This window comes from Blennius ocellaris (assembly GCF_963422515.1).
Source record: "Blennius ocellaris genome assembly, chromosome: 9".
In the NCBI taxonomy this organism is placed as follows: Eukaryota; Metazoa; Chordata; class Actinopteri; order Blenniiformes; family Blenniidae; genus Blennius; species Blennius ocellaris.
In genome coordinates this window covers 6258636-6369568 of record NC_137658.1, presented here as the reverse complement: position 1 = coordinate 6369568, position 110933 = coordinate 6258636, and the positions used below count along the sequence as shown (strand labels likewise).

The 110933-nt window shown below is 44.0% G+C and overlaps 7 protein-coding genes across 9 annotated transcripts; 4 read left to right on the top strand and 3 right to left on the bottom strand.

Annotated features, from left to right (window-relative positions):
* Positions 1–1433: 1433 nt before the first annotated feature.
* On the top strand, positions 1434–21910 carry atg2a (autophagy related 2A). 2 transcript variants are annotated; one of them, XR_013936782.1, is made up of 43 exons: positions 1434–1980; positions 2867–3029; positions 3286–3435; positions 3702–3804; positions 4559–4703; positions 5228–5476; positions 5609–5708; positions 6354–6518; positions 6777–6919; positions 7466–7544; positions 7757–8006; positions 8202–8343; positions 8774–8872; positions 8992–9147; positions 9896–10175; positions 10484–10556; positions 10960–11134; positions 11215–11357; positions 11875–11996; positions 12172–12329; positions 12614–12746; positions 12873–13057; positions 13237–13317; positions 14189–14295; positions 14465–14557; positions 14727–14797; positions 15201–15277; positions 15668–15838; positions 16016–16142; positions 16333–16550; positions 16639–16868; positions 16984–17119; positions 17390–17614; positions 18026–18127; positions 18312–18396; positions 18536–18686; positions 18918–18987; positions 19089–19171; positions 19285–19406; positions 19495–19649; positions 19765–19923; positions 20060–21677; positions 21808–21910. XR_013936782.1 is itself a non-coding variant. In XM_080502792.1 (42 exons), exons 1-42 carry the CDS (start codon positions 1810–1812, stop codon positions 20294–20296), a joined length of 6084 nt encoding a protein of 2027 aa, XP_080358918.1. In that variant the 5' UTR covers positions 1434–1809; the 3' UTR covers positions 20297–21901. The 2 variants fall into 2 exon arrangements, 1 of the variants encoding a protein (XP_080358918.1); XM_080502792.1 differs by having other exon boundaries at positions 20060–21901.
* Positions 21911–23170: 1260 nt separating this feature from the next.
* Positions 23171–25848, top strand: trmt112 (tRNA methyltransferase activator subunit 11-2). Its single transcript, XM_080502585.1, has 4 exons — positions 23171–23353; positions 24094–24195; positions 24296–24388; positions 25455–25848. Exons 1-4 carry the CDS (start codon positions 23279–23281, stop codon positions 25554–25556), a joined length of 372 nt encoding a protein of 123 aa, XP_080358711.1. The 5' UTR covers positions 23171–23278; the 3' UTR covers positions 25557–25848.
* Positions 25849–28156: 2308 nt separating this feature from the next.
* On the top strand, positions 28157–35364 carry tgfb5 (transforming growth factor, beta 5). The gene is made up of 7 exons (XM_080502624.1): positions 28157–29572; positions 30311–30474; positions 31061–31193; positions 31277–31387; positions 32816–32996; positions 33337–33490; positions 34879–35364. Exons 1-7 carry the CDS (start codon positions 29215–29217, stop codon positions 35035–35037), a joined length of 1260 nt encoding a protein of 419 aa, XP_080358750.1. The 5' UTR covers positions 28157–29214; the 3' UTR covers positions 35038–35364.
* Positions 35365–54514: 19150 nt separating this feature from the next.
* On the bottom strand, positions 54515–75734 carry LOC308134235 (uncharacterized protein). Its single transcript, XM_080501890.1, has 18 exons — positions 75564–75734; positions 73336–73513; positions 72994–73190; positions 72558–72661; positions 72208–72260; positions 70684–70939; positions 68252–68445; positions 67440–67565; positions 67212–67340; positions 64955–65077; positions 63708–63843; positions 61857–63211; positions 60284–61093; positions 59767–60077; positions 59538–59637; positions 57684–58236; positions 56687–56818; positions 54515–56246 (listed from the first exon to the last, which is right to left on the bottom strand). Exons 2-17 carry the CDS (start codon positions 73495–73497, stop codon positions 56700–56702), a joined length of 4728 nt encoding a protein of 1575 aa, XP_080358016.1. The 5' UTR covers positions 73498–73513; positions 75564–75734; the 3' UTR covers positions 54515–56246; positions 56687–56699.
* A 3552-nt stretch (positions 75735–79286) lies between these two features.
* On the top strand, positions 79287–80617 carry LOC308134283 (protein RD3; the record flags this gene model as incomplete). Its single annotated transcript, XM_080501952.1, has 2 exons — positions 79287–79594; positions 80242–80617. The coding sequence occupies 2 exons, from the start codon at positions 79287–79289 to the stop codon at positions 80615–80617; spliced, it is 684 nt and encodes a 227-aa protein (XP_080358078.1).
* Positions 80618–82629: 2012 nt separating this feature from the next.
* Positions 82630–88915, bottom strand: stx5a (syntaxin 5A). 2 transcript variants are annotated; one of them, XM_080501975.1, is made up of 12 exons: positions 88808–88915; positions 88109–88355; positions 87173–87243; positions 86810–86865; positions 86651–86721; positions 86432–86548; positions 86158–86214; positions 85924–86005; positions 84683–84769; positions 84434–84537; positions 84196–84317; positions 82630–83889 (listed from the first exon to the last, which is right to left on the bottom strand). In XM_080501975.1, exons 2-12 carry the CDS (start codon positions 88169–88171, stop codon positions 83730–83732), a joined length of 990 nt encoding a protein of 329 aa, XP_080358101.1. In that variant the 5' UTR covers positions 88172–88355; positions 88808–88915; the 3' UTR covers positions 82630–83729. The 2 variants fall into 2 exon arrangements, with proteins under 2 accessions (XP_080358101.1, XP_080358102.1); XM_080501976.1 differs by lacking the exon at positions 84683–84769.
* Positions 88916–97784: 8869 nt separating this feature from the next.
* vegfba (vascular endothelial growth factor Ba) lies at positions 97785–108535 on the bottom strand (the record flags this gene model as incomplete). Its single annotated transcript, XM_080502422.1, has 9 exons — positions 97785–97874; positions 99083–99226; positions 101274–101298; positions 101386–101469; positions 103542–103577; positions 103701–103774; positions 103873–104069; positions 104167–104218; positions 108458–108535. 9 exons carry the CDS (start codon positions 108533–108535, stop codon positions 97785–97787), a joined length of 780 nt encoding a protein of 259 aa, XP_080358548.1.
* Positions 108536–110933: the final 2398 nt, after the last annotated feature.

The window sequence follows — 110933 nt, the reverse complement described above, 5'->3', positions numbered from 1 at the left end:
CTGGGAACTGGGCCGAACCCTGATCACACAACAAAACAAGTTTCCAAGTGGCAAAATAATAAATTGTTCTAGAGAATTCTTCTGAATCCAAACAAAACGTTTCCTGAGGTGGAATTCTAATAATGCACTTAAATGTTGTAGTAGAGAGTCGTGTTTCCAGCTTAAGAAATAAACAAATGCATGGAACATAAATTAATACCAACTTTGAGTTATACATCATATTTTTGTGATATGACATGCTAAATTGTGTTTTGTGTATTTCTTTCCTTTTTTTTAAACAGCCGTCACATTTCTGCACTTTCATTTGATTTTAAAGAAAAAATAATCATTCCAAACTAGTTCTGTGTGCTACAGACGTCTATCCCACAAATAAGCATTAACTATGACTTAAACAGTTAAGTCACTAAACTGCCAGGTAAGAAAGCAGAACGAGAGAATACCCTCAGTGAATGAACATCAGATTAATTTTGGACACCTGAGAATCACTAAAAATGCTAAAAACACAAAATCGATTACAGATTGAAGATGCAACAAAATCAGTGAGGGTTATTGAGCTGACCAATAAGCTGAGACAAGCCTCATTGTAATTCTTTTACTTTTGTATTTAATGAGATCTCTGGTTAGGCTGAGTTGTCCTACAATGGCTTTAAGGTTGAATGGAGAGATTAGCTCATTTGCCTTGTGGAGGTTCCGCCTCAACTCCATGCATCTTCTGTATGCAGAAATGTGTCACCGTGGGAGGTGAAGGATGGGGAGGGGTGAGCTTCTGAGGGAGGCAGATGAGGTGAGGCTCCTGCTGTGATGGGGGAAGTGCAGGAGGTGAGTTGGAGCTGCTCAGAGGTGTGGTGGGGGATGGAGTCAGGCTTGTCCCATTGTCTTTCAAATCAACAGTAGAACTCAGGCTGTTGGACAGACACACTAAGCCCTCTGTTGGCTTTCTGTAACTTGTGACAATGATTGTGGCCTATTGGAACAAAATGAAAGCAGAGTGTATAAGGAGATAAATAAAACAATTTAAACAGACGAATTTGTAGGGTGATTATATTTAAAACAAATCATATTAATTTGTTCTTTAAAACAAATCAGAAAAGTCCCCTTTTCATTTTGAAATTTCTAGATAAAGTTTTGTATTTATTGCAATTACTGCATTTTTGATTAAAAGCGATTGCGTTCCGCCTCAGAGTTCTTTTTTAATTATTCATTTATTTCAGATATCGAAACAAAGAGACACAGATACAAAATACAAGAAAAAATCTCTTCGTAAAACCCAAATAAGTAATCCAAAACATGACTATTTCACAAAAAACATATGACCTTACCAACATGGCGCCCGGATTGGTCCTGACGTCCTCTTCCGGGTTTTGCTGACGTCACCGTGACGTAAGACGCAGGGCTCGTTGACCATACCATCAGTCGGCGTATGATAACAATAAACAACCCTGAAACAAGAGATACGCACCAACAGGATCTGTCGCTCCCAAATCGACACGAACGGACCGAAAACATGAGCCGAGAAAGTCACAGACGGTCGGAGTAACTTCTCGCCAAGACGCGCTAAAGTCTCGCCGGTCCTGACACAAAGGATTTTGTAGTTTTTTTGTGTCGAACCGAAGGGGGGGAGAAGCATAGTTCCAGTCTGCCCCTTCCTTAGCCCCCTGTAAGCTAGCTGCTGCGGCTCGGTCCTTGTTTTACACACTTTGGGTTTTTTTTTTTTGTTTGTTGGTCTGTTATGCAGTTTCCCGAGGACTGTACTACCACTGGTTCTCCTCCGCCGCCTCTTCACTCCCTCTCCCCGCTCTCTCGGGCCCCATGTCTCGCTGGCTCTTCCCTTGGTCGGGCTCAATCAAGAAGCGGGCCTGTCGGTACCTCCTGCAGCACTACCTCGGCCACTTTCTGCAGGAGCGCCTGAGCCTGGAGCAGCTGGGCTTGGACCTGTACAACGGCAGCGGTGTCATCAAGGATATCAACCTCGACGTGTGGGTGAGTTTGGAGTAGGGGGAGAGAGATAGTACTTGGGGGCAGCCATAGTGCGTGTGGTGATTTTTTTTTTTTTTTTACTCGTCGGACTCGTGCACCGTCGACTGTTTCGCAACTGCTCTCGAGTTCCAACAACAATCTCCAGCAGCGTCGTGCTTCGAGCCTGGCTCGCGTTTCTTCGAGGAAATATCCTTCGGGGAAAAAAACACACACACACCAGCAGATCCACTTCATCACTGCTGAGTGTGAAACATTTACGAGGCTGTAAGGAGTGGAGAGGAAAAGACTGTGCTCATCGGTTGTTCTGGCCTTTATGTGCCCTAAATAATCCCCCCCCCCTCCCCCCACCACCCCTGTATCTCCAGTACCAGTCTTACCAGAAGCTCTGATTCAGACAAGATAGCTGTAACTATATAGATTTTTTCTTTTCTAGCAACAGTGCTCCAGATGCACACATTTCATCTGTTTTGATTAGTCTTGTCACATGTGAGAGCAATCAAGTCTTTTGTTGTACAATAAATGTGATAGTTTTACGATCTAAGAGCTCTCTATTCTCCCTGGGATCATTTTCTCTGGGAGGTGATCTGAAAAATGTATGATTGGATATTGAAATTGAACTTTTTTCACATGCTTATGAATACACAATTTGTTTAATAAACGTTTTAGTCAGTAATAGCTGTACTTGAATGGTCTGTACCCTTGAAAATGAACCAAAAAAAAGGTATAGTTCCTCTTAATAACAGCTCAAATGTTCAGGATCGATATATTTGCCCCTGCGCCAACAAACAAAGGGCAAAATGGTGACCACTGAGAAACGAGTTATTTGTGTTTCTTTTCCTTTGTGTTCCTTCCCTGCTGCTTCTCACTGACGGCTTCCTCTTTTCTCCAGGCGGTCAACGAGCTTCTGGAGTCTCTTGGGGCTCCTCTGGAGATCGTGGATGGCTTTGTGAGCACCATCATTGTGACCATCCCCTGGCAAAACCTTCTGACTGACCACTGCACCTTAGAAGTTTCTGGTCTCCAGATAACATGTCGCCCCAAGTACCGGACCAGTGAGTGCTTGAACAAATAGATTGTTGTGCAACTTTTAAATGTTGCTCCATTGAGAAACGCAGCTTGACCACTTTGTTTCGAAATTTTAATCATGTAAAATAAAGGTGAGGAAAGTTTTCTCACCATGATACTCCTTTTTTTTTTTTTTTTTTTTTTGTTTTAAGCCCGTGGCAAGTTAGACTTCAATACAGTTGAATGTGATGCGAAGTTCCGCAGCAGGACAACCTCATCCTACGTGTTTGTGTTTACCTCCAGGTGGGGGTTGGGACTCACAGGGCTGGTCGTCCAGCATGACCTCCAGCATGCAGCTGGCTCAGGAGTGCCTGAAAGACCCCCCGGAAGCGTCCGAGGAGCCCCCCGCTCCACTGGAGGGGCTCGAGATGTTTGCACAGACCATTGAGACGGGTGAGTCGAAGCCGCGTGGGCTCAGTCTTCGTTTACACTCGTCAGCGAGTGTCAACATAGAAACAATGCCGTGTTGATCCGTACTTTGAAATGAGTCATCCTAACCAGCCGCTAACAAACTGAGCTTTCATTTCATGGTTGGAGTCTGTGATTATTAAAAAAAAGTCTTTATTTAATACCGTGTTCAGAACGTGAAGGTATTTGTGTGACTGGCCGGTGTTTAAAAGAGCTTTTTTTTGTGCCTCTCTTCTCATCTGCGTTTGCAGTCCTTCGTCGCATTAAAGTCACCTTTATAGACACTATTGTTCGCATTGAGCACCAGCCCCTGGACCTGGAAACGGGCATCGCCTTAGAAGTGCACATCAAAAGGTATGTCGGAGCTTCTTTTACAAGCTTCCCTCAATGGAAGGGGGGGAGAAAAAAAATGTACAGCAAAGGACAATCCAGACTGTTTTTGTCCTGTGACGGGCTGTATAAGTTATGTGGCATGTGCATTAGATGGTGTGTGTGACGCGGGTGAAACGTTTTTTTTTCTTCTTTAAACTATATTGATGAAGGTAATAACCTTGCAGCAGTTTCAGTAGAGCTCCCTGTGAACTCCCTGCAGGTTGCAGGGTGCTGGAAAACAATCCCAGCCAAATATGGGTGGAGTCAAAGTACACCTTGGACACACCAGTCGTCCCTCACGCACACGGATACTGTCACACGCTTGTATACACGAACCAAGCTTGTCTTTTGATTTCAATAAGACCAATATGAGAAACTATTTGGAAGAGTTTTGTGTTTAAAAACAGTGTTTGTCAGCGCCACGCTTTAAAACTCAACCTGCGCCTTGGTGTCTGCAAGTTTGCTGCGACACCGTTGAACCGTCTGTTGTCCAGGTCTATTGACAGAGCTGCTCAGGTTGGCCGTGTTCATCTGTGGTCAGTGACCAGAAGGCTTTTCCATCGTTCTTTTTATTTTTTTTTCGCAGCACCAAGTCAACTCTTTCAGACTGAATGCGAAGCACAATACAGGAGAAAAATTGCTCTTAACATTTCCCCCTGAGGAGATTGCTGCACAGATAGTCTTCAAATCTGCATATTCTCACTGAGTGAAGGCACTAATCCCCGTGTTGGTCCAGGTTGGAGTACTTTGATGAGGCTGTGCGAGATCCAGCCGGCCAGACGGCCGTCCCTGTCGACATCCACCAGCCGCCGGCATTCCTGCAAAAGATCCTCCAGCTGAGTGCAGTTCAGCTTTTCTATGACAACACTGGCATCGTACAGGTGGGCAGCGACACACTCCGACTCTATCGGACTTATTTGCTTGACATTTTGACCATTTGGAAATGGATTTCCTGTCTTTTTCGCAGCAAGCGTACATTCTGCACTCATTATATCTGATCTCAGCTTCTACCCGTAAATAATTTAGTTTATATTATGCAATTTATCCACGCATAAAGAAAGACCTATTTTCACCAGGTTCTTGTCTCGCCTCTAAATTTAAAGTTATCATGTATGTTGTTTTTTTCCCCGACCGTTATAGTTGCCACAGGTGTCCTTCACTTTACGTGGAAACAATGTCTCTTTACTCATTTATTTACTGTAGCTCTTTCTCGAAGTCTAACTGATACACGACTCAACCCTTCAGAGTTGCACAAGCAAAAATCAAAATGATTCTTAGCAGAGCACAAGTGAAAACGAGTGTATAGAAACAGTTTGGTCTTGATCCGCTTTCTCTTCAGTGGTGATTCATACATGTTAAAAGAAAACTGTTAAACACTGTTTGATTATTTGTCATCATTTTCCAGGATCCCCCTGAGGAGGAACATGCAGATTCAGCCACAGCCAGTGAAGGAGAAGTTGAGGATGAAGATGAAGATCTGGAGGAGGAGGAGGAGGAGGAGGAGGAAGAGGAAGAGGAAGAGGTGGATGAAGAGGCGAAGCCCCTGGCCTCCCCTCCATGTTCTCCATCTCAGCCGCTGCTCATTGGAAGCTGCTCCGGTTTCATCGAGACCACTGTCAAGATCAAACAGAACGACATGCTTCCTGGACCAAAGGTCTTCTGTTTCCTCCGAAGTGAATCGGCTGATCATGTCTTGTCGTCGTTCCCCGGTTCTGACTGGTCTCTCTCTCTCTCTCTCTCTCCCTCCCTCCCTCCCTCCCTCCCTCCCCCTCTCCCCCCTCATCAGTTTGAGTTGGACGGGAAGCTGGGCTGCATCCACATGCTGCTGTCTCCAGATCAAATCACCCATCTGACGGACCTGCTGGCAGCCCTTTGCATCGACACTGGTACAGAAAAACAGGACAGGATTCATATCGGCAAATGTTGGACTGCTTCTCCGTATAACTGACGTTTTAAAAGACCAACTCTTATCAAAGACTTTCGTGATTGAGACGTCAACTTCTTTTTTTGATCTTCGGCGTGCCTGTTATGCAGCCCCTCGGTCAAACCTCTTAGGCACTTTAGAAAAACAGTATTTGCAAGTTTTAGCTTCTTTTTTTTCAGGCTTTGTTTCTTGTTGCTGTAACAACAACATTTCCCATGAGGAAGTAGTCAAGTACCATCAGTCACCACTTTCATATGAAAGATGGTAATAAACTACAGCGGTTCAAGTCTGTCCTGCTGATTATGACTGCTGTTATACTTATTGTAATCATTTTTTATGTAATCAGAATTCTGTCCCATCGCTGCTGTTAGAACCACGACTAATCCGTCTTTCTGTTTCATTTCTCTTATTATGCTTATCGCGAACGACAAAAAAAAGCCCTAATTCCTTAAATATTACCACAAAACGACTACGTCAACTGCTAATAAATGTGATACAATCCCTCTGAGGCGCCATGCTGCTGACTTGACAGACATTAAGTCTTTGCTGTTCATCTGCAGTGAACACGAGACTGCACAACATAACTGTAATGTCCTCTGTCCCTCAGAGCCAGAGACCAAGTGTGGGGGAGTTTACAGTCGCCCGTTAGACTCGGACGACCTGCGTATGATTGAGGAGGACCTCAGCAAGCAGCTGGGTTCCAGTCCCAGAGAGCACGAGTGGGACACTGATGCTGATCTGGAGCCTTACGTCACCAGCCTGGAGAACGGAGGTATGCAGGTCAGCTCTTAAGGGTTCCTTTTGTTTGAGTTGCATCAGGACCCTGACGGACCTGTTCCCGGGGAGGTACACTGTGGAAAAACCTGTCTGTCAGATATAAAGAGTATAGAATGTTATGTACTCCTGAAGAAGCTTCGACCAAAATTAGTTCACAGAGAGATTAAAAAAACAAAAAAACAAACGCACCAAGTCTTTCCTTGCAGTTTACTATTGATTGTGTCCTTCTCTTCGTGTGTGTGTGTTCGTGCAGAAATGTTTTACTCCATGGGTCCTGCTGGGATGAACAGCAGTGTGACGTCGACTCGCTCTGGCAGCGAGTTCTCAGACAGCGACATGGAGTCGTCCACACACAGTCTCGCCAGCATCACTCAGCCGGCAGCGCTGTCTGCACAGGTACGGTACAGCGTCGTGGTGTGTAGGTGAACGTATACAGAGCATTTCCCGTCTGGCTTAAATTTTCATGATCGGCATTGTCAATGTGAGTATAAAGTCATCTCTAACAATCCCATGATGTGTGTTATTGTGGTGTCCTAAAACTCGTGGTCAGCAGTTAGAATGGAAATAAGACCTTTGAAGATGCTCCTAGGTTAGTATGTTAAATACTCAATATGCCGATCGCATAGAAGAACTCAATAGAAACAGCAAATCCAATTCCTGTCCACATTGTCGTCATTCCACAATCGCACTAAAATGTGGGCGGTGTTCATGAAAAGAAGAGTTGTGCTGATTGGCTGGTTCTCAGGTGAATCTCCCAGCTTGTCCTGGTACAAGCCTGAACATCTCCCTATTCCTTTTTTTTTGTTGTTATTTTATCCTTTTAATTGAAAATTCGAAAGTTCCATTTTTTGTCATCACTTAAATACAATGTAACAACGAATACAGTGCTTGTAAGTGTTATTAGTAAATCAGAAATGACTTAATTTGTCATTTCCCTGTCAGGGCATGATGAACTGTCCCAGGAGGTATCCTGTTGCCGGCTGCTTGTCGAGTCTCCCCCAGGCCAACAGCAGGACCAGAGGTAAGACTGCAGATCGGTCCTGTAAAAGATGCTTGAAGTCTGATGCATAAAGTGCAGAGTTAATCTCAAAGTCACTCTTTGCATTCTACATTAAAAAAAAAAGCCCACTACTCTTGTCCTCGGGTTTTTCCAACAGTGCTGTAGCCGCAGACGTAACATCAACAAAGGCTCCAAACTCTGGTTTTTTTTTTCTTTCTTCTTTTTCTGTGCAGGACGTTCGCACAGTGGCCACCAGGAGCAGCTGAAGCCCGACGCCTTGTTGAAACTGACCATCGGCGGGCTCACTCTGACCCTGCTGCAGGAGGACCCGTCCACCGGTGCTGAGCGAGCCTCCTCATTGGCTCAGGTGTCTCAGGTGTTTTTCAAGGAGCTGGCCTTCTTTAAAGACAGCATGTTCAGCGAGAGAGACTTCCACCATCTGAGAGCTGGCTTCACTAAAGCCTGCCCTCACTCCAATCTGAGGTAAAAAAAAAAAAAAAAAAAGGTTGTATCCATGTGAACGGATCTCGTTATTAATTGATATCAAAAAGGCCCATTTGAAAAAACATTATCTACACCACTTTGCGTGATGCCCGCGAAACAGGAAATCTGTTTCTTTCTCCAAGTGTCTAGCTGCTCTGGCTGACTTACTGATTCAGTCACTGGCTTCTCTCACAGACTGACAGGAGCAGCGGTGCAGGTTGCCTGTGAAATGCGGAGTGGCAGACGCCACAGTCGAGCTGTGACCTCCGACCTCTCGTTCAGCAGACTGGAACTGTTGGAGTGCCTCTGGGAGGACGAGAAGCCACAGTACTGTGAAGTACGATAACCTTTTTTTTTTTTTTTTTTAACTGTCTGCGTTGTACACAGTCACACACCAGTGGACACAGAGCTGCCATGGAGAGATATCCCTCCACTGGGATATAGTGCCATCCATATAAAGACACTAAAACAAAAGATCAACTCCAACCAGGACTCTTAGTCCCGCACGAATAATACTCTTATTTTGTATTGTTTTTATTCATGCATGCTTTAGAAAAAGAATGTTGATGATCTCGTTCCACAAAAACCTTTCAGACTGAAGTAACGACACAATCAAGGCGATTTTGATTAATTTTGACACCACTAGTTTAAACTAAACTAAATGTTCGAGTTTGAATTTAACGACAACTTTTAGTGGTTGACTGAAAGTAGTTTAGTCTGTTGACGGCTTAACAAAGTGGTGAGTTATTAATTCTGCCTCTTTCCAGATGCTTCAGTTCCAGAAAGCAGGTTTGTTCACAGTGGGAGCGGCGGCCAGACCCTGCGCTCAGCTTCACTACAGCCTGACTGAAAGACGCCTACGGAAGGTCAATATACACACACACACACACACACACACACTAATCTTACCTCAAACAAAAGGTGTCCGGACTCAGGTCTCTCATCTTGTTGTGGTGCGCTGATGGTTTTTTTGTGCGTGTTGCAGGGGAAACAGCGCGTGTTGCGGCGGGACAGCGTCGTCCGGGTGGAGCTTGCAGAATTGAGCACTGAACTGGACCTGGAAATCCTCAGTCGCCTGGGGAGCCTCAGCAAAGCTTTCAGTCACTGTCCTTCACAAACGGGTGGATCTGGACTCGTTCAGGTGAACCCAGAAAGAACGATTGAATCCCGGCTGGTTACACTATTAAAATATTTGATCTGAATGAAAAACACTTTGATAAAATCCTGTCAGTTTACTGCAAAAAATGTTTTTTTTCATGTTCTAGTCTAATTATGACAAAATGAAGGCAGCATGTAAAGAAGATAGAAATGTATTTACAGAATAACACATCACAGCATCCTGGTCTTTTTGTGAGTTGCCAAATTGTCTGTATATTCACCCTCTTTGGTTTTGATAACTTTTTCCTGAACGATACACCAGAGATAAAATCACGACAGTGTTTTCGGAAGTGTTTATAGCACTGTGCTAATATATATGTATATTTTTTTTTTATGCCAAACAATGTATTTAATGAACTCGACCTTTCATAACTGGGCAAAGAACCAGCCAGTGTCATGATCTTTGCTCAGTCATGAATTCTTGCATCAATGCTAAAAGGGGAATCCCTAACCAGCCGAAGATTTATGGGAATCGAGGATAATCCTCCCCCAGTCTTCCTGATGCTATTTGTGCTGGCGCAAACACGAAGAAAATTACCAGCCACACCTGTAAATAAGCACTTTTTTTGTTTGGGTGTCGTCACTTCGGCTTGAAGAAGGCCAAACTCCCCGATGATGCTGCGCAGTGGTCAACACGGGCAATTTTCTTGTCGCCGTGTACGTCTGAATCAGCTGCTTTTCATTTGAACGTACACTAAAAAAAAAAGGTCTCTGTCTTTGTTTCCTCTCAGGCGCAGAGCAGCGAGCTCTATTCCTCCTTCACCCTCCTCTCCCCGCACGCCGTCCTCAGGCTTCGTTTTCCCATCCCGGACCTGCGGCCCCCCCCAACGCGTCGGCCGCCCACCCAGAGGGCGGTGCGGCGGGAGACCCTCGTGCTGGAGCTGACGGAGCTGGAGCTGAAGCACCAGGAGGCCCCGGACCTCCAGGGTCAGAGCGAGCACGCCGCCCCGGGACAGCCGCCCTCTCCCTGCCTCACCCAGCTGCTGGAGGCGTCCTTCACCGACCTGCACGGTGCGAGAACTCACTGCCCGCCTCGCCGTCTCCGTACTGACTGAACTGTTCATGGGTACAAAAAAACCCAAGGCAGATGAACAGGCAGCAATCATTGAAGATGAAAATATCAAACGTTTTTTTTTTTGTGTGACATGTTTTTGCCTGGATAGTTCACGTCGTCTCTTTCGTCTTTCCAGGGAGTTGGTGCCATTAAAATTTTTTTTATCGAAATTCTCCATTTCTTAGAATAAGTGGCTTTGTTAGATGTTGTAGTGGATGTGTTCCCACCAAGATCATGGATTAATTCAAATGCCGTTTCTCTTCAGGGTCGTATGAGGGCTGGGAGGGAGGATCTTTCCCTTGTATCAAAGTGAAGAAGAACCGAGACTGTCTCCCCAGGTTGGTATTTGTAATCAGAATAGTAATTGTTGAATTATTTTGGATGGAGGTTGATGGTAACTGTGCGATAACACCGGGTTTCCAACACTTTTTTAAGTCCTCCTATTAAATAAAATATCTGACATCCTCTGCATGACAGATTCATTAAAAGAATTGTGATTCCAAAGACGTTTCAGGTTTAATAAGTATCTAAATCTAAAAATCGTTTGGCATTCAGCTGTAAACACCCTGATGAAGTCTCTGTTACTCACTGGGTTCTTTTATTTGTAAATGTTATCAACGTGGAGCAATCTATATGAGTTTAGAAGTTCTGCACACATTTCTCACTTTCTTTTATAAATATAAACACCTGATCGGCAAAAAGTGAAATTCAATGTTGGTCTGTTCTGGTGCGTGTGAGCAGGATATCGGTGCGAGTGCGTGGAGGTGAGGCTCAGGGCCCGGCAGCAGGTCTGAGCGGGATGAACATGGGCCTCATCAGGGACCTCGGCGCCGCCTTCTTCGAAAGCCACTGTGAATTCAACGACAAAAGCAGCTCTCCGTTTTCTTCCAACCGCACCATGTTTGAGACGGAGGAGGTGCGGTGACACACGGGAAGCACATCTCGCCTTATCCGGTGCCGAGATTAACGGCTCTCTCTCTCGTCTCTTGTTTCCAGATGGTCATTCCTGCCGACCCAGAGGAGATGCGTCAGTTTCAGGAGCAGTGCGTCGCTCAGTGCCAGTGCGCCGTCGACATCAGCCTGCCGCTGGCCTACATCCTCCTGCCCAGTAAACAAGCTTTCCAGAGCATCTACAACAGGTACGGAAACAATGTGGATTTTTTTTTTTTTTTTTTTTAACCCGTTGGGACCGGTATCGACATTATCGCATTAAACTCTGGCATAAAAATGTTATTCCTCAGCATGTTTTAGTAGGAGATTCACTCCACCTGGTTGTAATTAGCAGATTGTTGTCAGGCTTTGTGCAAAGTTTGATAAAATCACCTTGATCAGATTACATAAAGAATGAAGGACAGGATTGGACTATAGTACCAATGTTGCTTTCAGGGGAACACATAGATGCTGCTACAGCTTTTAATGGGTTAACTCCAAAATTATGTCTTGACAGTTTAATTTACTTGCCTTTAGATAGTATATTTGTTCATGATTTTTTTAAACATGTGTTCTTATGATCTGCTTAAGCAGAACCGACAGTAGTGCTGTTTAGAAATAGTTTCTTTTCCCCCGTTTAGTTCCTTTGTCTTGGCTCTGTATTGCTCTTAAATCTTGACTCGGCAGTAACAATAATTTTCCCTCACCCACCACATCGTCCAAAAGGATCAATAATGATCTGTTGATGTGGGAGCCGCCTCCCCCTCCTCCCCCCTCAGCCCACAGTCCCGACCGCAGCCGCCATCACCACGACGAGTTTCAGCTCTGCAAGTCGGCATTCAGACTGGGTACGTTTGATTACCCCCCCCCACCCTCCCCCTGATGGAAAAACTTAAACGTGATGGAGATTCAACACACGTAATAGTGACTTGCTGTATTGTGTTTGGATGAGGAATTTTGTTCCTCCAACTGACGACTGAAATTAAACGGATGAAGTGTTTTCCCGTCGTCTTTATGCCGCAGACTCGGATTCAGAAGAGGACGACCCGCACTTCTATCTGGCCAATGACTCAGATGGAAGGTCTCAGCAGGCCGCCTCTCGGCCGAACCACAGCCTCAGCCTGCTGTCACTCACTGTGATCATTGGGAAGGGTCGTCTCCAAGCCTGGACAGACCAGAAGGTGAGCCAGATGGCTGCCGACCACAAAATATGGAGGGTTTTTTTTAGTTTGATGAGTTTAACTGAGTCCAAGAGTGGATAGACACTCATGTTCTACTTCATTTACTTTGTGCTTCAAAATTCAATTTGTATTCAGCACTGAAAGTAGATGTGAGTGTTTGTGTATTCAGCAAAAAAAAAAAAAAAAAAAGTTTCCAAAGACTTTATAAACAGTTAAAGTGCTCTTGTTTCTGGTTGTTTATGTGAGCCATTAATTCTTGCTTCACTTGCTCATCATGTATTTAGGAGGACCAGAGTCACGGGGAGATTGTGCTTGACCTGGAAGGGGGGAAGATTTTCAGTGTGGCGCAGCATCAGAATGACCCGAACCTCAATTTCCTTTGTCTGGAGAGCAAGCGAGTGGAGCTCTACCATCGAGGTGCATTTTGTTATTTTTCAACCTTTACAGTCACGACGTAACTCTGCAATCAAGTCAACAAATTACCTGTGATATTTGTTGTCTGTGTAACATTTTTAACAATGCTCCCCCTCCCCCCCCCGACAGCTGTGGTGAAAGACACCCCCATCCCACAGCGACTGGAGTTGCCCAGCTTCGCCCCCCCAAAGCATTTGGACCCAACCATCTACCCCACTGAGGCGGGAGTGAGCAGTGTGAGTGGACGAGAGGGCGTCCCCCATATGTTGTCTACAGCCATCAAAATCACGCTGGACCTCCAGAGGAATGTAAAGGTGCGTCTGCCTCATTTCCTGCATTTGGCAGCGGCTGCAAGTTTGATTTTTTAAAGCACATGAGAAGTGAAGCATAAAGTTTTCAACATTAAAAAAAACATTAGGGAAAATTATTTCCCCCCAGCTGACTAATAGGCTAATATTTGCCTATGTAAAGTTGATTTTGTGTTCCATTACAGGAGTTTTTAGTCGCTCTTCAACTCCAAGGTGCCACCATGCGACATTACATGACGCAGTCCGACCAGAGCTGGCACGAGCAGGTGAGAAACAAACGAGTCACTCTTGTCGCCGTGGAAAGTTCTCAGCATCTCTGTGCTTCTGATCCATAAACAAATCACCTCCAAAGCAAAATATACTCTGGCACTGACGATAGTAGTGTTTCATTTCATTTCCTCCCCAATCCCAACTTCAACCCTCAGCAGGGTTGATTCATAATTTTATATTTGCTGTTTTGCTGTCTAAGAAGAAAAGCTATATAAAATTTTTTGGCATCAGCCTTTTTAAGTAAAATAATGCACATTATTCAGAAATGAATATTTAAAATTTTTTTATGAAATGTTGATTTATTTGGGGGGGGGGCTCTTTTTCTATACTCAAACACCTATATCATATCATACTAGTGTATTGAATACGTAAGAATTTGAAGATGAATGATAATGTGTTGTCGCTTAGGGCCAGTGAGTTCATTCAAAAATAAAACCTTTAAATTCAGACATCGCGGGTAGATTTTACAGACAAATTGTGTCTGAGAATTGTTTTCAAACAGAAAAGATTTCAATGGAATTGGAAATCCAGACGGCTTCGAACTCGGTTTTATCCAGAATCAACAGTCTCTTTCCCCTCACGAGGTCACTCTGGACTTAATAATCCGCGTTGCCAAAACCAACTCCGTGGCTTCACAGAAATAATCAACGTATGATATTACACTGGAACTAGTAAACTGTGACTCAGTGTGACAAGCGATATAATCAGATACTTGGGTCAGCCTGTGTAAATATTGCTGCAGCTGCACTTTTCATTTATGTCTTTTCCTGCTGAATTGTTCGGGTTGTGCAGAAACCGCACAGTCAAAATCAAATCGAGAGATCGGATTCTCCGCCTGCGAGCCGAGGCTGATTGTGTCTGTTACAGCTGGTCGACTTCCTGGATGTCGTCGACGACCCCATCCTGGGCTACACGGCACCGGCCGTCATCACCGTCCTCCACACGCACCTCGCCAGCTGTGCCGTCGACTACAGGTAAAATTAATGCCTCTGGTATCGAGGAGTTGAAGAAAACGAAGCGAAAGCCTCCCAGGCTATGAAAACCCTGCTATACACTGAGCTTTTGTGTGCTACCACGATTGTTTACATGATATTTGTCCTCTTTCTCTCTCTCTTATTATCTTTATTTTTTTCTGTTTTCCAGGCCTCTGTATCTGCCCCTGCGAATGTTGTTCACAGCCGAGTCCTTCTCTCTGTCCAGTAACATCATAGTCGACACTGCCACCTTCCACCTCAGGTACAGTCCACTACTGACACTTAAAGCAAATGATAAGTCCAATAAACCCACTCACAAACACAATATTTTAAGTGTCTGGACTGATAATTATAGCAGAGAATATGTTGGAGGCTGCTGCCAGTTTGTATCGTTATTTAACGGTGCAAGTTTCCTTTGTTCTCTTGGTCAGATTCATCCTCGACGACTCTGCGCTCTACCTCTCCGACAAATGTGAGACCGACACCGTGGACTTGAGAAGAGGTAAAACACGCTGCGCGTCTCTGCTGAATAAAGATTGATCGAAAATGATTAATAATAACAATTTGTACAATTGGGAAATGTTTTTCTCGCCTCCGTCCGTTGCTCCTCTTAGTTCTTGTTTAGATTCTTCAACCATCAAACGAGTCAATTGTGAGAGAATTTGCGAAGGATTTGAGGGATAATATTGATACGACCAGCTAGAAAGTCTTGCTTACGTTTCCCTTTTAAAGCCTGCGTCATCTCTGACTCCAGCGCCGTCAACAGCTACATCCACCTTTTATTTCTCTTTAAGCTAGAGTAAAATTAGAAAGACTTTTCTTTTTTCCATTCCAAATGTTCCTGTCAAACTCATGACGGAGACTTTAACCCTCTGACCGCCTCCACATGGGTTTGTGTTGCACAGATTATGTTTGTGTCCTGGACATCGACCTGCTGGAGCTCGCCATCACCACATGGAAAGGCAGTAATACGGGAAAACTTGTGAGTCCCGACACCTGGTCTGAGTTCATTCAGCAGCTGTGAACCGGCGCCGCCACTTAAAATAACTAAAACATCTTTAAAAGAATAATTCTGTTTCCTTCAAAGACCTCCAATAAGTAGACTATCGGCCAATAACAGCAATTGAAGGCTTTTTTTGGTAAAGTGCCTGACGAGCTACGTGGAGAAGATTTTGCTTCTTGACAGCAATGAGACCATAAATAAAACATCAGTTGGATATGAAATAAGAAGTCAATTCTCATTTAAATTAATATATTATCAAAAAGTGTCAAACACGATTCCCAGCATTTTAAAACTCCTCCTTCATTGACTCTTTCATTCAGGAGTTCCAACTGACCGTTGAGTTTCTTTGCCGTCTTGTTTGTTCTGCAGACTCAGCCGCTCTTCGAGCTGCGCTGCTCCAACAACGTTGTCCACCTTCACACCTGTGCGGATTCCTGCGCCGCCCTCGTCAACCTGCTGCAGTACCTGGTGGCTCAGGGTGACCTGCACCCGCCGCCGCGACACACCTCGCCCACTGAGATCGCCGGCCAGAAGTTACCAGTGAGTCCAGTCTGTTCACAGTCAAGTGAAGCGCTTGAAACATGTATTCAAAATATGAACTTTATTTTTTTTTTCCAGCTGTCTACAGCTTTGTAATAGATAAGAATGGTGTTGCTACTTCATCAATGTTTGGAAATTTGTGCAAAGTTGATTTTCTGAGGTGTTTTGTCTTGTCAGCTGTCTGAGAGTCCCGCCTCGATGCAGCCCTGCCCTCCAGCTGAAACCGCTGAGATCAACCAGTACGACCTGGCTGATGCCTTAATTGATACAGAGAGGAGCCTCAAAGATGATGGCTTCGATCCAGGTACTAGTTTCATTTGTTTTATTTGATTTTAGTCTAGTCTAACCCCAGAACGTCTTGACTTGTGAAGATTGAACCGGATTCTGCTGAAGAGAGCTTTTGTCACTCTCACAGTTCTTCCCCTCAATTGTCTCTGTATGTATGTTTCTGTTTAGTGTTTTTTTCTTTTGTTTTTTCCTCTGGATTGGTTCAGGTTCGCCGTCGGTGCCAAGAGGGTCACCCGTCTCCGTCTACCTGTTTCCCGGCGAAGCCTCGAAGCGCAGTCAGCCTGTCCTCCAGGGGGACGACTCCGAGCTGGACGGACTGGTTGCCACGGCAACCGAGGTCCAGGTGGACCTGATATCCGAGGAGGGCTCCGACGGCTCCAATGACGACTTCTGCATCCTGGAGGCTCCCGGCATGGGCATTCCAGTGGGTCTCTCGTCGTTTTTCCCCACTCGCATTTTGAAGCCCCGTGCGTTTGAGCCGCAAAATAATCACACAGAGGTCTCGATTGCAGCCCAGGGACGGGGAGCCCGTGGTGACGGTCCTGTCCAATGAGCCCATCAGGATTAAGGAGGGTCACTTCTCGCGGCCCAGAGGCAGCTCCGACCTCCTCCGTGCCCCGAGCCGTTTCCCGGTGCCGCAGAGCCGGGTGGTGCTGCGGGAAATCTCAGTGGTGTGGCATCTTTATGGGGGCAGGGACTTTGGTGGCAAGCCCATGTCTGTACATGCACAGAATGCAAACAGGTAACACAGAGTTGTTTTGTTTTTGTTTTTTTAATGTATGATCTTAAAGAGTACTTGAGTTTTCCCACATTGGAGCAGTTTCTCTCACAGTTTTAACCTTTTTTCTGTCCTGCAGGGGGCGCTCAGTCCCCGCGGGTGTCCGCGCATCTCCGTCCCGCAACATCTCGTCTTCCCGTCCCCAAAACTCGTGGCGGTGCGCTGGAGGCAGCGGGCGTCAGCACACACTTCTGATGGAGATCCAGCTCACCAAGGTACAATAATGAACTCTAACATTGAATGTGACAAAAAATTTCACAGTAGCTGTTTCTCAAGCATACATGTCCCCGTTTGGTTGGTTGTTCTGTATTTTAGGGACAATATATCAGTGTTTGTCTTGTAAAATAGAGACTGCAGGACTTCTTTTGTTAACCGTTAGACGTATCCTTACATTGAGCTCGATATTCAGTGGATATTTCATTAAACTGATTTCACCACCATCGTCCTCCTTCTTCCTTGCCATGTCCTTCCTGTCCCGCCCTCAGGTGTCCTTCCAGCACGAGACCTACCCGGTGGCCGTCCCTGGGCAGGACGGCGAGGGGTCGTCGGGGCTGACTGGGGTCGGCCCCGGCGGCGAGCAGCCCCTCTCCAGACAGGTCTTTATAGTCCAGGAGCTGGAGGTTCGAGATCGACTGGCATCCTCACAAATCAACAAATTCCTCTACCTCTACACTAGTGAGAGCATGCCCCGCCGGGCCCACTCCAGCATGGTGAGACTGTGGGAGGGAAGGAGGGACAGAGGGGGGGTTCACTTCACACAAAAATACTAATGGTGAAACTGAAAAAAAAAGTTCAAAAACACTTTAGACAGACGCAACTTTCTTAATTTTACACTGTTTACATATTTCAAGCAAAGTTCATATCATGTCCGTGTCGGTGTTGTAGCTTTTATCAGCTAGATATTACATGAAATGCATGAATGAATGACTCACTGAAATGAAGGGTCAAGGAGAAGATTTCAATGAACCTTCTTCACTTTATATTTGATTTTGCATAACTGTACTGAGGTCAGTACGTCTCTTGAATCACTTGATAAATTTAACTTTTAACCAGCGGTATCAAGTGGTGTTTTTTTCTTTTTCCTCTGGTATTGATTGTGTGTGTGTGTATCTTTGCTGCAGTTGACGGTGAAAGCCCTCCAGATATGTCCGGAGTCTGGCCTCGGTGGTCCGGAGTGCTGTCTACGGATCAGCCTGCTGCCGCTACGACTGAACATCGACCAGGTGACTCTGTCAAATGATCACAATCAAAAATCGTTGTGCAGCATTAAGCAATGAGACAAAAATGTTTTAAACTGTTTCAAACAAAACCACTTTTCACTTTACTTTTTTTGCTTTTCATTTGAAATGTGGTTTGTCCTGCTCCTTCACTCAGCCTCTAACCCACTGCTGTTTGTCTCCCGTCCAGGATGCACTGTTTTTCCTGAAGGACTTTTTTAGTAATCTAGCTTCCTCTGTTAACCCGTACCTGCCTGTGGACCCTGCAGCTGAAGGTAAACGAAGCCACATCATCAATTTTCACTGTCGACCAAAACATGGGTTAAATTACACCAAAGCCAGTTTTTGAAGTTTAACATCCGACCTGAGCTGACCACAAACTTTGCTTCAATTCTATTTCCGGTGTTTCTATAGTGAGGGTGGATTCTTCTCAGAAGACGTGTGAGGAGACGGAGGCAGCTGGTCTGGGTCCCGACCTCACGGCTTCTGTGGAAACGACGTACAGCGAGCAGAGCTCGTCGTCTGCTGGCTCCACCTCCTCCTCTGAACAGCCAATCTACTTCCGGTACGTCCAAACAAACCCAGCGAGAGGCTTCAAAACCGACACCGTGGTTCTAACGTCTCAGTGACAGGAGATTGTTTGAAGACACAACTGAACTTCCAGCTTATCTGTCGACCGACATTATGACACACACGTCTCCTTGTCAAAACGAGTCATTTTATAGTTCTGTCCACAAGATGTATACACAATGTTGACATTTTTTTTTTTTTTTTTTACCCCTCTGGTCTTGTGCAGGGAGTTTCGTTTCACCTCTGAAGTGCCTATCTGGCTGGACTACCAGGGCAAACATGTCGTCATTGAGCAGGTGAGAAGCAGCTCCCCCGTCTGCTGGCTTCATCGGAATGTTGCCGTGACGATTCGAGGCACGATTTAGCGTTCTCATGCTCAATTCTCCGTTTCTCCCAGGGAACCTTTGCCGGGATTCTCATCGGCTTGGCTCAGTTAAACTGCTCCGAGCTGAAGCTGAAGAGACTCTGCTGCAGACACGGGTAAACACACCACATCCCAAACACTGCACGCCGTCTGCTTTTGAACAAACCTTCTTGTGAAGGGTTTTGGAGCGTGGACGTATCGAAGATAACTTGCCGTTCACACTTTGCAGGCTGCTCGGCGTGGACAAGGTGATTCAGTACGCCGTCACCGAGTGGCTGACGGACATCAGGAAGAACCAGCTGCCGGGCATCCTGGGGGGCGTCGGCCCCATGCACTCCGTTGTGCAGCTGTGTAAGACGGCTGCTTCCGGCTCGTCACCTGACCGTCGGTATCCTCAGCGCGTTTTTCATTCCTCTTCCCTCTTTGCGTGTTCCTCCAGTCCACGGGGTGAGGGATCTGTTCTGGTTGCCCATCGAGCAGTACAGGAAGGATGGACGCATTATCCGAGGTCTCCAGCGAGGGGCGGCGTCCTTCGGCACCTCCACGGCATCGGCAGCTCTGGAGTTGAGCAACAGACTCGTTCAGGCCATCCAGGTACGACATGTGGCGGGATTAGCATTAGCTTTTGACTGAGTTGGGGGGGGGGGGGGGGGGGGGGGTTCTTTTGTATGGTTTGTGACGAATGAGTATCGCTCCACCGTCTCAACAGGCCACGGCCGAGACCGTTTATGACATCTTGTCTCCGACGCCTCCCCTGAATCGCTTCGCCATCACTGAGGGCCGCGCCCCCGTCAGCCGACCCCGCAGGGCCGCGCAGCCTGCGGACCTCAGAGAGGGCGTGGCCAAAGCGTATGACACTGTCAGAGAGGTGCGTCTCCAAACTCTGAACGCAGTGAAAATGCTCAACCGTCGGCTCACACCACTGTGTGAGACGGTTGAATTGGTGTCAGTGGAGTTAAATTATTAAAATGTAATATATTTTTTTTAAATCTTTGGCTCTGCAGGGCGTGATCGACACGGCTCAGACGTTGTGCGATGTAGCATCACGTGGCCACGAGCAGAAGGGGCTCCCGGGCGCTGTGGGCGGCGTCTTGCGGCAGATCCCGCCCACCGTCGTCCGACCCCTGATCGTCGCCTCGGAAGCCACCTCCAACCTGCTGGGCGGCATGCGCAACCAGATAAAGCCGGACGCCCGCAAAGAGGATTTCCTCAAGTGGCGCACGGAGGAGGCCCAGGAATGAGGACGACTTGTGTGTGTATGTGTGTGAGAGAGGATGTGTGTGTGTAAATGCGTCACGACGCGGAAACGTCTCGGCTGTGAGAGTCGGGCAGTTCGAATGTGAGTTTGCAGACTAATGACAGTCGGCGTGTTTCTCTGATGCAAAAACAAAGCGATGACTAACTACTGCTGCAGTGACGGGCACGCAGGGATACATGAATATGCCAGAATTTTATTTTTCGCTTCAGTTTTTACATTCAAAAAATAATAGCTCCCCTCCTATTTGTCCCCTCTCAGTGAGACACTCGGCTGCAGGGTCTCCGTCCTCTCTGTCCACACATATCTCTGTCACTCGTACGATTTCCAGTCCAAACGGGAGCAGGTTCAGTAATCACTCTCTCAAGACGTACTTTACGCTTCGTGGTCTGTGAGCTTTTGCCGTTTGTCCTCCAGTCGTACGCAGCGGTTCTCGGCATCACTTTAGTCGTGTTCAAACGCGCACAGAGAGAAAAGTAGCAAGTAACTTAACTGTGATACCAGCACGTCGTCGTGCCTGTAAGACTGTCCTGACTCTTGGGAACCGGGTGATATTATGCTGGGAATTCCTGTTTATACTCCCGATTAGTCATTGCAAACTGGGAACATCTTTACCAAAGAGTCTGTCGCAGGTGGATGGAAGTACGAGTTGTGTGATGGCTTTGCCTGCTGTGTGCTCGAAATGTAAACGAGAGAGGATTTATTTTTTATTTTTTTTCGTTCTCATGAAGTGTCCTTTGCTCATGTCTCATGTCCTCCAGACAATGGCAGATGCTCATCATCCTGATTTGTCCATGTGACGCTGTGGTATTGGTTCAGCTCCGGCCCCGCTATACACCCGCTCCACCTCACTGCTGGTATCTTGTGCCATAAACCTTGCAGAGTGCCCTTCTTGACTAGCTTTGTTGTTGCCTTCCTCAAACCTGCACCCTCCCTCCCCCGAGAGCAAACGCGTACAAGACTGAAGAGAAATATCGCACCACGTGAAGATTCAATAAAATCTGTAGCATCGTGGGTTTATGTTAACGCTTCACGTCGTTTCATATGTTTTTCCGTTGTTTTCCTGCATCACAGCTAATCTTTTGTTTTTGAGCAGTCGGATCCTGGGATCAGAGCCGACGTCTCCTGTCAGAGTTGCTTCCCTACATGTTTAGTTGCCTTCCTGTTTTTTTGTTTTTTATGTTTCTTTCATTTCTATTTGTTAAAGCATAAGTATTGTCATACTTGTTTTCAGATTAAGAGTTGGGAGGATGTGATTCTTGTGAAAACAGGATGAAAAAATTAAGGGTTAAAGTTTTACATTTTTTTTTCTTTTTGTTCAGTGTGTGTGTGTGTGTGTGTGTGTGTGTGTGTGTGTGTGTGTGTGTGTGTGTGTGTGTGTGTGTGTGTGTGTGTGTGTGTGTGTGTGTGTGTGTGTGTGTGTGTGTGTGTGTGTGTGTGTGTGTGTGTGTGTGTGTGTGTGTGTGTGTGTGTGTGTGTACATACACATGAATGAAGTGTTTGTGTGCGCGCATGATGCATGCCTGTGAAGGTAACAGGTTAATGCTTGTTACACCAATTGTGTGTAATTACTATTTACTATATCATAAACTGTATGAATGACCTGTACAATACAAAGATGAGTATACAAAATTAATACAAAAAAATAAAAAAAAAATTTGAATACAAAAACTGAGTTGTCTGACCTTTGCTTTCAGTCCAGATATAAATGTATTTTCGTCATTCTTAAATGTAGTCGTCCCCATTTGCTTGTTTCTTGAGCTGGAAACACGACTATCTATTTCAACAATTAAGTGCATCATTAGAATTCCACCTAAGGAGGTGTTTTGTTGGGATTCAGAGATCAACTCCCTTTATGTGTTTCTGCTGCTGTACGCTTTGTAACTTCAAGCCACCAGGTGTCAATGTTTCACTCTAAATGTAATGTTTCTTTAAATAAACAGTTTAATTTTCGAGGTCCTATTACTTGATAACAGAAGGTCGAGATAGTTTGGACACGTGTTGAAGAGAGGTGATGTAATGGATATATCGGACGAGGGATGTGAGAGATGGTGCTCGATGGAAGGAGAGGAAGACCTCAGGGAAGATGTACAGATGTAGTGAAAGAGAATGTGGAGATGGTTGTTTAAAAGGTAGGGGCAAATAATCCACTGTGGCGCCGCCTGAACAAACAGGCAAAAGACAAAGACAGCATTGTTTCCTCAAGGAAAAAACTGAGGCAATCCAGTCCTTATGGTTTGATACAGACTTAAAATGATTCAACGGAGAAGTTCGATGCTGTGATGTCTATTGTTGCCCGGTGCGGGTTCTGTTTGCCTGATCGGGATCTCTCAATGACTGATGAGAATTTAATGCAATGATATTTGGCCCACAGTGTGTGGAATTGTTCTGAAGGTCACAGAACAAAAGATGACCTCACAAGACATTGCTGAGGCACTGTAAGGCCCCGTGAGCCCACCAACCCAAATTCACACCCTGAGCACCATAGATATAAACATATATGTTTTATATCTATGCTGAACAGACAGGAGACGGAACGAGACCAACACAAGTGATCATTTCACTACAAAACAGGAAATTAAACTCTTAACTCAAGTCACGAGTTAATATTTTAATTAGTTGATGGCAAATGTATATTTTAATTCCAATTTTAATTAATTAATGACACATTGAATCAATTACTTAATGGTGTATTTAATTCTTCAATTTTTGCACAGTCAGCCCTCCATAGTCTACGAAAGAACTCCGTCTTTTATTTATTTATTGAGCTGAAGTTGTTGCAGTTCAGCCTCCACACCGTTTGGCGGCGGGAGAGCTCTTCTTCTCCCTACGTCACTTCCGCTCCTGCTGTCACCGCTGCAGCGTGTTGTAACTGTGAGCTGACAAGCTTTCACCGTTTTTACGACTTGAATTGTTTTTTTTGTTGTTTTTCCCCCACAACTGTCTCGTTCGGTGTTCGTTTGCAGACATGAAGCTGCTCACGCACAACATGTTGACGTCTCACGTGAAGGGAGTCACTAAAGGATACCCGCTGCTCATCAAGGTAAGCGGCGAACACCTGGTTAGCATGGTGGCTAATGCTAACAGGGTCTGAGCGACTCGTCTGAATGTTTTTTTTTGTTGTTGTGGTTGGTGATGGAAAACAGCAAAATGTGAGCAGCTTCGTATGTTTATCGAGGCGGGGGACGTCTTTGCTGCTCCCACCTCGGTGACTTTTAACCAGAGGCGCAGCTTAGTCCAGGTTCAGGATGATTGAGCAAACTTAATTTGCTTGCGGGCAATTATTAACTACATTCAGGTGAACCGTTTACATCCAACGTGTTGAAACTCAGTAACGATCTCAGTCATTATTGGATCCCAAAAAGCCTAGGCTTATAGGGTAATACTATATAATGTAATAAAGTGAGGCGTGCAGGGATTCCTGCAAACATAAATCCACTCCAGACATTAAGCAGAATTCAGTGAGACGGAAGAAAATCACTCAAACAACTTCATCCAATGAAATCCAGTCTAAATACCAATATTTAACAACACCCAGCAGGAGAGCCAGTCTCAAACCTGATTTTAAAAAAAACATTCAAAGCAGAGTTCCCTCAGGATCAGGATGTGAAATTGATTTTAACACCAGTAACAACCATATATCCAACTGTCCATATAACCAACAATGCTACTCTGCTGATCTCAGAATCGATTGTGGATGGATAGTGTTCGATACATGAGCTAAAGGAATGAAGAAGCACCCTGAATGTTCTCACTGTCATGTTGTTTTTAATCTCTCCGCAGGCAACTGAGGTCAAAGTGAACGAGGTGGACTTCAATCCGCAGTTTGTCAGCCGCATGATCCCCAAACTGGAGTGGAACGCTCTGATCCAGGCTGCAGACGAGGTGTGTGATCCTCATAGTAAGAACTTTTTCCGTGGCTGAAACCCAAAAAAGACCAAATAAAGAAAGGAGTTTGTTATAATTCCTCTTCCGCCCTCAACAGCTCGGGCAGAGGCAGGACCTGCCGGGGGAGCTGGTGCCTGAGTACGAGAATAACGAAGACTTTCTGAAGAAAGTGCACCGAGTCCTGTTGGAGGTAAAACCTTCATGGGGAGTAATGTTGAGAGATTACACCAGTGCTTGTTTCAGCATATTTTAAGGAATCTATCATCTAAAATATTAAAGCACAAAACCCATAAAACCTGAGAATGACTCCTTCAACTCCTCTTGAGGAGAGTGTACTACAGTTTTTGTTGCTCATTAAATGTGACCTGCATGTGATCTTAGAAGTCCTGATTTCAAGCTGGTGGGTGTTGATGTATTTCTCTAAGGTCTTGCACTTCTCAACTGAGACTCTCATTTTTTGTCTTGAAGTCTGCCTCCGTTATTTCCCCACCAAACGGTTGTAAACAAAGACAAAACACTTGTCTGTCCAAAAGAAGTCCAAACTGTTTTTTTATTGATGGCCTTTGTGGACTCGTCTGGGTACCAGAAGGAAAATGACAGAGAACGAAAAATAGCACCACCAACTGAAATGAGACTCGACGAACACTAAAGTCTTTCTCCAGTTTATTGTATTTTGTGTTGACCTTGTGTTTTAACATGTTTTAAAGTGTTTCATAAAACCTTGCGAAGCCCTTTATTTTAGAATGAGGTAGAAGAGCACTCCTATGGTTTCCTTACATAACCAATATTTTCCTAAAGAAAAACAAAACAAAAAAAATGTGAGTCCAGAACGCCAAAAGAATGTAGAACATCCAATAATGTGTTTGTTTTTAGCGTGTGCTCTTATTTGAAAGGCCAAAGTGCTGTAATTCAGGACCCGGTTCTTATTCTCACATTCCAAGTTTTTCAGTTCACATCCCACTTTGATTTGCTCTCGCTCTGTATTACACTACTTGGTCTCTTACATTTAGTTTTTTTTACTATTCTACTCTAATAAGATAACTACAAAGTTGAGTATAATGTAACTTTATTACAGGAATTGTTGCGTTGATTGTGTGACATGTTTCCATAGTAACCAAGTTTGTAGGAAAATGTCATTTTATGCATGCAAACCATCCTCACAGCAGACACACAGGACAGGTCTTTCTGCACACTTCTCGCCATGTGGTGCAGCGGGGACATCTAGTGGACGTCTCACTGCCGTTGTGTGTTTGCAGGTGGAGGTGGTCGAGGGCTGCCTGCAGTGTCCCGAGTCCGGACGCGAGTTCCCCATCTCCAAAGGGATCCCCAACATGCTGCTGAACGAGGACGAGGCGTAGAGAGCGTCGCATTCCGCCACCGGACCGGCGCCCCGGTGAAGCTGAACTGAGCGAGAGGCTGGACTCTGAATTGACTCGTCACGAGAAAAACGGGCCACGGCGTTTGGTTTGATTGCAGTTCTCGCATCCCCGCGACCGACGGCGCAGATTTGAACGAGCAGCCGATGAGAACGTCTCCCCCGAGTGTGACCCCCCCCCCCCCAGTGGTTTTATCTGTATTTATTTTTGTAACTGTGCGAGCTCTTTCTTTTTATTTTTCAATAAAACTGTCCGGCTTTCGGTAACGGCCAAACCTGTTGGGTTTTTGTGGGAAATATGGAGGCACTTATATTAAAGACAGGGTAGAATTCAAGCCCCTGACAGGCAGGCGCTCTGAACCCCATCGCACCCTCTCAGGGTTTAAGTGCCGAGGACCAGATGACGTGGCAGTGGCTCGTCTATATTTGGCTTTGAGGAAAAAGAGGCAGAAGAAAAGCCTGACTGGAAGTTGTTTTTGAGGAAGTCTTTTTTTTTTGTTTTTTTCTAAAAGCTACACATTGCAGCTTCTCTCTCTCACATAGCGCTCCACCTGGGCGGGCTCCTGAGTGTTTTTATCTTTTTAAGAGTTCAGTCCTTGTTGACCTCCTGGGTGTTTTTGAGCTGCAAGCAGCAGTCGGGTTGGAACACGGGGCCTTTTTTTTTTTTCTTATCACCCTGAGAGGGATTACCCTGACCAGAAGCCTGAGGCAGCCCCAGTCTACCTTTCCCTTCTACTTACTGCAATTACAGGCCTGCACCCGCAACTATAATAATGGTATAATGGGATGGCAGCAGAGCAGCAATAAAAGCCTCCCCTGACAGATTAACAGCCCTCTCCAAGTCCTGAGCTGTAATTAACAAAGAGAGCGAAGAATAACCAAGTGAAAAATAAAGTAAGGTGCTGGATGGGGAGTGAGAGATGAAGGTTTAATGAAATGAGGATAAGCTTGTGATTGTTGGCGTGGGCGTATCAAAGAAAAAAATAAATCACAACTGAGCTAAAACTAGTTTGAAATCCCAGCAGCGTAATGCCTGTAAAGATTCAGTTTGGTGATCATAACTTTGAATTAAAAGGGAGAGCTGCTGCAATCATCCATTGATTTAAATTCAGATCTTTTTTTACTTTTTATAATCTCATAAATTGAGTGTTTTCCCAATGTTTTATCTAAACGGCAGTAACCCAATCAAAAGATACGTCATGAAGAGAATAAATCAAAGTTATCTTTATGTGCCTGCAATCAGGGCTTTCATTTCGAGCATTACTTCAAATATGGGTTGATTTTAATTGTTCAAACTGGTTTCAAATGACGGGAAGCAGACTGTTCCTTTATCACAAGTCAAAAAAAATGACACGGTGGAGGAAGAATGACATTTTGTTGTGGGACTTCAAATGCAAAATTCCCACTTCCATGGTGAAATAATTTGCATGACATCAAGGAGTGTCCCACAAGTCAGCTAACTCTAATCCTAACCCACAAAATCCTGCAAATATTGAAAAACACATTGTGATTATCAAGCATACAAATCAACCCAATTTAAAGAGGATACTTGTGAAACTTTTATTACAAGCAAACTACACACAGACTGAGATTTGACAAATTTGACTACAACAATGATAAGATTTTTCTTCAGGGTTTTTGTTTTTTTACAGATGAATGAATGTTGAGGTGATCATTAAAAACATGGCGCCCCTGTGATTTCCATTTCCACTGGTCTCCAGTCCATCACAGGGTGAACCAAAAAATAAACCACTTATTGCCACATTCACACCTTCAGCTTATTCATCGCCACCTACTAATTTCAAATGCATGTTTTTGAACACTGGGAGGAAAATCTAGAGTGTCTGAAGTTAAGGCCATGAAAAGACAGAAAGAACACGCAAACCACACACGCAGGCTTGCAAGGCTGGACTTACCTTTGTAAATGCAAAGAAACCCCCCCACAAACTGTCTCAAAACCAATGCAATATTGAAATACAGCAGTAATTCCTTTTCCCTGTTTTAAAGAGTGACTCAACATGTTGGTTGCATCCATGTGGTCACATTCAAGCAACTATATGGTGCAGCCATTAAACCTTCCCTTTAAAGTTAAAGCAAAGTGTTGTTTGTGCTTGTTTATTTTGTACATGTCGAACAAACTAAATATAAAGTGTTAATGGCTTTCACAGGGCCGGTTCCTGGTGTTTATGTGGAGCTGAGCAAAACCCACCGCCACTGCTGCTTTCCACACGATAAGGCCCCCGGAGATGTTTACCTGCGGACTGACTGAGGGCGGAGGCGGCATTCTTGTGGAGGGAAAATAATTGCAAGACGTGTGTATGAGAGAGAGAGAGAGAGAGAGAGAGAGAGAGAGAGAGAGAGAGAGAGAGAGAGAGAGAGAGAGAGAGAGAGAGAGAGAGAGAGAGAGGGTTGATGGCTTTTGCCTGCATAATCACACAGCCTTGACTTTGGTGGCATCACTCCTCACCATCACCACATCCTCCTCCTCCTCCTCCTCCTCCTCCTCCTCCTCCTCCTCCTCCTCCTCCTCCTCCTGTCTGGAGAGCTTCTCTCAGAGAGGAGCAGCAGAATAATGGACTCTCATCATGCAGCAGGTTTGATTTCTGCAGCTCAGCTCACATCTCTCTGGACCTCACTATTTAAGCCAGGGGTCTTCAGTTGGCTGTGAACGTTTCACAGCACAAGGATTTCTTTCATACGTTTTTTTTTGTTTGTTTTTTCTTGCGTCGTGTCTTTTTAAGCCATCTGACTTTTTCCGTGTTTTGATATTTATATGAGGGGGAGATGAACAGGCCCACCATGGGTTTTCCAACATAAATCACTTTTTTTTTTTCTCTTCGTTTTTGAGTGCTGGCTGCTTTCTGTTTACCTATAACGGGGAGTGAGAGCAGCTCATTGGGTATTTTTCTTCTTTCTTTCTTTTTTTTCAAGCGGTAACTAGATTTTCTGGAAGCGGATATGGGCTCGTTTTTCGCTCCCCGGATGGCTGTTCCAGAGGTGAAAACACTGGAGCCGCGCAGCTCCAGATGAGGTGCGCCGCTCAGGTTTTTCTTCGGAGGGTCTTGCGACATGGGCTGAGCTCCCGGAGCGACTCCTGCTCTCCTGAATGCTGCTCGGTTCTCTGAGGATGGACGACGGGAAACGTGGACGGATGAAAGCTGTAGCTTTTCACGCGTAAACCTAACTTTTCTTCCACCTTTCCAGGGCTGCGAGCGCACAGAGCGCGCCAGGCTGAGGCCACTTTTAATTCTCCATGCGGGGCCTTGGAAGTAAGATGGAGTGACGTTTTCTAGTATTTCTATCTCCCTACTCCTTAAAAAAACCAAAACATAGCTTTCAGAATTTTGGTAAGTTAAATTTTAATAGTAAGTGTCAATGCGTCGTTACGCACGGATGGAAACGTCACCAACGCATTGGCAAAGCAGGCGTGAAATCAACAGATGTGTTTTATCCACGCGAGCTGATATCGAGCAGTAAAACATAAAATAACGGGATATTGAGTATTGTGTTTGTTTGTTTCTTGATTGGACTACGTTTCGGAGCTCTTTAATCACGCTGCGTCCAGTCCACCACGGCTGGATTCTCCTTGTCGGTCGTTCGGGAGTCTCTCCGTCCCCTCCAAAAGGTCTCCTCAACGGACAATGTGCCCCCCCCGCCTCGCGCTGCTGCTGCTGCTCCGGTTCTCCGGCGTGTGTCTCGTGCAGGGGCTCAACACGTGCCAGTCCATCAACCTGGACGCGCAGAAGTCGCGGCGCATCGAGGCGGTGCGCGGCCAGATCCTCAGCAAGCTGCGCATCCGCAGCCCGCCGGACGACGACGAGGACCCCCCGCAGAGCCACGTGCCCCCCGAGGTCATGCTGCTCTACAACAGCACGCGGGAGCTTCTCAAGGAGCGCGCGCGCCTGGCCGAGTCGACGTGCGAGCGCGAGAGCAGCGAGGAGGACTATTACGCCAAAGAGGTGCAGAGGATCGACATGTTGCCCCCCCGCACCGACACCAGTGAGTCCGGGGTCTCTCTCTCTCTCTCTCTCTCTCTCTCTCTCTCTCTCTGCTCTGTGTGCAACGAGGATATTTTAAGTGTTTATTAAATTACATAATCAAAAGCTTTATTATGAACAACACTTCATATAGGTTTCACTTAAAGCTGCAATACGGTTTAATGTTCATGGAATTGAGGAATTATGCCAGAAAGTTGTATATCATGCATATATAACATCCTCCCTAATGTGCAACAGCCAGGTACAGTAAAGTAAAAGGAAAAAAAAGTCATTCAAACTAAAATTTTGTAAACTGCACCTGGCAATAAACCTAATTCTGATTCTGATTGGTTGCCTTCTGGTTGCGGTTCAAACCAGACACTTTGCTGCCAACTACTAGATTTTGCCTCAAGCCTGGAACTGATTTCAGAGCAGCTGCGGTTGGCAGCCGGCAGTCCTGTTGATGGACCTTACTTAGTAGATTAATGGTGCTGGGTGCTCAGCGTTGTGTAATTACATGGGTGTCTCGGTGGTAGATGATGTTTCATACAGTAAAACCAACGAAGCCAACAATCATGCTCATATTAAACACAGAACTGACACTTTAAGTGACTATGGCCAAACATGCAATTAGCTTGAAGACACTCATCAGCGGCAATTATGTCCGAGACAATGCATCGAGTCCCACAGTGCCGCTTTTACCAGCTGCATGAATGCAACGCAGTCTGAAGGCGCATTTCTCACACCCTGTTTTGTCCAGATGCAGTGCAGCCGGCAGCACCGAACCCCCATCACAGACTGGTCCACTTCGACGTCAGCGGGGTCGACCTGACCAACAGCACGCTGGTCAAGGCCGAGTTCAGGATCTTCAGAGCTCCCAACCCGCAGGCCCGGGCCTCGGAGCAGAGGGTGGAGATCTACCAGGTAGCAGAGCTCACACAACCCAGACAGCCCGGCTCAATGAGAGGTGGAGCATGGTTTCTGTCTACTGAAGCGTTTCTGTCCAAATCAACAGATTTTCTGCTGATAGAATTCTATATCTTCAGTTCCCCCCCTAACAAAGAAACAGACTTTGGAGTCCCACCGATACCGATGACCAATAACATTTGTAATAGTTTAGATGCACACCTGAGGTAAAGAAATACAGAGGAAAGCTGTATGTGTGAAAATTGGTCACTTTTTATCCCTTTTTGGTACTTCGGCTCAACATTCATTGTGCACTGCAACCAATTTGTCTTTTTCTGAAACCGTGAAAAACGGCCACAAGTGTTGCATCAACATAAACAATGCGTGTGACAACAGCAGTCAGCAGCATCACACGGCAAACAAACAGGCTGATAATAAACCAAATCAGGGCAACGTTGGATATTTATAATTGGATCCAGTTAATACAGAAATCCATACAATTTTTCCTCAAAATATCAGTGGTAAAGCACCTTGATGGACTCGGCGGGTGACCTGACCTGTCTGTACCTCTCTGTCTGACTCCTCTCTACGTCTGTTGCAACAGTTGCTGAAGCCGGATGACGAAAGCACCTCCACCCAACGTTACATCGACTCCCGCACTCTTCAGCCACGGGCCAAGGGAGCCTGGATCTCTGTGGACGTGACGGAGACGGTGAAGGACTGGGTGTCAGATCGAGGTCAGGTCTAGCACCAGGAAGCCCGGGGGGGGGTTCTCCTGCCCTGTCTTCACGTCTGTCTATTTTTCTGCTTCCTGCTACAGAGAACAACCTCGGGGTGAAGCTGGGCGTCCACTGTCCCTGTTGCACCTTCGTCCCGTCCACCAACAATATTGTTCCCAACAAGAGTGAGGAGCTGGAGGCCCTGTTTGCAGGTCGGACGACACACTGGTCATGACCTTTGACACCGATGCCCCGTTTACACGACAGCGAATACGAGTGAATCTGCAAAACTTCCTTCATTTTTTGGGGGCAGCTATTCCATCCTGCAGAGATTGCCGGAGGCTATGAGCTGTTACAGCTCTCTCCCTCCCTTCCCCTTCCAAACAAACATGGCGGACCCACAGTGGTATTAGTTGTGGTCCATAATCTTGTTGTATCGTCCGTATCGGTAGTTTTATAGTTGAGACTCACCCCTGATAGCATCCGATGCGTCATCAGTCCATATGGATATCGGGTGCACTTCCATTTTCTTCACGTTCATAGCGTGTGGTTCTCTGCACGTCTGCGTAGTTTCAGTACCAAATCAAGCGACAGCGCACTCTCGTGGCCGGGCATACTAACTACACCATTGTCTCTTGTGTCCACTTCTGCAGTGTAAACACCATTTTGTCACGTGAAACGTTGTCGCGTAAACAGGGCCTGAATTTGGTGGTGGTCACTACATTAATCTCACAGAGGACAGAATTTCGCATTTAACATCTGCAGAGAGAGACTTGTTTTTGATATCGAGCATCGTTGTGATTCCGGAAGTCTGCGGCCTGTAAATGTTAACATTGCTTGTTCACCGTGTGGCATTAAATGCACAAGGGGGGGTCAGCAGCATGGCAAAATTAGCTGTTAAGCTAATTACACATAAATAAACAAACATACGGCAGTGCGACGCAGTACAGAACAGGCTTCAGAGAGAAGAACAAAGGTTCATTCGACAGGACGCGAGATTTATAGGTGCAGCAAACGATCCTGCAGGTTACGAAATGTGAACATAAAGCACAGAGTCTTCTGCACGGCGCCTCCGTAATGATTCATGGATCACACCATGACGCAGCAGCCGGAATGAAAAGGGAAGAAAAAAAACCAAACTGCTCCACACATGTAGGGATACGATCGAATACCAGACTGTCTGTGTTGCTTCGTTTTAGGGCACAAATTATGGCACTTTACTCTAAATTTTTTCCAGCCGAGCCAAGTTTTTTCTCAGAAAAAAACCCCTCTGACTTGATATTGATGTAAGACAAGCGGGGGCTTGTTTTACGTTTTCTGCAGGAGAAAAATACGTGAAATAAGACACGGTTATTCCTGGTTCAGGAAACATCTGCATCACATCTGATGTCTTTCCGTGGACTGGTGTATTTGTTCAGCAGTGTTTTTCATACCTGTAAACCATGAAGGGGTTTTATGGAATATACAAGTCAGAGAAGACGATTTGTGGTTGATTCTATATTAACTACCCTGGATTTCCAATGTTTTTGTTCAATATCAACATTTATTTGATGGGTGACCCTGTAAACGGCCAGTGGATGCTGCGGGTAGTAGTTCCAGATACTAAACTTGATGCTCCTTCACAAACACGTGTCCCTCAGGTGTGGACGACGAGCGGCTTCGTCAGCTGAGGAAACCCGGCCAGGTCAAAGGTCAGGCGGACTTCAGCACCAAGACGCCACACCTCATCCTCACCCTGCTGCCCAGCGACAGAGTCGACAACCCCGCCAAGAAGAACCGCAAGAAGAGGGCGGCCGCCACTGACGCCGCCACCTGCACCCGGTAACGCCGCCCACCAGCTGCTCGCGTGCGTCTTCGGTGTGACTCTCCCGACTGCGTCCACAACTTTGTAGTTTCCCCGGTTCTGATATCTCGATGTGCCCCGCTTTGTAGGCGATTGTGTGGCAGAACTACCGAGCCTTGTGTTTAGACTGCGGGGCCAACGGCGTTTTATTTGGACTACCTCACGCTGCAGGAGAAAACCTCACATACTCATTAGCTCGCCACGGTTGCTTCTTCGACGGTGACCTGTGGTCATTTTTCCCATGACCCAACGTTGGGTCTCTGCCCCGGAGCTGAAATGAAGAGTCTGTGTGTGTGTGTGTGTGTTTGTGTGTCACAGCGGGTCCGACCAGGGCTGCTGCCTGCGCTCGCTCTACATCGACTTCAGGCGTGACCTCAACTGGAAGTGGATCCACGAGCCAAAAGGCTACAAGGCCAACTTCTGCGCCGGCAACTGCCCGTACCTCTGGAGCGCCAACAACCACTACAACATGGTGAGTTCGAGGGGTCATTTATTTCTGCGAGATGACATATCCTCCGCCCTCTCACCAAGGAGTCAAAGCTGTTTGTGTAAAATTGACATTCCTTGTGTTTACCCACCGGAGTAAATTCTGCTTCAACCAAAGAAAGGCGATTTGTGCCCCGACGCGTTATGTGTGAGCAATCCCCGACATGGATTTTGAATTTGAATTTCAGCAGCTCGTTTTGTGACTTCCTACATCTCTTCAAAGTCCATCGAACCGCAGCTCAGACTAATAACTTCGACTACGCTCTCTCGGTGAGGCCTCGCCAAGATGAGCTCCTTTTTCCAAATTATATTTTTGCTCAAATCTGGAGATCCGTGACCTCGTGTGATATTTTCAATGGAAACAGTGACTGACTTGTTACAGAGACACAGCCAGATTATATAAACAGAAAACATCTGCGATTGTTAGAAAAAGTCTGCGTTAGTGCGCAGTCGCTCTGGTGAAACTCTCCGGCTTGGACCAAATTCCCATCAACACCCAGCTCCACTTTAATACACAGAAGGTTCGAAATACTGGGGACATTTTCTCCCAAACAAGCTTAAAGTGGATTGTTTGTGGCGGCTGAACACCGCAGTTTGCTCTGATCGGTTAACCCCAGGGTCATAAATGCGCTGTCACCTCGCAGAACTTAAAGGTTTCTACACATTTTATGCGTTCGTTTCCTTCAGCTTATGGACTGAGCCTCAAATCTCCTCTACATGCTTTGTCCTGGCCCAGAGGAGCAAGATTTTCCCATTTATTCCACACTGAATATATTATATATATTATGTTATTCCTCCAAGCTGGTCCAGATATGTGAAGCTGCTCCAACCATTTCTAGTCAGTCAATACTTAGCTAAAAAAAAACAAAAAAAAACACACACACATTTCAGTGTACATTTGTGAAAAAAAACCCTGTAAACCACTGTTTCAACAGTTGCCTGACAACACGAGAAAAACAATCCCACCACCAAAAACCCAAAGTTTGCTCCAAATGTGACATCAGTTGTGTTCATCCAGAACATCTACCATTTCTTACTTCTCTATAAATTAATCCAGCAGACGCTTGGAGCCAACGGAGAGGCCGTGCAAAGTCCCTCAGATTTTTTTTTTTTAGTTGTGATTTCCAGCCAGGCGGTCAGAGCGTCGGTTGATTTGGTGCCTCAAAGTGAGCAGATATGAGGAGCGGCATTGTGCCCGATCGTGTGCTTGAGAGTGCGAGCGGTCGGGTACGAGATACGGAGTTTGCCAAGGGAGTTGGCACCGATGGAGTTGACGACTGACTCTACCTCAGTGCCCTTGGGCAAAGACACTGCCGAAGAGGTAAAGTGCGACCCACGAGTAAAGTCTTTTTTCCGTTCCCTTCCCCCGCTCAGATCCTGCCCCTCTACAATAAACTGAACCCCGAAGCCTCCGCCTCGCCCTGCTGCGTGCCCCAGGACCTGGAACCCCTCACCATCATGTACTTCATCGGCCGCACGCCGCGCGTTGAGCAGCTCTCCAACATGGTGGTGAAATCCTGCAAGTGCCGCTGACGCACGGAGGTGAGCGAGGCAGACGTTTCCCCGGCTACAGGCTGCTTCTCTCGCTGTTTGATTGCCCTTTAGAAAATTTTCTCAGATGTTATTTTTTTACCCCCGCCTCCACTCGGACGTCAGGACTTTTTTTTTCTCCTCCATTTCTTTACCGACGCGAAAGCTTCTCCCACCGCTCGCCATCCGGAAACCTTCTGTGTGATTTAGGACTCTGTAAATAGCTCTACTCCATAGCTCTATTAAACCTGTACCTGGATATTAAGATTAAAAGAGGTTGTGTGACCTGGTCTCGCTTTGGTCTTCGGGCCGCAGAAAAAGTTTGATTCTCTGGTGCCTCGTTTTTCTACGGCGGCGGCGAGCCAGACGTACGTGTGTTTGCTTTCGGCTTGAAGGTGTTGATAGTAAGGAGGCGGCGTGGAAAGGTCTGGAGACGGAGATCTTCAGGCGAAGGTGGAAGGGAACCGATAGAGAGGGAGAGAGAGAGAGAGGAGCTATGTCCAGGCAGCAGAGGCCCTGCCAGCTCTCTGTGGTTCCCGGCCTGAAATCTGCCCGGCGTAAACAGGATGTGAAAGATTTCCAGACACCGACCCGACCACTCACGGAACGCCAGATTTAAATGCTCCCCTCATCTCCTCTCTCTCTCTCTCTCTCCCTCTCTCTCTCTCTCTCTCTCTCTCTCTCTCTCTCTTGCTCGAGGTTCTGGGATTTGTGGTGGGAGGAGAGAGGGAGAAGAAGAAAAAAGAGGCTTTGAAAATGAGACGTGGGATGATAGGGCTGCATTTGGAACAAGTTTGGAAGGTGGTATTTTGCAGCCTTAGCAAATTTGTAACTATTTGGGTCTGGCTCAAGCATTATATAATCACACTGTGCTGCACGTTTTCTCGGCGTGCATTCATTACCTTATTGTGAAAAGCTGTTGACTCACTGCGGTGATTATCGCCCGTCATACCTGCGTTTACCATCAACTTCAGTGACTCTACACCCAAATATCCACGCTGACCGTTTGATAGAATGTCTGAATGCTGAAAATAAAAAACATCCCTAGGGTTCATTTTAAATATAGGTTCTCTGGTATGCCAGTGGTTTGTATGTGAGCGCGAGAAAGAGAGCGACTGGGTGTGTGTTGTGTGCATATACGTGTGTGTGTGTGTGTATGTGTGATAGAGAGAGATGGGAGTGAGGTCATGCATGATAGCACAGAAAATATTCTTTTGAGTTTTACTGGGATTTTTATGATGATTGTAGGGAAAAAGAAAAAAAAAAACAATATCTGCAGCAGATGCCACCTCTGTGACCCTGCCCAATGCGTGTGTTTGGGTAACAATAAAGTTTTAGCTGAATAGGAAGCAGTCCAGTCCAGCAAATGAACGATTGCCACAACAACATCCAATTATAGATGTATTAAGCCATTGGTTGTTTTGAGCGTTGACTGGAGTTATTCTGTGGCCACAGGAAATATCGTCTTGAATTGGCGAGCTGTAAAAATTATGTAACTGGAGACCTCAAACATTACTCTGGTCAAAACTTTATGCAACTGCGGTTTGAAAGCAGAGCTCCGCATGCATTTAAATGATTTAGACACCCAAATCCCGCTGAAGTTTCAATACTTCATCTCTCAGTGTTTCAAAGGTATTTAAAGGTAAAAATGATTTACTGCGTATTTTGTTCAGTAGGTGGCAGCAGTGAGTCTCTGGAATTGAGTTTGTTTTCCAGCTCTTTTGAGATTGAATTTGTTGGTTCGTAAGGAGCTTCCAGCCCAGAATTTAACTTAGAATTTACAATGTAGGGGAATATTGGGTTGAGTCTTGATCTTTTGTATCTGGAGACCAGAGTTTGAAGCCCAGATCTTTTAATTACTATTCATTTGACATATTATTTGAAATTTAAGATTTTAAATGTAAAGTGCACTACAAATATAATGTACGGTTATCATCATTAGTTGCGGCAGTAAAGATGTTCGGCATGTTAACGAGCCTAATGTTTGGTGTAAATTGCATTGATCTATTGGTTAAATTTAGGAATATATTAGAAATAGTAAGAATAAAGCTGAAGAAGTATTTCTTACCTTTATGTAACAACACAAATTGGTTTCAAAGGTGTGAATCCATCATACAGTTTCTGAATGACTTTGTAATGATGATTGCAATTTACAACACATTTTACTTCATTATAGCAATATAATATAGTATATTAGTATGTGTGTGTGTGTATATATATATACACTATATAGTATATAATATTCAATCCGATCTATTTTAGTTGTGAATGTAAAATAAAAGTATGATATTTGTTGTAGACCACAGTTATTAATCAGAAATTTTGGTGAAATTTATTGATATTTACTTGGTAAAATGTTATAGTTAAACACAGTAACATTTGTAACATTGAATGAATGAAACCATGACTGTGATTTAAAAGGTAGCAAAACTTATGTATATTGGAGGCCTAATAGCTTATTGCTTATAATGTACATTTAATGTGATTTTTATAGGACAGCAACATTTTGAACAGCATCCCTTCTCAATACAGAAACCTCATTATAGGGAGTTTATATGGAACAGTGATGTTTGAGAGCAGCTTTAACAATTTGCAAGTTTTGCTATCGAATATTGGTAAGATTTACTCATTAATAACAGCAACAGCGATAGAAGTTGGGAAATATTAGCACATGTTAGTGCATCTTAGCAATTATTTCATGTAAGCATTGTTCCCTAGCAGATATTACATAAGACTACTATAACAATATGCAAGAGTCATTCATGTTTTTTTCTTATCATGTTTACATTTGCCAGTTAACTAAAATCTTGCTTTGAAATCAGTCTTTTTATATTCCATCCTCTCCCAGAATTAGGAGCCATTACATTGTTTTTTTCCGCCTGGCTACTATAACAGTAGTTTAAGGATTTAATTACAAAGGATTTAAGTTTCCTCTGTGAATAATGATGATTATTTTTACTTCCTGTTGCTACCTGAAGGGTCAATTGTTATTCACGGCCTCACCAAGCTGCTGGCATGACTCGACGCACTGATTTTCAACTATTTGGGATTTTCAAAGCTCCCAACAAACACCTTTCGCATCAGATGTGCGTGTCTGATGAGTCCGAGGAGCCTCTGGTGTTAAAATAACTTAAAGAGATACAAACTGTTCTACACCCGGAGCAGTAAAATTGTTTTTGAAAGCTGCAGTGAGAATGGTGTGTGTGTGTGTGTGTTGGGTGTGTGCGTGTGTGTTGGGGTGTCGGTGCTGGAGCTGTGGCGAGGCTCCCTCCCCCCCTGAGTAAACTAGCCCCAGCATCTGTTAGTCTTTTCCACTTAACTACCCCTTGCTATATCCAACCTGTACTTATCCCACGGTGCTGCGCCTCGCTCCAGCTCACACTGGGTCTCTCTGTCCTTGGGAGGGATGCCTGCTGTGGACATGGACCCCCGCTCACACACACACACACACACACACACACACAAGCTTCATTATAAAGCATGCCTGACCATGTGTTTGACCTTCAGAGGGAGTGTGCAGACCCTCGAGGGATGGACGACACACCTAAACATACACGTTTATCCGCCGTACATGCTGTGATTCATGGCTTCATGGCGGTGGACAGTCTGAGCCATGCTGTATGTGCTGAGGGAGTCTGTGATAACGCCCGGTCTTCCTCTCGGACACCTTCTTGGTTCTCGCTCACATTTTTTTATTTATTTTTTTTGTTCCAGACTTCAGACTGAACTCTGCTTTTTACTTCTGGTGGTTAAATTAAAACACAGCTCCCAGGCAAACACAAAAACACAAGATATAAAGTTATACAAGTACACACACACGCACACACACACACACACACACACACACACACACACACACACACACACACACACACGCACACACACACACACACACTAGAAGTCATGCTCTTCTGCAGTCAATCCCTTGAGAGCAGAGTTGTGTTTTTTGAGGCCCAGCTGTTCTCTCCCCCAACAGAGGAGGGCGCTATTTCTGTTTCCTTTCTCCTATAAGCATCATTTTACAACTGGTGGCTGTCGTCCCTTGAGAGGAGCCTCTGTAGAGAAGCTCGAGCTGCAGCCTTTGTAGAGTTGTAGAGATCCAAAGCAGAAATGGAAAAGGAAGAATAAATGTTTCTGTTTGAGAGAAATGTTTTTTTCTCTGGTAGCGGAGCAGTTTGGGTTGGGGGGGGGGGTTTGTTCAGATGGTCATCAGTGGGATTCAAACCTGGAAACTGCTGCTATCCTGGTTGGAAATCTTCTGTGTGGCCATAATGATTGTAATCTATATTTTAAATCTCTCTATCTTCCTTTCGTAAGAAGAGCTTTTCACCTCCTCTGCTGAGCTCTGGAACATCACTGCTCGAGACTGAGCCAGAAAATGGAAGTTCTAATAAATTCATTCCTAAATCGCAGAGCACCTTCTGGGGCCCTGGCAACCCCACAATCCACAATCCGATGAAAACGTTTGACTGAGATGAGTTTTACCGGAAACGTGTCACAGAAACAGAACAATGGATCGCAGGTCAACAACAACAACAACAAGACATCTAGGGTCATCTTCTCCACTTGCTTTTGGACTGTGGGAGTAAAAAGGAAGTACTGAAACACGCGCTCAGGTAGAACATGCAAAACCTTTTCTATCGTTAATTCTCCAACACTCCAGCTTCTCTCTCTGACAGTAAACACCTCGCTCACTGGCCGGGCCTCACGAGGAGCGTTGCTGATCTGCGTCTCCGTCCAGCCGCCTGTCAACAAGTGACAGAGTATGCGGGAACCCGAATGTGAGCGTGGATTCAGCCGGTTGGTTATCTTGGCGCCGGCCGAGGGGCAGGGAGCCGCAGCGGGCCTCGTGCAGTCGCTGCTGCGTCTTGAGTAAGCAGGAACCGAATGTTTACCCTTCAGCCGCCGGGAGTCGGGTTCATTCAGGACTCGGAGGGTTCAGGTCACCTCACCGCTGCCAGACAGCACCGACCGTGTGCGGCGCTGCAACCAACTAACCCGAAACCCTCAAAGTTACTTTGTCATTTTTATTTAAGGTCAAAAAAGGTGACGCCACAGAACTCATCTGACCCTCTGCCGGTCCAGCTGTGGTCGGCAGTCCACATGTTTGACGCCCCTGCTTTAGTCTTCTGTGATTGGAAACGAAATCTATTTTAGTTGTGGGCTGCTTGTCGGGGACAAAATACGACGTTTTGAGTGTGAGCAATCCTTCTCAATCAACTGGTGAAGAAGATAGTTGACACGTTGAATGCCAGAACAACTGCTGTATATTTCATCTTTACAAAAGCAACTTTTTTCCTAAGATGTTCATGTCTGTACCCCTCCTCACTGGAAATCCTGCCTCCGCCGACATACATTGTGAGGATTTCAAATGTCAATACATGTCGAATCGACAATAATATTCACATCCAACACTAAAATAGTTGGAACGCTGTATTGAAAGTCAATTAAAAAAAAACCAAAATGCAATAATTTGTTTACCTCTTCCACACAACTTTTATTTAAAATTAAACATTTCAGATGCGACATTTTAGCATTTCATGAAAAATATTCGCCCGTTTTGAATGTGATCGCAGCAACATATCTCAACGCTGTTGGAACAGGGGCAATAAAAGGCTCAAAAGGTCATGAGCACAAATCAAAAACAAATCAAGCTTTGCCCAACTTTTGGAATAACAGGGGTTTTACACAAAACAGTGCTTTGCTAAAGCCACAGTTACATGGATTGTCTAAAAGTTGCTTTGCAGAAATGCTTCAGTTTTTTTTGTCTTCTCTGTGAGTCTTTCAACCCTCGACCTCATTTATCCTTTTATTGGACAAATGACTCTGTTCTGTATTTCTTCTGCGTGACGTCCAAATTGAAAAATGATGACAACCGTGACAAACATGACGGGAAACTTCAGCTAAACACTGAGATCGACGTTGCTGGTGAGTCTGAGCCCTCTGCCATTGTTAAAGTACAATGTCACTGCAGTTAGTGATGCATTTAAACTTGATAATAAAAAAAATTAAAAAAAGATCACATAAAACAATTACAAATGTCCCTTTTCAAACATATGCAGAATACTTGTTGGAAGTCATATTTAGAGTTGGGGTTTGTGTGTGTCATTTTAGTTGAATGCTTTAAATGTAGGTTTTATTTGATATGAATTTCAAATAAGAGTGTTTATTTGTTCTTTAATACTCATTGAAATATCCTTGAATCACACACTGGGATTGATTTTTGCAAGTATTTTGATGAATCGCCTTCAAAATGTAACCCTTTATTGTTAAACAAAAAACAATGGAAAATCATTAGATTTAGATTTAGATAGATAAAATGTTCCTCAAATCGTCCGCACAGGACTTTGGTGCCTGTTCAATAACTCCGGGTGTTAAGAGCGATCTGACAATCATCACTTTAATGGGTCACGTTCAGATATCGTGACGCATCCAGGAAGGTTCATCTGAGGACAAGCCGGCACATAAACCACCTTCACACATGGTGAAAAAAACCTGCACGGTTATTTATGTAGCAAAATAAAGCGACACGCGGCGACGATCAGCTGAGACGAGATGTGGTCGCCAGGTGAACCTTGCCAACAGCGACTGAAGGAGAAGCGGTACAGTATCTTTGCTGCCCGCCACAAACCCACAAATAACCCAAGCTTTGCATTCGCTGCTCTTTTTAGAGAGAGAACAATTTTTTTTTGTTTATATGACTGATTTCTTTTGACCCCATTTAACCTTTGACAAGGTTCAAGAGCGGTTTCCTAATCCAGAAGAATAATATAAGGAGCTATAAGGAGATGTGTATACCTTTGTTTTTGCCTCTGCGTTGACCGCTGGCCTGACGGTGAATGATGGTGAAATCTTAAAATCTGATTGTCGTGGCTGCAGGTTCCCCCCCCCCCCCCCCCCCCAAGTGGTTTACCACCCAGATCCTGATGTGTAATGTGATCAATTTAACTACTCCGTGACGACCCCAGTGAACTTTAAATACACATCGCTAACTGCCCGCCGCTGATGTGAGGAGCTGAATTGAATTAAAGCTACAGAAGTCGGCCTCACAAAGCCAGCTCGGGTCTGAGTACGTCAGCTTGGAGCTGACGGAGCAAAGCAGCTGAAAACTGCCTCAACAAAGTAGATAAATATCTGTGATAATGTCTGTATGAAGCAGCTGCGTGGTGTGATGGTTTACAGAAGGTGTGCTCCTGTTTTAAATGAATATGTGACACTCTGTAGATTTATTTAAAGATCCTGGTTTGAAATAATGTAGGTGCGTGAATTAAATTAAGCTTAAAGACATGTGCACGCCCTGCAGGTTTAATGTGGTTTAAAAAGCTCTTGGTGTGCACAGAATGAGGGGAGAGAGAGAGGAGCCAGTCTCTAATACGTGATGGGTCACCATCACAATTGTCACATGTACACGTTATTGTTATCGCCTGTATTTTGCGGAATATCTGAAAGTGAAGTGAAATGAATTCATTTGGTTCTTTTCCAACCTCAGAACACAACAAGGGAACACACACGAGTGCCAACGAGCCCTTATCATACTTACACTGAGTCAGCCAGTGGCGGTTCTGACCACAGAATAATGAAGTAAAACTGGTGGGAAAAACAAAACATCCAGAAACATGAGTCACAATCAAGGCAGTGAGAGGTGTCCAATGGATTTTCCTCACTTCAGTCTTTAACCTTATAAACACACGGCATTGACGACCTGTCACAACGTTTGGACTTTGGCCTGGTCGTGTGTGTGTGTGTGTGGCGGCCGTCAGAGTGCAGAGTCCGTCTGTTGCAGGTCTGACTGAGAGGAGTCTGGGGGAGGTGTCGGGGGGTTGGATGGCGGCTGCATGCTGGGCCTCCTCACCTGCAGGGGGCTCCACGTGCGCGACAGCTGCCTCTTCATGCTCCTCCTCTTGGGCTTGCGGGGACGCCGCCGCCGCCTCTCCTCGCCGCGCTCGCTCAGCGTGTCCGAGGACTCGTCGATGTAGGCCAGGTTCTCCCCGAAGAAATCCAGCAGCTTGCAGCCCGGGGGGGGAGCGCCGATGGCATCCGGGGAGGGGGGGGTGACGGGCAGGATGGAGGGGAGGTGAGGGGGCGGGGAGTAGGGGAGGAAACGTAGAGCACACGAGTGTTTATGATTTTCTGCAGAGTCACAGCCGAGTGCTGGGACCTTTCCGTCTGCCTCCTGTGTCGTGTTCATGAACGTGGCTCCTCCTTCCTCCTGTGCGCTGCCGATGGGAATCTGGTGGAGCCCCGAGAAGGAGGAGCTCGCCCAGGAACCGTCCGACCGCGAGTCAAACGGCGACTCGGATCCAGAGAGGAATCCTCCCCGCATGGCTGCTCCTAGTGAGTTGAGGTCTGCGGTGGAGCGGGCCGCGGGCAGGGAGAAGGAGCGGGCCAGCAGGTGAGGAAAAGTCCTTCCGTGGCCCTGCAGACCCTCTGGGCCGTCGGCCCTCAGTCCCCGCGCCGCTCGGGCGGCGGCGGCGGCGCCCCCTGCCGAAGCCAGCGGCTTCGGCTTCATCACCCCGGCCTTCTCCAGGGACGCTTGGGCGTCCAGTTGGCTCAGGGAGTTGGACAGACCGGCCCAGTGGTTCGGCAGGTGTCCGTTCTCGGAGCCGCCCCGTACCAGGTACCCCAGGGTGCACTGGGCCCCCCGCCGAATCCGTCGGCGCTCGCTGCGCTTCCAGCGCCGGCGCTGCAGAAGGAAAGGGTCGTTGAATTCCAGCGGATTTGGGATACGGAAATCCATGTTCTGCGTCCAGTCTGTGGCGTGAGCCCTCAACTCCTCCATCTGACAGACACAGACATAAACTCAACAACCGGATGGGGGGTGGGGGGGGGGGGGGATTTAGAGCGCTTCTTCTTCTTCTGCTGGTTTACATTCCTGCAGCACAGCTCAGTAAATCTCTCACCTCAGCGCGGGTCCTCTTGGACAGCACCCTCAGCCAGTTACCTATCATGGTGAGGATGGAGGCGAAGTAGGCGAGGCCAAACACGATCCACAACAACACGAGAGGCTTGAAGATCTTGCCATCTTTATTACCGCCACCTGCATGCGGAGAACAAGGACTTCTAATGATTTTAATGCTTAAAGTCACAGTGAAACCAACTCCTGAACCAGTTAAGGTCGGGCAGAGAAAAGAATGTCTTCTTAAAACAGGCTCTTATGATTAAACAGACCTGGTAATGACCAGTCCTGATCAACAACGTCACAGACGAATCAATGAATGAGATGACAAGTTAAAACAAGTCTACTAAAGAACAGCATTACTCCATGATGACTTTTTGTAGCGTGCAGAATTTGAAGATATTCACGCATGATTTCCTGATTATATTAACATTCAGTGTTAAAGTACATCAACAAAACCTCTAAAATATCTATTTATTTTCTTATACAATTCATGGTTACTGGACGAGAGCTGATCTAAGATCACTATGGGAAAAGGTGTTTTTTTTTCTCCAACCTGGAGTAACTGGGGGGGAAACAAGTACTTACAAGTACTTACACATGTAGGACATGCAAACTCCATACAGAGAATCACGTTTCAGTAAATGATCATCACGTTCCACAAAACCTGAAGCGACCCCAACATGCTGAAAATGTCCAGTTTTTTTGAAGCTATGAAATGATTTTTTTTTTTTTATTATTTAATCTTTATTTAACCAAGAAAATAAAACCCATGAAGATCAAGATCTCTTTTAGACCTGGCCAAAAGGTCTGCAGCTCACATCACATCATTAGATTTAAAACATATAGAACTGAACTGACATAATTAACAGAGTATAACAGTTAAAATTAGATAGCCCAGGTTTCTCTGGACATTTAAATATAAAATGCAGATTTTAAGACAAATTAGACTAAAGTGCAATAAGATTTTAAGACGCATTCATTAACTGCAAAAACCTTAAAAAGGTGTATTCAATTACTATAAAAACTTTAAAAAGACGACACTGATTTCTTGATCCTTCTTACATCTGGGTGCCTGACGTCAAACATCTACTACATTAATTTTTTTTTTTAAATCTTTTAATATCAAAACTGAGTCATACCAGCCTGCGGCAGCCTGAGTATTAACAACAAGCCCATTTGTTGTATTTTTATCTCTGAAGAAATATTCCTAAAATTAACACGGCAAGTGAAGCCGATGGTGTGGATAAAGCTCAGAAAAAATTATTTCTATAAAAAAACCTCACATCAGAGGCTGTGAGGTCAAGAGCAGTTTAATGAATGAATAGTGTCCTGTTATTAAACTGCAGAAAAAGAGACTAAACCAAAGTGTCATTCATTGAGTTGTGAGTTGGTACCTGGCACGAAATCTCCGAAGCCGACCGTGGTCAGAGTGATGACCACGAAATACAGCGATTCCAGAAACGTCCAGTCCTCCACCTCGTGGAACACGACCGTTGGCACGGCGAGGAAGATCAGACAGCCGATGAGGATGGAGAGGACGGCTGAGATCACGCGCACCGTCGTGGGTCTGACTTTACGTTTCTGCGTGAGAGATGGACGGCGGAAGATGCTGAAGAAAACGTCCAAAAAATAGTGGCTTGCAAAACCATTATTCCGGCTTGAACTTTTCCACCAACTCCGGGCCAGCCGCCCCGTCACTGCTAAAGAAAAGCATCGCCCAGAGCACGATGCTGCCACCGCTGAATACAAAACACACTTTTCCTTTCTTTTCATTAATCTGTCCTTTAATTAATTACGTAATCTGTCCTTTTCCTTCATCAGCAGCTGATCCATCACATATAAAATACATTTGAGGTTGTAATGTGACAAAAAAGTTCAAGCCACTATTCAAAAACAGTGTCCTCGAAATATCAAATCTGTTTTTTTTTTTTTCTATACAACAAAATGTAAGTATATTTGTGACTTTCTGAAAAACATGCTCTCTATCATGAATGTGGACCTGAATGAGGCTTCTCCTGATGTCTACACATTATAATTCAAGTTTTACATCACCTGTCACCTTCAGGTTCACGTTCAGTGCAGAATTTTGCAACTACACATTATTTTTTTTCAATGAAGCAGAATGAAACCACTTTCATGCAAACACTAAAATGGCTTTAATCCACTTGAGCGTTAAGCGTCAAAGCCAAACCTCGGAGGGGACACTCCTCCCCTGAGGTTTGGGTTCCAGGGGAGCGCAGACCATCCTCACCAGAAAGAGGGTCTCGATCTTGGCCACGGCTCGCCGCAGCACCGTCCCCATGTGGTCGCCCACTCCCGCGAGCAGGATGCCAAACATGGGGATGCCCACCAGCGCATAGCACACGCAAAACAGCTGGCCTTCCAGCGTCCGGGGGGACAGGTTCCCAAAACCTGTTGGACACAAATAGCAGGTGTCGAGAGGCTCCAGACAAAGGAGATCTTTAATATCAGAGTTATGAACAACTGAAGAGAGACTGGATTGACAAGACGACTTGATATTGAAGAGTGATTATATGTAGACACAGACTTCAGGTTTCATTGTGAAGACGACAACATGCAAGAGAGTTTGTGGGGCAACATTTTTTCGCGGGATTATGAAGTTTCCCTCCGCGGTTTCTCGGCCGCTGCCTCCTACCGATGGTGGTGATGATGGTGCCACAGAAGAAGATGGCGGAGGCCATGTCCCAGCGGGAGGTCAGGTTGGCAGAAAAGCTGCCCACGTCCAGGCCGGCCTCCACGGCAGAAACCACTCTCTGCAGGCCAGAGGTTTAACTGTGGATTAGCTCGCGATGTTGGTTCAGCTCCACCAGTTCACACTTTTATCTTCCATATATGAAGACGATTCCATACAGCCTTCAGGATTTCACAGTCAATGCCTTTAATAGCATGACAAGAGTCAGGCTTTTCACGGACTGTGGATGTTGACATCCATTAAGAATTATGGTTTATTTCCAATCCTCCCCCCCCCCAAAAAAAGATAATTCTCCATTCATGTATATCTACTCACATAACTCACACAACAAAGCTTTTAAATATTTTTGTTACAAGCAGCACAAGCAGAGCCTGCATCGCTGAAGATTTTTTCAGTTACCAAATATTGTGTTTTATGTTGACATCGTGAGGAAAAAAAATAACAATTAAAAAACAAACAACATTTTCTTTTACTTAAAATCAATGAATGAAGCATGTCCTAATCTACTGTGTCTCATATAAAAAGGCAATGCCATAAATAACTCTTCAGCATTTTAGTTATTTTTATCTTATTTATGTTTTATACACTCAGCATGTTGAAATCCTTCAGTTTATTATTAGAATTATTATTAGAATTATTATTATTATTATTATTATTATTATTGAGTCTCTTTTTTTAAATTTATTTGAATCTAAAGCCAATCTAATGTAATCAAATCATTCCTCTCTGTTTTTAAAGTTTGACTGTGAACATAAACAGAAAACCAATTTTCGTTTAAGCAAAGAGGGATGTTGAGTCTTCAGCGTCCTGTGATATTTTATATTTCATATGATATATTGGATTTTAACTTTTCAATCTGAAGAATTGGCGATCATCTCCCCATCCTAAATTATGTATATTTTATACTGTGTTTAGCCGATTTAGACATGCAGCACTCTTATTTTGTTATATTATTGTACAAAGTATAACTGTGCATTTAAAAAAACAAACAAACATTAAAATAGAGAGAAACAGCCCAAAATACAAGCACTGAATGTAATGGTAATAAAAGAGTATTTCATAGTGTTTCCAATAGTCTGATTTTCATGTTGTGACTTAGGGTTAGGGTCATCATTCAATACAATTATTTATTTGCTCTTTGGAGACGCACTAAATTCAGAGCGCTTTGCACAGTGGGGGAAAAAAAAAAGAAAAGTCAACAATTCCCACATTATCACCAAAGGAGAGGAAACACTTAATTTTAAAAGGAGAGAAACAGTGACAGCGGCTATTTCAGAGGCCAGAGGAGCGAAAAAAAACCCAGCACGAATAGCAAAACACAGAGCAGCAAAGACACTGAAGTGCCTTGAAGTATTCACATGTCGACGGAAGCAGAGTGCAGACACAGTTAAAGAGCGCAGGCTGTGCGGAGAGGCGATAAATTTGGTGAGGATGAAAACACTGACTGGACTGGTTCAGCCCGGGGTGATGTTTTAAAACTCACAAACTCCCCCGAGCCGAGGCCAGAGAGGAGGGACACGCCTCCGTCACAAACAGCCACACTTATTCAAACCTCCTCTCTGAGAAAAAAATAGAAAATATAGAGGTTTGATTCAAAATACCGATGAAAGCCGACTCAGCTTCTTGAATAAAAATAGAAGCTACTGGCTTTGAAACCTACTCAATATTTAAAAAGTGAACAAATTAACTTTTTTTTTTTTTTTTTTTTTTTTTTCCAACTAAACAAGCCTTTGCTTTTGGAAGATGTTGCTTTTGCATCTGTGAGCGGATTCATTCTCTTCAGTGTCTCGTCCTTTTGATCCATTTTGTGCCTTTTATTTAGGTTAAGGAAAACGGTTTAAATGCAAACTAAAAAAGAAAGCAACAAGTCTGGTTTGTGCAAAGTGAAAGCAACACATATTTGAGGGGAATAAACGTCAAAATGTAATTTAAAAAATGAAAAGTAAGACTTCAAACTCTGCAATAGGATCTATTTGACTGCTGATTTGAATACACAGAGCCAGAACTTGACCTTGTTACCTTGACGAGCTTGTGGAAATCCACTTCAGTGACGCAGGTGTTGTTTGAGAGGAAGGTTTCCTTCGTCCTGAGCAGATACTTGTGTGCCAACGTCTCCTGGGGCGTCTCCAGCGTGCGGAAAACAAGCGCTCCCATCACCAGGTACAACATGACCCCCAGCAGGAGAGTGGTGAGGGTGGCGCACCGCATCTTCTCCCAGGCGACCCCCACCGGCCCCCCCTGCAGGGTCAGGGGTCTGAGCTTGGGGGGTCCAGGGTCCGGTCGGCCCCTCAGTCAGGATGCACCGGGACGCAGCTGGTCGTAAACAGGATGTCCCTTCAACGTGTGTGCGAGCACGGAAACGTCCAGCCGAGAGTCACGAGTGTTCTTGGAAGACATTTATACATCTGTGCGTCAAAGAAAAGCAGAGACGGGGGAGTCAGAGGACAGCTGGGACACAACAACACCTACTGGTCCACCGACGATCCAAAACAAAGTGTCGGGTTCAAGTGGTATCAGAGGCTTTCTTACTTTCTTTCTTCTTGTCGGCTGTTTTATTTATATTAATCATGACTAATCGGCTGAAACGACCATTCCAGACTGTTCCATCCAGCTCAAGGTTATAACTACGAGGGAAGGCAGGGTTCATCCTGGACAATTCGCCAGAGGGACAGACAGCAGATGGACATTCACACCTTCAGGTCAAAAATTAACCTCAATTCGCATATTTTCAAGCAAGGAAACCAGAGAAGCAGGAGAAGAAAAAAAAGACAAATCATGGACACACAGGAAGAATAATGCAAACTCCACTCAGAATGGCTCCCGGGCCCGGAGTTGCTCGTCACGACGAGACGACAAACCCGTTACGACGCCTCACGTATTCTAGATGTTTGAACCATCATGTGTAACACCAGTGTCGATGCTGTTCTTATGTCACAGCGACTATTCAAACCTTTCGATGCTCATCTGCATCACATAACCCTTTTCATTCACGTTGACTAAAGTTGTGCCCTGCGATGATCACATGACTTGACAGTTTGGAGCATTTGTGGTGGGAAATCTGCAAATTGTTTTTTTTTTATTTGCAAAGCACAAATCACGAGAACGTGACGTACTGGCAGTTGAATCATTGATCTCTATTGAGGCGGTCTTCAGGCTAGTTTTCCTGTTTTTGAAGTAGAATATGAATTTATTAGAGAACATAAAGCAGATATCTGGTGTGAAGATCGATGCTCCATATTAAGAAAGGTTATTGTGTGCAATGTCAGCAGATGAAAGATCAGCTTGTCTTGGTATTTGCTCACATGGCTGGAAATTCCCAGGCAAATATGAACTTATGAGTGAACGAGCTGACTAAACTTCCAGTGAGAAACATTACTTGATGTTGAAGGCAATCGATTGTACAAGATCTTTACAGTTTTCTGTGTAAATTAAACCTGGAAGGAACAATAGTGTGAAAACAGCTTTTCAAAAAGGTTTTGAATGACATGAAAACATTGTAATATTCATAATATTGTCTCAGCACTTGTTTCTTAAAGCAGGGTTGAAGACACATTTCTCTGTATAGAAATATAGCAGGTCACAATTATTGGAGGATTCATGTTTAATCTGTGAAATGTGAAATGTTTGTCGGGGGCCTTTTGAGTTGACAGGTAAACAAACGCATCTGTCCAGATAAAGGCGATTTCCTGTGTGTAACACTGACGCAGTGCGTGACGTTCGGACCCGTTTAAAGTCGGAGCGTGCCAGGAAACTCGCCGAGAATAAACGCTATCAAAACCCAACAGGGAGAGCGAGAGAGGACGGGTGAGGGAAAGGTGGCGTGTGCAACGCGACCACTGCCAAATGTGGCAATACTGCGAGGTTGAAATGAGCCGTTCTTCACTCCCAAATGCTTTCGTGACTGCCTCCACCGCAGATAAGATCGGGTTGTTTTTTTTTTATTACCGGGAGGATGATAAAGACAGTACCTTCACTCACTGTTGCCGGGCGTTCATCCCATGTTAAAGCTCCACAGGTCAGGTGATGGAGAGAAAACCCACTCTTCGCTGTGATTCCTGCTCAGCTCGCTCTCATTCCGGTCCAGGTTCAGGCTGTTTGAACTCTTTCAGGGACACAAACACGCAGAGCAGGTTCAGATCAGACAATCATGAGAAGAAGAAAAAAAGAAATGCCTGTGTGTGTATTTTTAAAAAAAAAATTATTATCAATGTGAAGCTTTCGGCTGCACGTTTATCTGAATCATCCACATGTACCAGAAATTGACTTTTTAATTTACCATTTAGGCCAGACGTAGTCATTCTACTTCAATTATTTTATTCCTAAGATTGTCGAAATAGTATGCTTTGTTCACGTGTTTTAAAAAAGAACTTTTGCACCTGAATCTCTCACCAGAAGGATGAGCTGAATGAGCTCGTCTGATCTCTCTTCACCACATCTGACCTGCACATTTAACCCTTTCCTCTCTTTTCGAAGAGTCGAAGTGGCATTAAGTGAGAGTTGGCACTTCATTATATAACTTATATTACCCGGGAGGACGCTGACACAGGGGGGAGACCACCCAGCGTCACACTCCAAACATGCATCTTGACATTAATCGAAAACATGTTTATCGCTCGTCTTCATTCTCCGTTTTCGTGATTCTCTTTGAACTGTGTTTAGCTTTGAGGCGGACAGCGGTGGGATTTATGGGCCTGAGGCTGCGGGTCGGCCGGCCGGCCAGCCAATCGGCCGGCCCGGTCGCCTCCACTTTGGACTTTGACGGCGTCCTGAGATTTCCCAGAGTCTGACCCTTGGTGAGCGTGCGGCTCCAAGAGACCGCCAGGTTTTGTTTTGTGGCCTTGCTCTCGGCCCGCCAGACCCACCGCTGACACATCGAATAAGTTATCGCTGTCTAAACCTAACGCTGGCATATTTTGGTGCTTTGCTAAGATATTGAGCCAGGGGGCCGGCTTACAGCGGGAGAGGGAAGTGGCCTGACTGGCGAAGGGTCTAATCTTAAGCTAAACAGTGGGGCAGGTGGGGTAATAAATCATGAGGCGAGCTGTTTGGAGAGAAGCAGGAACATGATGTACACAGGCTATTCTTAAGTCTCCATTCAGGGCAGGTGTACAAGAAAAATCAAGCCAACCTGAGACAGACTGCAGGACTGAAATGACTCAAAGCTGAAACTCAGTCCAGTTGGTGCTCGTGTCCCTTTTTAACGGCTGAAGCTGCCCCCCGGTGCCCTCCTACACACTCACATGGCTCCGGGTTGTCATTACCTCACTTTGGCTGTTTAGACTCCTCGCTGAAGGATGACGTACGTGCAGAGATTCACACCGTATTTCTTTTTGCCTCTCCGCGAGCCCACGTGTGTTTACGAGCAATATTTCAGTAGAGGCACGTTAAACAATGGAAATGCATAACGGTACTATGAAACTCACAACGACTGTGATGCAATGTTACCGTTAATGTTACCGTTACTATGCAGCCCCCCCCCAAAAAAAACGTTTCATTGAATAATTAATGACATCATTCAGTCATAACAGTACCTGTCGTGTTCTCATATAATCTTCTAATCTACAATTTGAAATATTTCTTGATCAATGTAATACACCTTGTAATAATCCTCAAAAAAAAGCTCATATGAATGAAGTCATTATCATTAATGATTCAGATACACATTTGAAAGATGATGAAACTAGATATTTTTCACATCGCATTTAAATAAAATTTTCATGAACTTGTTAAAAAGTTGCTTTTGGACATGAACTGAGTCTTTATGATGTCCTGCAGTTGGATGATGGTGTGCTTGACGTCCTTCATGGAGCCATGATAACTCCCATCTAAAAATGCTTTGATTTGCATTTAAATTTCTTTCTTACAATGAATTTGAAACAAAGAGAAGTGTGTTTGAAACAGTTGAACTTATTCAAACGGTGACGAAATGATCATGCATTCACAAATATCTTTACGAACTTTTTCCGGAAAAAAGCTCCATTTGCCATTTCAATCCATTATATTAACATAAGTATAACGTGTGTTTCCAACTCAAACAAATTGATTTCAGGAACTAGACTCCCACGTGTCAATATTCTTGTGCATTGTGACCGTCCACAGTGGACTTCAGCAGAATTATCAGCAGAAAAGATAAACCACCTTTTGTTTATCATACGTTGTGATTTTTGCTGTCTGAGCCACTGCTTCATGTTTCTGGATGGTGAGAGGTGAACAATCCCCACAACACATGTTTACCACAGCAAAGAGAAACAAAGAATTTGGTTCATCCCCCTTTTCATGTGCTTGTGGCTGAGGACAGTAGCCACTAAAGAATTTACAGTAAGTCGACAAAATAAAGCTTCTTTTAGTTGGAATTTCCCTCAAAAGTATTTGTATCTCTATTGTTTTTTTTTTTGGGGGGGGGGGGGGGGGGGGGGGGGGGGTGAGCCGAGGCTGACGTCAGGAGGAGATCACAGGTTGTGGCTTGGCCTCTCTGATTTCTTGCTTAGGGAAATAATTACCCTCAAAAAATAATGATAGGATTGTTTTGAAGCCTCAGAAGCAGCAGAGAGGAAGATAAACCAACTTCCAGTTTGCTGCAAGGCACCGAGAAGAAGAAAAGCACATTTGTACGGAAATGCTCATCAAATGCTGCTGCGCTCAGAGAAAGTTTCTCAACAACTTTAGAGTAAGAGGTTTGCTCTAAAACCGCTGCGTGGTCTCAGTATCAAGGCTCATCTGGACAGGAATGTTGCTCCGGATTAATCAAGTTTTTGAATCAATGTGCAAGTATGTTACTAAATTTGGTAACGTCCAATTAGAATAAAAAACATTTTGAAGAAAGTTTCATCAGAGCCTCACAATGTAAACAAGGCTCTATTAAAAACAAAGTGGCATACGTGATAAAAAAAACAAACTGATATCATAAGGTCAGATTTCACTTAAAAAACTGAAAATACTCAGCATGTCTTACCTTCAGCTTGAAGAAATGTTGTAGTCCAAGTTGGCCTCGTGCAACATGTGCCTTTCTCTCAAGCCTGCAGCTGTGTGTGAAAATGCATGGGTTGTTGTTTTTTTTTTTTTTTTTCCTTTTCTTTTTTTTCCTTGGGAGGTGTTCCCCCATCCTTGGAGAGCTACATCAATCTAACAGTGGACTGCAGATCATATGAGGAGGAGGAGGAGGGGGAGGAGATGAAGATAGGGATGAGGCAGGGGCTTGTCCAGGCGGTTCCATGGCTGCGAGTGTGATTGAGTGCGGCTGCTGCAGAGGAAGAGCAGGAGGCCTGGAGCTTCCTGAGTGGGACATGGAGGTGGTGGTGGAGGTGGAGGTAGGGGGTGGAGGTGGTGGTGTCTTTAAATCCTTCTCCTTTCCAACTGCTGTCATTTTGGGAAGTAAAAAGAGACACTTGTTTCTCCAAAGGCAGAGTTATGCTCTTCACCATTTTCCTCAGGGCCTGAGGAAGGATTGCCTCATGAAATAAAACACGACTCTCACGTTGACTCTTAAGATTCTTTCATCCGGGCGTTTGCTCCTCGAAAGCTTTCAGCACCTTCTCCACAATGTGTTTGTGACCAAGAGGCAAAGGGAGAGCACTTGGGTAACGGCGGAAATACTTGTGTGATTTCACCAAGATACCCCACTTAAAAACACTCTGAGGCTCTCATCACCGGGCCGAGGAACTCATTTAGGTTTAATCGTATGCCAGCAGTAAAAAAAAAAAAAACACGGCCGACACAAAAACCCTTTCAGCGTCACCAACATATAAAATGATCACAATTCTGAATTTGACAATGAAAGACGAAGCGAGGTTAAAATAACAGCAAGTCTTTTATTCTAGTTGCAAACAAAAGACGGATACATTCACACAAGTGTCCAAAAATAAGGCAACTAGGACGCAGTGAATCTCACCCTCACTGCCAGAAAACTACAGATCCCAGACGTGTGTGTGTGTGTAAAGGTGACAGTTCATAGCACTGACTGAGCTGCGTCATCAACTCTCCAGCTAAATAAAACCTAAATATTTAAAAAAAACTTAAGTTCACTCTTCACACAAGCGTGGCATTAAAAAGAAAAGAAAAGAAAGAAACCTGAAAATAAACATTTAAAAAGGACAGATTCACATTTTTCAAGATGCCGCCGAGAATCTAAAGACTCGACGACTCCCTTCACCTGAACCGACAAGAGAGAACGTCTGTCAACGCAGTTTCACTGTGGTTAAAAAGCAGGGAAGTGGTTCGTACTCATCTCATAGGAAGTATTAGTAGTAATAGTAAATAATCACAGAAAATGCCTATTTTAGGTTCTTTGCACTGTCGAAGCTTTTCTACCAGACAAGAGGTGCTACATGGAGCCCGGATGGTTCCCATATTGAAATGCACTAAAAAGTGAGTACAGTTTTATTACACATCTCATGAAGACTGCACGTGTGAGTTCATCTTCGCGACGTGACCAAATGTCTTTGATTAAGCAAAGAAAACGTGAATCTGTCCTTCAACTGGCTGAAGTGGCAAGATCCACTGCTTCAAGGCACACAAGAAACTAAACATCCACTCCAACCCATGTCTAGAAAATCAGCCGTCTCTGGATACAAATCAACTGCTGCCGTCGCTTGAACGGCAGAGGAATCGAGCAAGAGGAAACAAAACGCCTCAAAACGGTTAAATAAATAATTTATCCTAAGCAAGACACCGTCTCAGTTTATCTGTCGGGAAAATAAAGCCGTGTGTGTGTGCGTAGGAATTTGTTGTAAAACCCAGTATTGAGAGGTTGATAGTGTTGGTTTGGAGAAGCAGGAGAGGGAGGAGACGGAGCTCAGTGTCCGTCACCATACATGGAGCGGAAACCACAGCAGGCTGGACTGAGTCATGGACATGTGCTCACCCTGCTCTCTCTCCCTCTCTCTCTATCACACACACACACACATATATATATACAAACACTAACATCAAGGTGACGACACACGCGTTCATATTCACAGCTAATAGGAAAACACACCGTGTGTGTTCACGCATGTATTTGTAAACTCCATCTACTCCAACACATTCTCCCGTCCATAAATAAGCCACGTTGGGAAGATAGAAGGTGAAAATGTAGAAAGGTGTTTTCACAGCAGGCCTCCGTCGGCTTCAGTCTTTGGGAAAGCAAGTCCACGTTATCTCGACACTCGCTTGTTTAGAGAAACGCAGCGTCGGCACCGTTTCACTCAAAGTGAGCAGACTGGCCTACTAAGTTAATTCAAAGTTACTAAAAAAAAAAAAAAAAAACAAGTCCCTTTTGGAAAAGCGGCTCAAGAAACGTGAGCAGATCATCACCAAATCACCACTTCTGGAACTAAATACCCAGTTGGAGGCAAAGTGAACACCGAGGTGGACAGGAGAGCCTCCATGCTGCAATTTGAGGATAAACTGGCGAGTGACCATTGAAAGGATTTGGCTCCACGCTTTGGAGGTATACGAGTCCATCCTGCTTTTTTTTGAAAGTCCACCCAAGTGTTTGTTTCCAGAGCCGCTGGTGACTGGAGAGCGTCTGTTCAGCTGCTGCCATCAGTCACTCTGGTTCTGTTGTTGAAGCCGTAGAAATCAGTTCTTTCCACCACATCCGTGGAGCCGGGAGGCGAAAACCTGCAAGTAGATGATTCTGTTTGCCTCAGACCGATCAGGATCTCATAATAACCCAATAGGTTTAAAAGAGAAAAAAAAAGACTTTTACTCTATGAAAGATAAATGGGTTTTCAAAGATCAAAAAAAAAGTTGAAGTTCAAACTTCAAATAGTTTTATTTTCATCCTTCACAAAATTATAAAACAATTATATATATGAAAAGTTGAGCCCTGATGGATCGATACCGTTTCACGCACGCGTCATATTTACCCTCCAACATAAATACAAGTGTCACAGACCTGAAGCGAATGATCGCCTAAAACCAACAGCTTGAATAACATCGTTTAAATGCCGCAGCGTACGGCTGTCTGAGGGAATCGCGAAGCATCTGGGCTTGTGTTTCGCAACCTGTTTTGACAGTTTTAGTTTACTGCATCTCCACCGATCGTCTCTGGATTTTACCCGCAGCTGCGCTTTAATCCGTCTCCTCTTCTTTTCCAGGGTCTTTCTGGGAGGCGGGCACCACAGTTGTTCCCAATAAGCCTCTCCTCACGATGTAGGGGCACGAGGGGCCGCTGGGGATGTCGGCAAAACCTGAGGGATGGAGGGAGAATAATAAAAAAAAAAGAAGACAGGAGATGGATTTTTATTGAATATTAGCGGAAATGTGCAGCAGCGAAAAAGTAGAAAACTTGTCGAAGGAGTCAGGCATTCAGACACCGCAATAATAGGAACTGTTGGATTAACCCCTTATTGGGCAAAACATGGGCATGTTTGATTTTCTTCTAATTTTAAAATGGAAAACTGGAGGAAAACTACTATATAGAAAGATTTTTCAAAGTGCAGCATCTCTTATCCACAGAGGAGAGAACTATTGAAGGTGACCGTATATAGTCTTAAATAGACACCTAATAAATCAGCCAAATCACATTTCGGGCACTTTTTTTTTTTTGAAATAACACATCGTCTTGCAGAGCAACAGTAGTCAGTGATTTCCAAGGGAGACTAAAGTCAACGTAGAGATGTCCTCCAAGTAGAAGTTATGCAATAGGAGTGACTTTAACCAGTTTTTAAACCACTTTGCAAAAGACGTTAGTGTATAATTGGCATGTAATGGTATAACGCACTGACTTCAAAGTTTACAAGTATGGATCCACGCTTCAGGAGCAATTTGGGGCTAAAATGTTCCATTTACACACACTTCAGTCGGTGCTCTATAAAGGGTTAAAGTTGGCCACAGACACAGAATCTGAGAGAACAAACTGACCATTTATAAAACATTTACTTCAAGTTTTTGTTCCATTTCATTTCTGTTAATCAGAAAAGGCAAAAGAGCAAAGCAATTAAAGTGCTGCGCTTTTGGGCAAGAATCAGAATTCTTCAGATTTTGTTCCATCTGACATTCCGGACAAGAATGATAAAGTCCTCTAATCAAACCTGCGGATGAAAAACAAGTCACCTTTCATGACGACTTCCGGGAGTCCGTAGGGTTCGTATTCTGTGTCGTCGAACGCGGCCGAGAGCTGCGTCCTGTTGCGGCGGATTCTCTCGGCCAGGCGCGCCGGGTCGGCGGGAATCGGGAAGGAGCCTGCGAACAACATCTTGTCCGACTCCTCCCCGCCGGGAAACGCCACGGGGGACACGGGAGGGGAGTCCACCGAGTCCTCTCCATCTTCCCCGTCCTCCTCCGTCTGCGTGGGAACGCCGGCGGAGGACAAACCCTCGTCCGTCTGAACGCCGACGCTTCTCACGTCCGTCGCCGAGGATCTGCTGCCTTTGTGTTTTTCACCGGTTTCCCCGGAAGGGTTTGGTTTGACGTCATGCTTCCCAGCGTGGCGGTCCGCTTTGGTCACGCTTGCTCCCGAGGCGTCGGGGGAATCTTTGGTCACGAGGTGTTGAAGCGTTTTCTCAGACGTTTGGACGACCTCAGTGTCTCTCTTCACTTTGTGCTGTGCTGGAGAGACACCCGATGGCTGCAAGACGTTAAAATCCTGGTTTTCCTTCTCGGATTCCTGCGTCAAAATTACAACAAGGTACATTTAATATGATAAATATGTTCACAAAACTCTAAGAAAAGTGAAACAGTGACGAGCACTGAAGAGGCAGAGTACAGATCTGTTTATTTTACTGGAGTTGCAGCTCCTTGAGGCAATTAGAACTGTGTAATTCATTTTTAATTATAGGGGAAACTGGAGTAGCTTTTCATACAGCTTCAACACACAACAAAAGGTTTTTAGCTGCTTTAAACTGAGACAGGAATACACTGAGCAGGATAGTTTCTGAAAGCGTTATTTTTTTCAAATGCAGATTAAAGGCCTCGGAGAATAATCTCATGTCGAGGTTGTGACTGGTGGTCTTCCCTACATTTCATTGCTTCAGGATACGCTGGCACGCGTTTGAAATTGTTATGCGTCATTTGTACGTCTGTCGCCTCCAATACTACGTTGAGATTATGTGCTGTGCACTGAGAGACTCTTAAGATCGCACAAGTAATAATGATTTCATTTAGAAGTGACCAAGTTAAACCTCCTCTATAATTTTCCACAAAATGATACAGTTCCTTCTCAGGAGAATTTGGGGAAATTGCACGCTGGTGGGAATCACTAGAAAAACAAACTGGTTTCCTCATTCCTTCGCAGATATTTACCCTGGGAAGGATTTCTATAGTGCTGTGGCTGTACAGAGGTTAAAGTCCTAGTGAAATGAAAATTCGACCTCCAAAACACTCTGGCTGTCGCTTCTTGGGACATTTTTTCTGCCAACTGGCTGAAGGGTAAAATGTTAAAACACGGCAATCTGCGAGAAAATAGCCGATAAACAGCGGTATTTTCGCTGCTGGGCGGAGCTTCTGACAATAATAGAGTGACGTCACTGGATGTGCACACGCCCAAGTTGTGTCTACATTATGGAGGATCAGAGTTTTGACGACGAAGAGGCTGAATTTAACGATATTTCATCATCATCGGGCAAGGCTCATAAAACGCCGACTATAACTTCAAAACACTGTTAAAACTTCGATATTTAAGAGGGAAACAACACAAGCCAATGTAAACACAACAGGTCGAGATCTGCACAAGTCTTGACGTCACGCTCACGAAGAAGGATTCCCCCGACTTCGTCGGCTGGAGATTCAAAATTCAAATAACTTTGTTATGCGACAACAGTGGTGGGGCAGAGTCGGAGAAACCTTATAAGTAGAACCCAAACTATCGTTTTTTGCAAAGTAGTGTTTTACATTTCACTAGGCCTTTAAGGAACGCCAGGTGGTCCGGTATGGGAGAGCGCGAGTGGATGTAATGAGTGAAACAACAACCTGGTCCATGTTGGCAGAATCCTCATTGTACTCCTGGAGAGCTGCAGGCTTTTTACAGGTCTGGAGGGTCTTTGGTTCAGGAAGGTTGCCGTTCTGAAGTCTTCATAAGTAAAATGACAAAAAAGAAAAAAAGGAAAAAAAAAAAGCTCAATGAGGTCAGCAGGAAACAATTCGAACATGTAATTGATTTTGTGAATCAACAGAGAAACAGACGTTTCCTAGACGTTACCTGGAGAACAACATGCGACCCTGCATTTTGTTCGAGGTGCAGCTGAGGAGTAAGTCGTCTTCTCTGATGACCGTGATGTTTTCCTGCCTCCGCCGAGTGGCCAGCATGGGCGTCTGGACTTGGCCCGGGATCGTGAGAGTCTGTGCTTTGCTCCGGGTGATTTCGTCCGTCCGCCTTAAAGCCCAGACCTGCTCCTCGTCTGCGTCGAGCGCCGGGGCCGGTTGGGAGGCGAGTCTCCAGAGAGCCAGCTCCTCGGCCTGCTGCTGCATGTCCTCTGAGAGAGACCTGATCTTCACCTGCAGCGTCTCCACCTGATCAGGGAGGAAAGGATGGAACAGATTAGAATTAGACAAAATGTATAAACCAACTTTCTCTAAATATTTTTTTTAAAAATCTGCAAAAATGTGGCTCAAGCCAAAAAGTGACATACAACATAAGAAATAGGATGTAACTTTTGTGTAGTATTTTTAAATTGTCATCAATTGACATCAATCAATCAAGTTATTTTCCTTGTTACCTGTTCCTGCAGGTGGTTGACCTGAGCCTGAGACGCTTCCTCTGGATCTTCCTCCTGATCCGCGCCGCTCGCTTTCCCGTTCATTTCCAACTCTCGCCCTTCGTCGTCGCTTCTATTCACATCCTGCGGCGGCGTCTTCTGTCCGTCAGCCACCACGTCGTTCAGTCCAGTATGCGTTCTATCCTCCACTGCGGACGACACGGTGGCGTCTCGCGCGCTTCGTCGTTGCTCCGCTCGATCTTCTTGGCTTGCGTCCTGCGATGACAAGCTCCTGGTGTCCGAGAGGAGAGAATCTTCTATTCTCTGTTTTAGCAGCCGGTTTTCCTGCCGGAGAGCGAGCAGCTCAGCGATGGCGTCTGCTGCCACCGTCTTGTTGGAGTCTGGACGCTCTCCTGACCGCTGAGCCGCGGCGGCGCTACTGCAATCAGCTGCTGGTGTTTTAGCGTCAAACGCCCCAATCTTTGGCTGACCTTCATCCCTCTGTCTGGTCGAGGAAACATCTGGCACCGACGTTGCAGCACGAGGGGCGAGAAGACCTGCAATTTCCTGTTTGGCCTTCAGGTCTGAGATCCGATCCATCTTCTCATCAAAACCCACTTTGTTTCCTTCATCTTCCACCGCTTCAACCGCAACCTCCTCCGCTTTTTTCGCTTCCGCCCCGAGTGCCTCCAGCTCTTTCTTGCACTGCAGCAGCTCGTCTCCCTGGCTGAGGAGGAACCTCTCCTTCTCTTGCAGCTCAGCCAGAAGGCCGGCGATGTGCTGACTCTGCTTCTCAAAGGCCGTGGTGAGCTGCAGGGTCTGCCGCGTCACCTGAGAGGAAGATTTAAAAAAAAAAGTTCATTTTCACTGCTTTAATAGCAGCCGAGAGCACACAGCACACCAAGGACTGCTCTTTAAGTCGTCTAATGAATGTTCTTGCTCGTTATTGTGCCAAGAAGAAGGGAAATTAAAAAAGCCCTGAAGCATTTACATGACCAGAATTACTTGTAAATATGAGCCATCGAGAAATAAAAATGTATCTTAATAAATGACCAAATGAACCATGTATGTACAGTTTACCATGCTTCTACCAGGACTGAGGCCTAATCTATTTTTTTTTTATTTTACGAGGTGAAAAAAGGTACAAAACCTGCGATTCAACCTTCAATGTTTTTTTTTCTTTTTTCTTTATTTCTGCAGTCTCTTTTTTTAAGTGGCCCTTCAGATGGCGACATTTTTTTATTTTATTTTTAGCAACATTGGCTTTAAATATTTTTCATGTCAATTTAAATGCAAGTGTGCTTCAAATGCTTCTCATAAAATCAAGTTTATAAGAAATTATCTTTAGCTCCATGTTGTCATAGCAGCCAGAGCAAAATACAATCAACAAATGACAATAACTAAAAGCAGACGCGTGATTAAAATGACCTTATCGCACAGCGAAAGTTCAAACATGGACATAAAATCCTTCAAAAATATAGTCACAACTAACTTAGTAAAATCAAGAGCTGAAATTATAGTTAGAATTTCGATACGTATTTATTATCTCGCGTTCTTTTCTGCATTGAAGCAAACAAAGCACCCTGGTATTTACCTGACTCTGCAGAGCCTCCAGTTTGACCTGGTAGCTGCAGGCGCGCTCCATCTCCTTTGTGCGCTCCCTCTTGAGTCGCTCCACCTCTTCTACCAAATCACAAGTGTCCCGCTCGCCCTGAACGACGGCCGACAGAGGCGAGTTCTCCGGATCCATTACGTTCCGCTCTCTCTGGACGGATTCCGCTGTCGGCCGACACACAAACATGTTGCGCTGGTTGGCGGTCTGGCAGAGGAGGAGGTGCTGCTCGGGTGACGGGAGGATTTCGTCGTCAGGGCGGAGAATGTTGGAGTTGAGCTCGTCGTCGCGAAGACTCAGGTACGTCAGGGGCTGGTTGGGAGCACAGAGTTTCTCCTCTTCTTTTAACCTGCACTTCAATTTCTCCAGCTCGGCAGTGAGCTCTGCCACCTTCAAGCCCATGTCCTTATGTTTTACTTGATCCTTCTCCTCTTGATTTCTTTCCTCTCGTTCGACAGCCAGCTGAGTTTTCACATCCGCCAGCTGTTTCTTGAGCTGAATATTAAGCTCCATCATTTCACTCTCTCTGTCTTCTTGCTCTTTACTCCTCTCCTCCCCCTGGTCTTCCCCCGCAATGCTGTCCCTTTCATCCCTTTCTCTCTTCACCTCTGCCTCCAACGCGGCGACGGTCTTCTTCAGCCTCTCCGTCTCGGCTCTTTCACCCTCCAGTTGTGCCTTCCACTCTTTGTTTTTCTCCTCCTTCTCCACGGCCTGGCTGGCCTGCTTGCGGCTCAGCTGCTTCAGTCGAGTCCTGGCTTCCGTCTCGGCCCGCCGTTGCGTTTCCAGGTCCTCCAGACGTTTCTGGAGTTCTTCGCGTAGATCCCGGAGCTCTGACCGCAGCAGGGCGTTCTCCTTCTTCAGGTCTTCAGAGGGGATCGAGGTCCCAGACAGCGGTGGTGTCAAACCTTGCTGAATGGGTTGAGTCTTCATCGCTCCGTCCCCGTCCACAGAGCTGCTGCTCAACGTACCAGCAGCAGAGTAGAAGGGGAGATTTGTGTTCAAGACATCCCCGATGCCCTCGCCCTCTTCTTCATTACTTTTCCCTCTGTGTTCTGCTTTTTCGGCACACTCCGGGTTTAGGAGGCTGAGGGCTGTGATGTGTTCAGAGTCGATTCCTTCTCCCGGCTCTCTGTCAGAGGGATAAGGTGCAGAAACGTCTCTCCTCCTCCCATCAGCAAACTCTTCTTCTTCTACACTCTTGTGTTCGGCTCGAGTGACAACGGGCCTCTTGGTTTGGGTTCGGACAGGATGAGAAAAGGAAGACTGCGGCGAAAAACTCTGACTGACGGGGCAAAACTGAGCGGGTTGAAGCTGGGGTGTCGACACAAGTTTTTCCTCTGGAGTTAAAAGAAAAGAGGCAGAATTTCATGAATAATAATCCATTATCTCCACACAGGCAATGAAGAGACAAATTCTAATACATTCTTAATAACCACTGGAACAGTTAAAGGTGTTTTGAGATGGCGAGCAACATGTCATCGTCCAGCAGGGGGCAGCAGAGAGAGAAAGGCCGAGCATGACAAGGGAATTAACCTCCTGCTAAAATATCCTGCTAAGTGTATTAGAACTAAACGATTGTTTGTGTCCTCCGCAAAGTGATTAATGTGAGAAGTCCTAGTCAGGAAGGAGCAAGAAGCTTTTTTTTTTTCCAGGTAATGCGGAATCAATGTGTGTGATTTCTACCAGCATATACCCTCTGAATATTATGTTTACATCAGGGAGAAAATTTGGAACGTCAAGGTCGACAACACAAAAATTAAGCGACACATCATCAGCCCGATGAGTAATTAATTGGTCTTCTGGATTTCTCCTCTGCGGCCACCCAATCCTCACCCTGCAGGTCTTTGACGAGTCTCAGGGCGTCGGCTCGCTCCTCTGCTAGTCTCCTCCCCTCCTCTTCCAGCGCTTGCTCTCGCTTCCTGCTCTGCTCCAGACTCACTGCCACACCCTCCGCCTCGCGAACAGCTTCCTAACACCAGGGTACAAAAACCTCATTAGGAAGGGGATACATCATTTGTCAGCACATTTAAAAAAAAAAACAAACAAAAAAAAAACCTGCTCGAGTCTTTATCATAAATGATGGTCTGATTAAAGGCGTATTTTTTAAGCGTCTGCTTGTTAAAGAGACACGTCAACTTCAAAAACAAGCGAGCTATAATTAGTATCTTTATAAAAGGGTTTGACGTTTTGATAATTGCACCAGGGATATTTGCATTTGTGTAAGAGCAGAAATATCTGGCAAAGCAACTTATCAACACAGTGTAACGACAGACAAACAAACTGCAGTTAAATCGAATTAGAGGCTTTGCGCTAAGCTGTTGTAACATGCAATAAACCGACACAAACAAAGAACTGTCTTATTTCCTCTGCATTTTGTGCCACTGCTCTGCATCCACATTAAGTGCATTAGTGCCAAGAGTCAGACGCTATTACAGAATGACACCTTAACTCTCTTGGGATTTATGTATTATTCATGGGTAACGGGAGGAGATCGACCACAGCTCTGGACATGTGGACTGTCGTGAAGAAGGAGCTCAACTGTAAAGCAAAGCCCTCGGTTTACTGGCCTCCAGCTTCACCTACAGTCAAAGACCTTCGGTTTCATAACCAACTCGATGACATTTTGAAAACTAGCAGGTAAAAAGCGTTTTCTTCGCAGATTGGCGAGCTTCGTTAAAAGGGTGAGGAGTTCATCCCTCTGAGAAAGACTCAGAATTGAGCTGCTCCGTGAGATTATATGTTTGGTTTGGTTTGCAAGCGGCAAAAGGACTAAGTGGAAGAACGGATGGTTGGAAATACAATTTTGTAAACTTACTGTGCAGTTTTTTGACAAAACTCCATTAGTTTTGTGTCTTTTTCCAAATGTAATAATGCAGCCGGTTGGTTGATTGAGTTAAAAAATTATTTATTTACAATACGGACATCATTTTATTATCAATGTGGCATATGGCACATAAAGATTCTGTTTAAAAATGTACTAAGTTGATTACACCCACATGACTCAGCGAATGAATAATTGATACTGGTAAAACCTAGAATCAGAGCACTGGTGCTCATCCGTGCGTGGGTGTGTGTATTACCGTGAGTTTCGCTTGTGTCTGCGTCTCTTTTTTCTGGCTCTCGGTGAGCTGACCCTCGGTCCACTTCAGCTTTTCCTTCACAGAGTTCAAGTCTTTTTCCAATCCCTGCTTTTGCAGAGCGAGCTGATGGGAGGGAAATGACAAGTTTAGCATCTGGAAAACACAAACGACAACATAAAGTGAGATTTAAGTGAAAACATTTGAGAAAGAGACGAGGAGAAGAAACCAAAAACGACATTCAAAGGATAGGTGGTGATTTAGGTGCAGGAATCAGGACGAGGAAGCAGGAAAGAAGTTGGCGATCAATAAGAAACATAGGCTATGTCTAGTTTAATATCGAACTCTGAGCGCTTCGGATCGACTTTCCACCGATTCTCATGTAATTTTCAGCCCTTTTTCTTTTGTCAGTGTGCATGTGCGCAACCTTTTGAGACACCTGTAGAGTGTGGTGGCCCTGATCCGGTTTCAGGGCTCACATTACCTTCATTCAACCAAAACAACAAAGTGTTACTTGTCCTAAATTATTTCGTTTTTTGTTGTTGGTTTTTTTTAATTTTTATTTAAAAACAGCTGTTGGTAGTAAATGGTCACGCTTAGTATTAAAAAAAAATTACGAAGAATGTAAATATACAGAAAAGAGGCCATTCAGTGATGATCTTTTTGGATAGACTTTGTGGAGATCATTTATTGAAAAACAATCAATGTTATCAGTCTCACTTAAAGGTCACAGGAGCTGAATATCCTCAATTAACTGAGTTTGTGGATGTTGACTGGCTGGAAAAAGACCATGTTTGATGCAAATATCACTGACCTGCTAATACAATAAAGAAACACACTTATTTAACTTTTTTTTTGTTTTTAAGTTTTCAAGTATCTTATTGTAACAAAGAGAAGCTGGACTAAATGCTACGATTTCCTATTTCATGAACAAGGTTGAACTTTTATGCAAATTCCTATCAGCGAATCATTCAAATGCTGCTGTGAAAGCATTTGTCATGGGAATGAGTTTCTCCTTTGTTTTGTCAAAACAACACCTCACTTTTCAACGGTCATTGTCAAAGACGGAATTGCTATATTTTAAAGATTTACTTCATTTGTTGCTTCTTCATTTTCAAGTCTCGGATTCTGGAGTAACGTGTGAATTTACCTTGGAAGTTATTATTTCTATTTACATGATGAAACAAAGAACAGCAATTGACTGGCCATATTATTTTAATCTAAGAAAATCTCTCTCTTTAAAAAAAAAGAGAAAAGCAGGGATAATATCAGCTGACTGAAACTACCTGCATATGCAAACAAATGGTAAAGTGCAAATATCACAAAAGCCAGCATGAGCAGAATAAATTGAGAATATGATTGAGTTTGTGAGTGAAAACTGTGCCTCAATTATTAATTTATGCTCCGTCGCTTTATCAGATAGAACTAGAAAAGATCTCTGGTTTTTCAAGAGGTATTTAGGCACAGTGACGGTAAAATTAATGTCTATTGTTCAGAGCTACGAACACCATGTATGAAAACACAGGCATTAAGGTAAACAGGATCTGACGGATTTAAAATGTCATTAAATGTTAAATTCTAAAACCACACCATCGCACTTTCCCTCAGTCATGCAACGTGCCTCAGACAACCTCGATAAAATGCTCCCATTGTTGCTTGCCCTCACGTCACAGAGGCCACATTCCTTCATGCCTCTGTTATCGACCGCTGACAAGATCTCACACCAGTTAAGTTTGTTTCAGGCCTCGACAACCAAACCACTCGGCATCGCGGAGCACAAGTCACGCCTTCATTACCTTGGCTGCTCAACCTTTCCACTGGGGAGAAACGGAGAGGAGAGGAGGGACGGAGCGGAGAGGGGGAGCAGGTGGAGGTGGAGGGAGGAAGAGAACAGAAACACAAACAGCGAGAGAGAGAGAGACAGTGAAACGGAGCACGGGAGTAAACAACTTGGGCAGGAAACAAATGTGGGAAAATAAGGGAGACAAGATTATTGAACTTTAGTACAAATGAGTAAAAACAGTGCTGAGAAGAGAGGGAGTGAGGGAAAAGGGGACAGAGTCCAAAGAAAGCAGGAAAGAGAAACAGGAACTCGCTGCAAAAAAAAACAAACACAAACAAGAGCAGAGGGAAAAACTACCAAGACGATTTTCTACTTTTTAGTGTAGTTGCAGACCTGAAGGTGAACACGCGAGTCCTGGAAGACTGTTTAATGGGTCTCATTTTGTGCATAACACTGCGCACACGCGTGTGACCTTACCTTGTCGGCCTGGGCCTGCAAGGCATTGTGCTGCGTCCGAGCCTGCTGGAGCTCCTGGTTCAGCTTGTTCACCTCCTGCTGATGCTGCCGCTCCAGAGCCTGCCTCTCCTTCTGAAGCTCGGTCAAATCCTGAGCATACAAAAAAAAAAAAAAAAAAACGTTAGGAAAAATAGAGCACGACAACGCATTTGAGATCAATCCTGTGGTTTTAGGTTTGATGCGTCTTACTCTTTGGTGTTGTTTCTCCAGCTCCTTCATGCGCTGCTGCTGCTGCAGTCGGCTGCTCTCTGCGTTTTGCCGTTGACACTTGAGTTCCTCTTGTAGCTGCTTCAGCCTGTGCTCAGCTGCCGATGCCTGCCATGCACAGATGAGAAAAAAAAAGAAGAAAGAAATCAAATCCTCAATGCCACAGATCACACAACAGGACTCCAAGAAAGAACTATATGATATATACTTTTTAAATATTTAGTCAGAATTTATGAGAAACCATGGATCAATGGTCAGCTTAGCATACTTTGCACCAGATTGTTATTTTACATTAAAATTAAGTCATGGCATCTTTTTCGTGAAGTAATTATACATCATTGTTTAAAATAAGACATGAGGTAATATTAACTGTAATCAAATTTTGAAAACAAATAATTCTGTGACAAAAACAGGGCTTCTCCTTTTTTTGTCATTATTGTTTTGCATCTGAATTTGATTCATTCGTTTAATCTGTATATTCACACAGATGTAAAAGTGTATTTATTAATACACTTTTTACAGCTTCCAATGTTCTGTTCATGTGTGATTCTAATGTTAATGGTAGGCATTCTCACATCAGAAAATAATTACTCTCTTTCTTATGCATACCAGATGTTTTTGTTGTTTTTAAGCTGAACTTTATCCCATTTCCTGTATTTCAAGGGAGAGCGAGAGACTTGAGATAATTGAGGCTCACACCCACTGTGTGTCAAAAAAACCATGTTTTCACTGCTATGTATTAGTGGAAACACCTCCTGCAGTATCAGTAGTGGTAGTAAGGTGTGTATTTTTACCCGGTCACTGTCCTGGGCTATGCGTGTTTGTGCCACACTAAGCTCATCACGAGCTCTCTGCAGGCTGAGCTCCTTGGCAGCGAGCTCCTTCTTACTCTGCATCTGTTCATTTTGAATGGACTTCAATGTCCGGGCCTTCCCGGAAAGCTCCTCCTCCAGAGCAGAGATACGACTCCGCAACTCCGAGGAAGACGCTGGTGAAAAGAAACAGACACAGTCGAGACGTGAATATCAAAAATGACCGCAGTACAAAATTCTAACCTTTACCATAAAGACGATTGCAGTGAACAATTCAAACAATTCAATATCTGACCTTTATAAGACTGACAAAACAAAACAAGAAACAAAAAAAGGCCTTGAATGCTTTTAGAATATGAATGTACCAACTGAGATTTCTGCAGTACAGATTTGTGTAGAGATGATTTGGTTTACAAATACAAATGGAAACCTGCACAAGACCTTAATTACAAACAAGTCGTGCATTATTGACGCTATAAAGAATTGCACTTGTGTCAAAAATGTACTTTACACACAACACAAGGAGAAATGTGTGTTAGAAAGATGGGCGGGGGGGGGAATATGAAACATAGGAGTGGCCATTTTCCATTATCAGCAAGAACACTTTGTTTTGAAAAAACTGACCACCCATAGATAATGACTGTGCCGCAGCAGAGGGGAGGTCAATCCATACAGACTGGCTCAATGACTCCACAGCTGCTGTGACTCTGCATGAAACACTGAAATTGCCTTCGGTTATGAGGTTGCAGATTTCAAAGGTCAGGAATAAAAACCATCTGTAATTGACCCATAAGTAATGTTTTCTGTTGCAAATGGACAAAAAAAAATCTCTGTTCGCATATGCATGAGTTTATTTGCACCGCTAATGCTTGAAAATCCTGAAAGGTGTGTCTGATAAAGCAGGTAACATGGAGCTTAAAAAAAAACCACGTCACACCAAAAAAACAAGCAAAGCCTTGAGTACACACCGTGTCATCCCTCCCCTGCTCATGTCCCGGCAGTTAAAAGCAGTGTTTATTGTTTCACGTCGACCTGTCCCCTTCCTGCTCTGAACAAACAAGACTCGCACAGCGACGCGGCTCAGAGGGCGAGCGCTGTTACGTCACTATAATAAAAGGGCTTTAAGGGCCAATATGATGAGTCGTGGAGCTCGCCTGGGAGGAGGCTGGAAAATCTCTGGCTGAGCCAGTGATTTCTACACAGGCTCTTATGTAACGAGAGCTGTTGTACACGAGATCCAAGATGACCGACGACTAAGCTGAAAAAGATCAAAATAGCAACGGTCGATCCATAGAAAAAGCAGAGCGACTCCTTCATTCGACTTGAGCTAATTAAAACACACTACCTGTGTTCCTTCCAACATTAAACATTGGACAGGGTTCCTTTTCGCATCTGCTTCAGGTTAAGTCAAAAGTGTGAGTGTATATATATTTTCCTTTGTTTACCAACTGATCTTTAAAACTACATTTGTGTTGGGTTTTGATTCTGTAAATGAAAATTTCCAAGTGGAGGGTTGAGAATTTAAGGACAGACCAGAATAGTATTATTGCTTTTCCTTACTGATGACAAACAAAATTAGATCAGCCTTAATACTTCTTCTTTCAATAGTCCAGCAGTTGAATTTAACAGTCCCTCTTTTGACATTTGGCTTGTTAACAATACTGACTCTATTGTAAAACAGCACTTGACCCGACACTTATGACGCAGATGTGTGAACCTCTGTAGCAGACCTGTGATGAAACAAAACAAGGGACGTCCACCAGATGAAATCGACCTAATGGAGGAGCCAACCCGGATCCTGGATTGCTGTTTTAGTCACATTAATGTATACAACACTGAACTGAAATCTGAAGTGAAAACTTGATGAAGTAACATAGCAATAAAGCAACACTGTGTGAGTGATACACACACACACACACACACACACACACACACACACACACACACACACACACACACACACACACACACACACACACACACACACACACACACACACACACACACACACACACACACACACACACACACACACACACACACACACACACTACCCAATAGAGAAGATGGTTTTCAGACATTTCACTGTATTTTGTAGGAGAAATCTTCAAAAATGCCATTTTGAAATTAAACTTGTTCCAACATTAATTATAATTGGCATTCTACCTTTTTGCATTCAAACAAACAAACAAAAACAGACTTACTTATCCAAAGCATTTGTAATAAAAGATTATTATGCCATCGTTTTGCCTGTCAAACATCAAGTGCCTTCCAATGCAGGGCAACAACATTCTCGTTCTTATGATCATCGATTTTCATTTAGAATAGATGCTACTGGACTGAACTTTATTTAGATGATCTACAAATAAGCAACACTGACTTGTTTCACACCACCACCAAACAAGCCCACTCACTGTCCGTCGCCGTTCTGGAGTCCTTCCCATAATCCTCCTGTTCTGACAGCCCCTGCCTTGTACCGACATGAGGGGGCGTTTGGGGCGAGGGTGGTATTCGCCTCTTGGCTGCTGATTTGGAGTCTTCCCGTTCCCATGGAAACGCAGCCATAGGCGTCGAAAAGATGTCCGATTGGTCAGATGGGTGCCGGTGGGGGGGGCCCTGGTGTTGCTGGAGTGGCGTCGAAGGTGAGGCGACGTCCGAGAACTGAAGCCGCTATTGACAGGATGATAAAAAGTTTAGATGAAAAAAAAAAAAGAAAAGTAAAATAAATCTTCTGACGTGAAATCTCTGAAGGTTAAAGCCTTTTTCAGCTTTGAATAAAAGAACAAATATAGTTCTTCAGTGAATCCTTTACATATTAAGATGGTTAAACCAGTGTTATGAATTAATTCAGAGGTGAAAACCTTGTATATAAACAAAAATACACAAAGACTCCCAGTTTCACACAAATAGTAAACAGATTCACCAATAAAAAGTAAATCTTCATTGTTTTTAGCGGAATGTCATCAAAGTATGTATTTGTCGCCAAATTCGAACACATGACAGCCGTTTGTGACAAACTTCTTTCACCCAACATCCCATCAGTACCCGGCTTCTTCATTAACATGAGCGAGTGATGTGGCTCACTGTGAGACACACCCACATGTGCAGTGGTTCTCCTTCCTAAACACGACACTCAGCAATTTGACGGCTGAAAATAGTCTCCAACAAATACACAATTAACTCCTGTTTGAGGAACACAGAGTGAAAACTACAGAGCATGACGGTTTCACTAAATTACTGGCCTTATTTTAAAAGGAAAAGCGTGCATTTATTGGACGAACCGAAGATTAAGTTTGAATTAGAGCAAGCGTTTCCGACAGTGATGTGACTTTTATAACTTCACCTCAATGACTTGGCAAATGTAATTAGTTACTTAACAAGAGGAAAGCCATCAAGAGATGAGAGCTTCAACTTTAGATTGTTGAAGATTATCTTAAATGAGTAAAACAAAAATGAACAAGTATTACCTGTAATGTGAATTGCATGTTTGCCAATTCTAGAAATCCAATGGGAAAAGAGTCTGCGTTTGTGCACCCAGTCCTATTTTACAGAAGTTTTTGGCTGTTACACAAGCCTTATGTTTAGTTTTGTTACATTTAAAATTGGAAAAACCATGAATTAACTGAACAAAGCACAAAAGAAGAACAGTGAACACTTGATCCTTTTTAGTCGCAGAAGAACCAAGAGGCTTCTTTACAATGAAGCATTTCAGGTAGCTTTGGGAAAAAAAAAAAAAAAAATGGGAACACTAGGTAATTTTATACAACAAATACCAACCCAGACTATAGCCATTTAATAGGTCAAGATTATATGAAACAGACACAAAACAAAAGTGAAAACCAGAAGCCCAAATGATCCAAGGAGAACAACAGCTGTTTGCTGAAATCCTCCATAAACAGTCTACAAGTAGTTCAGTATGAGAACAGTCAGGTACTTACTCGGCTGTGTGCCCGAGCAGGTGCTTCATCTCCCTGCCCCTCCTGTCTGCTCCCTACGGGGCAAAAACACAACATATGGACCAAAACCGGGAAGAATCGCCAAAGCTGAGCAAAACTGCGGCGGTGAATAACCAAGTGGTTTCGTTATAAGGGGGGAAAGATAAACACAACAGTCCCCAGAGCAAGCTGAGGGGCTGAGGGAGTTTATTTATAAACTCTCTCCTGACCTGGGAATCGTGTGATTTTATTTTTTTTTTCCATTTAATGTCAACGACCAATTATCCCCTCAGCGCCAGGAAAGAAGCCGCTGGATAGAATAAACATGGAGACCATGATTTGGAGGTCCGTACCATTGTGTTCCCAGGGCGACGTTTTGATCCAGGTGGGTGTGGAGAACAGAGTGGTATCCGCCAATCGGCTGCTGGTTTGCAGCTTCTCCAGCTCAGCCTCAAGTCTGCGAGACGGTGGCGGAAGAAGGGAAGAGTTCAGAGGAGGGAACAGAGCCCGTGGGTGTATCTACCTGTTCCATGGTAGGATTAATCCTCCTTGGGAACTATGCAAGTGATCACTGTTTCAAGCAACTAAAGAAAAAAACAAACCAGGCCTATCAAACCAAACGGAAATCCCAAAATCGACAATAAGTGATCAAATAGAAGCACGTTTTCAGGTTTTTTTGTGTGTTGTAAATATCTAATGTTACATCATAATTTAGTAGTTATAACTAAAATACACCGGTTCTGAGGATCAGCATCCGCAGCAGATGTGATTTTCACTCCTCGCGCTGACCTTTTGATCTCTTGGGTGAGCTTGTTGTTGAGGGTACGAGCAGCATCAAGTTGCCCTTCCAAAGAGCACACTTGGGCCTGCTTGGTCTGAACCTCCTGAGTGAGGCGCCCCTTGTTGGTCACGGCTGCTTTGGCCTCCTCCTGAACGCTCTGAAGCTCCCGCTGCACCGACTGCAGCTCCGCCCGAACCTCCTCATGCTGACCAATTGGGGGGGGGGGGGGGGGAATACAGGTATACGTCTTGAGCGTCTCTCAATGGCACCGGGACCATTTAAGAATTTACCAACTCTGCTTGTGTCTCACCGATTTATAAACATCAGCAACTAAACATTTGTGTTTTTACCTTCACGGTTTGTTTGTCGAGGCTGATGTGGATATTGTCCAGCTGGAGCTGCTTCTGCTTGTTCTCCCTGGACAGCCGCTCATGGTGAACCTGCAGCTCCTTCACCTTCTGCAGGACCCGTCCTGTGAGCCCCACCGTCCAGTCCTCCTCGGCCCAGCTCATCTCACACTGTCTCGGCCTGTCGGTGTGGCGGGGGTGGGAAAACAACATCAGCATACGTGGATCATCAGATATCGGCCTTGAGCTGTGAAAGGCGATTGCATTCATAATTTAATCGTACGCCAATCAAGCCGTCCTCCTGCTTGGTTCAGCTTGAGCTGCACTGTTTCCTGAACAGAGCGAATCGACAGCTGGACTGGAAAATAGCCAAATACCGCAATCTCAAACAAAGAAAGAGCAATCCTCTTAAATAGGCTTTTGGTAGTTGAATGCAGCTTTCAGACAGCACCTAATCTACCCCAAACATATTCAAACATGCTCTAATTGCATGTGCCTCTGGCTGTCTTGAATATATTACGTTGCCGAGGGTTGGATTCCTCAGGGAGACGCTGGTTGTCACTGCTGGGCAGCTGTGACTGTGTGTTTTCCAACACAAACTGCCTTGCTATGTTCCAGCAGCGCTTCAAACTGAAAACAAATCCCCCCCGCCTCTACAAAACTTCTGCATGTGCACTGATAAGTCCATATAAATATTGTGCTTGATGTACCGACACGAGAGTCAACAGTGGAGCACACTGCGTGGGTAAACAACGCACACGCAGGAACATTTTAACAATCGTGAGAGAAAGTGTTGGAATGAAGAAAAGCCTGATTGAAAATGATGAGCTGACCGAACCAGTGGAGGTTTTTCTAAACTCAGTTTCGATATGCAAAGCAGCCCCAAGGCTGTCGGCCACGTAACTCAAGTCAAGACATACCGCACAAGTTGTGTCACTATGTTTACCTGGAAACATCTGGCACACCTGGCGCAAACAATAAAGCTATTAGTGATAATACCCAGTTACCAACAATGTACAATGGTGTTTTTGTTTCAGACCTTAAGAGTATTTGCCACTTAATATCTGGGTCAACAACAGTAGCAAAATAAAAAAACCTGAAATATATATACAGCAGTTTCTTTAAATCTTTTAGGTTCTTTATTATAGATTAAGGAATGAGGTTCAATTAATCAGTATTTGTGTTTTGAAAGATTTTTTAATTCTACAGTGAACTAATGCACTTGAACAGTCATTATTAGCCCAACTGCACTATATCTTTTAAACTTGCTTATAGTAATCTACATTTGATAATTTTTACTATTGTATACTGTTAAATCTCTTTTAGATGTATTAAGCAAATCAGAACTCAAACCCTATATAGTGTCATCGGGGGTTTAGCCAATCTCAATCAAGGTAGATCCTCTCTTTGACCCGCCCACTAGACGGGCATGTGTGGGCGGAGCCAGTCCAGGTCACAGACACAGCAGATTGTGAATGCAGCTCATAAGATCCAATATTTAAATGGATTAAAAAAAAAAATAAAGAGAAAAGCTGGATTTGGGGAAATATATTTTGAATAAAACGTTATTGGACCTATGAGCCCCATTTGAAAGTGTTGAAAGCTGCATAATATGACATTTTTAAAACCAAGCTCACTTGATATCCTTATGAAGGAATACATATCTCTGGATTCAACTGGTGGTCCTCATTAACATCTTATTTTTTGTTAAATTGTGGCTGTCATGTAGAGACAGTTTTTTTTTTTTTTTCCAACATCAGATGCCTTATTTGTTATATATTCAGCTGCTGGTAGTGTTGAATCACATTGGGGGTTTTTGTGATCTTCATAATTCCCAAAGTTTTCCATCTCTGCTAATTGAGGAAGCAAAGCTGCAACATCCAAACCGGTAATGTCGCCAAACTTTCGGCGAGAAGCCTTTTTTTATTAACAGTTTAAAACGCCTCGTCCTCTCAGTGGATGTTCACCAGGAGCAGGTTCAACGTGATGCAGATCCAGAGGTGGCTGTCCTGGCCCGCGGTGAACCGACGTCACGAGGTACAAACAAAACGAAACACGTTTAACAACAAAAAAAAAAGGCTGAATGTTTCCCTCACGCGCGCACGCGGTCAGCACGAGGGCGAGAGCGGCACCGACAGCAGCCGTGAGCCTGTGTCCATCAGCGGTCAGTGACTGACCACTGACCGAGCAGTGATGCTACAAGCTAACCCTCCACTAAAAGAGCTACTTACCATCCGCTTCAGGAGTTACAAAGGGCGCGAGCCGCCGGCAGGCGCGGGACAGCCACTCGCTCTCTCCCTCTCTTTCTCTCTCTCACAGCTGTACCGGAGCTCTGACCCCCCGCCGTCTGCCACCAGCCTCAGCCCCGCTCACCGTCCACTCAGCCGAACAAACGCCACGGACATTAAACTGACTCCGCTCACATCTGATTCCGTGTCTCGTGCAGCTGACAAGCCGACCAAAAAAAAAAAAAAACCCTCTGTGGCACGATGCGGGGCGGGCTGGGGCCGGTGACGTCACGGACGGATGTTTGGGAAAAGTCCTCGAGGCAGCGTGAACCTCTGATGACCTCTAGCGACGTTCAATCAGATGGAAGGAGTTAAATAACGTAACCGAATCACACACAATACAGAGGAATTACCTAGTTGAATAATTTAGTCAAATACTGTCACAAACTGAAATAAAATTCAATCACAATTTGTTTTAATTATGTAAAGCACTCTGAGCTGCACTTGTCTATTTAGGGTGAAATTATTATTATTATTTTTTTTAAATTATTATTATTATTGTTATTATTATTATTATTATTACTTCGCCAATAAAGATTGGGTGACTAATGACGTTAACTGACCAGGTTATCTTTTTGTCTGTTTGTATTTATTTATTTATTGATTGATTCCTTCATTTAGTGGTTTGTATGTATGTATGTATGTATGTATGTATGTATTTCCCAACTTTTTGCCAAAACGACTCTTGAAACTACTAAACTACTGAATTTTATGGAGTTATGTGTGCTATTTTTGTATTTTTATGCTATAAAGTTACATAATTTAATATGCAAATCACAATGATTAACTTCCCGATGTTCTAGTGTACATACATATACAGAAACCGTGAGCATTAGGAAACCTATTGTTTTCAAGGTCGTTTTTCTAATAGTTTAGATCTATCTGTCTGTCGAAGAATGATAAAGAAAAGAAAAGAATGATAGTGTTTTACCTATCTACACTGTGTGTATATCAATCCTGGCAATTTACTCTATTTTTAGAGGATTTTTCTTTTTTACTGGATTGTTTTCTTTTTTTTCTTTTTACATATTCTATTTTTTGTGCTCTTTTTTGCTCTTGTTTAGATATTTACATATGTTTACATATTTTAATTCCTTAATTTGATAAGTTCTGCACCTTTTTACCTTGAGCTGTTGTAAGTTTGTGTTTCCCCCTGGGGAGGAATAAAGCTCTCTACTTTTATTATTGTAACAATCACTTCTTTTTCATAAAGATCGACACACAAAACTTTACACATTTCTTTTGATATTGTGTAGGTTTGCTGAAGAAATAAGACTCATATTCTCGTACTCTCTCTCTTTCTCTCTCTCTCTCTCTCTCTCTCTCTCTGTCTCGGCCCTGAGGTATGAATATGAGTGTGTGTGATTTTCTGTCTCTGTATTTGTCCTGTGAAGGAATGGCTCCCTGTCCAATGTGAATCCTGCCCCCGCCCAGAGGAAGCTTGGATTGGCTCCTGCGCTCTGCAACCCTGCACCGGATGACCAGGAATAGAAGATGGATGGATGAAGGAAAATACCTGCACTCCTCAAAGTGATGAATACAAGAAACAAATAAGTGATGGATAAAATACATCAAATCCGAGGCTGAGACGCAGTATGATCCTTCAAGAGGAGCGCCAGTCTCTGGTCTTCATGGACTCATGATACTGTCATTGGATTATATTTCTTCATCATTAGAATAATTTAAACATGTATTTCCCACCCCACTGTGACTCTATGAGTTAGTATTTACCTCGTATGACGTTTGTATCCTACATAAAACAACTTACTAACTAACAGAAACGTCTCTCCTTGAGTTACAGCAGCAGCAGCCACTTGGTCTGGCGATGATTATAATTAGATTATACTGCAGTAATCATTACAACCACGTATTCTTCCAGGTAGGCTCTGGATTTCAATGTAATCTGGGATTTGGTGGCTGAGTGCTGAGTGGTGTGGAAACCAGTAACTGGTCTGCAGAGTTCCCTTCCACACAATGTGCCTGAGGGTTCACCAAGGCTGTTAGGTAATTTTAGTGCAATATCGTCCAATGGATCCCAGTAATCACAGGTGTGCTTGTGAAATTATACTGTCTGCCCAGTGGGAGACTGTTTCTCAGAGTATATAACAGGGAGTGTGCGGCGTGTGTCAAGGGTTTGAAACCAGAATGTATGCTCGTTAAATTTTTATTGACAGTACAGAAATAACCGAGACGCCGAGATGGTGATTTGATGAATCATTGAGAAGGTCTACTGGTGTGCATCAGCAGCGACTTCAGAGATGAAATTCGAAGGAAAAAAAAGTCAGTGTTTCATTGCTTTTAGGTTAGATTGAACTGATTTTGCACATTTGTGAGGCAGATTGTTCCATGCAATGTGTTACTATCATCTCAGAGTCAGCTTTATAGTATCTGTGAGTTCAATTCAGTGGTTTTGTGCTTTCCAATATTTAAAACACAAGACAAACATAACATTTTTATACAACGTTATTAGCCTTTAGACAGGGTTATTGCCTGAGACAGCTTACCACTCCACCACAGAGCAAACAAGACAAGCAACACGCTCACATTTACACCTTCGACAAATTTATATGAACAGAAACTCAGAGTTGAACCCAGATCTTCTTGTTATGAGGCAAGTAATAATAACCACTATAATGCCCATGTCTGGGATAGATTTAACAATGATTATTTATATTATTCTTTTTCATTAATATCTGACATGTAAAGTTTGTGGTAATTGTAATTTTTTTTTTTTTTTTTTTTAAACAACTATTGTTTTTATCTTATCCAATGTGTCTTTGTTTAATCAGGAAGCTGCCTTGATATTAAAGATATATTTTACAAGTGAGACCTGGTCAGTGCAGCCCTCACCCAAATGCAAACAAATTCCAGGACAATATAAAAGTGCTGAGTGATAAACAAATGAAAAATAAAACCAAGACAGGTCATTCAAGGACAGGAAAACAACGTCACTCTTCCTTCACTGCTTTCTTTATGGGTCTTTATGGGTCTTTATGGGTCTCTAAAAGCCTCATGTCCATCGGCATTAAAACTTTTAGTGAAGCTTCTAACTGCGGCAAAGGGCCTGTGAATGTAAATGTAGATAACAAAAGCCAAATCTTTGTAGAAAAATTATATTGTACGATTAATAAAACAAATTTCACAATGATGTGTGACAAATCAGGTAAATTGTAATCCAGAACCAGAGGTTGTCTGGACGACAGTAGGAATGTTATAAAACAAGATATCTCATTTACCCACAGTCCTCTTGCTGTTATGCAAACAGACCACAAATACATACACAGCTCGCCCAAGTGTAACACTCATGTCATGGAGGTAAGCTTTATTAATACAGGATTACAGTTCTGCTCAATCCCAGCCTCACACACACACGTCCCGCGCTGTCCTCGCGTACAGGTGGCCGCCTGGGAGCTGTGCCACAGCACTTTCATCCGCTTTGAATGTCACCGGCCCGCGGAGGCCTCGGGTTCATCGAGCCGGTTCCTCGGGGGCTTTATCACAAACACTGGTGGAGCGCGATCAGAGAAGAATACGCCACGTCTCTGTAATCACAGATAATGGCGGTAAGACTACTGATAATTATCTGTGGGGTGAGATATATATATATATATATATATATATATATATACATAGAAATATTTTCACAAACTTTCTCCTCCAATCCAGATGTTTCCCTGGTCTGCTGTTTTCTCCCTCGAGCCCAAAGTGCCCGGCCAGCGCACCACCGAGGAGCTGGTGACCAACACTCTGATGCTGGAGCTGGGCGCCATGGTGAAGCGCACGGAACGCATCAGGCTGGAGAGGGCGACGGAGGGCCGGCGCCGCCGTCGCAGCTCCTCATCCACAGCCGACTACAGCTGGCTGGCCACCGCACCGACCCCGCAGCCCTACCAGCTGACCCCCAACGACCTGCTGGAGCTGCAGGACCTCTGTGCCAAGATCCCTCCTGCACAGTGTGGCCCCGTCATCGTCAGGTAGGACACGCTGCGGACAAGGTCTTGAAGAAAGAGCCTTGACAAACTGAGGCAGAATTGAATGAATGGAGACCCAGAGACAATGTTGGACTGCTGTAGAGAGAGCTGCAGGGTTTGAGTTTAATCCCAGTAACACTCTAAGTAACAATTTGCTGAGGCTCTCAAATGTATTGGTCAGCAAAACAAATGTTAATCCCGTCACATCCAAAAATAACAGAACTCAATATATTTCCAGCCAAACACCCCGGACCAGGAAAGACCAAGCGTATTGGGGGCCATTAGTGTTCAAAGTCTGTCATGAAATTAGACCTTGTCACCGTGCCATTGCAACTGCCTTAAAAAAAAAAAAAAGAAGTGTATGTACAGTATTATGCATGTGTCACATACTGCTTTCACTCCACATTTAACCTGAGAAACCCAGAAACACTCCACATACATCCTGGTGTGAATCCAACAAGTCTAAAGTTCCTCAGTTCCCTTGTATTACTCATACAGTAGTACTCAGACTACTATCAGGGTCACAGTGAAAGTTTCCGGCCTTAAAGAGCTGGTGCATTACAGCTGCATGCGTCTCCCTCCGCCCTCTTCAACTTCGTTTTTTATGTCGCCTGTCTTGTCTGCGACTGCCTCTGAAAACCTGCTTGCAGGTTCAGGACGTTGGTGTCACAGGTGGAGCCCGAGGTCCACGAGGTCCCCCGCCTCTTTCGCTCGGCGCTGCGCGACTGCGTGGAGGAGACGAGCGCCAACGAAGACGTCCAGCCGGAGGCGGCTTGCGAAAAGCAGCAGCGCAGCAAGAGCCTCTCCTTCGTTACTTTCCGCACCAAGTTCCGCACGGGGCACTTCTTCAGCAAAGGCGGCGGGATGAGGGGCTCCCGGGGGAACCTGCAGCAGCAGGTGGATTGGTCGGATGAGGAGGGGGAGGATGGCGAGGATGAGGAGGAAGCCCTCAAGGCCAGGGCGAGGAAGGGGAGGAGCAGGAGCATGCCAGAGATTAGTCCGATCGAACAGAGTGCCCAGGGGTGAGAGCAGCGAGGGAGTGTCGGCGAGGAAGAGAGGATGAAGAGGGGATATTTTAAACGTTCACTTCACATTCTGTTGCCTGTTAAGAGATATCGAAAGCCTTTGTTGTGCTGATGGCTGAATACAGAACAGTAGCTACTGTGTGCCACCGTTTGTTTTCAATATTATAGTTACAAATTGTATCACTAATGGAAAAAATAATATTGACGACAATGTCAGTGGCTGATGTATATTAAAGTCCACGTGTGGCACGCGGTCGACCTCCAAAAGCATCAACAAGCACATCTGACAATGAAATAAGATGAGAAAGTGCAGCCTGCATGCTGCAAGATACAAGACGCGTCCACAGCTGTATAAAATCTCAAAACCAATAAGTTTTGCTGAAGCGAAATGTGCGGCTCTTGTGCCTGAGTGGGAAAAATTTTTTGTGTTCGGTTGCAGGTCTGCATGTTGCTGCTGAAGAGTCCTGATATTTTATACAAAAAATCTGAGTATTGCATTGGAACTCTTGTAAATAAACTTATATTTATGCTTACATTTTGATGGTAACAGTGTCAATTATTTACTATCAACTCCACACAGAAAGACACTTGCAATAACTGCTTAAAAAGATTGATATAATGGTGGCATGAATATCCGCGCCAAATAAAGTACACGTTTTAATTAGCTATTTGTACTCTCAGTAACCTTCAAGTCAGTCTAATATGTGATTTGAGGATTGAAAGAGTGACCAAGATTAAATTTCTTGGTACCAAACTCAGCTGGAAGCCCCACATTGAGTATATTCGAACAAAAGTGAGTAAATGTATAGGTATTTTGCATAAAGTGAAATATGTTCTTGGTAAGGATTCCTTATTTCTTATATATTCTTCATTAATTGTTCCATACTTTACATATTGTATTTAGGTTTGGGGAAACGCATGCAATAGTGCAATAGAACGAATGTTCCTGCTTCAAAAAAAGGCGGTAAGTCACAAAGGCTCCAGAGAACATACAAACCACCTTTTTGTGAAGCTGAAACTGTTAAAATTTAAAGACCTTGTTAATTTAAAAATTTTACTGACCATGTGGAAAATTAAGCACAAGTTGGTACCGGAACATATTTACATGAAATTGACCTTGACCACAGATGACACAAGACGAAAAGGAAATTTTTGTGTACCTTTCTCCCGAACCTCCATAAGACAGAGGGGTTTCTTAGTTGCTGGGGTAAGATTATAGAATTCACTAAAATGTTCTCAAACAATAAATACATTTCAAAATATGTTTAAGGAGATGCAGATGGAGGAATACAAAAAAATGTAACTTGCATGTTGCAATGGGGAAATTTGTTTTGTTTTCTAAATTGTTCAAATTATTGATTTTTAAACGCATTATAGTCTGTTACAATTTTGTTGAATGGATCACCGCCGTTTATCGGCATCGATTTTTTTCTGTACATATTTAAAGGGGCATGAACAATAAGACGTCTTCATCGTGCTCCTTTTCACCATGCACTGTTCACATTAATGTATGACCCTGTTAAGTAAAATGTGAACATGGTTGAATAAATAAATAAATGAAAAAATGAAAAATATGTTAGGATTTTCCAGAGTTGCATTATTCACATTTGTCTTAAACACGGGCTGCAGGAAGGCCGAGAATCTCCCGAGTGAAACAAACACGTCGGCGTGAAAGTGTGTTATGCAACCGACAGGACAGAAGGGAGGAGAGGTCAGCTCAGGTCACGCTGCTTTACACTCAGCACACAGCCAGTGGGGCTTTTCTGGCACATTTATCAAATAATGAACTAATAAATAAAAAAAACAACACATCTGATCTGACTGAATTTAGTGAAAATTTAACGAGGGAAGTTATTTCCGCATGGATGTTTGTCACCTCCAGTGTCACAAACAAAAAGGGCGGCCCATACTCCTGTGGTTGTAAATACGCCGAGTATAAACTCGGTGCAGCTAATAATATCACTGCCGACTAATCCTCTAATCCCAAGAAAATCTGAGACGTGAATGCAACAACCCCATTATTGTTTTATTAATATTCACTTTTCTTTTTTTTTTTTTAATCAATACATCTTTATAACTATTTGCAATTTATACACTGAAGTCAAGGCATTTGGCTAAAAAAAACCCCCAAAAAACAAAACAAAAATAGGAAAAAATGCTTTGTTTCTTCTTAAAAATCTGATCTTTTAAATAACATCCTGTACATCAAAGTGGGGGGTGGGGGTTGGGGGGGTGGAGGGTGGCTCCCACACATGCAACCAGACACTTCCAGAGAAATCTGGCTGATCCGAGTCACTTCATGGTTGAGCTCCGACAGCCAGCGTGACCCCTTCATAAGCACTGATACAGTCCGCAGCAGTGAAGAAGTGACATTTTAAACCTTCTTCGGGACGTCGGCGCCGCTCGCAACCGGACAAATTCAATTAAATCGAGCTCGTGTCACCTCTGACACTTGACGTGGTAAATGTACCGTTCACGTCCCTGCAGCCGGCGGCGCCTGCAGGACCACAGCCGGCATCGAGCTACTGTGTCAACAGTTCGAGAGGAGCCTCCTTTTGGCAAAAGAAAAAAAAAAAAAACAACCTTTGAAAGCAAAAAAGCTTGAGGTGGATTTAAAAAAAAAAAAAAAAAAAATCACATTGTGACTGGGAGGAAGTGGGTTAACAGTTTCTGATGAACGACACAATCATGCTCCTCCAATAAAAAGTGGGTGAACTAAGAAGTGAAATAATACCACCGTTCTAGAGTTTGGCTTTAAAATAAAGAAAGAAAAGGGACGACGCGAGATAAACGGGGACATAATTTAAATCACAAGACAGTTTGCAGAATCAAACCATTAAATTATAGCCATTTTGATTAAATGTTTAGGAACAGTCGGTCAAAGTACAATACAGAGCAACTTTGTGCTCTTTCTCTATACAAAGTGGGGATTTTACACAATTTATTGTTTTATCTGGTCACAGTTCAATATCTTTATTCTTCATTTAACTGTTGAATTGAGCTCTATAGTCCATGGCTTGAGAATAAGAGACAAGTCCATATTCGTCCTCCATCACACTTGTTCCAGAAATCCGTGTGCTTTTATCCCTTCCAACCGGCCGCTTCAGAGTTCTTCAAGCAAAGAAGACGACGAAGATGATGAAGAAGACGATGAGGACGAGAAAGATCTTGATCATGAGCCAGCGGTTGGAGGAGACGGACTGGAAGTATTTGAGGATCTCCGTGTGGGCGGCCTCCACGTTGAGCTGAGTGTCTTCCACGTTCGCGTCGATCCTGAGGGACAAGACGGCAACGCCGAGTTTTAGCGGAGGTCGTCGATCGCGTTAGAAACAGAAACGATCCGATACGGTTCACGTCGGAACAAGACGTGGCTTTAAACAGCGGCGCAAATGTTAATGGATGAAGACAAAACAAAGGAACGAATGAGCAAACAAGCGGTCCGATCAGAGCTGCTCTCGTTGTGGCACAAGCTGTGACGACAGCCAATCAAGAGTGAATCTTAGAGGATAAGGGGGTTGACGGAGTTCCATCTTCTAAAAAGACCCTCGACCTAAACCCGTTTCCGCCCCCACATCTCACCTCTGGACGGTCTCCTCCTGCTCTTTGACCATGTGTGCCAGCTGTTGGAATATAGACCCCAGTTCTACGATGGTGCTCTCGATGTTCTGCATGGTATCTGCACGGCTCTGAATGTACGAGTCCTGGGGGGGGAAAAAAACAAACGCATTTTAGTCCACTCTCTTTCTAGAGTTGCCAGTGGACAGCTTTCATACCGTCTCCACAGACCCTACGTTCAAAAATGGGATTGTCTGTGTACCTGCTCATCAATAAGCTGGAGTTGCAAAGGGTTGCTCTGAGAATCCATGTCAATGGCCACGTCGCCGAGACTCCGGGACTCGTCCTGCATCAGGACCGAGCTTTCTGCGGGGAGACACCAAACACAAACGTGGCACCAGGTCAGCGATGGAGAGCCCCAGAGGCCGAGCGGAAAAGGAGAACAGCGGGCAGATGCAGTATCTTTTTTTTTTTACACCCGCTGGGAGAGTCAAGCGGTCCAGGGAAATACCTTTTAAATTTGCGGTTGTATAGCCCTGGTAGTCATTGCGCGGCTCGCGAGCTGCATGCGGCTCCTGGGCCCCTTTTTTGCGGCTCCCTAAAATGTTTTTTCATTTTTGCATTATAGAGGACCAAATGACAGTAATATTATTCATTCACAAGGACTTTGAGCAGTTCCCTACCACATGAGCGGTATTGAAAAATACACTGCCAGTCAAGATGTCTGCACAACCTGCTCCATTTATAGAGGGGGTGGGGGGTCAAAAACTAAACCGAGCCCAAATGTCCAATGAAACACCCGGAAATTACAGTTAGTAAAAGTGCGTTAATAATAAACATATTGTGTGCAAATGTTGAATGTGAAGTTTTACTTAGTCATTTAGTCACTGTCTGAGACAATTAGAACAATTAAAGACGATAAATAGAACAACAAACATCAAGGAGGTAAGAAATTTGAATCCTGATATGTTGTAGTGATTGACTATTAAAATGAATTTAGGCAGAGACTGTTCTCCTTTAATTGAAATGTTGGAAAAGCTTTTAGTCTGTAATACTAACGCGAAGTTTCAAGGTATTGACAGTGGACACTTTGCTTAAGACTGGGGCCGATCGGGAGCATCTGACTGGCAGTATAAATCCACGCGGGGGGGAAGCAATTGAGCTTCCTGCACTCATCAAAGGGTCTCCAGTAAAGGAAGAAGCCCGCTGAATCACACAATGATGGACTGAGCAGGAGCCAGAAAGGACGACTAGATAGCATCCAAGCCAAAACTACCAGAGGTGTGTTCACTCTATGACAGGCTTAACGTTGCCCGTTTTAGTTGAAGAGCAGATAATGTTTTTTTTTAATGCGTTTCGGAATGAAACTTGTCAAGATTGTGAAATCCTGGTCATGGAGGACCACTGCACTACACGTTTTAAGGATCTCCAGGCTTTCTGTAAAGTTTACCGACGACCCATTCGGCAAGAGTCGGGAGATGCTTGAAACATTCAGACAATGGCTCTGCAGGACCAGGGAATGAACGAAACCCGCTTCCGGTTACAACCGCAGAAAGTTCTCAGGTATTTTTTTTAGTGGCAGAGTGTTTCCATAGAGTGAACATGCCACTGTGCGGCTGTGACGGTCATGCTGCGTTCACCGGTTTGTGCCAATATGAGACGAGACCCTCGGGGGGGGGGGGGGGGGGGAACAGCGAGCAACTACAAGCATGAAAGCTCAGACTGGGGGGGGGGCGGGGGGGGCGGACTTACTGAAGTTGTTCGCCATGAGAGGAGACGACGAGACGGGAGGTTGTGAGAATTGTTCTCTCCTGCTGCGCTGCTGCTTCAGGTTCTGCAGGACGAGAGTCAAGTGGTGGAGGGGGGGGGGGGGGGGGGGGTACGAGTCACATAACGAAGGAACCAACACGCCAATGAAAACTGTGGAATCTGTTTCCATATAATGAAGCACAATAAACAAAAACAACAAAAAAAAAAACTTCTCACCTCTGTTCTGACCTCCAGGACTGATTTGAAGTCATTTGACATCGAAGCCAGTTTAGACTGAAGGAAAATGAAACGTATTAGTTACACTTACATTACACGAAATATTTTTTTTAAACCTTCAAAATACATCAGATACATCATGATAATTCTATACATCTAAAATGTATTTAAATATGTTAGGGAAGAATAACCAAAAACATCAGTAGACGTAAAGAGATCTATCTGGACACCACGTACATGCACGGTTAAAAATTCTTATTAAGAGTTAATTGACCTGTAAAGACACCACGATGGTGTTGGAATGACTCTGGATGTGGCGGCCGCCCGGCGCTCCACGGGACCGCACCAAGTCCTGCAGCTGTGCTATCTGCTTGTTTAGACTGTTGATGTCCTAAAAAAAAACAACAAAATGACAGGAAATGACTCAGCATATACACGTTCGTTTGATCACCACAGTTCACTGGATTTTTTTTTTTCTCCCTCTTCCACTCACTTGTTTAATGATGTACGTTAGCTCCTCAATCTCCACCGCCTTATCGTCAAATAGGGATTTTCTTTTTGCCACTAAAACATCAAAACAAGAGATTATAAGATGAGACCTGGAGACAACATCATAAGAAAACACAGCAAAATATGCTGCTGTCGCACTTACAAATTGTGAGTTTTTCCAGTTTGGCAAATGTGTTACTCAAGTCTTTTCCAATTCTCCTGCAAAGACAAAGTGAATGTTGATTTCATTGAATACGTTTGTTCAAGTTTGCATTTTACGACACTTGTAGGTTTAACATAAGCTTTGTCATACAAAAACCAAAAATGAAAGCGTCAGCCTCTCCACATCTCCTCACAAAGACTACATTACTGAATTGTCACGAGTGCACAAAGTAGTAGTGTGTTATATGCAAAAGTAAATTTAAAAAAAAGAATCTATTCTGTCAATACAAATGCCACCCATTACGAACAATAGCTCGAAATATTTGTGAGCTGTTCAAACAGAAACCATCACCGCGGAACTCACTTCGCCATGACTGTGAAGTCACTGCGCTGCCGGAGGGCGCTGAGAGCTGGTTTACTTGGCTGGACTCCATTCTGCAGGGAAGGAACAAAGAAATAAGAATAATTAAATGCCAAATAGAAAACCTGAAGAATTACTTTACATACCAGGTTTAAGTCAATACAAATGCCATTGTCTATTACGCTATGTTACTCTGTGGCTCAAATGGTAAAACTATCCAAATTAGGAACTCAAGCATAAAAAAAAAAATAAAAAAAAAAAGTTCAACTTCTTCTAGTAGCTGCTCTTAATCTGCCTTGTCATCAGGTTTACTTTCAGTTATGTTGTAACTACTTTTCACAAATATCTTTTCCTCATAGTTGAGTCTCTGTCTTGTCGATAAACTTTTCAGTGTCATTTATTTATCAGACACTTTCAACTTCAGATTTTTTTATACATCACTCTTAAATGTATTTGATCTCCATGTTAGGACAATATGTAACAAACTTTATATAAACAACCATGTTAAAACAAATGTAAGCAATTTGTTTGGAAAAAAAGTAGATTTCTTAAAAGTTAAGTGTTGGATGGGAAATAAATATTTACATTTAGATTAGATCATCCTGTATTAGTCCCAAAGGAGGGAAATTCCTCATGTTGCAGCAGTTTTAGGGGATTGAATTTCTCCTAGAAAACTGCTGTCACTAATAATCCTACTTTTCGGAATCATTGTTTAGGTCCCTGATTGTTTAGATCTACACCTACATCCATATACACCGGAAACACAATTCACTGTGTCACTTCAGTAAATAAGACAGCTGTGTAGTTAATGTGTATTAAGTTAACTTGAAAACCATTTAATTAAATAGACAAAGTAATCAAACTTGAAGTCAAGTCATCTAAACGGGGGTGACCGTGTTGTTATGGTCCGGGGGTGGGTGACGTTTAACCCGATCGTACCTGTCTGCCCTGGAGGGATTTACAGGCCGATTGGAACTCGAGGGTCCGGTCCCGACACGTCATCCTGCCGCCGGGAAAGTGTCACCTGGCCGCCGGAGAGCAGAAACTACCGGGGAAGTACCGGCTCCTCTTTTTTTTTTTTTATTATTATCTTATAAGATGAGTGAAGCAGAAGATCCCCCGGTGGGCGCTCGAGCTCACATCCAAGGTGGGGTCGTCGCCTTCATAGACTCATGTACACGCATATCTGTGGCAATGGAGAAAGAGGCGATGTTTAAAGCAAACTGTTAAAATCCAAATAAGAAAAAAAAGAAGAAAAAAAACTCAGATTCTGACGTGGGAAGCTCGGAGGCGTTAGCACAAACAACACTGCCGATTCAAACTGAAGCCGATGGACTATTAACGACGTCTGCCGCTCCCCCACGTACAAGCAAAATGCGTAGATATGATCGTGAAAAGGTAAACTGCGATTATCCCGGAATCTGGACCGGGTCACAGTTGAGTGAAGGCCGAACCACCACGACACAGCTGATCCCGGCCTCAACCGGCTAACCAGCGGCTAATGCTAGCTCCAACACAGCTCACCGGGTTTAACCGAGCCGTCTCTCCCGGAATTACCCCGCTCAAAACTCGACGTCGAAAAACCCACGAGAGCTCCGTCGAGGTTTTAAAGGCAATGATCGATCGGTTCCAACTCACTTGAGTCGATATCACAGCATATTTCCGCGAGCCGTCGATGTTTCTGGAGGAAAAACTCATCAGGAGCAGGAGTTAAAGTTCCGATCCGGGTCGTTTCCGCCATTGACGTCACTTGCCACGTCTACTTTACCAAGGCAGAAAAGCCCTGCAGTGCGGAGCAAGAGACACCAGGGGGAGACATTTCTCCTGCTGACGGCACCGCGGGAGGAGTCTGGTTGAGAAGCGTCGAATCACCATTACCTGTCCTTTATCTGTCAAATATCTTCTTTTTCTTATTAATTTCCTGTTAAATCCAGAGAGGTAATGAGTAGATACTAAAACATATTTTTTCCCTGCATTTTCACTAATATTACTTTATATGCTTGATACATTTCTTTTAATTCATTTACTTCATACCATATATATAAATTGGAATCACAAATTCTGTTTGATGATGTTGGTTGGATTGTTGATCTATTCTAATCCTTATTATATTCTCATTAATTATGGTTAATCGTGAATATTTCACATTAAGATTAATACAGTTCCTAATGACATGATATATTTGTGTGTACAAAGCATAGTCAGATGCAAACAATAAAGCACATAAATATTGCACCAAAGAAATAACTTTAATGAACAAATTATGTAAGCTAAAGGCTGGATTTCTGGCTTTGTGTGCTAAGCTATGAAATCTGATCTTGAAAGAACACATTGCGTAAATGATAGTTTCATAACATCACACACACTGTAATTAAGAATGCTTTTAGGATATCTTGATTTTCTTTGCAGTGTATACTATCCCAGTTGGTATTGTGAAATGTATTTAAATAAATTACAATTTTGGTGTGTAATAAATGTGACATCATGGTTTATATTTTGAACAGCATGAATTGATTTAAATGATCAGCGAGTTACGACATTATCTGCTCAAAGCAAAATACAATTTTTACCCGTAAAAAGAGAGTGAATGGCTGTGATTTGCTGCTGCCTCAGGTGAGTCGACCTGCAGGTACAGCATGGAGAGCCTGATAACATCCAGCAGGTCCTCCAATCTCCTCTCTCTCTCCTGCTGGTACCCCCATCCTCACCCTGACAGGATGAAGCATGTTCAGACCACAACTATGTCCTCAGCCATTTACCTGCTCGACCCCCAACCATGCTCCCCCATCATCTTCTCCACCTCACTTTAATCCACCAGGTGTATCTCCTCCTCTGAAACGCTTTTCTTCATGCCTGCTTTTTAAGTTGTCCTTGATGTTATATAAAATGCTCAAAGTAACTGCTGAAAGGAGCAGCTTGTTGAATTCACTCGAATTAGGATTTCGCCAGTTAAATAACAATTTCCTCACCACTTTCTATGGACTTAACAAACCTCATCGACGTTTATAACCGCCATCTATTGACCCAGGAACTATTTCACATTAGCTGCCGAAAAATGAAATTAATTCCGTCCATATCAAAGGCATATGTTGACAAAATACAATATTATTCTATATTGAAGTCTATGACTTGTGTGTCATATAGAATCAACAATAAACAAATCTTTGATTTAATCAGACGCTGAAATTACTCAGTCAGGCTTAAGAACCCATATTTAAACTTAAACAGCCTCTTATTGTTTATTTTAACACTCTTTATCCATCATTGAAATTCTCCTTTTCTCATGTTGTTAACTACGAGGCCCACGAAAGGCATGTTTGGTTTCCATCGTGAAAAGTCCACATGCTCTCTTTGCAGACTGCGTTGATTTACAAGATTGTAGGAACAAGGCAACGCAACATATGGGAACAATAACACACTTTGCTGACTTCAAGTGTTTATACACATATGAAGGTGTAATACTGAATAATATGTGTTATGTGATTTAATTTCAGTCAGTTTATCCCCATAAATTTTGCACATTTGTCCTTTAAGATGGCCTCAGAAAGTTAGTTATAGATTTGCTGTACAACAAGTATGAGTCGTGATAAGCCTTTTCATTTTAAGGTCCTAAATAACAGAAATATTTGTACTTTGTTATTTTACTTAAGCTGATTTTTCAGATGTCTGTACTTAAGTGTTGTCGTTTTTTTTTTTTTTTAGTTTCGACAACATTTAATCTGTACATTTGACATTTGTACACAAATGTTTGTACTTTCAGGATGCTTTAAACTGGCTCTTTACAAGTTCCAAACTTTATAATGATGATTCTGAGTTATAGCAGGAGAAGTCATGCAGCTGACTGTAACAGTCACAGTGGCACAACACTGTCATCCTTTGATTATTTTAATGGAGAAGAAATCCATTCCTTTGTATTTGCTGCCATCTGCCCTCTGATTTCTCACCATGTTGACTCTGCACACGCTGTTTCCCATGTCGCAGCAGGACCGTAAATCTTTTATCAGGGCTGATGTCCTTCAGCGGAGTGAAACAGACAAGGTCTGTGGATCCATGTTTCTGTCGAAGATAACGCTTTGTTTATTTGGTGACATGAAAGAAAAGTCATTTGTATTCATGAGAGACTTTGGAGAAAAAAAAAAGTTAACTTTCATGTGACTTTCACAAAAAAAACAGAAAAAACATCTTCTCGCTTCTCCATACTGCACATGTTTAACTGAAGCTCTCACAGTCTTTTTTATATATATATTTTTTTTAAATATTTATGTTGCAGTCTGTAACACACACGAGCACAGATACCATCTAACAACACACACTCGCCGGGCAGATAGTGCCCAGTACCCACTTCAACACAGCTGCTGCTACAAAAGAAGGGAGGAAATGTGGCCGGAGTATTAGCAAAACAATGACTCTGAACGCAGCCGACAGCAAGGTGGAAAAATACAGGAAGTCCTGATACAAGTGTCAAAGACAAAAGACAGGCTGAGTGAGCTGTGCAGTGGGCCGAGAGGAGGATGACATGAGAGCTACCGTACAAAAACATGGAATAAACATGCGACTCATAACTCCGAGCATTTCTCTGCCTTCACTTGTACAGTTTTTTGAAAATCTCGTAGGCTTTTCTGACGAGCTACAGAGCCTCCTTAAGCATTTTTGAGAGTAAAGACAGCGTTTTGGCTTGGAGATGTTACATCCTTTCCTCTTTCCCGCTCTTCCTCTGTCTCCCTAATCTTGCTGCTATATTTAGTATGGGCATTATGCCCTTCGACAGATAGGTTGGCAGCCACAGCACTGAGCTCCTCTCCTCCTCTCCTCTCCTCTCCTCTCCTCTCCTCTCCTCTCCTCTCCTCTCTTTTCTTTCCCTCATTCAGGCACTGACAGTTTTTAACATCGTCACTGTCTCTCCTCTCAAGTCTTCTTTTGAATACAAACTGCTAATGATGACGTGAAATGAAATGGGGGAATGAATGAAATATCCCTGTTAACTCCTATCAATACTGTCGCTGGTGGCGGGAGGAGACTCGTGATGTCGTGATGGAGAACATGGAGACGGTCGGATGTTTTCAGTAGAAAACATGTAGACAGCAGTGAACAGCTCCGGTAAAGAAAAGCGTTTGGTTTTGGGTTTTTAAAAAATAAATTAAGCTGCAAACACATCTCAGCTACTTAGGATGCAGGCTAAGTTTGGCACTATTGCAGAACAGCGAGAGAACGAAGCTCTACAACGTCACCCACTGTAATCTGCTGTGATCGTAACCAGTTTCCACGATTAGTTTCCCGAAGTGGTGGTGTTACACTATTACATTACCTTTCAACTAAATCAGTCACTGTGTTGAGGAAAATCATCAGTCAGGATGCTATATTGACTTTGTTCTATCAAATATACAAAAACAGACATCACTTAAATATTCAGTATTCCACTCTTTAAAACCATTCTAGGGCAAATTTTCAGGCATAAAGCCTGATTTTGTTGATTCAAAGTGGAATACTACATTCATTTATGTTACGTCTTCCCACTCTTTAAACACATGATTGATGTAAGCAGCACACTTATAAAGTCTTATAGAACACACATTTGAATGATATGTTTTGCAGGAAAGCTAAAGGCCGTGAGAAGGGAGAAGTGAAAAGCAGGTTATTTAAAATAAATCAATGAAATGCCACGAAAACACAGATGGTTCATTCTTCTACTTTTTCCACATATTTTAGAAATAATGTTGTTGTTGTTTCCAAACATGGAAGAATTTAGCACATGATTTGATTCAGGAACACTGACAGAATGACACGTCACTTCGTTAAAGTGAAATACTGACACAATATAAATGAGATTCTTAAATATGATACCGATCATCGTTTTCTACAGTCATGAAACCTGCGTTTGGGGTTAATTGGTGACTCTAACCGGCTCATATAAGTGTGAATGTGAGTGTGTGTGGTCGCCCCGTGATGAACTGTTTGCTCCTACTCGGCAGGAATTGGTGATATGTTGAATAAAGCGGCATAGAGTATGGACGGAGCATATCATCCAAGGCACGGCACATCCTTGTAAAATTGAACATAAACCATGTTTGAACAATGTTTTCCAAACAGCACTCAAAAATAATTGGCTATAAAATGGGAAACAGTCTCCATGTCGAGTAAATTAACTGTAATTTTCCACTCACACTGCATCGCATGGGGCTGTAAACCTTTTGTGCTCCTGACTCAGCAGCACGGATGAGAGGAGGAGCGGGAACAATATTATGTCTCATAACAGCGCGTCACATCACGTACGCATTTCTCCCCTGTGCCCAACTCCCGGGACGGCACTGTCATCAAAAATCCCTGTTTACCTTTCATTACCATCGAATGAGAAATGGAAGCAAAGGCAGGGGGGCTTGGGGGGGGGGGGGGGGGGCAGCTGAGGTCAGAGCTGAGTCACGTCATAAAGAAAACCAGAGGTTTATACGAAAAATAAGACATTTCCTTTAATAACATCTGTAACATCACGGCTGTATCCTGGTATCATTTTGAATATATTTGACGATGCAGTATACACTTTAATGTGGACATTGAGTCGAATATCTGGCATTTATATACTAATACAACATTAAACTGCATTGGGTTTTTTTCTACAAAGAACATCATCAAAGGGCACAAATGGTGTAGCAGCAAAAAAAGAGTGTCGTTTCGTTCTCTATACATAGGCTACAGTTGTACATTGTATTTGCAGAGAAGGGATTCGTCGCAAAGGTACAGCTAAAAGGACATTACAAATACATTTCTAAAGTATGCACTACGTCATACACAAAGTCATGGCAGGTTATGAGAGATTATAAAACGTTATACACTTTTATTAAGGGGTATCTATAGGCTACTAAGACACTGGAGGCTAGAACAGGGCTACCTTTACAGTACAATGTAGACTGTGTAGATACAAAGCACACAGATGTTTGATGCGCACGTAGGTTCAGGACAATCGAGCAAGATATTATGTCCAATACTTAAAGAGCTGTGATGTTGCAATAACTCATTGTTGCTTATATTGTTGAGATTTAGCACTTCAAAATAAATATTAAAAAAAAAAGAAAGAAATTTGGTCACAGGAGGAAACAGCTCGTGCCAGAGAGGCAAACAAGACATTATCTTAACACCACAACTCTTTTAAGGAGGAAAGTCACTGATATGTTACACATGTCGGCATGAGTGGAGTCCATCTCCTTCAGCTCTGCAATCAACATATGCTTTTTTCCTTTCTTTTAATCCAGTGGAAAAATCTACGGTATGTGCTTTGCAATCTGTAGTTCAAGGATTCAGAGGTTTCCCAAAACATTTGCTCGCCTATTCACAAAATGCAGTATCGATATTTTTATAGTTAAATTTATACCGATTGACTTTTCTCGGTTGCACTTGTAATCGATATGACTCTCAGAAGACATCCAAAAATTAAGAAAAATATAATACCGGTAACTACATTTCTTTTTTAAACACATGTTGATTAAAAACATTTTTTTCCAACATAGATCAATATGACATTAAAGACAGCAGATTAAAAGAAAACGCTAGTTCTGGTGTGATCTCAAAGGCCATTGTGTTAATTTGATGGTATACTATCCACATTCCATAAGGAATCGAATTTGTCCTCGTTTGTTGAGGCTTGCAATACCAATGTTTGCCACAAGGTGATATATTGAGTCACTCAAAGACGCACAATGTTTTCCACACATTTCCACAACAATGGCTGAGGCACGTTGCTGCTACGCAGGGGAAACAAGCAGGTTTATGGGATTTACTGGAGCACAGCATCTTTAAATACAAAATTTGAAAGGTTCTGTTCAAATTAATGCCAAAAGAAAAGACGAATTCAGGAAAATTATCTAAGATAGGACTTCAGATTTCATGTCTGCCCCGTTAATAGTCAGTTAAACTATCTGTTTGGTGGTTTGGCTTTAATGTAGACGATAAACTGCCATCCCAGAAATTGCTATAAGAATTCTAACCTCATCTACATTATTTTCAAACATCTGTATTTTGCTCGGAAGTGTGAATCATGTGGACTGTAAACTTGACTTGATAACTGTCTTTAAAACACCACAGCTTTAAAGAGCGACGATGGCGAATCCCTCTGTTTCCAGTCGTCACACAGAAATAAGCAAAGCAATGCTTTAGCGTCATATTTACTGTACAGATATCAATGGTATCGATCTCCTCCTACCCTGAAGTACTTCCACAAAATGTCAGATTCTTTCTCAAAAGCCAAAGAGCATCACGGTTCATCGTGGTCTGGGGTTACAAATGCTTTGGGAAACCATGTCCTGTTCCACATTATCACACAGTGTCTGGTCTGTACTTAGAGGACCAGTTCAGTTCTCCTCTCATGGAAAGTTCCTCCTTTAAAACTGCTAAAAAGTTCTTTGAAAATCTCCTATAGGTTCATCTAACCAGTGATAATCACTACAGATGTGCTGCAGCTTCAAACCTCGAAGCCCGAGACTGTGCTTATTGCTGAACACATTATCATGTCATAAGAAATAACACACAGCAAGTAACAACAACGCTCTAATACTTGGTCATTAACATGTTGTGATATAGAGGTAGTGATTGAAGCATTGATTGACAATGATAAACACTGAACAGTGAACTGAAGCACAGGGAGAAAAAAAAAAACTCATCTCAGAAGAGTATAAATACAGAGCTTATTATAGCAGAAATAAAGTTCTGTTGCTTCAAGGCTGACACATAAATAATTCAGACTCTGTCTCTGGGTTTTCATCAGTCTACAGGATCATTTGAATCCCAGCGGAGGAGGGGGTGGGTGTGTTGGGAAGCGGATGTATGGACGTGAATCGTGAAAGTTTCAAAGCTACTGCGACATCGCTGCCAAAAATGTTCTCGGGTCAAATTTAGCGCAGCACAAAGGCTTTGAACGGGCGTCAAGAAAATGGGCTTGAACTCCTGGACCCTCCGAGCTGCAGCTCCGGCTCGTCACACTGACTGACAAGCCGGCTCAGACCTCGTCCTTTTCTGAAACGGTCACAGTTCACGTCCCCCCCCCCCGTTCCCACCCGCCGGCCAAGCGCTCGTCAACCAACATGGAGTTAAACTGTGAGATTCGGTCAGAATATAAACAGGTTATGCTCTGGACGAATAATACTCTTTCCACCACGGCTCCGACGTGCAACAACAGCAGACGTGTTTTCCTTTCACTGGCGCTGGGGACGGCCATTTGCTTAGTTTCTGTGTTTGGCCGAAAAAAAAAAAAAAACACCGCCCTACTGATTGTTTGAATTACACTTTATAATGTATAGAGTCTCCCATTTGTGAGCTGCCTCTGTTTAAACTCAATACATTTGGGTATGGGTTTAACCGGCCACCCAGCGTGACTCTTTATGCAGACGGATTAAAGATGAACAAAAAAAAAACCCAAAACAAAACAAAAGAAACGTTCTGCAATATAGAATATCTTTTCAATTAACTCAAAAGAATTATAATATAATATAAACAGAGGTAAGAAATAAAATACTTTGTGAAGACTTTGCAAAGTGAATTGCATATTTAAAACAAGAAAAACAAAAAGCAAACTTGTATTTGCACACTCAGCGTGGCACAAGCAAAAGCTTATGACTACCTGCATTCATTTCGCGACGTGTGAGTGAGCGTGGATGTATGGGTGCTGCAGCAACAGTGTGTGTGTGTGTGTGTGTGTGTGTGTGTGTGTGTGTGTGTGTGTGTGTGTGTGTGTGTGTGTGTGTGTGTGTGTGTGTGTGTGTGTGTGTGTGTGTGTGTGTGTGTGTGTGCGTGTGCGTGTTCGCGTCCTCAGTTTGTAATGACGTCTGTGTTCCCGGTATTAAAAGTGTGAATGTTTGTGTGTGTGAAGCGGTGGACAGCCGCCAGGCCTCATTATTGTCATTCTCCTCACTGCCTAAAAGCGAGGCAAAGAGAGGCAAAGCGGCTCCTTTCAACCGAGGAGCCGGGGAAAAGATGGGAGACAAAAGGCCAAAATTAAACAAATGCCGGAAAGCGGCTTGGAGGGCCAGCCCGTGGTCAGACGCTTTGAATGAGAGGGAACGGCTGCAGGGATAACCCATCTGCGTCTTTCACTGGGGAGACCACACAGATACGCCCCACCCCAGACGGCAGCTCAACTATAGGTCCACGCACACTGGGGTGCCGGTTCATGCGCACGTCTTATGTCCTCATGTGCATTTTCTTGGAGTTCACCAGTAATCTTGTAGGCGCTTGTTTTTTTGTTGGTTTTTTTTAAATCCTCTGCACAAGCATTGACCTTGACTTGACCCTGGAATTTCCCGCGAGCAAGCAATCGTGGCTTCCACTGAGGCTTCAACACGTGGACGTCTGTCTGAACACGATGATAAGTGTTTCATTGTATAAAAGTCCGGCTGCAGCGGGGAGAGAAGAGTCGTCCAAAAGCCTTGCAAGCCTCAGATTCTCACTTGTCACTTCCAGTCTCCCCCTCCGCTGGATGTGTTGTCGCGACGCTGCATGTCTGAACACGTCGACCAACAGAAGCAAAGGGGGCAAGGAGACGTCGGCAACCCGTTTAGACCTGGAGTCAATTTGAGCTGTGGCAGTGCACTTGTTGCTCTTATTTCCGCTCCTCCACGCTGTCTCCCGCGCGTCATATTTCCTTCAGTTCGAGGTAATGGATTTGGAAGTGTCCGTATGGCACGTGGCTCTGCTGCTGGGAGTGGGCGATGAACTGACAGAGCTTTTGTGGAGAGGAGGAGGAGGTGAAGAACGAGTGGGTGAACACATCAGGTCCTCATGGCGTCGCACCTGGAAACAATGAACAGAACAGGGAGGGAGATTTGAACGGGCAATCTCTTCGGCATACAGAGGAGTGCAACTCACATTAATGTTGACGTGGTTCTAATGGTCCTAATGGTGGTTCTAAACGAGCACTGACGTGTCGTTTTTTTAGCTTTTTGTCAGATAGATGGACAGATGGATGGTAAGAGAGTGAACTTTATTAACCTCAGTCTTAGTTTACAATTTGAATATCCAGTGTGTGTCTTGTACAGTTATTGATAAGACTTCCTCCTATCCAGAATATTTCCTTTATATTATATATATTGATGAGGCTGCAAATTGGTCTTGTAGTTATCCCTCTTGCTAAAGCAACAAACAGCAACAAAACCCCCACTTTGAGTCCTTTCTGTGTGGAATTTGCATGTTTTCTCTGCATGCATTGGCTTTCTCCAGGCGGTCTTGTATTTGCATGGGTCCTTAGGTGTGTGATGTCAATTTGTGTGACTGTTTCAGCACTGGGATGAAGGGTTTTCTTTAAGGACACCTCTGCTGCACAACCACCTGAGCTACAGCTGAGGAAAAACTAAGGTTTAGACATTTGTGTTGTTGCCAAAAACCCCTTAAAAATTAAAGCTTATAGGGTTTTCCATTCACCAGTCAGTCTCTTATTGATCTCTTATGCAGAACTGAGGTGTAGAGTTGCAGGACTTCCCATGAACAAGGCCTCCAACTTAACAGAATTGTGTGGTTAAAATATCAGGAGCACTGAGATAGCGCCAGGTTGGACTCCTTTTGGTCGCTTCCTTTATTTTGGGGGATAAAAATTCAATTCTCAGAGGTTTTGCTGCGTACTGAGAGGCAAGCATCACACATATCGTTCCAGCATACTGACGACGTGAGTCTGCTCTGTCCACACATCCCGAAGGTGCAACTATGACACTCGTGTTCAGTACCGCTGATGGCAAAAGTGGAGCCTCATCCAGAACAATAACCTGCCGTTTCAATGGGGCTCGTCAGAAGCATCAAGTCAATGACACTCTCTCTCTCTCTCTCTCTCTCTCTCTCTCTCTCTCCAGTACTCATCCCTCCATCTCCTCAACTGTGAATCATACTATATCCGTGCGCCCCAAAAATACCAAAACGTGTCTTTGTTGAGTGTGGACTGACTTGCAGCGACGCGGATTGAGTGTCCGGCCTCTCCGCCTGCAGCTCTCGGCCCTGACGGTACAGCGGCACTGACATGACGTCGCATCCAGCGTCCACTTCCTCCCTCGGCAGGGGCGGCAGCGAGGAGTCGGAGGAGGGGAGGAACTGGTGGGAGGAGGTGATGGAGGACGAGGAGAGTACGTGGCTGGAGGAGTTGCTAAATCTTGGACTCTGGGTAAAAGAAAGGGAAGAAAAAGATAATAATTCAGCACCAAGCCGAGCAGTGTGTTTTATTGCTTTAGTACTGCATTCCACTGTTAGGATCTCCATTCACTACAGTACAAATGACGCTTTACATTTTCTGTGTAGTTCAGGTCGGAAATGATCATTTTCGCTGTTACTTGGTGGGAAAAGGTCACTTTCATTCATTCATTTAAGTTTCCAATCAATTACTGTGACGGACCTCCGTCTTCTACTTCACTCCATCATGAAGCTGGTGTATTTTTACATTTCTCACACAGATAGTTAATATTTTGTCTCACTTGCAACACAAAGCCTCTACATTTCCACTCAGTGTTGCACTGCACAAGAAAGATGTGAATAAACCGTGTTCTTTGCAATCCATTATATGACACAGCTTTGACGATAAACCACCATAAATATTTATCTGTTAAAGATCCCCCCCCCAAGATAGTCAACTAGCGAATTTGACGTCTCGCTCCACCCCATATGAATGCTCTTAATTATTGCATTAGTATGTATCGATACCAAAACAACATTTCTACGATAAACATTTATTTGATAACGGTTTATCTGCAAATCTGGATTCATCCTGATTCAGCAACTGATTGCTTGCTGTGTGCTGATGGTGCAGCTTTAGTTTGACTTCCTGTCTCACTGATTTCTTCTGAAATTGCAAATAGGTGGACTATACACTGCCATCCAGTGGTTGGAGGAGGAAAATACTTTTACTTTATCTTGATAAAGTATGAATTCGGGTAACAAATAAATTCATTTGGCAGTTTATTTGCTTTGTTTGATTTGCCTAAAATGTGTCTGATGCTGAATTTGAATGTTAGGACGAATGGGCGGCTGTCACAGACGCTTGTGTTTTTCTTCAAGAGTTCTATTTTTTTTTTAATTGCTGTAATAAATACAATTTACAAATACGTCACCTCACATAAATTATTGCAACACATATCTAGATAATAGTTTCTAACTCCTGTACTGTGAATTTATCACAATCAAGATGAAATGGCACAGAACCCCCCCCCCCCAGAAAACAACTTTGAAGGATTCATCTGCTAGAGACCACAAATGTCTGAAGAATTCCAGATCTTGTGACGTTTCAGCCCAAAAGCCGAGGGCCGGCTGATTAAAATGAAACGAGGCTTGTCTGAACGCGCAGCGCGTCGGCCAGAAAACCAGCCCACACAATGCAGTGTGTGTGTGGGAGACGTGTGACTAAAATGCAATAGTGCATCCGTCGCTGCTGACAAACCCTCCTGTCGCCCATCTCTCTCTCTCTCTCTCTCTCTGTAACCTCACCGTGACTATTCTCGCTTTGCTGAATATGACGCCTCGGGTTTCTCCTCGACACACCCTGCACTCTGTCCCGCTCTGAGAAAAAGTTGCCAGCATCAGTCGGTCCATTAAGTAGAGCTGGTTCTGCCTCAGTCTCCCCGAGAGTTTGGCGGCCTTAATGAAGTTACTTAATGAGGCAGAGAGGGCCATCTTTGTTCACATTCCCAGTGACCACGCCTGCCGCTGGCATGGACAGAGGACGGGGCATTTAGGAGCAAATTACGCAGATTTCACCCCTGCCAGAGTCTGAATAAAGCCTGTTCTGAGTGATGGATGGGTGCTTGAGGAACATCACACCCAAACCGAGTCACCTCTGGCCCGCAGGGGCCGGAAATGACTGACGGCAGCGCAAAGGGGAAGCAGACAAATAAAAATGGGGAGGAAAAGAGCGCCGACTGGTTTATCCGTCGCCACTCCAAACTCAAAGGGAGCCTGAAACATGTGGCGGCTCCATATTTTGATTGCAGAGGCTGAAGTTATGTCGTACGTATCGTACGTTACAACACTAATTATCTACCGACAAAACACTGATAACTATGGAGTTTAGTGTGTGTGTGTGTGCCTGCCCTTGATTCTTGAGGTCGTAAAACAAATTGTCCTTCAGCTAAAAAAAAAAAAAAACGCCGACCAGATAACCCAGTTCCTTCTCCAATCTAAAGTTACGCACAGAAACTGAGAGTGTCTGAAACAGCCACCAACAGGCTCGAAGCCGAATCAGGAACTCAGGTGATTGTGCTTACGGAGGTCTGACGTCCTCAGGTGTCTTCTGTCTTGACTTCCCTCGCCCTTTTTTCTTGTCTTTTCTTGCAGGAAGCAGATCCGGTCTGTGAATGTCAAGCAGACAAAATATCACACTCCTTATCCGGGAAACAATTGAAACAACAATAATCTCATTTCATTTTGAGTTGAAATAATAGAAAAAAGAACCCCCAACAAAACAACAAAATAAGAACAGAATTCTGTTCCAGCTTAGGAAAATAACAGAATGTATACTTGGGAGTTGCAGCCCTATGGTGGTCATTCACTGCTTTTAGTTTCACTAATCTATTCCTGCAATTTTTTTTGCATGTGCTTTCTACTTCAATATTCTGATCACCTGCCATACAATCATTTACTTCAATTACTTTTTTTAATCATCACATGATGTGATTGTTCTACATTAATCACTGTGTCTTTTGACTTTCTAGCGTTTTAAAGGAGCAAACTGGCCTTTCAGAAGCTCTTGTATATTCACCAGTGGCCTGCTCCTTTTTTGTAAATGGTACATGGATTTCACCTCCATGGCCCCTTCTCACTGCTCCTATAGTCTGAAAATGCTCAACGTCATTAGTCACGTTCGTCCATTCACAAGCAGACTCACACACCAACGGTGACGGCTGCCGTGCAGCGCGATTAACCTCCATTGTAGTGAAGCAGCATTCTGCTCTGTGGTGACGAATAACTGAGAAGTATTGAAAACATCGGGACGCCACACACCAGAGAGAGTGTTTAGAGTGTTTTTTTTCCTGATCACAATCTGTTTCACTTTTTAATGGGACCTCGGCAAAGTGCTGCTTTTAGTTTCTCCAGCTCCAGCTCGTCTCATTTGCTGTATTAAACTGTATCCGATTACGGGTAAGATGTTTATCAGCTTAGCCCTGACAATATGAACAGGTTGTGCCGCTGCTACTGTTGTTTTTGGAGCTCTGACGGGGGATTGGGATTCGTGACTCTGCTCTGTGAGAGAGGGAGGGGGAGAGAGAGAGAGAGAGAGAGAGAGAGAGAGAGAGAGAGAGAGAGAGAGAGAGAGAGAGAGAGCAGCACATGGCAGGGGAGATAAAATCATCACTATGGTGACAACAGGATGCGGGTCGTCCCAGGGGATGCTGGGAGAAAGTCACACACACACACACACACACACACACACACACACACACACACACACACACACACACACACACACACACACACACACACACACACACACATACATTGGAATCCTTTATTTATGTTCACGTCCTAACAGGAAGCCGGGGGACATAAACTTTAGAGATGCAATCAAATGATTGTCTGCTTGGACCTGCCAGCACGAGGTACACAAACAAACAACAGGCATCCAGCAGAAACGTTCCCCTCAGTGCACGGCGATCAGTCCCAGCCGACACTCGGCAGAACCTTGAACAGCACAACGCTTTTTTCAGGCTGCGTATGAATCTCAACACTGAAACTACTTGAACAACATAAAGGGGAACACACTCAATGTGCAATTTGATGAATGCCACTGAATGTAAACAAAACATTTGTTTCTGATAAGTTTTATTTGAACGTCTCTATTGTAACCAGGCTCCTATGTGATTTTTTTTTAAATTATTTACAGTTTAAATGCACCTTTTTTTATGTATTTCATTGCCTGAATTTGCGACAGTGTTTAAATCCCTGGTGGGCTTCTGTGCATAATACAATATCACCACTGATTTCAAATGTAAAGCTCAGTTGAACTCTGCAGGTCCCAAATAATGAATGTGGGAATGAAGAGCGATTATCTTTCAAACAATGTTCAACCACTGCTGACTGCTTGAGTTTTATTCCATTCATTAATCATTCTTTCCTGGTTCGGACACTCTGGACCAAAGAGGCCTTTCTGTTTGGAGTTTGCACGTTCCCATTTGCTTTTCTTACTCCCACCATCCATATGCATGCTTGCTGGATTAATTGGTGATTCTGAATTGACTATAAGAGTGTGATTGTCCGTGTCTCTGCGCTGTAAAGGACTAGCCCCTCGTCCAAGTGTCTGCTGAGTGGATTCCAACTGCCTGTGATACCAGGCCGCTCGAGATGAAACTGAGATGAAGCAACATACATTTGAATTGATTATCCCTGCGAAGCACAGAGGCTTTAAACAGAGACACAGTTTTACCTTGTTGTAGGTGTTGGTTGGGATCGCTCTTTTAATCTGCACACAGGAAGAAAGAATGGAAAAAAAAAAAAACCAGGCAGTGAGACTGATGACAAACAGGTTCATCATGCATTTCTCACAGTGTGTGTGTGTCTGTCTGTGTGTGTGTGTGTTCATTACCTGCACTCGCACTGGCTGTGCTCGACGAAGGGCAGCTCGATCACCTCGTGCTTCATGAAGGACGTCCTCATCAGCTGCGACACAGATCGGAAGCATCACTCAATCCTCAATCCAAGCACACAGCGTGTGTGAGTGTGTGTGTGTGTGTGTGTGTGTGTGTGTGTGTGTGTACCTCCATGGTGAGTGTGTGTGTGAGCGAGGGGACACACTCCAAGGCCTCGTCGGCACAGCAGCCGCCACACCGCCTCACGGACACGCAGGACGGCACGAACAGGTGATGAGTCTCCCCCGGCAGCTCCCGCCAAACCTCCACCAGAGTGTCCCGAGGCTCGCAGCCGCTCCGGCTGTACACTTCCAGCCACTTTCGCACTGTTTCAGAGGCAAAAATCATGGATCACACTTTTACTTTTACTTTTTTTTTTAGCTTTTCAAAGTTTATCTTTGAAGAGGTACGTATGTGGCTTACCCTCACGACCTTCGCGGGATTTGGGGGAGTCTGCCGGTCGCCAGTGAGCAAGCTGGAGGGAGGAAGTAAAATTAAATCTGTTATTCAAAAGAATGAATGTAAAAGCCAAAGTAAATTTGATTTTAACCAAATTTGACTGGGATTGCTTGATACTTAGTGTCACAATAAGAAGAAATACTCTTACAATATTTTATGTTTAAACAAAGTCTGAGCAGTGAAATAATGAGGTTCATCGAGTCTCCAAATGAATCTAAAGGAAAAGACTTGGGTTTCTGAGAACACTTGTGCTCGTCACACGTTTTTTTCACAGTCACCTTCAAACACAGAAGCCAAGAAGAGGATGAGGCTGGTGTGAAATTACATGCACGATGCAAGCAAGCTCAACTAGAAAAACCCGTGCATTAAGAAAGACGTGTCAGGAAAACAAGACTCTTGTTTCATACATTGGATGAACAGCGAAAAAAATCCAATATGAATAAAGATCTTAGTGTGAAAGAAATTACTCAAGTGGAGCTCATTCAGCTGCACCAAATATTTTATAACTTCGACTTACAATATTTATCTCTCCAACGAGTTTAAAACAAGATGAAAGTTCATATTCTGACGATTTGCATTGCATATCAGAATTGAAACATGACACACTGGTGAGGTCGAAACTTCACGGCCGACAAAAAGCAAAAAGTTGCTGGAGCCGAGCAGCAGATCAAAGTATATTTCTGTTAATGAATAGCGCAATATTTCACACCCGCCATCGGGATAAGAGAAGCTCCATAAAGGGGGTCACTATCACGAGGAAAGGGAAAACGCTGGACTTCAGCATTCAGATACAACCAAAGGAGAGAAAGCCGCTCGGCATTAAGACGGCTGAATAAAAATGCCCCTCATTTCAAGACACATAAATAATTTCCAGCTCAGATGAGGTCCGTTGGTCCAGCGTCTGAGCGTACGTTCAAATTTCAGCCACATATTTGCCTCCGAGCAGGAAGCTGCTGGGTTATCGCGAGAGCTGCACCTGCTACCTTTGCCCTGAAGCCCATCGAGCGGTTATGATACTGAAAAAAACCCAAAACAAACACCTTCAGTAGTGTGCTGGTTTAGACAGTGAGACTGTCTGCCCCCTTTACTTCTCAGCAACAACCAAATAAATAACAATTAAAAAAAATTGTGAAAAATGTCTTGCCTTGACAGAACTATCTATCGACTGTCCATCGTGTAATATTCCAAAGGAAAATTGAGTAGTTTTGATTTTACAACGAGATTTAACACTCTGAAACACGTGATAACTGTGTGAGACCAAGTCTCACCCGACATTTACCTGAGTTAACCCCATTGGTTGAGCTTGTGACTACTCGATAGAGCAACCAGGAACAAGTGGCACTTTGTGGCGTTGGTTTTCCATCACCTGAGGGCAGTCCTGACGTCAGAATTCCCACACAATTGAAATAAATATTGTTCCCCGATGCAGAAAGAAAATGAATCAGCAAATAAATCCTCTTATAACTCCTTAAGGTCATCTTATGACTCATCCACAAGGCCAAGCCGCGGGATTGGAAACCACCGGACGCTCTAAAAACGTCTGGTTTCCAAAATTACCATATCCTTGAAATATACCAATGGAGAACATGTGAACTCCCCCAAAAGAAATCTCCATTTCGAGAAAAAGATGATCAGACATCGCAAAATCGAGTCATTTACATTTGTTTAATGATTAACATGAACAATGTTTTGAGAAGAATTGTACATGGGTGTGGATAAATTGTGTTTGAAAAGAAAATAATGATGGAATCAAGCCCAGACTCAAACCTGGGACATTTTCACAGCGAGGTGACGGTGCTTGCCACGTTTCCGACACGTCACACTGCTTCACGCGCACGTTTCAATGTCATAGTGATATTTGACAAGTGCACAGTTCTACTCTATCAGTCTCATTTTATTCTGTTCTAATTGTTTGATGGATAAACAAGACGAGGGAGAGTCACGTCAAGATGAAGCGCCGTTTATTAATAATGCAACTTCTTTTAGATCTGACGGTGGAACTATTACTTGTAGTGGAATGACGGGGGGGGGGGGGGGGGGTGTTTTTTTTGTTGTTTTTTTTTTAAATGCGTTGCTTCACACACACTGAGCACACACACAGAAAGAGGGACTGGATTTGAATTCCCTGTTTGAGCCAATGCGTGCATGAAGACCAAGGTCATTTTGTACGAGAGTGTAGACTTTGTTCATCATTGGCCTTCTTTTAAACAGCTCCACCCCCCACCCCGCCCCCATCTACACACACTCTCACACACACACACACACACACACACACACACACACACACACACACACACACACACACACACACACACACACACACACACACACACACACACACACACCTGAGTGCCAGCCAAAGCCCCCACGTCTTTCTGTCGTCTAACTCATCTACGTAACTCCCAGGACACGTTGTTCAAATGAGCCACACACACGTATGTGTGTATGCGTATGTGTGCGTGTGTGTCTGTGAGTGTGTGTTCTAGCTCCACTGAGCTTCATCACCACAGGAGGAGGAGGATGACCCCCTTTTCAAGCAGACAGCATGAGAGCCCAGAGTCTTCAGGAGGTGATGAGGTTTTTTCTGGCGCACGCTGTCACGTCGCGTCTCGAATGACGAATCACTAAAAAGACGCCCGGCGTGGAGCAGCACAGAGCCAGGGCTGCGTCCCACATCACTCCGGAGCACCGTCTGTCCCCAGACGCAAGTCCCCAGACATAAATAAAAAAGCAGCGCTTGTAGGTTTCTCCGTGCGATTGTAGGGGGGAAGGAGGCCGTACGTCACACTCAGGACTTGTTCTCATGAACGAGGGCACCGTCGTGTTTAAATTGTACAGAGCAAACATCCTACTTCGCCGCTACTTTTATTTGATAATAACACATAACAAATGTCTGCGGAGCGCGACGTCTGCGGAGCGTGCGAAACGCGTCCATTGGTACGAAGCGTCCAGACAGAAAGCTGCACCCTGGAAATAGGACTCGTGAATGCTTAGTGTAACTTTGCATCAAATTTCACTCCTTCTGTACCAATTTGAGAATGTTTTTTGAAAGTCTCACTTTGGGTTATTTTGTATCCCAGTCTGGTTATTTTATGTCATATTTTTTGTGTCTCCTTGTGTTTTGTGTCTCTTTGGTGTTGCGTTTGGTCGTTTTGCATCTCTTCCTGGGTTTATTCCTGTGATAAGACTGGGGGCCCCCAGTGCCCCTGGGACTATGGGCCTCTGGCCTTATACTCATTCAGTATTCAGTTCATGGTCACCAGAGACAAAAGAATTAGCAATGACACAGCTAAAATATTTGTTGCTTGTCATTCATAACGCACAAACGCCAGCTTTTGTCTGGTTTTCTACGGGGTTTTTTTGGTACCGTTTTCGGAAACACCGCCCAACTAGTCTGTCTATCGAAAATACATAGACTCGTCGATGAATACAAATATTAAAGGAGCATTGCATTACTAAACTGCTTTATCAATATCTAATACCTAAGAGGTCATTAATAAGATGTCGCTACTGTTGGGTTGCAACATTTAAAAAGTGCAGGAATATATCTTTGGAATATATCTGAAATGAGCTGGTTAAAGAAGGTGACCAACAATAGTTTAACTATGACTTCTGTTTTCCACACGCAGACTGAAAACAACTGATCAGTTGACCTCTGACCTCAGAATCTCTATGAGCTTAATTTCAAAATGAAATCATTAATTGATTCAATCACTAAAATCCTTTAGTTGACAAGCAAGATTGTCATTGTCGCTGGGCAACCAGCGGAAACTCAAATTCTAAGATGAAATGTTGGGGTTTTTTTTCACCCCAAAACTTTTTCTATGAATACAAATTAAAACAGATGAGATGTTTCCTTCACTGCAATAGAGATTTAGCAGGAAAACTGGGAAGTTGGAAAAACCCTATAAACTCTTGATAAAAGTCAGTCCTTATATAATCTCTGTACAATATAACAGCAATGAATCAATGCCCCCCCCTAAAATCATTCCAACTCTGAGGACGATCTGCAGTTTAACCTCCTGTAGGCTGTTGTGACGGTTTTCCAGTCCCACCAGGACCTGAAGTGACAGGTGTCATTGACCTGGAGGTTAACCTGAACAAAGAGACAACTTCTCCCACACGACGTTAGTCCGATTAAATGAAAATAAAGGGGTGTGGGGGGGGGGGGGGGGGGGGGGGGGCTTTCACGATAAAAAAAATTGTAAAGAGTCACTATAGAGGGGCAGACCGCTGAGGTCTGATTTATACGTACCTTGGCGTGGGACCTGGGTATTCTGGTGAGCAGCAGGAATTGAAACATTCCTAGAATAACTTGAAGCATAATCCTCATTGTGCAGGAGTCCAAAGGGGCACGCAAAAAAATATTTTTTTTGGGGGGTGGGGGGGCCACTGAAGAAGAAGCAGAGAAATAAAGAAGGGGGCTGGTCGTCCTCCCTCCCTCTGCCTCCGTGACCGATTAGAGACGCAGATATCCCGCTCTCACTCCCCGGCCTCCCTTCCGTGAAAAGACTCCCACGGTGGCATCCTCGGTGTCAGGAGGAGAACTTTGTTGAGTCACATTTGATCTTTGGTGAAGGTCTCAACTCTCACCCGGAGCCAGTGGTCCCTATAAACTTGTATTCTCTTAATTAGACACAGAAATCTTCCAGAGCCCTCTCCATAGTGATCTCACACACACGCGCGCGCGCGCGCGCGCACATACAATGGACAGAACGTGCGTCTGTATTGATGTTCGTTAGGAAATCCTGACCCTTGATTTTTTTCCCCCCTGAAAGTTGTTTGAACTTTAAAGTGATGCCTATTGATCTATTTCAGGCAGCGTCAGTCTGCGGGTCCCGGTCCCGGGAAGCCGGTAAGAGGAGTGGGGGGTGATGGGGGGGTCGGCCGCGGTGGCGTGAGGGGACGGTCAGACAGATTCCCGTTGAAATGAGGGAAGCGCAGATAATCCTGCGTGGGAAGAAGAAAGGAAGAAGAAGAAAAATAAAATCCTAATCATATGATCCGGTAAAAGGTTGTATTATCCGGTAGAGATCGGTCGCTCTTGGCCCGGAGGAGCAGCGACGGTGCGGCATATTCCTCTCTCCGGTCTCTCGGTCAGTCTCTCACGCCGTCTCGCGCGCGCTCGCTCTCTCTCTCTCTGAAAAATGTGACGTTACGCGTCCAGACGCGTCTCGAGAAATAAACCTAGAATAGCGTCCGCGGCGGCCCGGTGCGCGGGGGGGGGGGGGGTCCGGGGCCGGGGCCGGGGAGCAGCTGGGCAGACCGATCACACACACCGGGAGACGTCTGGAGACGCGGCGGGCTTCACGTGTTGTTGTGGTCGGCTTCCTCATTTCCTTTGCCCTTGAGACGCGCGCGCAGCGGAACCATTGCGCTGCCAACTTTTTCCAAACGGGACAGGCGCACTGGATTACAGGTGCGGCGTGTCTGCGGGTCCCTCGGTGGGTGGTGTGTGTGTGTGTGTGTGTGTGTGTGTGTGTGTGTGTGTGTGTGTGTGTGCGTGTGTGTGTGTGTGTGTGTGTGTGTGTGTGTGTGTGTGTGTGTGTCCACCGAGGACACCGAGGTCATAATCAGCAGGTTTTCTCTCCAACCTTTATGACCAAAAGGAGCCGTTTTTATTTGTGCGTCTTTTCGCCAAAATCGAATTCAACCGGAGCCGCAAAACCTTCTTAAAACGAGATGAACGCAGCTCGTAAAGTTCCATGTATAGTTTCCAGATCTTATGTTGCATTTATGAAGTTTTAATTGCAATTCAGGATGGCGAATCTCTCGTTACATTTCCAGATGTTTTTGTACTTGATTTCAGCGGTTTCGCCTTTTTTTCCCACAGCATTTAGACAATTTTGACACTTTATAGTTTTAACCTTTTGGGGCTGTTTTTAAAACAGTTTTACGTGTTGGTTTTTTTCAACCATTTTTATCTTCTTCTCTGTCTAGTCATGTTAGTTTTTCCCCTTTTCTTGTGGTTTTAGCTATTTACCCCATGTTACCTTTTTTTTTTTTTTTTAAACCTTTTCAGCCAATAGATAAGAGTCCTTTTGAAAATGACTCTCATTTGTAAATGAAATAATTAGATAAAATGTTTGATCAGATATTATTTAGTGTCATTTTTGTGTTGACATTAAAAAAACTATTTCCCGACATGCTACAGACTGAATAAACTGTAAATTAATCTAATTTCCTTGTGCTTCAAGAGGACAATGACAATAAAGGAATTCTGATTCTGAAAACCTGAAATTCATAGCCCAGATATCTTAAATGACTACTTGAATTAACCCCCCCCCCCCCCCTAAAATGGACAGTTTGAACTTTAAATATCACACAAATATCAGATTATTTTCTGCAATCATCCATCCATCTTCTAAACCACTGCATTCAGAATGCTGGAGCCAAACGCAGCTCACCGTGAGACAGATAATCCCGCACACATTCACACCTACAGGGACTTTAGAGTCATCGATTAACTGCAGACACATTCACAGGAGGAACATTTAAGCTTAATGCAAAAAGTCCCCAGAGCTTAATCCAAACTCAACCCGGGACAGTCTCACTGAGTTCCATGTGCAAAGAAATATACTCCGATTGACACACAATTTAACTTACTTTTTGATGAATCAATGCTATAACCACATCTGGCTTCAAGCAAGGCTCATTGTTTAAAGTTTCCTGTGAAAATCAACAGCTCAACAATATTGTGACACTCAAAGTATCACATAATGCTCTGGGAT

Coding starts and splice junctions, on each gene's coding strand:
- atg2a (XM_080502792.1), top strand. CDS start 1,810: ATGTCTCGCTGGCTCTTCCCTTGGTCGGGCTCAATCAAGAAGCGGGCC. Junction 16,869..16,983: donor CATGCACAGAATGCAAACAG/GTAACACAGAGT, acceptor TCTGTCCTGCAG/GGGGCGCTCAGTCCCCGCGG. Junction 17,615..18,025: donor GCCGGGCCCACTCCAGCATG/GTGAGACTGTGG, acceptor TCTTTGCTGCAG/TTGACGGTGAAAGCCCTCCA.
- trmt112 (XM_080502585.1), top strand. CDS start 23,279: ATGAAGCTGCTCACGCACAACATGTTGACGTCTCACGTGAAGGGAGTC. Junction 24,196..24,295: donor TGATCCAGGCTGCAGACGAG/GTGTGTGATCCT, acceptor CGCCCTCAACAG/CTCGGGCAGAGGCAGGACCT. Junction 24,389..25,454: donor TGCACCGAGTCCTGTTGGAG/GTAAAACCTTCA, acceptor GTGTGTTTGCAG/GTGGAGGTGGTCGAGGGCTG.
- tgfb5 (XM_080502624.1), top strand. CDS start 29,215: ATGTGCCCCCCCCGCCTCGCGCTGCTGCTGCTGCTCCGGTTCTCCGGC. Junction 30,475..31,060: donor AGAGGGTGGAGATCTACCAG/GTAGCAGAGCTC, acceptor CTGTTGCAACAG/TTGCTGAAGCCGGATGACGA. Junction 31,194..31,276: donor GGACTGGGTGTCAGATCGAG/GTCAGGTCTAGC, acceptor TTCCTGCTACAG/AGAACAACCTCGGGGTGAAG.
- LOC308134235 (XM_080501890.1), bottom strand. CDS start 73,497: ATGAGCTGGGCCGAGGAGGACTGGACGGTGGGGCTCACAGGACGGGTC. Junction 65,078..67,211: donor TGCAGGCCCAGGCCGACAAG/GTAAGGTCACAC, acceptor CCCTCCCATCAG/CTCGCTCTGCAAAAGCAGGG. Junction 61,094..61,856: donor TGGAGGCTCTGCAGAGTCAG/GTAAATACCAGG, acceptor TCTTCCTCTCAG/GTGACGCGGCAGACCCTGCA.
- stx5a (XM_080501975.1), bottom strand. CDS start 88,171: ATGACGTGTCGGGACCGGACCCTCGAGTTCCAATCGGCCTGTAAATCC. Junction 84,770..85,923: donor TCTCATGGCGAACAACTTCA/GTAAGTCCGCCC, acceptor AAAACATTTTAG/GGAGCCGCAAAAAAGGGGCC. Junction 84,538..84,682: donor TACAACCGCAAATTTAAAAG/GTATTTCCCTGG, acceptor GTCTCCCCGCAG/AAAGCTCGGTCCTGATGCAG.